Source organism: Nipponia nippon, unplaced genomic scaffold, assembly GCF_047370975.1.
Source record: "Nipponia nippon isolate SJK-2023a ecotype South Korea unplaced genomic scaffold, ASM4737097v1 scaffold_1, whole genome shotgun sequence".
NCBI lineage: Eukaryota > Metazoa > Chordata > Aves > Pelecaniformes > Threskiornithidae > Nipponia > Nipponia nippon.
In genome coordinates, this window is record NW_028262290.1 from 25934260 (window position 1) to 26077049 (window position 142790).

The window sequence follows — 142790 nt, forward strand, 5'->3', positions numbered from 1 at the left end:
GTTAATGAACTCATTGTGTTAAAGAGCACATTTCGTCACCTTTCTGCAATATTGCTCTTAGAAGCTGAAGATGATTGCCTGTTTCTCTGATGCATACTTCTTACTGAAGTATTTTGTCCTGCTGATTCCTCAGATAAAACTCTGAAATCCTTGGGCAGCAATGCTAGTGACAGCAATGGCTGGTTTAGGTAGAGATAATTCAGTTATTGCTCTAACCTGGAATTTCTGGAAAAAAACAAGTTTTGTGTCAGGAAATACCAATCCGTTATAGCCAATCCTTGTTAAAAGAACATCCAGATATTATTTGTCAACATATAAATGAGAAAAAGAGACCCTCAGCTGTCCCATGATAGCCAAACAGAGGATTCAGTTTAGGAGGTCTACGTATATTCAAGTGCTTCTACCAAAAAAGTCTTCATACAGAGGAGAATGGCGGAAGAGAGGGAGACCTGCCTCAGAATATCCAATGGCCGGAGGCTGAGGTGTTCACTGGGATGTGGGAGACTGGCACCAGGGTCCCTTGTCTGTAGCGATGAGAGCAGAAATATGAACAGTGATCTGACACGTCTGTTCTCTATGCTCACATGGGCAAGGATATATTCTCCCTCTCTCTCATTTTCCTCTTCTGAATAATCCTGGATTTATTCCAGTACCAGAGTTAAGGAAAAATCTGTGCGTAGCAACAATAGTGTTTCCTGTCCGGTTCCATGCCACAGCGAACAGGCGTATGCAGTTATTTTTACCTGAACTACTAAAAATATTCAACCAAAAATCTTTGTTTAAAGGAGTACCCTAAGAAAACATGTCTGACTGCAGTCGTTCCACTCCTGGCCACAGAATAATACGTTAATGCACGTGGTAACAAGCACTGGGCCACTTTAAAACACAGTTTACCCTTTTTCTGTGGTTTAAACATCTAAGTCTTTAATTACAAAGTAGATGGAAAGTTCCAAAAGGATGTTGCAGTGAAGGGGTTTCATCTTTGTTGCTGCTGTATTTCTTTATTTTTTTGTAGTTTTGTCTGTAGATAAATGTACTGGTAAACATTCATTTACTTCTTGTTACCACTGTGCTCTTTCACTCCCCAGTTTCAAGCACAAATAAAGGTTGTAAAAGGTGCTATGCTAACAGCAGTGGGAAACCAAGATCTCCGTGGTTTACGGAGGATGAGGACCACTGCCTGCTTCCTTGGCTGTGTGCTGCAGGACTGAGCTGGAGTGACTGTCCTTCAGAGTGAAGGGAAACAGCTCTTTTTCCTTATCCACCGACACCTTTGCCAGCTGTGGGTGTACTCCTCTGCACTCAATAGGAATTGCTGCTCATCTGATATTCTCAAGCCTCCTGCGGTTTTACCTGAGATTCGGTTCTGCTCCGTGAAATGGATGGATCTGTCAACGCACTTTACATACACTATCAAGTCAAGGCCAGATATTGCCTCCTTTCAATTACTCCTGATTCAGACTGCAGACTTGTGAGTGAAACAGTGGGTATTCAGGTCATGCAACTTCTGTTGCATGGTGTCTTTTGATACCTGTCTTTTGTTAGGATAGTCTCTTATCTCTTTTTAGCCAATGGAGTAAAACAGGACTTCTACAGAGAGGAGTTCAGAATAAGGGCATAGCTTCAGCATTCAGATCATGCTAATTACCCTTAGTCTCTCTACTAAGGTTACTAGGTTGTAGGTTACTGACCTGCTCTGACCAGGAACCTCTCCACAGCTGTGCCACATTCTCTGAACACACAAACAGGCAGAAGCAGAACTTGGGGCGAAATTTTCAAGGGCTTAGTGCATCCTAACTGCCCAGCTTCCACTTTGACATCAAAATAAGACCTTCAGAATTAAAAAGCCTTCCCTATTAATCTAACAAGTTCCTTTGAAAATCCTGCTCTCTGTGGGGACAACGCACTCTCTTCAGAATTTTCGCTCTAGTTTTTCAAGAGCCACCCTAAAACCTCCACGCTGTCACGAGAAGAGATGACTTATTTGGCTGCCCTTTGCACAGAAGCGCAGGCCCACGCAAACACAGTTAGGTTCCATGTTGTTGCCTGGGGTGACATGCATACAATATCAGATGTAAATACAGTGAGTATTTGAATGGAATTCACAAAGTGCATGCTTTTAAGATAAAGTAGAGCCAAGTCCTTCTGCTGCTGCTTTGGATGCAAATGTATTTGTAATGAACTCTTGGGTTTGTACCTATCCCTTATCTTGCACCTGTTTTCATCTTTGTTGTAAAAAGCTTAGGGGTAAGCTTGCCAAATGATACGCACCATCTGTGCTACCTGGGTAAACAGCGTTAGCAAGAAACATGCAAACTGAAAGCCACAACTTCTTGACGGGCAGGTCAAGGTCTCTCATCAAGGGAGATGAGAGAGAGAGGAAACTGGGGGTGTGCAAACTCATTTTTGGCACACAGGTGAAGTCAACTGCAAATATAACAAGGATTTCAATGGACTCCACCAAGTGAATGTTTTTCTACCAGAGCCAAAATAGAACTAAATGTTGTGTCTGCTGTGTTGGAGGCAGGTGTATTTGTTGTGAACGCTGCTCTTGTTTGTATCTTTTTGCTTGGACCCCTGCAAACCAGACTAGCACTCAGAAGGAGGGAAGGTGAATAATGGGAAACTGCATCACTAGGACTTGTCCCCGACAAGCCTGGAAAGAAATGGCAGCAGATACAGCAAGGTGAGAGAGCCCTCAGGCATTTCAGCAAAGAGGCAACAGTAAGGGAGAACGACTTGTTCCAGAACCTTATCATGTTCTGCTGAGATCTCTACATTTTCCTGTGTTTTCTTTTTTTAGGCACTTGCAAGAGGGAGCACTGTTGAGTAATTGAAGCACAAGGCTGGCAGCTTGGCTTCTGAAGTCCTGCCACTGAGTTCCTGTGGCAACACATGTCCTGTCTGCCATGGTCACATCTGAGAGTGGCTGACACTTCATAGTCCCTGGGCCAAGTCATTTTAACTGGCTTGCATTTTAACTTGTTCGCATCTCAAGGCCTTTTGGGTGCACAGGACACATCATTACTGCATACAAGCAGGGACACAGGGTGGTTTGAGACCTGTCCCAGCGTGGAAACATCCGCAGGCCTGTTTCCACCTTCGCTACCCAAGACGGAGGGGATGAGACCAGCAGCACTCGGTGTGGCTGGGTATGGACCACTCCCTGTTCTGCCATTCATCCCTTGCCTTGCGCTCCCTGCGCAGGCATGCTGGTGCTTGCTGCTTTTGTGTGTTAGAGCGAGGTAAAGGGTAGAACTTGGCACCGTGAGCGCCCTGTCCTAGACCTTGAGCTGTAAGGGAGTTTGCCCAATGCCATTTCACCAAAACAGGAGACAGAAGCAGGACACACATTCCTTTTGCTGCCTGACACATGGGGTCTTAATCTGCAAGAACTAGGAAGGGTACTGCACCCTGATCTGCCCGAGCCTTGTCAGTCAACGAGGACCATTCAAAAACTGGTTACCCTGGCAGAGTCCATGATGACGGTGTCTTTTGGCAGTTGGATACCTTCCACCAGGCCCAAGCCAGGAACTTCTGCTGTCTTCTGCTGTCCGCTTCTGAAATTCAGCCCGGTTCCTCAGAGGTCACACAGAGTGCTTCCACCCTGTCACATTGGTCTGCTCCATCTCACATTGGGATCCCGCTCTTTCAACTGTCCACATGGGCATTCGTGTTTGCATGTTTTCCCCTTACGTGACAAAAGGAAGCCCAAGCATGGGGTGGAGAATAGCTCTAGTTGGCTCTGCTTTGAGCAGGGCGGGTGGACTAGATGATCTCCAGAGGCACCTTCCAGCCTCTGAACAGAATCCACTGATTCTGTCATTCTGTGACTGAAAAATGTAAACGATAGTACCAGTCCTCACTGGATCAACAGAAAGCACTTGAGTATCCTGGGGCAGAGTACATACAATCTAGTAGGAATTGGAAGTACTGCAGAGGAAACAAGGAAGCTGACGTTTTCAGTTATGGACACCAAAGTAACTGAAGTAACTTATGAAGTGCTTCAGGGAAGCGGACTGATAGTAAAATGCCCATATTATAATAATGCCAAATTTATTTTCAAGGGGTTTGGTGTTTTTTTTTCTTTCCATCCCCTGGCCCTGAGCAAGTGAAGAAGCTGCAAAGCAGAGCCATCACAGGTAGGGAAACTTCACATGGTTCAGCAGTTAGCATCCTTGCTGGTTTACGGATGGCGTTGCTACTCCTCAAAGAGAGTCCCTCCCAGCTCTGCTTGGCCAAAGCGATTTGCCAGATCCAGGGGGCCTAGGAGAGGGGACGCGCTTGGGCAAGAACTGGGAGGATCTTCTGCAGAGGGCTTCAGGGCACAAACATACCTGGGATTTGTAATACTGAAATCTGCAGGGGTAGGTGGAAACATTCTCCCTCCACAGTGTCCCTTATCAGCCGACCATAATAACTTGCTAAGTACAGCAGTTGCTGGAAAAATGAGATGCCTAGCTACTGCCCTGCTTTGCACTTCCCCACATTTTTCTGGTGATGTGGGATCTCAAAGCATTTCTAAACCACCTTTTAAAAAACAACTGTTCTCAAATCCACAAACAGTCCAGAGTTCAGTTCTGAGCATTATAAACGGTCATGCTAATTAAATGCAGCTAAAATAGTGAAAAGAGTTGCAGGGCAGACGAGATCAATGACAAAACGCCCTTAGAGAGCACAGAAGGGGGAAAGGTGCTGATGTAGAAAGGTGATTTATGGCGATTCTCTGGTTGCTGAAACAGAAGAATTATTGAGAACCTTAAGGAGAAAAGAGCTTTAGGTTGGAAGATTGACGACTAAAAACCATGGGGAAGTAATCCTTTCTGCATCAGTGTGGCAAAGCTTCAGTTCTGGGAGGCAGGTCAACGTAGGTCAGCGCTTGCACTGGAAATGCTAAGCCGCAGAACTTCTCTGTTCGCCTTCTTCCCCCACGTTGCCTCTTCCCCACCCCCTCTTTGACAAAGGGAAGCCAGTGCATTTCGGTGTTGCAATTTCGCCTACCGAGCATTCAGCCCCACGGTCTAATTCCTATCCAAAGACTCCAGCACCATCCATCCTGATGCAAAGATAAAATAAGTTACTCCAAGTATGGTGATTCCTATTTTAGCCTAGAGTTAGCAAGTTATTAAATGTGGCTGGCATTGGGATTTGGCATCTGTGAGTGTAGGGAGTACTTTTCTCACCTTTTATTCTATCTAGGCCATTATCATCTTTTAACATAAAAACATTTCAAGATCAACCTCATACACATACACAACTGTGAGTTACTTTGTGGTCCCCCCAGTAGCTGTACTAAAAATAAAGCGAGGAGAAACTTTTATTCAAAGTGCTGTTTTTACACTTCCCTGTAATCTGAAAACATTGTGTGAAAAGACCGTCACTCCATATTCTACACAGTAAGTAATATTCCAGCCTGATCTGTAATTCCATTGCAACACAGGATGAGAATCTGGGAAGAGTTAGCATGTTGATTTTTGAAACTTTTAAATTTCTTTTGGATGAATGGAGTTACATATTTGAACAATCATACTGTTATGTTTGGACAGTTATATTATTACATGACCATCATAGGCTGTAATTAGACATAGTTGTCTCACTTTAAAGATGCCGTTTTCTTTGTTTCGGGAGGTTCTAGCCAGCAATTATTGCAATTGGATGGCATTTCCATAGCCGGTCTCTAGCAAACTCCTATGATGAGTCACAGCATCGGCAAAACACGGCAAGTGTGGTGGTGTAATGTCATGTAACAGCAAGTCAGTGTCTTCTGCTAACATTTTAATGACAAGCGTCTCAAGTAGACCAAGTTTTCAGAAAGTGTTTGTTATTCGCACACAATGATCTGGGTTGCAAAAACACCCTTGGAGGAAAGAGCTAATAAAATAAGCAGCTAGTTAGTACAAACTTCTTCATTTAATTTTATTGTGTGGAAAGTGGAATAGTTTTCTTGCGTGAGAAAGGCACTGCTGTTGCCTGGAAAGTTTCCACATGGCCCTGCAGCTTTCAGATTGCTCCAGTCAAAGGTGTCAATCAGACATTTGCTGCACTGTCTCTGTTGTTGACTTGTACGTCTATATGTATTTCACACATTGGCTTTATTTGAAAAGCAATGTATAGCTGTAAAGTGTTAGTCATTAATCTGGCACCATTTAGCTGTGAAGTATTAATCATTAATCTGGCATCATTACGTGCTGGGCTTGCATTCTAATTTCCTTTGCTTGATCATAAAATAATGTATTGCAAACAAAATGCAAGCTCACTTCTTGTTTCCTCTGTTCCAGAGATGCATTTCAGAAGCTGCCTGTTGTGCTCCTTTCCATCAGAGAAGCAAGCAAACCTGCCCAGCTCAGCGAGCCACTGCACTGCTTCCTGCTCGCCATGACTAACACAATTACACCAGAAGGAAGTTTAAAATAATTTTGTTAGCATTTGGAGCATGAGGTTCATCTTCAGCCAGACCTCAAGCCGTGCTTTCCACAGCTTTCAGGATCACTGAAATACTCTTATATAAGCCTAATAGACACAATTAGAAGAATGACTCCTTACAGATGTGTGTTGCTGTAGCAACCTGGGGGGAGGGCAGCCAAAGTGCCCTCCATGTTTAGCAAAATAATGTTAATCATAATAGGTAGAAGCACTTTATCTTTTTTATAAGGCTCAGGAGCCAAGTGCCTTAGCATGTTGCAACAAGGATCACCGTAAGGGAGGTGAAATAATTTGAAGGTGAGCTAAAATTCTCTCAGTAATAACCAGATTACGTGGAGACAGAAACATAGTCAAACGTTGCCCAAATCTCCCAGGATATAAGCAGAAGCATTAGCTGTTCTAGGCTTTGATTCTGCCGCCGTAGGAACACTGGGGGAAGAAAAACACCAAAGGCATCCATGGAAGCAAGAGGAGGCCTAAATTGCTGAGCTCATCTCAGGTTTATTCCACCGAAGGGCCCAGTCGTCCAGTGAGAGCACTGTTGGCAGGCTTTAAATCCACCTGCCGCCTCCTTTGTGTTAGAGGGACTCCAAGTCGCTCTGTGTTGTTGGCAGCGGATATGGATATGGATGCAAAGTGTCGATGGGCTCTGGCAGCGTGGTGAAATGGTAACAAGTCTCCTGCTTCCCCTGTGGCACGCCAGAGCGGGAACAGCTGCTTTGCAGAGTGGATTCAAATGGGTTCATTCCTGACTCCGTCTTGCCTGTCCCAGTAAACTTGCATATTTCATCCAAACAGCATGGTCTCTTTGAAGTGTCAAAGGGACCACGTCAATTACCTGAGACTCACGACTTAGAACTTGTTTTCATGAAATCTTTTCATTTGAAGCCAACGATAAGTATTTTGACTAGTATGATTGTCGCTTCAAAGTTATTAGTTTAACTAACACCATTTTAAACTTTGTCTTGATGTATTTGCAACTTGAACAGTCACATTGTGTTGCTACAGAGTACAAGAAAAACCTGAAGTCAGTGCTGACTGGGACTGAATAATGGGATTTCCATTTCCAAGATGAAGAAGCAAGTGAATAGCATGAATAAACAAGCAAGTCTGAAAAAAACCAAACACTCGTCTTTTGGATGATCATGGAAAATACAGATGAAAAGGAATCTCAAGAAGTCATCTATACCATCCCACTCTCTGCAGGTGGATGAATTTTATCTGTCATTCCTGACTAAGTTTTATCTGATCTCTTTATAAAAAGATTTACAATCCCCAGGCAATCTAGCTTAATGCATCACTAGCCTTATTTTTAGAAAGTTTTTCCTAATGTCTAACCAAAGTCTATTTCTGCTGCAATGGAATGTCTTATTAATCTGCAATATCTTTATTTTTGAAGACTGCTCTCGTATTTTTGTCAGGTTTCTCTTCACTAGAGCCAGCACCCTGTATTTCTCCAGCCTTCTGATGTAAGTTGTGTTTTTTGAGAGCTCTGTTCATACATATTGCTCTCCTCTGTAGCCTGATGAGTGTTTTATCTCTCCCAAGCATGGTGCCCCAAGCCAGGCTCACTGAGATCCAGCTGAGCTTTGCCAATACTGAGAAAAGTGGAAGAATGACTTCACGTGTTTTATAGCCTCTATTTATATTTGTACCTCTCAATATGTAGTTTGCTTTTTTTGAAAGAGTATGCAACCTCCAGAATATTTCTGCAGGGCTGCTCCCTACTCATTTGCTCCTCAGTCTGTGTTTTTGCAGTGGATTATTGTTGACCAGACATAAAATCTTAGATTTCCTATTCTGAAATAGCATCTTACTTTTTTTTTACTATCAATCCCAGGTATGTAGTTAATTAACGTGACATTGCTCTGTTGAATAGTAAACTTCTATTTCTTCCAACTTACTTTCAATTTTTTTTAAGCTTTATTGTGCTGTTTTGTCCCTGGGATCTATAAACCTTCAGCTTTGCTCTAATTATAGTTCCAGAGCCCAGGTACAGTATGTTCATGTTCAGCCTGCACGTGGCCCCTTCACTTATCCTGTTCCAGGTAGGGTGGCATGATTATAGCTGTTTGACCTGTTGCACCATTGGAAGCTCAGCTTGTCCTGATAATAGCGCAGTTATGTTTACTGTCCTTCCAGCTCTGGCAATTACATCTCATTACACCACCTTAATTATTCAAGCACTGACATTCGAGTGATAATATGTCTAAAATTCAGGCCCAGAGAAAAAGAGTTCTTTCAACTTCAGTGCCTTTTATTTAGCTCTTCTCTTGAACTGCCTGTTTTCTCACAACACATTCCTCAGTCTGTCACAACCAGTCACAATGTTTTTCCAAAAACCCTGGAAGACGCTCTAAGGCCCTGCTTCTGCCAGGAACATTGTTATAAAAAAAATTTCTAATACTTGAGCACTTTCACCACAGCACGGTGAAAGATGTATCTTTAAAATACCTCAGGTAGCATGTTTTGAAGCACTGGCACAGGTGAGGCAAATGGCTCTTAGCACATCAACTGTTGGGGTTGAGCCCAGGGGGATACCAGGTGCTTGGAGACAGAGGGCATGACTGTCAAGTTGTCACATTCTGTCACACTGTCACTCATAGCCAAGAAGTGCTGTTTTGGTGTAGATCTCTAAGAATTGAAGCATACTAACTTACTTTCTCTAGGTTTTGGACCTGACACCAGCTGAACCATCAGCTGGAAGAATACCCCAGGGGCAGCTCTCCTTCATCTTATCCAAGAACCTTTCCAACAACTTACAGCTATCTGAAAAGTTCTTAGACAGCCCATAGTAAAAAGGGTTAACTGCAAACAACTCTCTTGCATCATCCCGGTGGAGTGCCTGACTAGCCGACCACATCCTACTTATGAGGAACTTAGGCAGAGTTACGTAGTCTGCCCAAAGCCACGCAACAGGTTAACAACTAAATCTGGAACTACGGGTCTCTTGCTCTGATGGCTGGACAAGATCATCTTGCTGGCACGTTTTACTGAAATCGTTGCTGTCGTCTGCGGAGTTACATTGTTATGCCGGGAAGCTATACGTGGCTGTGAACACTAACTTTTCCAGACTGGAAGGGTATCTGGCAGGATCTGTCTCTTGCCTGGAGGCTTCATTAGCACAAATCTTGCAGAGGCTGGGACCTCATTAATTTGTTATTGTGCAGAGCCAGTTTTAAAATGCTATCTGAAAAGAGCTCTTCAGATGACTGTAATACCAGATTCTGAGTTGCAGCGATTCAGTATGCAACGATGGCTCTTGCACCTGGCTTCTATGAAATGCTTAGCCCGACAGACAAGACCTCCCACGCTATTTATTCATTCAGCAGAACTCAGCTGGCACAGAGTTGCTGGCGCTCATCACGTCTGACCTAAGCAAGAAAGGGAACCTGTCAGTAAGTGCTTGGGATCCCAAGTCAATTCCTCCGTGTGTAAACTACATATACGTACATATATACTGTAATACACTGTATAAATAATTTATGAGATACACAAAGACACGCGTATATATTTGTATATATGCCATGCTACAATTAGGTTTGAGCATGCGAGCTAAGGATGTTGTGAAGTATTGATTGGCTTTAATACCAATTCAATGCCTGAGACCTGGGAGCAGGAAAGGTCACATCTTCTTTGTCCACCGTGGTCATCTCAGGCTCCAGTGCAATAGACATTATTTGACCTTCTCTCAGAAGTACTTGGCCTTCTGTTATTTATCTGTTGGGGCCAGTCTGAGCTATGTTGAGAAATGTTGGGCTCAGGATTTGCAAGAAACATCCGTGGCTGAAAAGAATAACAACGCAGAATCATGGTGTGTGGCTTTGTGCCCTGCAAAGGCCAAGAGATCTTTCAAAAATAATGCTAATTTGCAATTGGACGGAGTCTTACAGTTGAAATGCAAGCACATCCAAGTATATGATGTGATTCATATTACTTGGTGCTAAACTGATGTTGCTAATTCTTTTGTAACTCGTCACAACAGAACAAAGATAGTGCTCACTATTTTAGGAAGCATATGAATCAGTGGGAGAGCTGAAAGGAAACAAATGGATCACTGGTGAGACTAAAATTGCCTCAGAGATGTGAACAGCGTGTGTCTGCTGACTCTGCGGTTGTGCAGAAAAATTCAAGGAAGGGTTTTAAGCATGGCTAGCCACACAACAAAACACGCTTCGAGCTGGCAATTTAAGGAGGAAGCTCTCTTGCACACTGTCTGTCATTCCCATATGATTTAAAGCACAGATATGCTACAGACAGAGAAGCCCTACTTATCCTCTCACTGAACATTAAGTTACAATCATTACGAAGATAAATCCAGCACAGGAAAATAAATTATGACACCAGGGTAAATTCCTCCTAAACTCAACCTGTAGTAGATGCTTAAGAACAAATTTTTACTGACATGAAACTGCAGCAGCTTTCCCCAGTGCAGATCAGGCACACTTGCCTATATGCTGACTGTGGGATGCCCATCATCCTAAGACCACCACTGAAATAAAGAACAAAAAAAAAAGAAGTGTTAATAACCATGGTAATAACCCGTCAAACATCTGAAGCGTGTAGGAATTTCATAAATGTAACAAATGCATGTTCAATGTCAAAGTCAAAAATTCACCGGTCATTGCTCCGTTGGATGATAAGAGCGCTTTACTCGACTGTCTTAGGCGGGAGACGTGCTTCTGGAAAGCCTCTCTAATCACAGGGCCAAGAGGAAGACAGTGAGGCAGCACGATTCCTGGTTGTACCCAGAAGTACAGTAGGGTCTTTTATTACCGAGTGCGTGAAGGAGAGGACAGGTTCAGGCAAGAGCAGTGAAGCCATGCTGGACTTTTTCTAGTACAAGAGACAAACATGAAAGGGGACAGACAATCCCCATGGAAAATGTCTGATGAATGTCTCTGGGCTCAGGAGAAAAATCGTTCACGTAATGACACAAGAAGAGGCATCTGCCTCTGGCTCTCTGCTGGCTGGCACAGCTGTGCAGCACGAGCTGCCGAGGCGCCCAACGCACTCCAGCCCGAGCTAATGATCCAAATGCCAACACTGAAGGTGCTCTAGAAAAAAACAGAGTTATGCAGACCATGGAAATCTATACTGACTTCTGAGAGGATTTTATTCTGACAGAGCAGAGGAAAAAAGCTCAAAATATGGCTAAAGCTTACCGTTATTTTTTTAATCTGGCTATGATTTACGATGGCTTCCTTTCAATGACAATTTGAAGACAGAGTTGTACCTGGTTTTGCTCTCGAACTGTATGAAAAGCAGGAATTGCATTTTGACAGTTTCTAAGGAAAAAAGAGGTTTTTTTCTAAGAAGGACTCTTTGCTGAAAAGGACAACAGGTTTAATGTTTTAAGATAATAGTTCTTCCACGGAAAACTGAATCCCTCAACTTTTTCAGTCTGGTTTGGAGGATCATGTCCTTGGATCTCGCTCAGCCAAATCATGAGGCTCCTAGTCATGTCAAAATTGGATTCCTGAATTTGCTGAGTTCATGCTCTAGAAATACAGAAACAGGTCTCTAGCACCTGTTTTGCATAAAAGTCTGGAAAGGCCTGCTCTTACTCAAAATTTTAACTTGATGTTTGGGAAAACAGCATTAGAAACTTGTGACTTACAGCAGGAACAGTCAATCTGGTAACTTTAAGCCAATGTTGCAGAAACCTTTGCACTAGCTAAAGTCAGAGGAAGAAGAGCAGAAAAGGAAGTGCCCATTTTCATTGAGATTGATGTTTAAATCTAGAAGCCCACTTCAAAAAAGGGACTGACATTTGTGCAAGGACACAAATGTCAGACTGTGCTTTTTTAAGCTTGGATCTGTTCAGACTGCTCGTGCTTTAAACAACAGGTTTGAAGTGTTTGTACCTAAACTTGGACAGGAAAGCTTGGACTCTTTTGAACAGCAGCTAGTATCTTTTCCACAGGAAAAAAAAGTATTTCATTGTGGTTAACCATCAGCTTGAGATATTTTTTGAATTATAAACCCCCACTATTTCTGCATATTGTATTCAGCAGGACAGACCAAGACCTATCTGACAGCGGTGATCTTGCAGAATCACACAGAATCTCTTCCCATACAGCACAGGACCTTCTGCCACGGCCAGATGGAAGCTATATTCCATGGGGCAAAAGGCATTAGACTTGGTCTTAATCACCACTAGGTTCAGAGCATCAGTTTTTAACTGAACATTAAACTGAAACTTTGGTCTTGGTAGCTGTGCTGCACTGACCTTAAACCAATGACACACATTTCAACAAAGGTGAATGGTGTGGAGGTTCCTGTAGAGATAGGCCAGGTTCATGCTGCATGGGAACAATGGATTTGTTCGTACAAATCACTCGGAGTGATATCAAGTGGTTTGTTACACATTTTTTGGAAAGGATTTTTTATTTATCTTTGTCTAGAGAATATACCTTCTCCAAAGTTCAGAGGGAGTTTTTTTTTTTAGTCTGCGGAAGCTCTATTTGGCGTCTTTCTCCCTCCTGCTGCTCCGTGTTTCTCATACGGAGGTAGATCTGCGTTCTCACCTACCATTGAAACAGGCACGTCTGCGGAGTAGGGCCTCTCCAAGCGGCATGACGCATGGCAGTGCTTTGTTATAAGCTCAATGTGCTCATTGTAACTCACAGGTCGTGTCGTAGGAAGGTCAGTGTTTCTGTACTCTGTGGCTAGACGTATATTGTGCCTGCTAAATGCTGCTGTAGTATTTCATCATAGTGGGAACCCGGACAATAGGTCATGCCTTGCCTTAATGCGTAGGACCTTGAAAAATCAATACAAGTTCAAATAACAGGGGACCGCTGCCCAATTCTTTGCTATTGCTATGACACACAGAGCACTCTGGACGCATGGGGAAATTTTTGCAGGCACAGCAATGGCTGTGCCATTAAGCTGCCACCGAGCACACAGAAAGTACAACGGACTCTCTGCTACCTCCTACCAATAATTCAGAGTCACGCAAGGGCGCGTATTGGAAACAAGAACGGTTCCCTTGCTCCAGAGATCCCTCCAGACTTTTTTTTTTTCTGTAATACAAATACAAAAATCAAATTCCTCAAGGGAAGGCCAGTCCCTGAGTCAGCTTTTGTGTCCAGCAAGCCCCAGACCAAAGTGACTGTATTTCTTTTGCTGTCTGAGGGCCTGATCTAACAACCATTAGAATCAATAGAAAGGCTAATTGATTTGAAAGACTTTGGATAAAGCATATGAGGCCACAACCTGCACCATTGCAATCACCAGAAAATTTGTCGTTGACCTCCGTGAGCGCAGGATGAAATACCCAAGCTCTTGGTCAGCAGGTATTCAAGTACACACACGTAATTTATTTCATTTGTAGCCATTCATATGCCTAAGTACTTGTCAGATCTGGAACAAAAGCACGCTGGTTGCCAGGTTGAGAAGAGGGGTAGCTTTCAGATCTGCCCCTCTCCTACCAACAGCCATGCAATTTGGAGGAAAGAATACGCCAGTCATTGTTTCCACCATTTTGTGACGACAGGGAATTAAGAAATAAGGTAAGTGAAATGAAGAGGAAAGAAATTGAGAGCAACGCTACAGAAAGGGAAGAGCTTATATCCCTTTAATTATTTCTCAGGGGACTTTAAGAAATATAAACACTGGCCTTTCAACTTCATTATGAGTCTGTATCTCAAATACAAGCCTTCCTAGGGCTTGCCTACACTGGAAAAATACATTATGTTAATTGATTAACACGTCCTGCTTAATATAACAGTCCATATCAACAAAGACTACATGTTTAACATTTGTTGTTGTTGTTGACCCAAGGTAACCCAGCTGCCAAACGTGACAGTTCTTGTCTACACTAAGTGCTTTGTAGCACCTTAATTAACGTGTTCTAACACAATGTAATTTTGCAATTCAGATAAATTCTTTGGGGCATTTATTCCGTAAATTTAATTTTCCGTCTCGCCTATCTCGAATTCGCAGACAGGCGCTGCTTCTGCCATCTCCTCTCCCCCCTCCAACCTCGGAGCCCCTGTCACTGGAAATGGAAGAGGCTTGCTGGGCTTGTTCCCGGCTCGCTTCAACTTACAAACCGAAAGTTCAACCAAACGTACAATCAGTTTACGCCCCTTGACAGTGCCGACGTTACAAAAATCAAGTTGATCTCATAATTCAGGAAGGGTTAGTTCAGCCTAGAAAAATATCAAGTACCAGATATTTGAAGGTTTTGCAAAAATATCGCAAACCGCACAGCTAGGCAGTTTGTCAGTCAAATTGCACAGCCTGTTCCCAGCTGCAGGAAGACACTTTTCGGTGTTTTTCCAAAATGTACTTTCTCTATTTTGTTTTACATAGAAAAGCTTTGTCCTTACAAGAAAAAAAAAAAAAGCGTACAAAAAAGATATTATTAAGCACTGAGGTTAAAAGATCGTGAAGTTTATCTGGACTCCAGCAACTGCGGCACACTCGCGTTGCACACCTTGTACTTTAATACAAAATGTTATTGTCGCTTGGTACCAACCAAGTTACCGGGCACTACTGAAACCGCGACAAATCCTGAATTGTCCAGGTGCGCTGCACCTACAACAGTTCGGCTCCGCACCGCCCGCTGATTTCGGCACCTTCCGAAGGACGCAGGTACCTGCCCGGCCGGCGCCGGCTGCGGACTGGGGCGGCTCCCACCCCCGGCCGGTCCGGGGCCGCGTCAGGCGGCTGGAGGGGGTCAGTCAGTCAGTCAGTCAGTCAGGCGGCCGGAGGGGGTCAGTCGGTCGGTCAGTCAGTCAGTCAGTCAGTCGGCCGGCCGGAGGTGCCCGGCCCGCCTACAGCCGCCCGCCGTCCCTGCCCGCCCGTCACGTGCGTTAGCGACAGCCGGCGGCGGTGCCCATTGGCGGAGGGGCGGGGAGGGGCGGGGCCGGGCGGCCGGGCCGTCAGCTGCGCGCGGCGGCCGTAACAACAAAGGGGCTCCGCGGGGCGCGGAGCTGGGGTGGCCGCGGGGCCGGGAGCGGCGCGGTCCGGTCCGGGTGAGTTCGGTTCGGTCCGCGGGGCCGGGGCCGAGCAGGCTGCCCGCGTCCCGGCTGGGGCACGGCGGGGGATGCAGCGGTGGTCCGAGTGCCCGGGCGAGGCGGTGGAGGGCAGCAGCGGAGCTCCCGTCTCCCCGTGCGTCCGTCCCGGCTTCTCTCTCTCCCGCTCCCCGAGAACAGGGAGGCCGGCGGGGCTTCGCCGCGTTCCCGGCTGCGGAGCAGCCGGTAGTCGTGTCCTCCCCCCGCCCAGCGGCGGGGCCGGGCTCGGGAGCGCGGCCGGGAGGGTGCGCAGCTGCCGCGGGCCGTGCCGGTCCGTTCCGCCGCCGGCTCCGCCGAGCGCGGCGGTCGGGAGCCTCCTGGCGGCGCCGGCGGGGCGGAGGCACGGCGGGAGCCGCAGGGTCGGGGGTGCCTTTTCTTTCCGTTTGTTTTTGTTTTGGTTTGGGTTTTTTTTGCTTAGCATGTACCCCATCTCCTCTGCTAGGAGAGAAAGAAAAAAAAACCATTTTTTTTATGCAACAATACAATATTGTTGGCATGCATCGGGTGTGTTATCCGTGACAGCCTTTTGCCACTGCTGTAGCTGAGCCAGTTGTTCCTAGTGTTGTCTTTTCTTGCAGCTGACAGTTCCTGTCTAAGAACCAGACTACCTCTCTTTCAGCCCTGTCTCATTCGCCTCCTCTAACGATGGCCCTTGATAACAACCTTGCTTCTTGGTCCCCATCCGACTTGCACAATAGCATGCAAGTGTGGCGTTTTTAAAGGCATTTGTCCTACGGGATGTCAAAACATCAACCAGTTTCTAAATGGTTCAGGTGTTTTTTTGGATCCTCCTTGGGGTGGAGGAAGGGGAAAATGGGACAACCTGCTTTGGATCTACAGAAAGGCATTTGTGGGTCAAAAGCTCTAGTGTGTTTAGCTTATGTTCTCAGGAACAGCGATCTCCCTTTTCCTCGTTAGAGGTTATTTATTTGATGTGGCTGTGATGCCTGTGGAGCCTTAACAGGGGAGTGTGAGCTCTCCCCTTGCTCCACGCAGAACGACAAGGCAGCCCTGGCCTGGCGGTACTTCCAGCCTTGATCTCGGAAAGAGGCACCCCACGCCTGTGGCAATGGGAGCATGGGGAAAGCCAGCGCTGATCAGCGGTTGTCCTATGGCGTGCCAGTTAGCCTCGAGAAAACCCGAACTCTCTTGTCCCTAGGCCTTACGCAGGAGAGGGTTAGGGATGGATGTGGAACATAACTGGAAAGCTACGGACTTCAAGCTTTCACTTGAAGTCCATTTCCTTATCTGTAGCAAGCTCTGTCTATAATTGAAGCACTTAAACCTTCTCAAGAAGATGCTTAGGAACACTGTGGGCATTTGGTGTTTCCTTAGGTTACCCATCCAGGGCTTAGCGACCTTAATGGTTAAAAGCGTTTCCTGCTAGTAACCACTGAAAATTGAACTTGACTGCAGTTAAAAGCCACTTCTGCTTGCTGTGAATGTAGAAGAAGGGAATAAATGCTTACCTCTTTCTTCACATATTTGACTACTGTTGTCGTTTTTTCCTTCCCTCTGTTAAGCCTTTCAATTTCTTAAATTTTATCATTTTTCTTTAGACTTCTGATCTCTTAAAGAGCGCCCAGATGTTTGATTTTTCAAGTGTGGTCCTAAAAACCAGCCTTTCATCGCTACTGCAGCTGAGCCATTTGTTCCTAGTCTTGTCTTTTCCTGCAGCTGATAGTTCCTGTCGAAGAACTAGAGTGCATAGCTTCTTGAGTTAGGCTGTACCTTTTCATATTGCTTCTGAAGGCTACTCTAAATTCTAATCCTATCTTTTTGTGCTGTTTGAATAAAGAGGTAGCTGCATAAATGTCTATAGGAGCAGCACTGTATGGAGCAGGTGCTTGTCCTTGCATTGAACAAGTAGGTGATGGGGTCTGGTGTCCTGGGGTGGGATGACATAGGAGGCCAAAATGACCCTTTAGTGTTGTTTGGAGTTACAGGATGAAGCCAGGTATACTGGCCTTAAATAATATTCTTTATGGGTTGTATCTTCTTTTAATGGCTGGGTTTGTCTAGTGTAGTGTGTCTTACTCCCTTTCTCTTTCTGAACACAGACACTCATACCCTCTTACATGCATATCTTCTTTCCTATTTAATTATTAAACAGGTATTTAATCTGTAATAATTCTGACATGCTGTGGTAATTCAAATATTACTATGGTGAAATTAACTTGTTAAAACAGTGAATATTTTTCACATATAGTCTTTACTTAAATGGCTACTTTAATGGCTTCTATTTATTGGCTCATACATCAGTATTCAAAGGCAGTAAGCATGCTGTCATCGGAGGTGGTTGAACATTCAGCTTCTCTGTAGTAACGGAATTTTTCATCTTAACTGCCAAATGTAGCATTCAAGCTTATGGTGACTCATTACGTGTAGATTTAGGGAAGCGTATTGAGAAATAAACGTTGTTTTTAATTAACTATATGAGTTACTTTTCCTTGTTACTTTGACTTACCATATATGACTAGTTGGGCACTCGCTGTGAAAAGGAGCCCACCGGTAACGATGTAGTGCACTTTGAACCTGAAGAGGGGATGTGCCTTCCTAGTGCGTTAACTTTTTGGCAGTGGCCCTGAACTGTGTGTGATGGGAGAGAGAAGATACGCTGCCTTGGGCACCCCTGGGAGCCCTTGCAGGAGCCTGGGTGAGGTGTGAGGCTGGGTCAACAGAGGAGATGTGATGTCTGGAGCAGAAAATGTGTGCTGGCTCTTTGCATCGCCCTCTGACCAGGAGGAAAACGGGCACGGAGCTGGGGGAGCACCTCGGTGAGCGTGGGCACAAGGCTTCTGTGCAAAAGTCCTTAGGGACAAATGTTCACTGGTGCCTCAGACTGCACTAACAAGAGGGTTTTTAATTTGTTCCCTAGGCATGTTACCTGTTGCTTTGTCATTAAGACCCCTGTCATCATTTTTTGCAGGTTTCACATAAACTGTTTACCAGTCATGCCTCTGCATGTCCCGTACCTAAGCTGATAAAGCATCTATGCACTTTAATCTGAAGTCTGTGCCACTCTTCTAGTACAGTGTGATCTGTGCCTTGAACCTTGGATATAAAGACCTACCAGCCAAAGTCTTGTTCCTTCCTTAGTAATGTTCCAGAGGTTAAATAACATGCTCATGGGAGAGATTAATAGCTTGTCCAGCGAAGAGCCAGAGTTCAGTGAGAAAGAAGACGACGAGTGGATTCTGGTTGACTTTATAGGTAAGACATCTGTCAAACATAAGCTCTGCTTAGAAACCAGTAGCTTGGGAGAAACTTTACCTAAGCAAAACCGGGGTGGATTAGAGTGTAGGGTGTCTTACAAACAAATGTACCAGAACATGTTATGTAAACTGATGAGCAAAGTGATGTCAGGTTTATAAGCCTGACACAGGCTTCAGCAGAACCACTTGTACAGATAAAATATGTTTGACTTATTACACAATTGTATTGCTTTACTGATAACAGTTGTTTTGTATGTCTAGCGTGGCTTGTCAGGGAACTCCCTTTTTCCCTCCCCTTGCTTTTTAAAAAAAATAAAAATTTGTATACGTGCTGATAGGGGTTTATTTCTGTTTCTTTTTTTTATATATCCTGTTTCTGGCTACATGCAACCTTGTTGTTTTTGACCTTCTGCAATCACCAACGTCCATGGGTTCTTCTCCACTGACTAATGGCCTGCAGCAGACACTTGCACTAATTGCTCCGTGGAGGAAGCAGATATCACTGAATCATCGTCCGCAGATGGCTCGCCCGTCTTCTCTTGTTTACCGTCTCCCTTGGAACACTTGCCGGAGGCCAGCGAATCTTGCTTCATCCAGTTTGAGTCGTGTCCCATGGAGGAGAGCTGGTTTATCACCCCTCCCCCATGTTTTACTGCAGGTGGATTAACCACTATCAAAGTGGAAACCAGTCCGATGGAGAACCTCCTAATAGAGCATCCCAGCATGTCTGTGTATGCTGTCCACAATACCTGTCACAGCCTTAACGAGACTGGATGTGGAGATGAGGAGTTTCACAGCCCGGGTAGTCCCAGGTACGTCTGACTTCTCTCGTCAAGGAGCTCTGTTGCTGAAAATATCTGGTTTCTGCTTGGTCACCTTAGACACTTAATACTGAATTTTCCATCTTATTTCAGAGCAAGTGAATAAAGCACGAATACTACACAAGGTGGGTAGGGTGGTCAGAGCTGCCTGCCTGCTTAGAAAAATGTTATACAAGATGACTGTGTCAGGAAAGAGTTTGGTATGCTATTTTGATGCTGCAATGAATATTTATGGAGCCTAATTGTTCCCTTGCAGAATATGCTCCACTCCTGTTGAAACTGGTGGCAGTTAACCATACAGCTGATAACATAGATTTGAAAGCACTTTACCCCCTCCATAGCTATGTGTATTTTTCATAACTGTTAGTCAGTACCCTTTTAGTCACCTCGCGAGATGAAAAAATATTACTTTTAACTATCCTGACAAGGAAGTCTGTCTTGGTATTTTTTTGTTCCTCAACCTAGTGATAGATTAGGACAGGGTTAAATTTTTCCACAGGTGGCTTGTGGAACAAAATCAAACTGAATTATTCCACAAAACTTACTCCCCTCAAGGCAAAAAATTGCACTGCAAACTTCTACTTTTAGCAAGGTAAGAAGCAGTGCTGCTTGATTTTTGGGATCCTAAAGATCTGGCCATGTGGAATTTATTGCAGATGCATGTTTGCTGTGCACTGCTTTTTTAATAGTAACTGTCCAGTGTATAGAGCTATACAAGTACAGCGTACATAAATGTATACAAATAGAGTATTTTTGCCATCATGGCTCTGCAGTTGCCCACGTGTTCATTCATTTGGAAATGATTTGGAAATAATTGGGTATTTTGTGAATCCTGGTTAATAACAAAGACTGACTTTTTTCCTTCCATCTGGTGCCTACAGTTAGAAACAACTGGGAAAAAAAATCATAGTATAGTAAGCTTTGTTACATAGGGGGGAAAAAAATGAGTGTAGTGGTAGAGTTGCTGTAGGTAGATGCCCGTTGACTTTTCTGACCACCTCCTTGCCATATTTAAAGTTCTTAGTTCAAAGAAATGGGTGACTTTGAGATGACATGCTGCTGTACAATATTGAAGTATAGTGCTGATACCATGAATCTTGGAGAACAGGGCATTTGTATAAATATTTGGGGAGGGCAGTTTGTGATGTTAAGCATCAAGGGTCTAATTTAACTTAAATGGGGGGAAGCTATGAGCACACAGCACCTTGAAAATGAGGGTCTGAAGGAATCTGCAAGAGAACCGTAGGCTGTGAAGCATACCCTAGTGAGAGACGGTAGATCAGTTTGTCTAAAATATCAGTTATATTGGGTAGTAACATGCAAGGTAAGATTCTGACTTTTCTCAGTGACTTGTGAACTAGGGATACTGCTATAAATTCTTCTAGAGAAGAATCTTGTGTTATATTATGCTGTACAGTTAAGCTGCTTTAATGTGTTGGGAAGCTAAAGGTGTGGTGATCCTCAGCTGGTGTGCGAGTAAGTTTCTTCATACTGAGTTCTGTGCTGTTGCTTTGTCAGAGGATCTAGGCTTTTGCATAATGGTTATTTTGGGTGGCAGAACTGGTAGTAGACTTCAGTCTGAAGCTGAGGTAGATTACAGAAACCGGGAAAATCAATTACACTGATAATGCAGTAAGTTTCAAAAGCTGTTTTGAAATCTCTAGTGGTTTAATGGTTGGCCATTTAATATTGTAGGGCCAAGAAAAGCTGCTTAAGGCACACTGGCACAGTAAGTACTACTGTTTTGGGACAGTGCTTTTTGTTTGATCAGGCTGCTAGCAACACTGCTTCCTGTAGAGCCTTGTCTGCCAAAAGAATACTGGTTTTTAGGACTAACCTTTGTGCCAAACAATGTTACTTGATCAAGCCTAACTACATCTGCTTTAACAAGCCAAAATGCTAAGTGCAGAAAAATTACTTAAATATTAATTGGGGTGGGTTCTGAAGCCTTCAATGTTTCTTGTGAAGTCTCGCTTTATAGCGCAACTAGCAGGACACGTATGCTTTCTGGGAAAATAGATGCTGAGGGCGCAGCAGCAATGTGTAGCAGCGGTCTGGCTTTAGACACAGCCCCTCTAAAATTACATTTTGACAATATTGATGGAGGCTCATCGGCCCCGTTCTCTCAGCGCCTGGGGCTCACTACTGCCAGGCTACCAAAGGCAACCACTAAGATACCAAAATGCTACATTTTGGAAGACTGTGGCCTTTCAGCTAATTCAAACCACCTCTGCTGTCCCAGTTTCACTTTAAAATGGCAAGTAGAAGAGTGTTGGTTTGCAAACCAGTGCTGGAAGGGTGTTTTATAAGAGGGGAAAAAGCTTAAATATCTTCAACCAGCAATTTTAAACCATTCTTTTTTCTCCTTTTGTGGAAGAAATCTATTTGCTCCTTTTTAAATTCAAAGCAAAAGGATGGTGTATAAACTCCTCCGTTTGTCAGGTTAATTGTATTTTTTTGTAACAAACCACAACACTTTGTATGAGCAGTTGATGCCCTTTGCTAGCTAATGACGTGCAGAAAGGGCATGCTTAGGAAATACAGGTTCTAATAACACAAGGTGGTGTGGCCTCCTAGCTCCTTACAGCTCTCCCCAGAAAGGCTTCCTTTGGAGTTCCACCTCCAGCACTGTTGAACATGTTAAGGGATTGCCCCACATAGAAAACAGTAGCCCCATATTTGCAGGCACCCTCATGTAAATTAAACTGGTGTAATCTGCATAGAAAGTGTTTACAAGTCACTGTGAATTGATGTGTGCAGTGTTATTCGCTGATTTCTTGCTTCGTATTTCAAGTGCTAAGTTTAGGACAATGTCCAGTGAATGAACAGAGGAAAACCAGCATGTTGCACGTGGTTATTCTGGAGTCTGTAGGCTTCAGCCAGTCATATCCAGCTACCCAAGAAGCCAAAAGCAAGCGGATTTGGGTATTTAAAAGAAAAAACGTAGAAGGGAGGGAGTATTCCCTTGCTGACAGGGAGTATTTTGCTCCCGTGTGGAGTGAGGGGAGGCAGAAGAGCTCACTTCTGTGCCAGGCACCTGCAGCCCCCCCCCCAGAGCAAGGCTGCAAGGGTGTACCACGGGCACGGCAGATGAGACTTGTGTCTACAGAGACATTGTACAGTAAATGCAAGTTAAGCTCTTCCAGACGAGATGTTATTACAGAGTCATGCTGGTGCTGAAAAACAGACTTCCCAAGAGACCTCATGCTTATGCCTGGGCAAGCTCCTGGTCTTGCAGACATCTTCCCTGGGCACCACAGAGTTGACAGCTAGTCATTGGGTCCTGGGCGGGGAGAGAGAAGGCTAGCAGCTCTGGTGCCACTGGTCTCACACCAGCTGTCACACTCAGACTTGGGATTTGCTTTGCTTTTAAAACTGCCAGGCTATTTTTAGTTTTACTTTGGATGCTTCAGGAAACACCAGTGATTGTTCTGTCAAGTAGGGAAGTCCTTTTTCAATATGTCAGTCCCTGCTTGCATAGGCTGCTGGTTTGTTTTTCACTAGTGCATGATGGAGTAAGGGTTTGCCAAAACTGCTGACTCTCTGCTCATGAAATCTAGAGGGCTGGTTGAGGAACAGTCCTTCTAAGGTGCTTCCCGTGTGTGTCACAACTCGTCTATCTTTCCCATTCCTCTGCATGAACATGGTTTGGGTTTACTTGTGTGGCTGGCAATCCAAACACACTTATTAGCCTGCTTCTGTTTTCAGGCTGAACCACTTATGTTCAAGATGATTTTAAACCAAACTGCCTAGCAGATAACTGCAAGTCTTCTAAAGCTGGAGCAGTGTGACACACATCGCCTTATGTTTCTGATCTATATTGCATCTTGGGCTTAGGGAGGTGGGGTGGGGAAGGAAGGGCGCGATAGCATAATACACCAAAAGTCCAAAGGCTGTTGTGGTGCCTTCACACTAAAAGTGAGTCAGCAGCTCTATGCATTACTCACCAGTGTGCTTTTCCTAAGCTGGCTTGACCTCGCCTCAGCCCAGATGTCTGTCCAGTAGATTAAGGGTGCCCTTTTGAAATGCTGGGTGTTGATGTCCATATTCTCCTGCCCTCTATAGTTTGCATGTCTTTCCAATGCACCTCAGTAATGACTGATATCTGTTTGTTACATTTCTAGACCGGAGGCCCGAAATGAAACGGGACAGCGTGTTCACTGCTACGTCACAGCTCTTGCTACTCGTTCAACTTTTCTGGAAAAAAACAAGAGCTTTCGTCCTACCCACTGGATAAAAGAACATAATGGAAGACACTATCTCAACAGAAACGGTCTCCGTCGCCAAAACCTCACCAGGGATTGCCACTCTCGGCAAATCAAGCACAACGGACTGTTTGTTCACCAGCCTTGCCAGCGTCAGTTCAATTACTGATCGCTCTCGTGGTTTTAATCTATGGTCTAATTGTTTTTAGGTTGCTCTTGTTTTCATGCATAGGTAAGTGTGGTCAATCTGAAGCTGATCATCAGTCCCTCAAACACAATCGTAACGAGTGTTGCAATGACACATAAATCTCTGAACACCTTGCAGCAAGTCCTAAATGTTGATGTTAAATTTCAATGTCTTGGAAGCCTATCAGTACGATAGTTTGTATGCTGTTCTATAAACTATGATATATAGATGGGTTCTTAGTTGGTATTTTAAAGAAACTTAACTGAGATGGAAATCGGTTAACATTTTGCATTAATCAAAGTGGAGTTAGAAAACTTGAGGTTAGCCATACGCTTTAAAGACCAGTACTTGACAGCTTGTGTATCTGTCTGTATTCAGCATATATGATTACTTTCTAACAAGGAAATACTATAGCTGCCGGTGGATATTACATAGCTATGCTGAACTGTTACAAGAAGGACATCTAATCTAAATTGCCTAGTACCTACTTGTGTTAGTGGAGTCTGTGTAGGTGTGTTGGGTACTTAATATGGGTATCAGTAAAGGGTTAAATGTCCCCTGAATATTGTTGCAGTATGATATGGCACTGGTGTTACAGATGTAGTACCTCACAGCGGAGTGGAAGGAAAAATGTACCTATAGGTTAAGTGTAGATGCACAACCCAGAGAGCTGAACTGGGTTTTACTTGGTACAGTTCGAGTTCTTACTCCCTTTCTCTAACTCTTTCCCTTTCTGTCTTTGTAAGATGTATTTCCCCTGCCCTATTTCATTTAGTCTCTAGTCTAGTTAAAGGAAAAAAATGGTGTATTGACCGTTCTTTTAATCCCATCAGAACCTGACTGACTGCTCTTTAAAGAAGTCAGGCTGATGGATAGCTATTTCTGAGCTGCTAATTACTGGTAGATTGTCTCATATTTACGGTTTGAGAGTAGCTCAAAAGTAGCTAGAAGGAAGGTTTTATCAGAAGTTCTCCTAATTTTATCTCTTTCTCTCTCTATGAAAATGAAGTCTGAGTTAATTGTGACTGGAAATGAAGGGCAGTGTGTGGCAGGGAGAAGAGCATGCTGAAAAACAGTCTTACAGAACTAAACACAGTGATAACAGGGTGTATAAAAATTGAGATAGATCAGCAGTGGTTGTTCTCCTAGCCCATTGTGGGCAGAGACTGGATAGCAATTCTGTGGGCCAACAGGAAAGAAAAGCCATTCAAAACTAACAAGTAAATTTCTTAAGAACACTGTGCGAGATGTTTTGGAAGTTGGCAGGCACTTAAAAAAAAAAAAAAAAGCAAAGTTCACCTGTTAACAAAGAATGTGTATACACAGCAGCCGCATGGCATGCCAAACCCTGATAGATCAGTCTGGGAAGTAGATTAAATGGCTATGGGGGTGAGAAAGCAGAAATCTGTACTGAAAGAAGGGGGGAAGTATAAGTAAGTTTACCCCCCTTTCTGTCAGTGCTTAATGTGACATACTGTTTTTTCCTTGTGTTTAGTGCCTAGGGCATTAAAGTGTTAACATTACATTCACCCACGTCTTCCAGTAGTCCTTATATAGAAGTTAGTATAAGGAGTCATGTGAGGAGTCTTTGGAATTAGGCAAGATCAATAATGTGAATTATTGCAGACTTATGAAGTATTTTAAATTCAGCCAAATGCTTCAATTTCACTGAAGCAAAAACCCCAGCAATTTGGATTAACCTTGATGCAGTGGTACTGTTGCACATTCTGCAGCTGGAATTGTTGTGGCACGTACTTAGTGTACAGGAAACAACATTTATAACCTCTGTTTCACTGCAGATGTCCTGCTTCACTGGGATTAGTTAGGATTGTTGCAAAGGGGTGTTGACTAATAGTTAAATGTATAAAAGCAAGAGGTGCTTTCCTGGATACACTAGGCTCCCCCCCCTTTTTTTAAAACAAAAAAACCAAAAACACATTGAATTTTACATGGACAGCGAAAGAAAACAAAATTGGTCACATCATGAGTTTCCAAAACAGAGATTTTTGTTACTACTCTTTGCAGTAGTATGTGCCCATGTCCATACAACAGTTCTTTTGTGGTCCAAATACTCTGGTTTATCTGCAAACAGCTGTAGTTTCACCAGTCTCTCATCTGTTCATGAATACTCTTACTTGCCTCAGATTATCTACTTTTGTCACTCCAACTTTTTGCTTAAACTTCCTTCTCCTCACTGCCAACTTTCTAGCTCAGGAAAATTATCTGCTTTCCTTTATTATTTTTCTTTTATATAAGAGTAACTACTTTCCTTCAGCTTTAATTTTCTTAAAGTGAAATGAAGGAAGATGGAGTCCCCACCTCCCCGTGTTGGAAGGAGTAAGTAATCCTTTAACTCTTAGTGGGGAGATGGAGTTGAGAGTATAAGGCTCCCAGGCATTACAATGAGAGCCTTGGTCCGTTCTTCTCAGTAGGCAAGTAAATGCAACTTTAGACTGCTCCTAGAATTGGGAGATACTGATCTTTTTATACTACATTACTAGATGACTTTCTGGTGATGAAAACCTATATCTTTCAGGATATAAACTGTTTTGTTGCACAAAGCTGTGCTTCTCAATTTGTAATATTGGAAACCATATTATTATGTGAGATAGTACTGCATCAATGGCTTTTTGTTAATTTGTTTTACGTATTTATGTTGGTCTAGCCCTGTTTTGTGCCTGGAGCTATTGGGCAATTAGATTTGTTTTGGTTTTCTGTTTTAATAGTGAGCTGTGTGGCTTTTTATATGGTTTTTGAATTGTATTAAAGTGTGTGTTTTTTCTTGTAAAAGTGGAGGCCTTGCACTGTCTCATACTGATTGATATTCATGAATCTTGCTGAAACTGTATTTTCATATGTATTGGTCAATAGACAGATTTGCATTTTAAACTGTGCCTTCTACACAGCAAACTTGAAGATTCAAAAGGGACATTTCAGTTAGGATTAATACTGTACATCAGTCTATGCATATATGGCAGCTTCTCTCCAGAGCCACTTCTCTATTTGTAGCAGTCCTTTTGATATGGAAGAATGTCTGGCTCTTATTTTTAATAGTTTAACACAAGCTGAAAACCGACAAAATACAGCACTTTGCCAAAAAGTAGCATTGCTTAACCAGTGTGTATTTACTAAAGCGATCTTCTGTATTTTGTTTTCATAGTGCGTTCTGCGCACCATGGGGAAACATGATCTTAACTCTCAATAAAAAATGGCCTATTAAAAACTGTCAGTCTGTTCTTTTATGTTACAGGTCATTCAAAATCCAAATGCCTGAGCAACCCATTCAGGTGTGGTAGGTACAAGTACGGAGTATCTCAGAATGCTTGCTCTAGTACAGAAGTTCTTCTGGGAATCAGTTTGCATTGCTGATCAAGTGACAACGCGTGGTCTGGGGAGTGTTACACATCTCTGCCAACTGCTGCGTTTCCTGATCAGCACGCAGAAGTGCCGTGGGGGAACAAGACAGAGAGAAAAACACATTACCACTTAAAGCATGCCTGGGTTGGGGGGCAAGTTTTTCCTTATCTAGGCTGAACGTCTCTTGTTTCAACTCATATCCATTGCCTTTCATCCTCCTGCCATGCACCACCATGAAGAATATGTATAGAAGGCTGCTGTTAGCATTTAGGAGGTGGAAGCAGGGACAGGTAACCTGTGAGGGACATAGAGACCCTGTGCAAATGTTCAGGGATGGAGTTAGGGAAGCCAAAGCCAAGGCATCTGTAGCTGCACCTGGCAAGGGATGTGAAGGACAACAGGCCTTCCACAGGTATATTGGCTGCGAAAGGAAGATTAGAGAAAATGTGGGCCTGCTGCTAAACTGGGCAGGAGTCCTCATGACAAAGGACACTGAGAAGGCTGAGGTAGTCTGTGTCATCTTTAACTTGGTCTCTACTGGTAAGACCAGCCTTTGGGAATTGCAGGCCCCTGAGGCAGGGGAAAGGCTAGAACAAGGAAGATCAACCCTTGGTTGCGAAGGATTGAATTAAGAAATGCTTAAAGAGATAGACCATACACAGATCTATGGGACACATCCATGACTGGTGAAGGAGCTGGCTGATGTCATTGTGAAGCTGTTCTTAATTATCTTGAAGGATATAGCAATGAGTTCCTGAGGGCTGGAAGAAAGCAAATATCCTTCCTATCTTCCTCAAGAAGGACAAGAAGAATAGGGGGAACTACAAGACAGTCAGTCTCACCTTGATCTCAGGGGAGCAAATAATCCCAGAAGCCATTTCCAAACATGAACAAGAGGGTGACTAGGAGTAGCCAGAAGGGATTTATGCAGGGGAAAGGATGCCTAATTCTGCAATTAGATGACTGGCTAAGTGGATGAGGGGAGAGCGGTGGATGTTGTTTATCCTGACTTTAGCAGGCTTTTGACACTGTCCGCCATAACATCCTCCCAAACTGATGAATTATGGACCATGTAGGTAGATGGTGAGCAGGTGCGTCAAGAACTAGCTGAACTGCTGTGCTCAAGGGGTTGTGATCAGTGACATGAAGCCTAGCTGGAGGCCAGTTGCTGCTGGTGTACCCTGTCAATACTGGATCTTACACTGTTAAAAACCTTCAGTAATGACGTGGGTCATGGGGCAGAGTGCACAATCAGCAGGCTTGCAGAAGGTAGGAGTTGTTTGTACACCAGAGGGCTGTGCTGCCATTCAGAAGGACCTTGACAGACTGGAGAAATGGGCTTGCAGGAACCTCATGGAGTTCAACAAGGGCAGATGTGATCTTGTACCTGGGGGAAAAATAACCCCAGGCACCAGTTCAGGCTGGAGGCCAGCTGGCTGGAAAGCACTTTGGCAGAACAGGCCCTGGGTGTCCTGGTGGACACCAAGTTGACCATGAGCCAGCAGTGCACCCTTGTGGCCTCAAAAACTAAAAGCTTCCTGGGCTGCATTAGTAAGAGCATTGCCAGCAGGTGGAGGGAGGTGATCCATCCCTTCCACTCTGTGCTGGTGAGACACATCTGGGCCTTGTGTCTAGCTCTGGGCTCCCCAGAACGAGAGAGACATGGACATACTGCAATGTACCCAGCAAGAGGCCAGGGAGATAATAGGATTGGAGACTGAAATAATGGGGAGAGGCTGAGAGCTGGGATTGTTTAGGCTAGAGAAGAAAAGGCTTGGTGGGATCTTGTCAAGGCATATAAACACCTGATGGGAGCCAGACTCTTCTGTGGCGGTGCCCAGTGAAAGGACAAAAGGCAATGGGTGCAAGCTGAAATACGGGGAATTCCATTTAAATGTAAGAAATAAGCTCAATGGTCTTTGCCGGGTTGTTCTTTTGGCTTTTTATGAAAATGTGTGTGAACGTTTTGGGGTTTTTTTCCCCCCCTCTGGTCATCGGGTCCTTGATCTCCGTGGCTTTTCAAAGATCATAGAGAGTGGCCTTGCAAGGACATCAGCCAGCTCTCAGCACATTGGATGCAGGCTGCTGGGCTCCATGGATTTCTATGAGTTGAGTTGTTGCAAGTAGTCCCTGACTTGATTATCGCCCGCTGAACAAACTGGGTGACAAAATGATCTGTCTAACTGATGGCGATGAAATGGAATTTGTGCAACAAAGCATCCATCTTCCCAGAGGAAGCACTGAGTAAATCCTCTCCTTTTCAAATGTAGACTTTGTGACTTGTACATTTATCAAAGCAGTGAGTCTATGCTGAGGAGCTGTACAGTATTCTGCAGGAGAAAGTTTAATAGTCATATCCATACAGATAACCTAACATAGCTATACTGATAGTGTTCCTCTTGGGAGTGCTTAGTTCAGACTTAATGCAGCTTTTTAAATTTAGGTTGGACACTTTCCAAAACATCATGAACTAGTGTTTTTCAAAACTTCTCTGTGCCAAAGCAAAAATGTTCGTATAAAGGATCATATCAATGTAACCATAGTGACTTATGTTCTCATTTTACATTCTAGTTTTCCTGTTTATATAAATGTCTCTGATGAAGCTAGCAGACTAATTACTGTTCTCTGACACTGAATGCTGATGGAGGCACTCTGTTTCCTCATTGAGTTGTTCAGTATCTCCTTTCTTTGCCTCGTTGACTTCTTTTGGTGCATGTTTACAACCACAAAATGCTGTTACCTCCATTGTTCAGTGATACTTGCAAGCAGGGTTCAGGGGTTTTGACACACGTAGAAATGACTCATCAAAAGCACAGCCCAGTGCTGCTGTGGCGCTGTTGTTCCCGTGATGTGGTCACGATAGATCGGTCTCAGAACAAATGGGACTGAACTGAGACTTAACAGGATGTGTATAAAGTTTTGTTTCTCAGCCAGCCTTTTTTCTGCATGAAAATACTGTCCTGGAGCTACTGCTGTATAACTAATACTTCAGAAGTTAAAGTCTCTTGACTTGTTCCAAAGTTTTGTGGGCAGATTGATAGTTGAACACTCAAATACCTTAATGAGACAGATAACTATATTGTAATTTCATGGGCAAGCTAAGGAAAAAGAATAATAGCCAAAAAAGAAAACCCAGATAAGAGTAACAAAGCTAGGCTAGTGGCCAGGAGCAGACTTCAGATCTCAACTTGCAGACATGGGCTGTGCCATAAGTCTATACTTTCTTCTGAAGTGCAGCCTTCACACTGTTGTCTCCAAGCAAGATGACCTAGTCAGGCAATATAATAAAAATCAGCCTATCCGAGTGCTAAAAGAATCCCAGATTCCCTGAAACGGGGCTCTGCAGAGAAGTAGTGGAGGCAGAGAGAGGTGGGAAAGAGGATGGAGGCCTCAGGCTTTTGGAGTATGTGGGTAATGGCCAACAGCTGTCAATTTTTGCAAGGTGAATAAAGAGGGTGAGATCACGGTTAAGAAATGGGGGGACTGACATGGGCAGAGGTATCCCCTTGTCTACTCCCAGCAGTGAATTTTGGCTCTAGCTTTTCTGTCTGTGGTGTGAAACTGAGGAATAGGAGGTGGATATGTCTTGTATTAAATGGGGAGGAAAGAGAGGAGTTTGGCTTCTGTGGCTCGTGACAAACCACCTAACAGCTGAATTAGTAAATTCATCTTTACCAAATATCCACTAACGGATGACTGTTTGGGATGGGGTATTATTTCCTGCACATCACCTTTGCCTCTGGAGAGATCCATGATGTGCCCTAAACATAGCCAAGATTGCAGCTATGGAGAATCATAAGCCTTAGTCCCCCAAGTATTGCAAAGGTGTTTGCTCTAGTGCTTGGAAACTGGAGCATCAGCAGTAAGCACTTTTCACCTTGCATGCTTGGGAGGGAAAGTCCTGAGCTCGGGGCCCAGCAGCTGTAGGTTTGATGAGGTGATGTGAGTCATCTGAATGAGGAACCACGCGCTCCTAGGTCAGAGGCTGAGCCAGGGAGAAGAGGGCCTTCCCCTGAAGCCAGCTGCCTGCTTCTCCTGGCAGCAGGGGGAAGGGATGTCTCCTAACGTGCTGCCCATCCTAGAAGGCCGTGGTGAGGATAAGTTAATCTATTTCGTTTTTTGAAAAGTGCTCTATTATTGTCCTACTTGTGTTCTACGTGGCTCTTTTCTGTGACCTGAGATTCCTTCTTTTCCCCTACCTACGCTTATCTCCTGGTCCAAAAGGTGTCACGTTTACAGCCCAGTGGTGAAGTGATGCTGGAAAACTTGAGGAAGGAGGGTCTTGTGATTTCTTTGAGCTGTAGACAGGAGATCCAACACAGGGGTAGGTGAACATAGACTCAGTGCTTGGCTATTAGTTACATCTGCTGCTTCTCACTACAGAGATGCTGTCCTTACTGGGGTTTGACTGTGGGCTTTCACTGTGGACTTTGTTCAGGATACCAAACTGTAAGGATTATACTTTAAAGGTGTTTCACCCTTGGTGTGTTGAAAGTGGGAGTTTAAATGTTCATGTACAGAAAAGGATATGGGTTTCTGACAGGACATGGATAAAGCGTCTCCTGTGTAAAAGGACTTTCAGGACAATAAAATGTTTATTCCAAGCTTCTTACTGCTGAGAAAGGTACATCATCTCAAGAAGAAAGAAAGAGGCTACTAACAAGAGCTAGAAGGACGCAGTCCGTTGGTTTGCTTTATGGCTGCTGGGAAGTGATGACATCTACTTCTGAATGCGGGTTTAAAAGGCTGGTAACTCTCTCTGCTCACCCCCTCCTTTAAAAGCGTGCCTTGAAAAAATCAAGTCAAAGAGAAAATCCTTGTGTCGTGCTATACTGTTGTGGCTCTGACCCTGCAAACCGTAAGGGAACTGTTAGCTTATTCTTGATCTCTACTTGAATTTTCTTCCTTTATTATAAAAATAATTCTTAGTGCTGGTTGTCTTAAGCTGATCTGATTGTCATACAGGCTGCTTATCAATAGCTGGTCATTGCCTATACTCTCTGTTGCTGGTATTGACCTTAGAAAGACATTTTCACATGCTTATGACTAAAAGGTTTACTCTGTGTTATATTTTAGCTAACAGGTTCTTAATAACTGTAATATGGGCTCTCTCCCTTCCAAATCAGAAAAAAAACCCACCACTGAAAAACAAGTCAACCTTGTAAGGTCTTAAGAATTTTCCTTAATGCCTTGTTTGAAAAAGTCTCTGAAATGAAACAAGCAGGAAAGTAGTAGAATATTATAGGTTCTAATAGAAAGCAAGGGTTTTGAAACCTCAGGGTTTCAAATTGTCCCATGCTGTTCAGCAGAAGAAAAACACTTCAGTTAGGGAAGGGTGCAACTTCCTACTAAAGGATTCCTCTTTAGGAGAGGTGTAAAGCTTTAATGGTGCTGTGCTTAGGCTATGTGCCTGGAGCCATTCTGCAATAAATAAGCTTAAAACTCCTCTTAAAAACAATGAAGTTCATCCACACAAGAGTCCTGGAGCAGGCCTTTCCCTTAACTAAGTTATAGAATGGCTTTGACAACATGGCTGTGGCTCCAAAGGACAAAGCCCAGCAGTACAAGTGAATGACCATAGTAAAATATTCACTGCAACAAGGCAGGAACACGGGAGGCAACATTCCATGTTATTTTGTGCCTGGATCACAGTGGAGCTGTGTGCAAATGTTTGTAATGAAGTACCGCTCCCTTCCTTGGGAACAACCAGGTGGATTCAGAAGCTCTGGGAGAAAAGCACAATCGGTAAAGGGACTGATCCTCATGGCTTTCAATTTGTGCTTTATAGATCCCTAGTAGACTCTGAGCTCCTTCAGAGAGATCCATGAAAGGATAACCAAGAAAAGCAACATCAGCTGTGTAAGTTTGTAAGGAAGGCCCTGTAATCCCTGCCTTTCCAATGGGGTTCACACCTTCTCTGGAACATATCCAGAAGTGGTAATTAGGAAAAAAAAAAAAAAAAAAGAAAACCACTAGGCTAATCTAAAAGGACTTACCAGATCCCAGCACAAATACTGCTTAGCAGTTACAGTGTATTTCTAGAAGATTAAAAATTCTTCTCTCTTTTACGCTCACCTCCCCTAAGGAAGCATCCACGTAATGAATGAGGATGTACTGTATGTTATCTCACTTGGAAAAGTCCCAGTGTGGACTAAGTCACTTTAGTTTTATTGCCACATCAAAAGGTCAGCACGTTAGCTTGCATTAAAATCATAATTTAATTGTCTGCAGCAGGATTTATTACACACTAGCTTCTGGTTGGGTTGTTTTTTTTTTTTTTCTGTAGTGCTGAAAATTTATGGGAGAAGTTGCTGGCAGGGTGGAGAATGCTTACAGGACCTGGTGCATTTTCCACTACTGAGGCAAAACCACAAATACGATGGCACGCGACCTGCAGCAGCTCACATCAAAAGGTATGGAAAAATGAGCAGCGTAGTCATTACAATCATTGTGCTGAGACCTATTCATGGCGGACCTGATCCATTCAGTTTTTAGCTACTATTCGCTTCACAATATTCTCCTCTCACGGTGTGCCATGGAATTTGTTCCTGATGCACCAAAACTGCTTTGCTGCCTGGAGGCTGGGTGCCACCAAGCCCTAATTTGACATCTGTGAGGGGTGGAGGCTTTTTAGGAAAAAAAGATACTTTGTCTCTCCTCTCCCCTAGCCCCTTCATGAAGTTCCAGTTCTTTTTAACAAGTTGGGTTATGGTAGCATTTCAGCTTCAGCAAGTCAGTTAAAGGCCTGAGGTTAGAGTTAGGTCAAGTTTGCCCAAATTCAGGAGACCACCTTCTCTCTGCAGTCGGCAGAGCGGGAGATGCGCTTCCAGGCAGCAGGATGTATCTTGCTGGTGGACTTCAGTGGCGATCAACTAACAGAGCTACCCGCTGAAGGCTATGCCGACTTGGGCACTTCAGGAACTATGATATGAGACAGATTTCTTGAAACGAGCTGATGCAATATAGGTACTTGACAAAGATTGTTTCTAAGTGCCAATGGGCTTGAACAGATGACAGTGGTTTGTGAGTTTTTTACGTCCCTTTTGAGCCACAACTAGCAGATTTTCTTCATTATAAGGACTGGAATGGGCATTTTGCAGAGCTGAGGGGGCTGGGTGGCTGCAACATCCATCTCACAGGTCTGTCGTGCACGCTGCTTTACTTGAAGTTTGCAGGAATTGCTGTCCCCACTCCATCAGTTACTGTAAGCACCCGCAGCTGAGAGATGGCCCTTGCTGCCCCAAACCTGTGACCTGTTAAACTGCTGTTAGCAACCCTACTGTAACATCTCTGCCTGGGGTGGGGTGGGCTCTGCTGCCTTTTCTCTTGCCTTTTCTCTTTGTCATTGAAAGCTATGAGAAGGTAAGCACCAAAATCTGGTTATTGTGCTTGATTACTATCATGTGTATTTAGAGATGAAAACTATGTTTACTCCTTAATAGCGTTACACTTGGGAAAAGAAAAAGCAGAAGTGAAAAAAACTGATGATGAGGTGGATTTACTTGAAGGCAGCTGCGGCTTCTCTTGGCACTGTTTTGCTGCACGTGTGCTCTGCGCTGCCGGAGAGGAGAGGGAAAGCACCGGTTGCTTCCCATCAGCAAAATGGCCACAGGTGCCCTGTGTTGAGGTGAGGGCCTGCCACCGTGCCCAGCCCCTGCCACGGGGGCTTTAAAGAAAAGTGTGCGCTCAAAGCATTGCTGAGTACGTGGTGTTGCGAGGTTTGGTTGCCTTTGGGCAGCGTGGATTTTTTTTTTTTTTTTAGGGTATTTGTTAAGAAAACTCCACGCAACCCTTGAGCGATGCTACCAGTGACTGAGAGGTGTGCCTGGCACTGCGGGTAAGCGTCAGTCACCCTTCGGCGTCGTCTCCCGATGGAGAAGGGGATCGCGGGCCGGGCGCTCCCGCGGCGGGCGCTGGTACCCTGGGACTCGGCGGGACCCCGAGGGGCGATGGCGGCCCCAGCCTGGCTGGCAGGTGGGGAAGGCCTCCGGGCAGGGGACGGGGCCGTCCGCGGGAGACCGCGGAGGCTGCGCTTGGGGAAGGCCTGCTTTCTGCCGGGACGAATTTCTCTGTGGTTAAACACGCTGCCCAAACGGAGGGAGGGAGAGGGGGGACCTCAGGGAAGGTGTTGGCCACGAAGGCCCAGGGCCCTGGCAGCAGAGCCAGGAGCCTTCATGGGGCACAGCTGGGTGAAGGCCATCCCTCCCTGCGTGGTGAGAGGCGCGACAGGCAGCGGGCTGACCCCCCGCGACGCGGGGTGCCAGAGGGCCGCTCCCACAGGAGCGGGGTGCCGGCGGGTCAGGAGGCCGCTGCCACAGGGAGAAACGGGGCGTCTTTGAGCGGCGGCGGGCTGTCCCCCGCGGCCGGCAGGGCTGCAGCGGAACGGGGTGCCGGTGGGGCCGGGGGAGCGCGTCCCCGCTGACGGGGGCGGCGGGCGGCGGCGGGCGGGAGGGGCCGCCCCGCCCTCAGGCCGCGGCGGGAGCGGGGCGGGGCACGGCGGCGCAGGGCGCTCGCGGCGGGGTGGTGTTTACATTCCGCCGCCTGCTGCACGTTGCCGCGGAGCGGCGCGCTCCCATTGGCCGGAACGGGCGGCGGCCCCGCCCCGGGGCGGGCGGGCTGAGCCCTGCCGGGCGCGCGGCGTGCGCGGCGCCCCGGGCCGCTGGCGGAGCTGCCCCGCTGGGGCACGGACACGGGCCCGGACCCGGGGCTCGATGCGGCGGACCGGGATGACGGTGCCGGGGGTGCCCCGCCGGCGGGGCCAGGGCGGGGGAGAGCGGACGGGGCAGCGGGCGGCTCTCCCTGGTGCGGCGGCGGCGGCAGCAGCAGCCCTCCTGCCGGCGCTGCCCGCCGCTCTGCTGGGACGCCTCCGCCGAGGGACCCGGGGCGGGCGAGCGGGACACGGGGGGGGTCCCGGCAGCGGCGGCGGGCGGGGGAGCCGCGGGGCCCGGGGCGGCCCCGCGGCGAATGGGCGGTGCTGGGGCGAGCGGTGCGCGGGCGGAGGGCGGGCGGGGGAGCTGTCTGCCGCCCTCGCACATGCGCAGCGCGGGCCCGGGCCGCGCTATATAGCGACTTGGCGCCGGCGCCAGCTGAGCAGCGCGGCCCGGGCGGCGGCGGCGGAGGTGCGCGGGGCGTGGCGGGAGGGGGTCCCGCCGGTGGGGACGGGGGGCGGCCGCCGTGGCGGCGGCGATGGTGGCGGTGGGTGTGATGGTGGCAGCGGTTATGATGGTGATGACGGCAGCGGCGGTACCGGTAGACCCGGTGCCGGTGTGAGGGGCGCAATCGCGGCGGGGTGGCTGCCCGCCCGGGCACCGGTTTGGAGGGTAGAGCGGCTGAGGGGAGCCGGGGGGTGGGCGTCCGCCCGCGGCCCCATCCGCCCCCGCTGTGCCCTCCCGCCCGGGGCAGGGAGCGCTGCGGAGCGCCGCTGCGAGGGGCGATGGCCCGGGCGGGCACCGCCGGCGGGAGGCAGCCCGGCGGGCCGGGGTGTCGGCGGGAGCCCGCCATCGCCTCCCCGCCGCTACCCCGGGGCCGCCCGGCGGCGGAGAGCCCCGTGGGGGTGGCGGGGGGCGGGCTGCCGGGTTTTGGAGGGAGACGGGCGCGGTGGGGGCGGGGAAGCCGGCCGAGCCGCTTGGCGGGCTGACCCCGATCGCCGGCCCGCGCCGCCCGCCCTCACCCCATCCCGGCCCCGGCGGGTCCCGGCTCCCCCCGCCCCGGCCCTCGGGACAGGGGCTTGGCCAGGGGGGCGCCTGGTGGGGACCCCCCTCCCCGCAGCCCCCGATCCCTGCAGCGCCCCGGCCCCAGCCCGCGCTGCAGGGCGCTGGGGGGTGTCCCCCCCCCCTCCCCGTGCGGGGTCCCCCCCCGGGGGAAGGTCCCGGCGGGGGGGTGGGTGTCCCCGTGTGTGGGGCTGCCGCCCCGGCACCCCCCCCCCCCCCCCGCTTCCCCCTCAGGTTTTGGAGGGAGCCTCGCTCGCGGCAAGGCGGGAGCGCGGGGGCCGCGGTCTTGCCCTGCTCCCTGCCCCCTCACGCGTCCCCTCAGCACCCCTGGCCTGGGCGGGGAGGGGGGCAGGCGGCGGCTCGGCCCCTTTTGGAGGGAGAGCGAGCGCGGGCAGCGGCGGTGCCCCCCGGCCTGACCCCCGCCGCGCCCCGGGGCTGGCCGAGGCGCCCCCCCGGCCCGGCGCGGCACGGCGCAGCGCAGGCCGCCGCCTCCTCACTCTTTGCAAATTGGCGCGGAACCGGCGCGGCGGGAGCGCGGGCGGCGGCGGGCGGCCCGGCTCGGCTCAGCAGGGCCCATCCCGGCAGGTGGGGGGGGGGGCGGCGGCCAAATCGCCCCGGAGGGAGCCGCTGCGGCGGCAAAACGTGTGTCTGTGTGGGTGCCCGGTGGCTGCGGTGTGCAGGGTGTAGAGGCAGCGGGGGGGTGGGGGGGTGTGTGTGTGTCACAGCCCCGGGGACCCCCCACATCCTCTTGCGTGGGAAATGTCCCCTTACAGCTCCCCCACCCCCCCCGGGCTAGAGGAGCCCAGCTAGCCTGAGCCAACCTGGCTGCTGGCATAGGTGGGCACCCCTGCATAACCCGCTTCAGCAGCCTAACTCCCCGCAGGACGCGGAGCTGCCTGTGCTCCTACACCACAGACATCTGCCTAGGCGCTCCTCACACCAGTAAAATACTCGTGCCCTTCGAGTTCAGTTGTGTAAACCATGCTGCTCTTTGTGATGCATCTCATGACGCAAAGTCGGGAACTCGGTCGTAACTTCTTGAGGCTACACTAACCGAGCTTGTGTTATTCCTTTGGTCCAGGTAGAGGTCTCGCAACCCAAAGAAGATGTCAAGACGCAGGTAAACCGTTAGCATCATAATACACCACACTTACCTATATTCATCTAAAAACTGTTGTTCTCCTAATGTCCAATGTCTTTTTGCTCTTCGCAGTAGCCGGTTGCAAGCCAAGCAGCAGCAGCCGCTGTCATGTCAAGAAGAGTCTCCGCAAGAACTGCAGGCACCAGAACATCTCCAGACCAGAAAAAGGAGAACAGCAGAGGTGAACACTTTGGGCAACTTGAAAAGTTTAATAATATTGAAAGTTCTCCAGTGCATTTGGATGGGAGAATCTTTACTCTGCTGAGTTAGAAAGTGGGGCAGGAGTAGCAACAGTTTAGCTTTCGAGGTGGCTGTGCTGGTCATTGTCAGTGTATTGATGTGTCTCTCTCTTCTCAGCAGGAGATTAAGAAAAGAGAAGATGGGAAAATTGCTAAAAAGCATCAATATGAGATTAAGGTAATTCAATCCTGATTACTGGTTCAAACTAGGTGAGGGAGTCCATCCGGTTTACGTTGGTGGGTGTGAGGTCATGCATTCCACACTAGGAAGTATTGAATAGGGGAAGTTTCTACCTTCAGGTATTAAAAACTATGGGAGCCCTGCACCTTGGCATCTTTTTATATGTTTTGGCTTTTTTACACATGGCTTTGTTGCAGATGAAGGGTCCTTCAATGTGGAAACCACTGCAGAGTAAGGTTAGGTGTGAACATGAGAATAAAACCAGATATTTCAGAATAATTCCACATGCAGAGCAGGTAAGGCCTAGAGGCAAGTCTAAATGCAATTATTGCACTTGTTTTAGCTTAAGGCGTGGTTTCATGGCCCTTTAGTTAAGATGACTCGTAACCATGCAGGCCCTCTTTACGTTCATGTAACAGTTCTGATTATTTAAATCAACTTAGGAATCTGTTTTAACTAACATAGGCTACTCCTAAACCAAATGAGAGGCTTTACAGTTGTTTATTTTAAAGTGGGTTAGTAAAATAATGTAGCTTTCTCTTGCAAACAATCTTGTTTGCAGTTACTCTATTTGTAAAGTAAATGAGACTAGCGGCTATGGTGAAGCAAAACTCTTCTGATTGTGAAGCTGTCTTTGCAAACTTTGTGTAGGGAAAAATGCTGTGCAAGTATGTCAGCTGTACTTGGGGTGAAACTGCGTGTCACAACTTACCTTTGCCGAAAGGGGGAAATCCTGCTCCCCTTTCTTTCCTTCCTTGGTAGCTGGCCAAGCGCTCCATCCCCTGCCTTGCTCCGTTTTTGGTTCTCTTTAAATGAAGCAGTATGCAGGTTCAGCTTGCTAATTTGGCACTACAAAATGAGTTGATGTTCTGCCAGTTTAGTGAGTTGAATCAACCCAGCAGAGGGTCTGACAAGCATCAAAGCTGACAAAAGAAGGAAGGGGTGGGACTTGGGCAGTGAGGATCACAGGAGAGAAGAACAAGCAGGATCTGCCTTTTCTAGTGGCTGTGTGCTGTAAAGATCAATTCTGCTGGAATATGTAACTTCACTCCTAGGGTACTTTAGTCTGGCTATGAGTAGGCTTAGCTATACTAAGGAAATCGTACGTAGTTTGCCTTGCAAAGCAGCTATCTAGGACAAGTTTCTGTGTTCAGGGGCAGGTGTTGCCATTCTTTAGGAATTGGATCCCCCCTAACTCCACAGAACATAACTAAAGTTCTGTGTCACCATTTTGAAGGCTGTCAGCCATTACAGCATTGCGTATGCTCCATGCATTTGATACCTTCTTACTTGTATTGGTTACTTACAACCAAATAAGTACTAGTGAAACAGGTGACAGAGTTAACTAAAGTAACCCAGAATTCCTTCTTCGAAGCTTTCCACATGAATAACTTCAGGCTCTCCTCCTTTTGAGTCATTGCATCCCATATTTGGCATTGGCAGGCTGAGAGATAGTTCACAGCTGCTGCTCGCTCAGTGGGTATCTAGCTCTGGAGCTGAGATGGGTGGCTCCTCTCTGGAGCGCTTAATTGGAAGATAACAAGTTGCTGAATGTCCACTGAGAGACAGTAGAACCTCCACCCTCTCCTTTCTTTTCCCTCTGAGTAGATAAGTAGGTAGGACCAGCAACCTAATGCCCTCTGTTTTAGTAGCAACGAGTACCTGTGCCTTATGTACTGTAACTGAGCAGCTCAAGAAATGGATGGGTTATTTGTGGGTTCATAAACTACAGACAGTTGTCTTCCTCAAAGCTGAGTTACCCAAATTTATCAGATTTGTTTATACATGTTCCATCTTGACTATGAAAGGCTTTGTTGGCATTTTATCTCTCTGTCTTTCTTGGTTTCAGTACTTGAATTGATGCTGAGGTCCAAAAAGACGTTACATACATTGTTGCTGTTACTGTAATCTACTTCTCGCCTTTCTTGCTCTCATAGTAAAATCAGCATTTAAAAGATACCTTGTTTATGTTGCAGAGTTGTTGGCCGCCCACGATAACAGGAGGCATCTCGCCTTGCATAATTATTGAAACGCCTCACAAAGAATCAGTAACCACTGACTTCTCAAGATTCAAAAAATACAGGTTCAGAAACCTCTTCATAAATCCATCACCTTTGCCAGAACTCAAGTAAGTTTACCAGATGCAGCAGTTGTTGATGTTTTATCAAATATGCTGAACTAGTGTAGTAAAATCTGTTGTTGTATTGTGTTTGCATAATAGTGGGCAGTACTCAACCCATACTTCTACTTGTCTCCTCATCCCACAAACAATTTGATGTCCAAAAAAAAAGACAGAAATTCTGTCCTGTCCCGACCCAATCTTATAAATGCACTGGACAGATAATTTTTGCCTTTCAGAGCTGTCCTTTTATAACTTAACACTGGAGACTCTAAGTGGTTAAGAGGCGCATAATGGTTAAACTAAACTTCTTTCAGTGCTATTGGAACTGAGTGACCAAAAAATACTAAACAAAATTTTCTTTAAGAACTTAAAACTGTGCAAATATTCAAATAAACTTGTGGCAATATTGCTGTGCAAGTAGTTTGCGAATGCAACGCAGTATGCTTGGTGCAGTCACAGCTCTAGGAAGTTTCCTTTCTGCAGAGGGATAGATTAGCTGACTAAATTGTGTTTTTCAACTTCTGAATTTCCTAGCCATTCAGGTGTGTTAGATGAGTACCCCAGTTGCTCTTTGTATCAGCCTGGTGTTTAATGAAGGAGTTGTTAAATTTGCTTTTAGGGAAAACTTCTGAGGTGAATGACAAGAGAAGCAGAACGTGAAGCATTACTTCAAGAGAACCTTTCTAGATATGCCATGTTTTTATTTGTTCTGGCCAAAACTTGATCAGAAGCGGGAGATGCTGCATGGTGATGTTTTGCCTCAGTGCAAAGCAATAGGTCTCTTACAGTCTCTTTCGCTGAGTTTCAAACTCAGCTGCTCTTCTCTCCCAGTATTACTCCCAAGCCTGCTGAACTGTGCTTAAAGAACAGCATGCTCTTCCCTATACCCAGCAAATCCCATTTTTGTATGTGTTGAAAAGCTTAGTGCAAAGTAGTTTTTTTAAAAGTAATAATAATAAAAAAAGATGGTGAATGAGTGACTCATACACTCCTTTAGCAAGTTGTTGGAAACTGCTGGATCCCAAAGATCTGCTCAGATACAGAATTCCATGCAAGGAGTTTAATCCTTGGTGTTCACCTCTTGTTGATAGGCATCTGGTAAAGCTGAGCTCCGTCCTTTCTGATTAGCTGAACCAGAGGATCATTTACTCTTTGCTGCCTTCATGTTTTCCTAACTGCTGCAGGAAGACCATAATAGGAGATTTTTTGATGCCTGCCCACTTAAATGGGGAGACTTCTGCATTAAACAAGCAAGTATCTCTCCACGTTTTAACTTATGATGGCAGCAGATCGGAACTGATCTGAGTTAGAAATTGTAGGCGATACCAGTGATCCAGGTCTGTTTAATCTCTCTCTGCTTCTGCTTGGGGAAAGGTAAATATTTAACTCCAAAAATTTCAGTAGGAAATCAGCATTGCATCGATTAATGTGCCGTCCCTCTTAGTAACTGTAGGAGGAGAAGTACATCCAGGAAAAAAATGACATCAATTCATAGTAACAATAATTACAAATTAAAACCAAGCCATATTAAAGGTATGGGCATCTTCTTCCCAAGTAGACTTGAGTGCTAATACGTTGTCAGTTAGCAATAAACAAGAATTCTGTTTTTCTCACAATAACCTGTTTCTGAGCCTTGAGGTAGGCTAGAAGAGGAAGGGATGGATGAGTGACTTTTAAACACCATCTGTAAATGTTTTTCTCAAGCGAAACTGGACAACTTCGTGCATGTTTTGTGTTTCTTGGGGAGTGGGGTGATTTTTTTCTTTTTTTATGGGGAGGGTTTGGTTTTTATCTTGCTCTCTGGATGGCCACCGAACTAGGCAAAATAGGAAACTCTGGTTGTACGTGCAACGTTGGGGTGTACACGTTCAGTTTTATAGGCTGTTCCATAAAACCGGACACGCTGATGATCTTGGCAAGCTGCTGTTGTGGTGAAGTAAAATGTTCAAAGTATACCTGCAAAGTTTTTTATATATATGTATATTGCAAAGTTAGTTCAAAGTATACCTATTTTCTTTTGTTCCTGAATATCTGTAAACAATAAATAATGTTTTTATGCTCCTTTTGTGAAGGTGTATATATACTTAACAATGCTTTGTGTAACTTTATTCCGTAGCTGGGGAAATTCCAAAGATGTCTGGCTCAACATCCTGAAGAAGGAGAACAGATACGCTCATTGCAAACATTTCACATCACTACATTCTAGTTTGCAACCTCACATGAGATCCATACTGCTAGACTGGCTCTTAGAGGTGTGTTCTTTTAGTTACTTTGCCATGTGTTATGCCTGTGAAGTAGGCAGATACAAGCACAGCTTTTACATAAACAACCTAATAGCAAGATGTACTGTATGCTAAATGCTAAAACTAGTTTGCAACAGAAGGGTTACAAGTTACTGCTTTTGATCCTCTTGGTGAGCTACATTCAGTCTTCCCTGGCAGGAGACACTGAACCTTCCACACAGTGCAGCAAGCAACAGTACTAAATTTTTGCTCTTGCCACACTTATTTCCTGGGAAGGGGAGAAATCTAGTTTTGAGACACTTACACTAAAATTCCTATAGACAGATTAGTTACGGAGCTCTACCTTTGCATCTTAGACTGTATCTAAGCCATGAGACAGCTGCATCTGTATCGAGGACTTCAGTTATCACCTTGGCCCCATCTACTTCAAGAGCTCTTAGATGTCAGCCCCGACACTGTCTTCTGACTTAGGATAGAATTAAAAATTTATTACTATGAAGAGAGCAGAAGAAAGAAGTATGGTACTGGCTGACCTCTGAAGGCTCTTGATATAGACAGGTTCTTGTTGGAAAACGATTATAAATAAATCATCCATATTCCAGTCTAATTACTGTACTTCAGAGTATTCCAGTTGTCAAACAAAATGGAAGTTCTTGGCAGCCTATGCGAAGGAGCGTTAGTGTTGCAAATAAGAGAGCTATGTTCTGGAGGCGTTTGCGAGAACTCTGTATTGAGCATATTCTGTCACCACTGCCAAAAGCAACCTTTGACTCATGCAATCCTTGCCCATCAGCAGAAGGGATTTGCAGGTTTACCAATTCCGTATTGAGCACTCCAAGGAAGCAGATGTTAGTGGCACTCTTGATGTCCTGGTGGAACAGTGCTAATAGCAGGGGATTTTGAGGGAAAGGAACGGAGTGTGGGGGTTTTCTTTTTCAAATATGGTCTGAATATAAAAACTATTCCAGTTGTGCACTTCCCTACTTCCTCTAATGTGTAATTTACATACCACCATTAAATTGTGTTTTGTTGCTTTTTTTTTTTTTTTTAAAATCTTGAACTCTTAGGAAATAATCCAATTTCCAAACAAAAATGTCAACAAGGGCCTTGTTGTTGTTGTCTGGCTCAGGGGTTCTCTCTGCCACAGTGGATTAAAATCGCAGCAACTTTGAGAGTCCTCCAGTAGCTCCTAACATTGTCTTCTGTAACATCATAACTGAGATACTATTTAACATGACCAAGCATTATTGCCTATGTTTGGGCAATACACTTCTATAGAAATTGTACCATGTATTCGTGGGTGGGCCTGGTCTGTACTTTTTTAGTTCTGAATCTTGTTTGGAGCAGTAGTTAAAAATATCAGAGTAGCACAGCAATTGGCAAATATTAGATCAGGTCTAAAAGAATGAGCTGTGGTGTTACTGCCAACCAGTTGCATTTTTGATGGTCAGGAAGGGTTTTGATTTGCAAATGGACTTTCAGCCTTACCTTGGGAAATAGCTAGTAGTAGTGAGGTTTTATTCTGACTTTGTATCCAAGTGAAATAATGAAGCAGGGCAGGAAGCTTGGACTTGGAATCTATTTCTTGGATATTTCCTGTTGACTGTGTGTAGATTGTAAGTAATTTGTAGATGTATCTAACTAGTTTCTAGCTGTGGAAGGGATACAGAGTTGCAGGTAAGCTGAAGTTGTGGCAGACCCACCCGAATTTAGTTAGAGATCAGAGGAAAAAGTAGGTAAGAAAGATCTCCAGGCCTGGGCAGTCTCCTTTCCTTTTTTGTTGAACTGGTGTTTGAACCATTTTGATACAATGCAAGTATTAAAAAGTTCTTCCTGCCAGGGAAACCCGCGACTGCGTGGAGCAGATGGCCGTCCTTGCGGTTTTGTTCCCGCTTAGCGAGGCTGTCGGCGTGCCTGAGGGGCTGCGGGCAGGCTCCTGGCTGGCCAGCAGAGCCCCCTCGGGCAGGAGCTTCCAGGCTTATTTGCTGTACAGCCAAAGACTTCAGGTTTTTTAGTGGTTCTGCCCTGGGGCAGACAGGGAGGATCTGCTCCGTGACTTCAGCTTGAGGCTGGAGCCCAGAGTATTCTTAATCAAGCAAACTAGTGGAGGTTTTTGCTGTCCCCCCCGCCTCCATGAGGCTTTCTTCTTTCAGTGGAAAATTGTTCATGCTCATTTTTAGGAAAACTGGATGCTATTTACATTGGAAAAAGTATACTTTGGAAGGATGTTAGTGCATGACAGACAATCCATGTTTAGGTGGGAGCATAGGAAATACTTTTTCCAGTCCCATACTAACCACTGCATCTTAACACACCTTGGCATGTGATTGTGTGTGCAAAAGATAAAATTGTGCACGCTGTGTTTTACTGTTAAAGCTTGAATACTCCCATGTGTGTACACAGAGTTTTTTAACAGAAAACGGAATTATTTTGTGTTTTTTTTTTTTTTTTTCCTGTTGTAGGTATGTGAGGTGTATGCACTCCACAGGGAAACCTTCTACCTAGCTCAAGACTTTTTTGATAGATTCATGTTGACACAAAAGAACATTAACAAGAGCATGCTTCAGCTCATAGGAATTACCTCATTATTCATTGCCTCCAAACTTGAGGTAAGAAGTTCTGTTACAGGGAGGAGGATATTAAGTTTGAAATAACTAAAAAGACAGTGGTAACGTTTATTTATTCTGCCTGAATCTTTTGAACTTGGTGGTGTACATACAACACTGAAGGTCAGAAGGGGAAAGTTTTTTCTCTTCCTTCAGTTGTGCATATGTCAATCTCTTGGAGTGTAGTCTTTGTCCTCCCTTTCCTCAGCAGCAGGGAAGGAGACCACATAAACTTAAAAGCTATGCAAATGTGCTAGGACTAGTTTCGTTTTGTTTTGTCTTTTTCCAAATATACAGCAATTGGCAGACAATCTCAGGAATGGGTGTGGGACTTGAACAAAACCAAGCCTAAGTCTCAAACTGCCTGTACATCAGGCTGATATCTCTTTAAACCCATTTAGCAGAGTTTTTTTTTCTTTCAAAGATAACGTAATCAGTGCAGCGATGGTGATACGTTACATCGCATACTACATCTGTGAGCCCGGAGTGTATTTTTGTACGTCTCCTTTTGTAGGTCATGGTAGGCTGGACTGAGACGAAAATTCGGGATATTAAGTTTTTATACTTGGAACCCCCCCCGGGTCTAGGTGTTGTTCTTACAGCCAAGGTAGTGCCCTACAAGCAGTTGTCTGTCCCAAGGAAGCGTGTGGGGCATCAGGCCGTGGAGCCAGCTGGTAGGGAAGCGGTTCTGCTGGCGACTTCTCTTTCACTAACACACCTACCTATATGTGGCCCCAACTGGCATGACTGGGTTGGCAAATTTGTTAACCGTCTCTGCACCATGGATTTTGCCAGCTACAGTGGCTGTGGGATTTTGTCTCATCTTTTCCCAGCTTTTTCTCAATCGATGAGACTACATCAGCCCTCACTGACATTGTGCATAACCTGTATTGGCAAGCCTTTTCTAGTACCGGGGTGTGCTGTATGAGAATTAGGACGGTGTATGTTTTTACATCAAATGGAATAGCTGAGTAGAAAGTGGTATAAATGAAAGGCTCTTCTGATTGCTTGGTCAGCATTTATTTCTCCAAAAGCTAAAGAAGTTGCGATAAATCTATCGTGTTTTACAGCAGGTAACATATAACCTACTTGTTTTTAATATCTCCTCAAAGTTTCAAGTCACTTCATAGAATGAGAAAAACACTGTTGTAGCATAAGAAATGTTAATATTCCAGTATGGACGGAAAAGTATTTGCCAGTATCCTCTCAAATTGTCTTAGATTTGTAAAGCGCTCTAATCTTCACTTTTCCCCTTCCCTTCCTTTAAAGGAAATCTACGCTCCTAAAATACAGGAATTTGCTTACGTCACTGATGGTGCTTGCAGTGAAGATGATATTGTAAGAATGGAACTTATTATGTTAAAGGTAATAACTTTGCGGCGTTTGTAAGTGCCGGTTGAAAGACCGTCCAGCGGAGCCTTGTGTTTTAATGTCATTTGTCTGCTTAGAAAAGGGACACGTTTAGTATTCCCTCCAATGAAACTTTCATTGTACGTGCAGGGGACCTCTGAAGCCCCTGGCTGGGGTGAAATCCCCGTCTGTTAGAAAAGGACAGGTTTCTCGTGCGTGCACGAAAGGAAAGGCCTGCCACGGGCCGGGCCAGGCGGCTGTCGCTGTAGCGTAGTGCGCTTGCCAGGGTCCTTTGCTGTCCGGGAACAGGGGCCTCTAGGAGAGACAGGCAAAGCATCGACACTACTCGGTGCTCCTTCTCTTGGAAAGGATCCATCTTTACCATCACAGGACTCCTTATACGTTTATTCTTCGTTAGCAGATACTAGTTGCAGGTCCAGGCAGCTAGCCTGAAGGCTCGGGGGAAACAAATACTCTGAATTTCCCAGCCTCTGAATGGGGAAGATGCACAAGATCCAAGTGCACGGGCATAGGAAAGGGGGTTGAGACAGCCGGATACGTTTTTGTGCTGATCGTAACGCAGCCTGTTCAAAAAGTAGCGAGAATGCAATCTAAAATGAATATTGGTACTTGAAATTGTACATCATCTTTAGTGTCTTTTGAGGCTCTGTGCAATAAGCTGAGCAAACTCAAAGGGGAGGTACGGGAAAAGAGAGCAGGGCACAAAACTATCCTTGCGGGGTTTAGGGTGCTTACCCGTTTGTTTCATATTCGCAGGCTTTAAAATGGGAACTCTGCCCGGTGACAATCGTCTCTTGGCTGAACCTCTATCTTCAAGTGGATGCTCTGAAGGATGTTCCGAAAGTGCTGCTACCTCAGTATTCTCAGGAAAAATTCATTCAGATAGCACAGGTAGGTAGTAAACTCTGTTGGAAACTGCTTTTTGGAGCGATTACAAGCACAACTGACCATTACACCCCAAAAGCTGTTAAAGAACGCTTTTCCTTGTTTCACCTCGCCTGTTACCATGTTAAGGAATGTGCAAGTTTGCCTGCCAGAGAATGTCATACTAAGCTTTGAGGATAAGCACCCATGTGTTTCTTGTCTCCCTGCTCTCACATATTTTAAGACTTCTGTACACTGGAAAAATAAAAATCCATCTTGTTTTTTTTAATTGCTATGCACTACAGCGGCAACAGCTCAGAGAGGAGGGTGGATAATTTAAGATGCTATGGTCAGTTCACTGTTTTTTACCTGTATTATCTCTAACGGTGTTTCTGCATTTGCCGAGAAGGCAGTCTGAGGAGTGTTTTGACTGTTTTGAAATTGCTGTGCTTCAATTTTTATGGGCACGTAAGCCTCAGAGAGGCTTACTGAAGGGTAGACTAAGTCACAGAGCTGCTAGGTAATATTTTAATTTAAGAAAATACCTTCCTGGAGCTCTGCTAAGAGTTTCAAGGTGTACTTAAATCTGTGCAAGCAAAGTGTCTTGCATGTTACTGGTCAAAGTGCAAATTGGTTTGCATCATAGCTCTGTGAGACCCACTTTAGCTGCAGTGGGTGCCAAAAATAAATTAGATGCATGCAATTGATGGTAAAAAGCTCAGCCATGTTACAGAGCATAGAGTGTAGGGGGGCTGCTGCATGCACAGCGGTTTCTGAGACAGGATTGTATCGAAGTACCATCTTGTTAAAATTCGTACCTCTTCTTTCCTCAGCTGTTAGACCTGTGTATTCTGGATGTGAATTCTTTGGACTTCCAGTATAGAACACTAGCTGCTGCAGCGCTCTGCCACTATACCTCAATTGAAGTAGTCAAGAAAGCTTCAGGTAAGAAGCCTTTGTAAAGCTTAGCCTTGTTAGGCAGGGGACTCTGAAAGCTGTTAGATGCCTGAGGCTGCGAGGAGCGTATTGGCTTACCAGGCTGCCAAAGACCAAAGCTACACGGACACTGCTAGTTTGTTCTTCTGTTCTGTGGGGTTTTTTCCCCCCTAACTTCACTTCCTTCCTGCCACTATCTCAGATGTTACAAAGACTCAGAAAAGAAGGAAATGCTTTCAGAAGCATAGTCTTAGCTGAGGAAATGAAGCAGATTTATCCCTCTTGCTCTTGGGCTGCTACTACTGCTCCATGACTTCCAGTTGTTTTGGGGATCGTTGGCTACCTAAAATGTAGCCAGCCACCAGTCATCCTCAGCTGTCGGTGGCATTCAGTTACCCGGTGCGCTCATTCCCACAAGCCTGTCCCTTATAAGTGGGGGAAAAAAAAAAATCCCGTACCTAAGCTCAGCAGGTGTGCATTGCCCGAGGTACCACAAAGGACTGTGACAACAGTGCGTGGTTTTAGGGCGTGAACCAAAATCTTGCGCTCAAGCTGAAGTCACCTCGGCCTCCCCGGTGAGCAACAGGAACCCTCAGGGCCACAGAGCCACTTTGCTCAGGAGGCCTGTGCTCACCGTCCTCTGCCACCACGCTTTTCAGTAATGAAATCTCAATGCTGGGCATTTCTTGGAGGATGTTTCTGAGTTTTTTATCTGCAGTTTGAGTTGTTTTTAAATTTATGACTGTGTTGGGACACTGTGCAACTCCTCCATGACTTCTAAATCTATTCTTGCGTTCTGCCCTCTAGGCTTAGACTGGGACAGCATTTCAGAGTGCGTAGAATGGATGGTTCCCTTTGCAAGCGTGGCAAAAAAAGCCCCCGTGAAGCTGAAGAACTTTAAGAAGGTTGCAGTAGAAGACCGACACAATATCCAAACACACACAAATTATTTGGACATGCTGGTAGGTGGTTTGTGGATTGGCAGTTCAGGCAGCTGAGCACGGGTTACACACTCCTCTCCCGAGGCAGCTACGCTGGCCAAACACCTTCCTGGGCGCACCTGGCCTGGCTCGCCATGGCCAGCGCTGCCCAGCCTTTTGTTTCTTGCTCCTGCTTGGTGATGCTGTAAACGAAAGGGGTTTTACCCTAACGCTCACAGGCTGTAAGGAAAGAACTGGTGAGGTGTTTACAAGATAATCATCTTTGTTGTGTAACACCACCTTGGTTTTTTATTCAGTATCCTAACTCTGGAGTCTTGACTTGTACTGGGCAGAGTGAGGAATACTAGTGAAACAAAAAAGGAGAACTTATCACAGGTATTAACTGTCCTCTTCCTCTCCCGATACCCAGGAAGAAGTTAACAGTGGAGTAGCATCTACTGCCCCAGGCCAGTTATCCCCCGTGTCAACAGGAGGAATCATAACCCCTCCCAAAAGTACAGAGAAGAAATGAAATACAGACCGCAACCTTCATGAACAGTTTCAGAAACAGGACTTGGTGCTTCAGAACAAGACCACACTAAAGGTGACTCGCGCTCTTTACGGCTGCTCAAGGCTTGGGCAGTAGAAGCTGCACCAAACAGAGCAGCAGAAAGAAACTGAGACTGTGTCCTCCTACAGACTTGATAAAAGATTTTGACCACGCATCCCTCCACGCATCCACAGGAGCCAGGACTATTTTGGTCCGTTCTCAGACATGACTTAGTTCAACTCAGACCATTCCTAACTTATGAACTTCAAGAACTTTTTAAAAACGGCTGAGTGGCAAAGTTTGTCCACTCAACTTACTTACATGTCAAACTCGCTTTAACTTGGGCTAGCCATACAGGAGAACGTAATGACAGCTTGTACATATTACCTCTTCTTGACTTGGGTTTGTTGTGTTTGGTTTTTTTTTTGTTTTTTTGCTTTTCTTGGTAAGGTCAGAGCTTAAGGCCTGTCAGTTAGTCACCCACGAGCTCAGGTGCAGTATTACAGAGGTCAGCGGGTACGCAGTTTGCATTTCTGAAACCACTCCGCCCTTGCATTACAGCGTAGCCAGCCCTGTATCCAATTCTGGCTCCCCAGGAGGCTGATGAATTTAAGGTGGCCCTTCAGGGCTGCCATAAACTTCAGTTCTAGTGTAGCGCTGACCTCAGGTAGGAGTACGAGCAGAGAAGGTGCTGCTGAAGTAACCTTAACTGGAACGAGTACAGTCCTGGGAGGAAGGAGGTCTATCCTAGGAGATCCAGCCACCAACTCTCAACAAGAACAAACATAACCAGACCTGGAGAGGGTATGGAAAAAAGTGAGCCGCTGGTACTCTACAACCACTCACGTCATAGGAACAATATTTTAAACTAACTGTGGAGCTGTATTTTATCAGTGTTTATAAACAGCATTAACTACTGTGTTTTCCTTGGAATATTCACTACCTCTGCCTCCGAGGTGCTTCACTTCTGTGCTGAAGGGACGGTGCTGGGAAAGATGGGTATCGCCCGCCTCCCTCTTTTGAGGTGCTCCTCCCTGTGCCCCGCATCCAGGGCCACGTTTTACGTGACAGGGAGCAGCCCGCGAAGCTGCGCTAGCACATCGCGTGCCACCCACGTCCACATTAAACTCGTGCTACACTTAGCAAACTTGAATTCATGTCTTCTTCAAACAAGCCATTGTGGAACTAGCTGAGGTTGCTTCCAGCCTTCTGTACAGTTTGTAAAAATAAGGGGTTTATTATAAGATTTCATCTATTTCTAAAAAGAAAGATACTAGACTGTAAATGTTGTATAAAAATTTAAATGAATTTAAAAAATAATAAAGTCTTGAAAGATTTTTTTTCCACTTCCACACATTTTAGAACAGTCTTCCAGCGTTAGCCTAGAAGTAAAGTTTTGCCATTGCTTGAAGAAACTTCTTTTTCCTTCTCTGCGCAGCAAGCTGTAGGACTTCCTCGGGATTACTGGCGTTCAGCTCTGTCTGGCCAATGGCTTTTATCTTGAAACAAAAGATGAGACAGCGCTAGCACCACTCATTCCAGTAGGGCTGTTCCATCACAAGGCATTTTCAGCACCGGCTCAACGGGGGATTTATTTCTGTAACATGCGGTGCCACCCCACCCCTCAACCAACAACTTCACATCAGCATCCAGACTCAATATTAAGAATTAGGCAACAAAATTAAAACGGCAAGTGGCGATTCTTTTCAAAGACGGTTTCAGGGAGGGACAGACGCAGCGAGGAAATCCCACACCCCCAAGCACCCTGTGTTCGCTTACTGCTATCTGCCGCTTGTCCGTCTCGCCTCTTTTGTGGTGGAGATCTGAGGGTGGGTCAAGAAAAGACACACGGGTAGGAAGCGGGCTTTTTCCAGCCACGGACATCCACTGTGAGCTTTCTGTAGTGGCATTCTACTGAAAGGATACATGTCAAATACTCCAAAATTGTGACATCCCAGATGTATTCGTAGTAAGAATCCATGGCATCGTGACTGAAAGAGAATACAAGGTTAGATTACCCAACGCGCACATTGTGCATGCGTATTTATAAGTTTTGTTGTACCATTTACCTGTTTTGTTCCTGCAGTGCCTTAAACGCAGTTTTATAGTCTACTTCTCTGAGGAACTGGCATAAAATGGCTACCTGTAAGGAAAGGCGCACAGGTGATTTTCACAGCCTTCATTCCCCGCAAACTGAAATCTTCCACAGAAGCCCTCAGTAATCCCACCCCGTTCCTAGCCCAACCAACTCCTGGTTCCTGTAGCAAGTTCTGAGCACCTGAACTTCCAGAGCGTACGCAACTCACTCTGCAATAATCAACAGCAGTAGCTAAAGGGAAGCAAAAGGGTTTTTACCCTTTTACCCAGGGACTGACTTGGCTTCCAAGTTTCTAAATGCATTTAATAGCTCTTAACTCAGAGGTCAATAAAAGCCTTGTTACTTCTCGGAGAAGGAGCAATCCCACTGAACAGTGGCCACACAGGGCTACCACGAAGAACATGGCCAGCTTCCCAGCACCCCCCCACAGATACTGGACTCTCCCTCAACTCTACAAAAAAAACCCCAAAAACCAAACCACCAAAAAAACCCCCCAAACACACCTCTATTCTAAGAGAAAAATGGAACAACCTCCCCCAGACTACTACTTTCTACAGCATTTCCAAGTATATGTTTATTTACTCCTTAATTTGGGTCCTTTTAGTGTCCTAGAAGCAACAGTAACAACACAATCTATTTTATTGCAATTACATTTAAAAGGAACAATGCAACTGGATTCAGTTTTACTTTTCAGAAAGTTCACCACCCCCCCTTAAACATCAAAATATTTATAAACTAATGTTTTCCTAAATGTCCATGTTTCAACTCTTACCTGGGTGTGACAGTTGAGTAAAGAACAACACTTGATCATTCTTTTTATCACCTAGAGAACAGTTAAAACACAAGTTTTGAAATGCTAGTATTGGAACACAAACAGCAATTTATGCTTTTTTTTCTTTTTTTTAAATACAAGAGACCAGCTACATAACCATGTACGTTCTTCTAACGCGCCCCCAACAACTCCTGGGTTTTAGCACATCCACTGATCAACGGCGCTTTCATCCCTTCGCAGACTTCACAAGAGCACAACGTGTGCTACAGAACAAAGCGCTGGGTTTCTGGTTGGAGAGCCGGGCTGCGGTCCTTAAAAAGCTTCGCCTTCGTCTCCTGCCGCCCACAGAAAAGGCCTGACCCGGGTGGGACCGGCAGAGGGAGTGGGCCCAGGGACAACAGCTCGCACCCCCGGGCAAAGACGTGGCGACGAGCAGCAGTGCCGCCACCCAACAGCACCGTGCTCCCAGCCGGGGCTCCCGCGCCGCTGCGGCCAGGCAGCGGGCACGGCCTGGACAGGGCTGCGAACGTTCAGGGTCCCAGACGCTGCCTGAGGCTCGCCCTTGCCGTACGTACGGGAACGCGAAACGAGCAGCAATCGGACAGCGTATGAAAATAACCTCCTTCCCTGGGCCTGGGCGGGCACGACCAGCCTATCGCCTACTGAGACGCAGCCTACAAGAAACACAGTGGTTGCCTAATGAACAAGGCAAATGCCTGGATAAAGGCCTAAGCGGCTGCAAGACTGGAGCGGAACATGCTGCGGCGGGGATTGAAGATTCCCCCCAGCACACCCAGTGATTAAGGGGTTCTCACTCATGGGCCACTTGCCAGCGCCTAGCCGCTCGTCACACCAACTTGCCAAGCACCCAGGTCCCTGCCACGCACAGCGCCATACCTCCAGCACGCTCTGACAACGGTAAGTTACAATCCCACCCATCTCCGGGCAACCTTGCACAGCGCTGCGACACAGCCCTGCTCACTGTCAGAGTATGGAAACCAATACCGGGGGTGTGTGAGAAGGAGCCAACGTTGTCTGGATCTCCCTGCTGATGTGGTCCACGCTCCCGCTCCTCAGCTGCGTTAGTTAGAGCAGACAATATTTCAGAAGTGTTCAGACAATACGCTTACGTTTGTCTGCACCATGGGTGGAAGCAAGCAGGCTCCATCTGTGTGATACCAGCACCAGAAGCACGGCGGGAGCGGGCTGGAGGCTCGGGCCAGCGCTGCAGCACAGCCAGCGAGGAAGAGCGAGCACTGCTGCGCTGCCCTGAGCTCGTCTGCCCGCCCAGCATCGCCCAACACGGTGTGGCCCCGCGCAACGAGCTGGGGGACGGCCACACCGCACGGCCATGTGTGTGCCCTTGGCTTTTTCATTTGCTCACTACTGCACCGGAGTCCGGCACCAGTGCCTTCCCAGCTGGCAGCTCTGCACATTCAGTCTACGAACTAACAGAAAAGCCTTCTGTGCTTCAGCAAAAGGGGAAGCTTCAGATTTTCTATGGCCTTCAAGCAACAAGCAAAGAAAAATGGATCTATGAGGATTCATATCCCTAAATGCATCAGCTATAAAATCTTACAAGCTACACCAACGTGTGCGTGTTTAGCAGTTTTGTTTCTACAGAGAATTAGGATGCTGACTGGATCCAAAGAGATATTTTTGTACATCTAAATCCCATTGTAGCTCACCTGGTCTGTGTACACATCTGGTGGCACCATCTTATTAAAGAAGTCTGAGCACACAGCTCCTGCCTGTAGATAATAGTGAAGGGCTGCTGAATACTGATTCGTCGCTGCAGTGGAAAAAGGCAAAATAAGGTCTTAAAAGTAAACACAGCAGTTATTTCTAAGACTCAGATCAATTGTTTATAGAATTACTCAGATACATACATCTCATAGGTGAATTCTACTGGGAAGGTGACTTGCATATCATTGTTTGAAAAGCACAGACACACAGGAGGCAGTAAACCAGTGACAGACAGAAAACTACACAATCAGGAAAACTAGCAACACAGGCAAAGTTCTGCCTTTTGAGAATTACTTTTTACTTTTCAGGTATTTGATCTTAAATCCATCAACCTTAGAGCAGAAAAGCAGCTTGTCTTCCCTGAACTCCGCACGCGGGTGGCAGTGAAGGAATTTAGTTGGTGCAAGTTAGAGAGGGCCAGCTGATGCCACCACACCCATCTCATGGTTCAGCACCAGTTTTACTCCCAGTAAGTCCTTACTGAACCAACACGAAGACAGTTTTCAGGGGCTCTGTGGTGAGAGCAGTCTGATTGTCCACACAGCTTCTGAAATACAGACCCGACACATGCCGGGAGTGCTCTTTCAGGTACCAGCTTCTGAGGCTTCCTACGTAAGCATCCTCCTCCTGGGATGTTGTTCCACTTTGTACGAGCAGTAAATACTGCCAGTTTAACACCTCAAATCACTCCCTCATATCCAAGGTGACAGCCCTAACCACAAGACTAAGACCCCTCCCCTCACCCCAAGGGTTATGAAGCATCTTCTAGACAAATTTGTCTCCTTTGGAAGCAACAGGCTAGGATTTCTGCACTACATCTTACAGCACACCACAGACATCCTCCCAGTGCAAAAAAAAAAAAAAAGAGATTTGGAAACATGCACCTTGCCTCCTGCAATAGCCCAAAGCACCAGCAAGTAGATGGCAGAGGCACAGCACACATCCTGTTTTACTGCCAGAAAAGAACAATTTGGCTTAAATTGCTAAATTTCACTAGACTGGTCTCAACAGATAATTTAAGTGGAAGAAATGCCGAGCTACCTTTGAGGATGGCTATGGCCACGTCCTTCTCTGGGACATACACCAGGTAGTACCGTACTTGTCTGGCTATCTTCTGAAAGTTCATTCTTCAGCACCTACCTCTCTACTCTACTGACACTCTAAAGCAAGCCCCAAGAACTGACTCTAGGTTGGGGAATAATTTAACAAAGCATAGTATCACAGAGCTGGCCAAGGCTTCCCCAGGCAACCGCTGCCCTGGTACAGTCTGGGTGCACGTCATGGTGCCCAGAAGCTGCAAGAATTTATATCCCAGTTCTGCTGGCTGCTCTCAGCTGAGGAGCAAGGATAAGTACTGGGAAAGTGGCAGGCGAGGACAGAACAACAGGAAAGAGCTTCCCATCACAACCAATACCAGATCAGAAGTTCATGCTTCCTCATTTACAAATCCTAGATACTTCCCTATATAAAACAGACCCTCTCTACTGTGCTCGTCTTCTGCTCCAGTGAAGCTGATCTCCACATTTAAAAGCAAGCACTATTCACACAACTTTCCATCCACTTAATACGACTCGAATGCCAGGGGTTTGCACAATATACCACTCAAGGACCAACTGCACCCACTAAAAAAAAAAAGTGATGTTAATGATGACACTTAGAGTAAAGTTTCCCTTACCCCAAAAGCAAGTCCGCATGACCCATCAAAAGCTCAGTCTCTCTGTGGGCTTAGACAACCTCCCAAATTCACCTATACAACTGCATGTAAAGATTTTAAACTCATATATCACTTAAGCTTCTTTTCACAAGAGGGAACACAAGGAAGGTTATGTCAAGCAAATCTCAGAGAAGCAAGGTACCCCTACACACATGCTAAAAATAGACATTGGTTTCACTTACCAAAATAAATATCTGCTTGAATAATTAACCAGAAGTGGTTGTTTGCGTTGATAGTCAATGCATAGCTGACTAGCTCTTTTACTGTAACAGCCACAGCTTCAAAGTCCACTGACTGAAGACTAAAGGAAAAAAGGAAGAAAAATAATTCCTAAATTATTGTTTTGGTTTTTTAAGCAGTAATTTGATTTCACATCTAGCTTAAGTCCAAAGCACCTTGCATTAAATGTCAAGCAAAAATAACTCCAGGAAAGATTTAGTGTTAACTAAGACTACTGTTGAGTTGTTTCAATAGAGTAAATCTGATAGAACAAATACCCCCTTCACAGGCTCGGACAAAAAGTCAGAACTTTATCTGCAGTTGACACCACAAAAGGGTTTCGTGCGAGAATATATGTTTTCCGTTTAAAGAAGTTTGAAGACAACACCTGAAACCACTACAAGTTTATCACAGCATCTGCATAAATGGCCACAGACAGCAATCTCTGGAAACTTGTGGAACTAGCTTGGAAAGGAAGGCTGGGAATGGTTTGGCACATTGCTTGGGCAGTCTTTCCCAAAGCTCATGCGGAATCTCCATTTTTAAAAACATGCTTTTTCTCACCCTACTGCTAAATTCTGGTAACCTTGAAAATTACTTTCTTCTGATTAACTTTATAATATACACTGACGTCTAAGTCGGTAACAATGAGACTATTCAACCAGACCAATTAAAGACAGATGAACCACACTAAGCATTACACGCTCTCTCTCTCTCTCTCATGAGAGTCATCTCTCTTGATGCATACATGGAATCTAAACCAGAGGCTCTGTAGGGTAGAACCTCACTAAACTTCATTGGAGAAATACAGTTCAATCCAGCCAGAACATATCAATGCCTACCATATACCACTTAGTATTTTGGCAATTATTCAAACACACATCAAAAAAATATTTGTTATTTTGCATTAAAATATTATATAGTTCACATAGTTACATCAGGCATTGGAACAGGCTGCCCAGGGAAGTGGTTGAGTCTCCATCCCTGGAGGTATTTAAAAGATGGGTAGACGTGGTGCTTAGGGACTTGGTTTAGTGGTGGACTTGGCAGTGATAGGTTAACAGTTGGACTCGATCTTAAGGGTCTTTTCTAACCTTAATGATTCTATGATTCTATGATATAGTTCAGTAAAGCAGGCAGCTAAAACACCCCTCTGTTTCTACCAGCAGCTGCATCAGGACCATCAAATTAGGAGCAAAAACCTCCACGCAATCAGACCAATCCACCCGCAAACAGAATGGGGGTCAGTGATGCCCCTACATGGCAGAATTCACACTAACATACAATAACTAACACACAGTAACAGGAACCAAACCAACTACGTGAACGCATATTTTGAAAATTGTATATTTAATTATGATCTTACTTGGGGATGGATGAGGGCCAGATGGAAATGTGCTCTGCTGCAATATCATTCACAATATCTTCCTAAGAGGAGAAAGATGGTAAGAGGCATTACAGAAAGAAACACTTCAAGAAAACCAAGTAAGATGTTCATGATATATACTAACCCGAACATTATGAAGCTTGACAAACAGGGACAATATTGTGGTTAAAACCAATGGTTCCTGTAAGGAAGAAAAAAAAAAAAGTATTCCTATGAGCTAACAAAACTCCACTTCTTTCCCTAAGCTTTAGAGCTGTGTAAGAAGTTCTGACATCATTATACTTTCTTATTGAAACAGGGCAATATTTTGTTAAGAATACTGCAACGCAGGAACACTGTGAGCAAATTTCTGTAGGAAGTCTTTAATTACTTCAGGTTTTCCTGAATAACTATTTGGATATAAACTTTACTTAGGTTTTACACATCTTTATGTTGTTTCTGCAACTACTGCCTAGCCTTAAACTTAAGCTAGGTATACTACAACTTTCTATACATTTACAAACCCACAAGGTATAAAACAATTTCCCTTCCTCTTACTTCTGCTGCTTAGTTACGACGCAAGTAGCAGCTTCCTTCTCCCTCCAAAAGGAATGCTTTGCTTCGTGATAGCTGGAATAAAATGAACTTCATGATAGCTGGCACAAAATATACTCCTAATGTTAATAGATCTCCACTGTCAGAACTCAGGATTTTTAAAATTTTTTTTCCACACTGCTGTATGGCAGGTATAGCAAATTCCGAAGTTCTTCAGACATATAAAACAGCTGTATAGCTATCAGATTTTCTGACTTTAACAGGAAAAGTCCAGAAAAATATTATACCAAAAGAAAGTTCTGGTTGCGAACACATTCTCAAGGCCACTGTAACTTACCCGAAGCTTTTTGATGAAGGACAGCAATTCACTCCTAAATGAGGGACACAAATATCCTTGTAAGTAATCGTCCACAGCAAAGAATATATGCAAACTTAATACACTGGAAACGAAAGTCAGTAAAGCAAATTCTTCACCCACCAAAATACTCCTGAACCTCTAAGTTTACAAATGCAAGGTATAAAAGTGAAAACGCTCAAGCAGGTCATTCACTTTTAATACGCTCACTGGCAAGTTTTACTTCTACATTTAAAACAGGTTAAATAATTGATTCCTTGTCATGCCAGATCAGAAATTGTCACCATAATACCAATCTAGGCAAGCACAGCCTGTTTGGAAAAGGTTTCATTGCTTCTTTTCTATAATAACAACAGGGTCACTGCCCTTTACTGTATGAATCAGAGGGGGTCAGAAAACGTTCAGTATCCTAGAGCACACCTGTACTGCTTCCTTTTCCTTGCCAGAGTACGCAGCCGAAATATACACCGAGCACATACCCTCTTCCACCCATCCCACAGCAGCGTAAGCAAAAGCAGCTGGCCTTTAGGCACACATTAACCTGATTAGCTCAAGAAAGGCAAAGAAACAGTCAATAGTTTGACAGAGGCACTTTTTCCAAGTTTTTAACATGGAAAGCTGTTCAGTATAATCATACATTCCAGAATTTACCATAAAAGGCAACTTATAATCAGGCTTGAACTTAAGAATAGGCTGAAAACACTTACAAAATCAGTCCTGAACCAATCAATCAATCAGTTAAGGCTAAGGCTGGCATAGGTTAGGTAACTGACAGTGAAATTACTCCAGTCAACAATATTTTCTTTCTTTCCCTCTCCCCAGGGGCTCAGCTGAACTAGAATTTCACTTCAAGATTGAATAACATCTAGCTTTAGATTCAGAAACCTATAGCTAAGTGTAGACACCTATGCTGTGAGCTAGGTGTTTAATAAAAGTAGTTAACTGATGCAGTCACTGGAGTCTGCAGAGCAATTCTATTTGATGTAAAGCAGACACCTCCCGTCAGTCAGCTAAACTGCCCTCTAGATGCCATTGACTTCACTGGAAGAACTACACCGATTATAATGGGAGCACAGGCATATATGCTTTGGCATCTGTATGTTGACCTGAATCCCACGCGCTCCTTCTCTCTCTCTGAAAGGGAAAGTCAACACATCACCGCTAATAACCAACACCACCAGTGAGCATTCACTCAGTAGAGATCTTTAGCTGCTGCCACCACTCTGCTAGTGGAATCCAGACAATTTTTGAAGGGAACACAGGGTCAAGTATAAAATTCAAACAATCTTTAAAAATAATTTAAGAAAACACACCTGTACATAATGCCTAGTGTAGACTCCCTGTGTTTTATCAAACTCACTCTGCCATCATTCCCCCGTTTGTGCTGGTTGGATACACTGCAGATTTGTACAACGACTTCCCAAAGGTCTTTAGCTGTCCGTCTACTTTCTTTGGGACCTGGAAGTTCTTTGCACGTAGCAGCCAGCAACTGTCCCAGCTATGCAATGCAAGAGAAAAAAAATACAGTAACTACCGCTCCTCTGAATCCTGACTACAGCAAAGGAATTATTGGCATTTAAAGTGGCTAAGGAAGTGATTTTAAGTTACAAACTACAAAGCAACGTGACTAAACTTTGCAGCAGAGGACTTTGATGAGGAACCTGGAAGACAGGAATTAAACAACAGAGGATTTTTCCCTTTATTAGTTTCCTTAGGGCATATTTCATTACTACAGGCTCCAGAACACAAGCTTTACACTCTACTTAAATATACTGCATAAAACCTAAAAACTAAAAAATACAGTTTTAAAGACTGGCTCCCTAGAACTTTCTTCACTTCCATATAATAATTAATCTGAACCAAAACTGGCACCCTCTGCTATTCAGAAAAAGCTGAACTTCAAAATGGAAATCAGGAAATACCCCAGGTAAGCAGAGCAGGCCAAAAATTAATCTATCCTGTAATATGATCTGCATTCAGCTTCATTGCCTGACTTTAAAGTAGAAACATTGCTGTAAAACCATTTTGAAAGTAAAGTTTCAAAAAAGGTGGTGCTTGAATATCTCCAGAAATTCAACACTGGTGTTAGGTTCAGAAATGGAACCATTACAGTGCACCTGGAAAACAAGTGTCTTAGGAACAGAAAAACAACCAGACATGAAGCCTGAGATCTGTGCACTTCTCATACCTCCTGTGTGAATCTAGGCTGAGTTCCAGCTGAGAGAAGAGCCCTTTATGGAAGTGCTACAGGTTCCAATCAGCTTATGGATCACAACCACACGTGCCTGATGCTTATGGAACCAACCTCAGCCGGCAGCCGACAAGGCCTAAGACGCAGTTTCATCTGTTTTTGCAGCACAGCCTCCATGTCCTTTGTCAACCGTCAAATACACTTATTGCTTAGCCCTGCTGTCTTCTATACCAGACTTAATTCATTATAGTCACAAAACCCGACACTCTTGAGACAGAAAAAGTCAATTATAGCCTGACAAGGCTTTGAGACTGAACACTCGTTACCTTCACATAAGGATTAGTTTGAACCAGAGGTAATGGAACTTGCATGGTCAAATACTCATTCTCACGCCAGTTTAACAGGAAGGCAACGCATTCTTCAGCTATAACTTGTCGAAGAGGAATATCTGGAAGAAAAGGCATTCTTCGCTTAACTTTTTTTTTTTTTTTGAGAAAACACAGCATTATTCGAAAACAAGCAAAACACATTCCCTCTAATTACCCATGTTCCATATCTATCACAGAAAAACACGATGCTTAGCCCTACAAGAGACTTCACCTCTGAAAATCAGGAGCAACAACAGCTTCCTCCAACCACAACAGTACTACATTCCTTCCTCAGTGTGAAGCTGTGTGGACTGCTTTAACAACTAGCAAAACTTTTCAGGTGAAAATGCAGACGTGTTTACCCTGTTCAAGTCCTTTAAGTGGCACTAAACAGAAACCGTCAGTGTTTAGCAACACGTAGGCATTACGAAGTTGCTGTTTCCAGCTTCTAAATACTAACCAAACTTCTAAAGACTCACTGAAACCAGTGTCAAACTTCACTATTGTTTTTCCAATTATACACCTAAATAGTAGATCTACAATACAAAGTTTGTTTTTTTTTCCTTCTGCTAAAGCTTTGTGCTTTACAGTGTCCCAGGGAAGACAGCAATGTACTTGCCAGGTACTCTCATTTCCAAATATCCCCGGACTCTGCTTATAAGATCAGAAGGAGGACGTTCTCCAGAAACACCAGCTCCAGCTTCATGAGTGTAAATGTCCAAAAGTAGCATTTCATTCAGCATGACTTGACGGAGTTTTGGAGAAAACTCTGTCACGAGCTCCAAGCAAGCAGCAAAAAGCTGTTTCGCATGGACAAAATCCTGCAATAAAGAGGTTCCTGTAATTAATGGTTCATAATGGATTCATAAGGGAAAAGACTAAAAATTAATGTGCTGTTCAGCTCTATCCCAGCTGAACCAGCCTCGGCATCCATTGTCATTAGCATTGCCCAAGCATCTCACAATTACTGTTTACATTTTTGAGTCCTTTGGACTTGCTGTTAAGCTTAACAGTTCCAACAGTTCCAGATTTTTCAGACAAAACAAGAAGTTTAAGCAAAAACATACCAGAAGTAACTACTGGCATATTAGGTACGGTTTGGTTTTACCTTCTGGTTTAGCAAACTACAGTATTGTCAATTACAAGGCAAAACAGCATTCCAATAAATTCCTTATGTAAAACAGCCAAAAGAACAGCACTTCATATCAGTAAGTCAAATCACCACTGGCTTTAGATGCAACATGATTTAGTACATCATAATCAAAACTTCGTATGAATGAAATTACCTCCAGGCCCAACTCCCTGGAAAGCCATTATCTTTGCTCTACCGATGGAACTTTGTGAGACAGAAATATTTAACCATTATATGACACACAGAGCTTGTTACTACATCTCCCTCACCTCCCAATTTTTTTTCAATTCTTCTCAAAAAGGGCTTTCCATATTTTCAGTTTTGTTAAAACTCAGTTGCCCAGACTAACTCACACGTAACTTCAGATGGCTTGCTCACCTTAATTGCACAGCAGTGTAATCCCTTCGCCATAAGGATGTAGACCAAATCCCTAGTCAGATTGTCTTTGATTCCTAAAATAACATTGCCGTAAACATTTGGTACTTCCCACTGGGAGAGAAATACATAGGACATTTGCACAGAAACAGGTTTTAGAATTCACATCACTGCTTAAAACATTAAAAACAAAACTCAAATATTGAAAGTGATTGACATCTAAGTGCCAACTCTTTCATTTTTACAGAAGTAACGTATTGCTCATACAGAAGTACAATAAAAATGCCTAGCTACACTACTTTGTTCATACTCTGAATATGCAATAATTGGGAGGGAAAAAAACCCCAAAACCAAAAAAGACAAGAAATCCTTATTTAACAACAACAAAAAAAATCTGTTGTTCTCTCCTGCTCCCCGCTTCTAATGATAGGAATTTAAATTTAAATAATATCGCTGACTAGTCAGAACACTGAAAGCAAAAGCTACAGAAATTTGTCTTCTCACAAGGAAAGCTTGTGATACAGTCAGTAATTCCTTAAAACAAAGCTTATACATTTTGTTGTAATACTTTTCATAGACAATGTGAGTTTAGATAGGTGTCATTCTTATAGAAACAGCATTATGCAGAGAGAGGGGGAAAAAAAAAAAAAATCACATTGAGGGTCTAAGACAAAATGTTTAATGTTCACTGCAGTATGATACCTAACCAGTCCCTGAATCACTCACTCATGACCACATGAAATAAATTACCTTATTTGAAACTGTCCAGAATTGGCGTTCTGAAGTCATACCATGCAACTCAATTAAGATCTGTCGAATCCTCCAAGGATCTACTGACAATATGAGCTGGTGTTCAAGCTGGCCAATATTGACACTTGCTGAAGCTAGAAGAAAAGCAATCAGGTCTCCAGCACATTCCTTCTTAATGTAGATGCTTACATTTCTTTAGTATATAACATTTTAAACATAACACAGTAAGAACAGCAGAAACATCAATGCTTTTGTAGGTCCCATACATCCTTTTGTGCCCTTCCACAAACACCTTGTGCTAGCCTCCCAGCTCCCCTGACCTAAAGGGCTGCTTGCAAATGACCCTTTTCTCACACCAGCAGCTCTGAGTATTCCCTTACCCTTGCTACAATGAAGCAATAGGTTCAAGATCTGCACCAAAAAAAAAAAAGTTCCTATACTGCCTTAGTGAAAATACGCATTTTCACAACTGGCTTAAGTCAATGCAAGGCTGTGTTAGAGCTGAAAAGGTAAGTTCTTTCCAGCTCCAATCACCATCTGGCACCTCTTATGTTAGCTTTGACTTGTGCAGCTGCACAGCCAGCCAACTATATCTGGGAAATGGACTGGCTGAAAAGATCTGGGTTTTACTTTGGTAGGTTTAAAACTTCATCCAGATGGTACTCCTGGTCCAGCTCCCCACACTGTCACAGACGCATTAGTGCTGGTGTAAGTCCAGAGGCAGGGTGCCCCTTCTGCGAACAGCTGCCACAGCCAGATTTGGTTCAAACCAACAGCCACACCTCTCTTCCACTTGGTCAGCTAGGACACATTCATTTGAACGTACCTATTACACTCAGTTGAGATGCAAGCAAAATACCAGCAAATAACAGCCGCCTTCGAAGAAGTAGGACATTGACCCAACTAAAAATGGGAAGTATTCTCTCCCAAAAGGGCCACAAAAATGATCAGAGGGATGGAACACCTCTCATATGAGGAAAGGCTGAAAGACCTGGGGTTGTTCAGCCTGGAGAAGAGAAGGCTGCAGGGAGACATTATTGTGGCCTTTCAATACTTAAAGGGGGCTTATAAGAAAGATGGGGACAGACTTTTTAGCAGGGCCTGTAGCGACAGGACAAGGGGTAATGGTTTTAAACTAAAAGAAGATAGATTCAGACTAGATATAAGGAAGAAATTTTTCACAATGAGGGTGGTGAAACACTGGAACGGGTTTCCCAGACAGGTGGTAGATGCCCCATCCTTGGAAACATTCAAGGCCAGGCTGGACGGGGCTGTGAGCAACCTGATCTAGTTGTAGATGTCCCTGCCAACTGCAGGGGGGGTGGACTAGATGACCTTTAAAGGTCCCTTCCATGCCAAAGCGTTCTATGATAAAAACATTCTCTCAAATTTTTCTGAGAACAGACCTGCACATAGTAACCTCAAGCATGGAAACAGGTAACTGCCTGCATATAAGTTAATGTAAATACTGTGAAAATTACCTGGGATATCATAAAAAGAAGTCACAGGTTTTGTGCACAGGTTGATTCGAGGAGATCTCTTCCGCATTTGATCAATGAGTAGCTTCCGCTCATCATCTTTCAGAAGTTTTATGAACAGCTCATGAGACGAAATCATGAAGACAAGCTGAAGATCTTCCAAACCCAAACACAAGTTTCTAAACAAATAAAGGAGTTAATACATGAGCAGGAAGAAGCTGCTTTTTCCAGTTATAAGTTCTCAAAACATTTATTGTGCTGTATTACATTGCTTTCAAAGTGTAAATTCATGTTATCTCAATATGGGTACATACTTGAGAAATGCTGCCATTTTTCTCTTCAGTGCTTCGGAAGCATTTTCCAAGTTTATTGATCTTGAACAAACCTGGGAAAGAAAGCAGTAAATAATTAAGCAGCACCTTAGAACTCAAAATATTTATAGTTACAGACAGTGTTACTGCCCCCTTTTTCTGACTCACAATTAGTATCGGGCAGTAACCGTCGCTCTCAAGGGAGGCCACAAAGTTATCTGATAAACACTGTAGCCATCACAGATGGATCAGAGTTTCTTTCAACCTGTACACCAGAGAGGCTGTTTCAGACAACTGTTACCTTCCCTCAGACACAATTCACATTCCTTTTTCCTATTCCTCTGATATTCAGGTGTGCTGACGTTGAGTGCTACAGTATCAGTCAGCCTCACAAGATCATTAAGTACATAAACAAAGCCCTTTTACATGAGTTTAAAAATGAACCAACATTTCTAAGTGCAAAAGCATAAGACTCACTAGGACTAACAGGTTTAAAAAAAAAACCCAGTAGCTGAAAGATAACTAGATAATTGAATTTAATTGCCAGCTTGCAAGAAACAATATTTTTTGAGAAATATGTTTAAGTCCTAATACGAGCAGTTGATGGAACAGCTTTTACTTGCTCTGAAGTACATAGTACTGTCAAGTCAATTTTTGCCACATGCTTGAAGAGACAAGCAAAAGACAAGGCTCAAATTAAGCAAAGAAGGTATGAAAATAACAGCAAAGCAACAGAAGGAGCAAGTTTAGTTTGAGCAATAATAGTTTCCTAAAAAGCTTCACTGAGGGCAACAGTTTAAACCTCACACATACAGTAACTCAGGATCATTTCATGACATGCAAACTTTCACAACAAAGCTGGTAAGGGAAAGTGGTCCTCTTCAACAGATACTTCTTCTAATATCTCTCTCTGTCTTGGAGAATTTGTTTCTTTGTTCCTTTGAAAACAAACGTTCAACAATATCTCTATATAATTTAATGACATCGGGAATCACAGCAATTTCAAATCCAAGCTGAAGCAACAGGTCAACATTGGGTCCTCCCCAACAGACGGAAACAGAGCTATGAATAGATGCGAGAGTGACCCCATAGAGTGTAATTGTACTAACTGCAAAGAAGTTGAATAATGTTTGAGAAGTTACCTTACAAAGTATTTTTCTCTGCTTCAGAAATTTGAGCATCACTTGCAACAATAATACAGTTCTATGGGGAAGGAGATATCTCATTTCCCCTTCTAATTTCAGATAATTTCTTACCTCAAGGAGGAAGTCTATTTTCTCTTTGCTGGGTTTCAGGAACAGTTGACAAAACTGAATATCAATTGTTCGGCCCTGCAATACATCGCAGACTGTGTTGCACACACAGACTTTGAAACAAACTTCATCCAGAGCATCATTCCTGCAAGAACACAAAACCAAAGATCACAGAATTTCTCTGACAAACACAGAGTTGGTATCACGGCAAAGCGCCAGCTGCCAGATCCCAAGACAAGTTTGGAGCACATGCCTCAGTCCAAGACCGCGTTCTGAAAAACTTTACTCAGGATCTACTTAAGCTTACCCAGGATCTCACTTTTTTTAAAAAGAAAATTCCCTCCCTGCCCACAGCTCTGTTTCACACGCAGACTTCATTATTGCTTCAGCCTGAGCACCACTGGAACTCCAACTAGAGTTGCGTCAGCACAACTGACACAACGGTGCATTGCTTCTTGGCAAGCATACCCTGAGCATGGCTGACAGCCCAAAAGACTTCAGGAGTATTTATTCACCTCAGAATACACAATTATTGGACAAAAATCAAAACAAATAATCACAGCCTATGGCTTCCTTCTCTTTATCCTTCTCTGTGTGACTCAACTAGATCGCAGAGTCATGCTCCTCCATCCTTCTCTGTCTAGTGCTCATCACTGAAGGCGCTCTGTATCAGCCATATCAGAGATGAAAACACCCCTACACAGTGCTAAGCCACAGCCTCTAAGATCCTCTTCTAAGAGATGTTTATTTGACTCCTCTCTCACTGAAGTGAAAGCTGAATTCAGTAACTACTAAGTTCTTACACAAGAGGCTGTCACCATCGATTCTTCCTTTTCCTCACACACGTGTTTGTAAAACTGAGCCTCTCTCACTTCTTCAACTGAAATACTTGTAGGCACCTTCCCTTCAGAGAAAAATCATCATCATGATTATATGGAGATACTTTCCATAGAGCCCTGATTCAAGTGTTTATGTTCCACAGAAGGTTGAATTTTGGATGTGACCATGTGCTCAGCATTTCTCAGTTGGGACCCATCCACAAGCTGCTCTTGTAACGTGCCTAATTCTCTCCACTTATTATAAATTTTTTCTTTTTATAAATGTAGCATACTAATCCTTCAGCCCTGAGCTAGTTCAGCAGTACACAAGGCTCATAATCACAGATAACTACACTGCCAGTGTTCCCAATGCTTCTCCTGCAATATTACTGCTTAGTATGGTTAGCCTGACCAGCTTTGACTTCAAGGTTTAGGAGACCTCTAAAGAGGCATTACCTTAGTCAGAAATTCTGTATATACAGACACACACATATATATGATCAATTACGAGTTTTACCACTTTACTGATTTTTTTTTTTAATTCATGTAAGTATTAATACTCATTAATTTTTTTCCCATATATGGCCAAAGCGAGATACATCACAACATAGTTCCTTAGGTGGAAGATGTAGTTTAGACTATTGCTAACAGAAATAAAGGCTGAAGTTTCCTGGATGCAAGTAATTTGTTGTTAGAAGATTTTGCATACTTTCCATGAAAAACACAAAACTCATGAAAACTGCTTTTCATCATCACTGAACAGATCTTTATTTAACATCTCACCCTTGTTGAGCTTTTTGGAAGAGTTCTCTCAGCACCGATTGTCTGAACTGAACAGGTAAACTGAGGGTTAGATTATCTTCAAGGAATATCTTCACTAAGTCCTATAACACAAACACAGAATAGTCAATGGATAATGCAAAAGATACAGATTAGAGTAGGTTTTTTATCTTAACAGAAGCAGCTTACACCCATACGTAATACTAAAATTCATTAAACAACAGGAAAGGGACCAAACAATAAAAAAGTTCTCTAGCATCAGAGCATCAAAGAAAAAAAACTTCCACATCTCAGCAGCAATATTCCCTGAAACCCAAAGAACTAGATTCTGCCTGAAAATTCCACACATCAGCTAGTAGGAATTATTTACATTGTATGGAATCCAAGATATTTTAATCTAACATGTATCATTCCTATATATGTGTTCTAAAACAGAATGTTAATGGCTAGCTGGAACACTTTAATTTATTGAAATCCCTATCAGTTCAGGTGGAATCATCCACATAGAATGACAAAAAAACCCTCAAATATACATGGGTTAAGTACCCTACCTGATAGTTGCCAGATTTCATACAGCTATGGATTTGACTATAGGGAGTTGCCTGTTGAGAAGCATCATCAGAAGATGAGGTAAGAACTCCACAAGCCTGACAGTACCCAGCTAACCGTTCTTCATCGATAGTGAAATGAAGTGACGATGAACCATTCTGAAAAGTAAGAGTTAATCAAATCTTAGTGGCCAAAATATTATGAAACATAAGGTTAATTCAGAAACACAGAGACTCACAATTTCCCCAAGTAACAGCAAAACAACAAAAGAATGTGCGCATACACACTTTCTTTTTTAAATAGCATACTTTTATATGTGCTCTTTACAGTGCAGACCATGTGTTGTTTATTTAAATAGAGTTTTGCAGTTTTAGGAATATAAATATGAAGCAAAATAAAAAGGAAGCATACCTTAGCTGTAAATTAAAGCATTGCATTTTTTAAAAAGGTCAGAACATAATCTGATTTCCAATGGAAAGTTAAATAAAAAAAGAATAGGAAGTTCTGTATGGTTACCTTCCTCAAAAACACATCACCACAATCAAAATACCATAACGGACAGAATGTACTGTTCAGTTGAGTTATATTAGCACTGGAGATGTTATTTTTGCATTTCTTGCATCAATACAATGGGTTTTTTTAGAAGAGTTTTTAGAAGAGTTGAACATATATGCTAATAAAACACTTATTACCTTTGCAATCAACTCCTTTGTTCTGAAAAACTTTTCTTTAGCATTTTCATGAACAGCTGCATTTGTAGATCCTTGTTGAAAATAGATTGCACCCAAATCATAGCAAACCTGCAAACAGCATTGATATAAAACACGTTATCTTGGAAATTTATATAACATTTTAAGTCAAGATTAAGTATTTCAGCTCAAACCTCACACATACTTTAAACTATTCCTAGTTTTATCTAACGTACTGACACACCTTTCCCCACATACTTCAGTTGTTTCCTCTTTAACTGCGATCTCGGTATGAGTAATTCTGCACAAGCATTACAAAATTACAGAATGATTTCCATGTAATCGTTAAGAACAATGCAATAAGCTGTCCTTGTCATATACTGGTTTACTCCAGAGGAGGGGGAAGCAACTATATTTACAGTGTTGAAAAAAGTTCTAATAATGTAAAAATGAAGTCAGTATCTCATTGCATTAAAAAAAGAACACAGGAAATATTAACAGAAAAATACTGCAATTTATCTCAAAAATATTACTTAACACTTTGTCTAAAGAAATAGATATAAATTGAAAGCTTTAGTATAGAATGTAAGGTACCTGGCACTGTATCTCCTCTGCACTGATTTTCAGTCCAGCTGTGGAACTCTCTGTTTCTCCATTCACCATACCAGGCTCCACGGCTAATAAATCCAGAGTTCTTATAGTGTGGACATAAAGATCTTTGTTCAATTTAAGTGCTCCTTCTAGGACCAGGATGGAGTCAGCAGCCTGCTCTTTCAACTGCAATAGTTCAAATGCATTGAAAAAATTAACCTCTTGGTTTTCAGTTTAGCTCTGGGTTTAAATTAACACTAGAAATGTAACAGTACAGTAAAAGGATAGTAAAAAAAAAAATTGTCCTTATACACCTGTCTTATTGCTATGTAGAATCTGCTCCTGTATTTCTTGTACAATAAGAAATTTGTGACTTCTACTTCAGTTTCAAGTACTCAAGAGAAACAGGATTAAACCCTTACTTCCACTTAAAACAAATAATTTTTCTCTGTTTCACCTACACCTTTTTGTCCCTTTCTGGAGCATTAAGTCATGCAAATTTTAAGTTATTATTTCACAGCTGAAACAAAACCAGCTTCTATGTGAACATCAAGATTTTTTCAAAAAATCTGATCAATTGGTAAAACAGTTAAACATCATTTATGCTCACCTATTTGAAAAAATATGAAAAAGTAAAAAATTGTAGAAAATGTATAATACAAATTATTTAACTGATTCCAAGTAGTACAAGGGTAGGAAAATGAACTAGGCTACTTATGGAAGTAGAGGGTTTGCTCTTCCTCTTTTCTTGCCTCTCTCAAAGGGAAACAATTCAGGCACAACTAGCATTCTGTTGAAAGCTACATACAGGAAACACTCAGGTACTAAATCCTTTTTAAAAAACCATTTTAAGTAAGTGTTGAATTTTGCTGCCATATGATTTTGCAGCTCAAGCATGGTGTTGTCTTAATTACTAATCACACACTGATTTTGTAGAGGCTTGCTCGATGTGTATTGCTCCAAGGCTGGGCTGATGAAAGAATACTTCAATCACAGAAAACAAATCCCACACCACATGCAGTGCAGAGACAACGCCATCCAAAATGCACACAGTGGAACTGTGTAGCAAATACTAAAAGTGGCAAATGTAAATGTACTGAATCCAATAAAACTGCAATGCAATTGCTTATTTCTTGTCCGTTCGTATTTACATGTAAATTCAAGCAAATATAAGAGGGGAAAAAAGTCTCACCACTTTCAAAATATTTTCAGTTAGTTCCTTTTCTTGCTGCATCTGGTTCATCCTGGAAAACACAGAGAAGACGACAAAATTTCAATTATAAAGCAAACCTGCATGTTATTTTACTTCATGTTCCAGACAACAACAATTAATTCATAGTAAGTTTTGCTTAATTACATTGTAAACATCATTATGCAAGACCGCTGACTGTTCTCATCTATCTATATCTGAAATACAGAATTATATAATGAAAAGATAGTTTTGGATGAGAATGTAGTTCAATAAAATGGAAGTTACAAAGTTTCCGTTGCTTTTTTCTTTAAAAATCAGGTTGTTAATATTAGCAAAGCTATCATGAAATCAGCTTCCACAGCCTCAAGTGTCTTGAAGCTTCACTATTTAATTCTTCTCAAGCATGTGCCAGGGGCAGAAGTGTGTTCATGTGCTTATGTAAAAATTACAAGTATTTTTAAATTATTTCCCCACACAGAATTTTTTGATTCAGGATCAGACTCTGACACATATAGGGACAATACAAGATTTACAGTAAAATGAGAAGCAGTAGTGGTATTTTTAATCAACATACTTAACAGACTCTCTCAAACAAGTATGGCCCAATGCTGGAGTACAAAATTAACATAAAACACATGAAAAGTACCACTGAGATACTCCCAACTTTATTGGAATTCTATAACATAAAAGTCAATGCCAAGGACACGTTGTAACTAAATCCACACAACTTCTAGAATTCAAAATGAATACTGACTTTAAATTACAATTTATTGCCTAATGAAGCAAGTGGAAAGACTTCATTTTGCAGGTTATCATACATAATGTGGCAAATTGCTATAATACAACTGTATTAAGCAAGATACTCTAAGTTAAAACAGGATGCAAGAAATGTACTGTGTTTAAACTACAGAATATGCATTCTGCCCAGGCAAATTGCCATCTCCCTTTTTCGCATGATTTTTTCATGCCTCTATGAAGTCACAGAGATTATAATATATTAAAAGAATGGAACGACAGACAAGTACATATACATATCAAGCATGTCTGACACGAAAATAAGAATATACTTGAAAGAAATGCAAGTTTTCCATGCTATAACTAGCCATTTTAGGCAACTGTATGTTATTAACGTGATTTAATCCAATTAGAAATTAAATTTCTGATTACAAAATACACACAAAGTCCAAATGAATTATACCTGTAACTTACACATTTAACTGGGGTGGACCAGGTTTCACTTGCTTTACAGGAAAACTACTTTGAACGATGGTCCTTATGGCCCTACATAGGGGAGAAAATTAAGCAAAGAATGGTATTAGCCTCAGAAGTGTAATAGGTAGATTACATGCCTCTTGAAAATATCAGTTTACCCTTTCAGATACATTATACCATTAGAATACATCCTCCACTCAACAGCACATCTAGTATTTAAGAAATGTTCTTATGTCCGTAAAAAGCTAAAAGACAGCAAGATTTTTTTTCTTTATAAGGTGACAGTTCAAACCACTGCCTTGATTATATTTTAGGGAACAAAGCCAGCTGTAGAACTGCTTTTCAGACTCAGCTCCTCACTATAACCTACCTACAGACCACAAAATTATTATTACTTTTAGATTCTTTCTCCTTCTATGTACAAGTATATAGACAGAAAAACAACATTGTTTTGTTCTATCATGAGTTTAAGACTATTGCCTTAAAGTAGTTTACCATCTGTTGTAGAGTAGTATTGCCATTGCAGTGGTTGGAGGTAAGCTGGACAGGTCAACATCCACATGTTTAGTTCCTGGGGGAACTTTGCTGATACACAGAAGTTCATTCAGTAGCATGTTCAGTACAGGAACAGACAAGCTATTAAAAAAAACAAGAATCAGATACTCCATACAGTAATCCTACTCCTGTAACGTTTAAGTAATATAGACTACTATTCAGTACTATAGTATTACTTAACATCCCATGGAAGTAAGAGTAGTATGTTTATTTAGCATAATGAAATGCTCTGTATCAGATGGCATTCTAGATCGGGTATGTAAAGCAGGTACCAGTATTAGCAGCGTCAGTTAAGCCAATGTGGAAGGTTGCCCTGACAGCTGAACTACTACTATGCACCGCCGCATCAGTCCACACAGACATCCCCAGAATAATCCAGTCACCTATAGCAGCAGGTCCAACTAATAAGAAATTATTTTCAGAGAACTTCCAGATCATACTTCCAGAAGGTAAACCACCATGTTTCCATTGCAAATGGAATTTCACTCATGTAAAGGGACCATTTCTCTGTTCTATTAGGGCTTATCTCCCTTTCTGCAGCATCCACTAGCAAACAGTGAAGTTAAGACTAGGTACTGGAATAGAACACTGTAGAGCGTTGCAAGCTGCATTATGTAAAATATACATTAGCTGGGACAGAACCTTCCTTGATAAAACGAGAAGACATGCAGGCTGGACTGCATCACTCCAAGCTTTTGAGGTATAATTTATCACAACTGAAACACTATTACCGATTTAGACATTATTTGAAGTCAGAAGTGATCAGCTACTGCCGAAGTACCTTTGATTCTGTGAAAAATTTGCATTCTTTGCAACCAGCATTGAAAACAACCAGGGCAACTACACTTTTAGCAATTAAAGGCAGAATTCCTGTTTAACAAATTTTAGGTCTTGTGTAATATCAGACGCCAAGTCTGTTATCAAGCTATCACTTTAAACTAACAAATGCTGGTTTTACTATGTGAGGTCCAGGAATCTTGTTTTCATTGGCAAGAGCAGAACATCACTCAACTGTTTATAAAGGCAGAAGTTTTAGAAAAAAGCTGGCCTCAAGCTGTTATTTTATTCCTTTTTAACTACCATGACTTAACCTTTGGGTATAATCAGTTAAAAACCAAAAGCATGTTTCTTAATCAAGAACAATCTTAGGCTTCATGAGCTAACAGAACAAGAACTGTAACTACTATATAGAAATGATAAATTAGTAGTTGAAATGACTTCAGATTGGTTCTCAAAAGCTCACCACAGATGGACAAAACAATCCTATCAAAACCCAGAATCAACCCAGAACTGTCATACAGTATGGCTCATTTTTGAGTCAGGATTATACCTGCATTTTTAGAAGTAAAGGTAGTGACTGACAAAAAATACACCATGAATAAATGTCAGCATAAATTCCTCCTGCAAGAAGGGAAACAGCCATAAAAAAGCCTTGTACACATTTACATATGTGAGCTTTCAAAGCTGAAGTATATATTAAAAAACTCCTATTGTATACCAGATACTTTTGACCATATAATATTTTCACAACTAACCACAATAAAGGTTTCCATTCATTCTCTGCAGTTGTGCAGTATCTTGCAAAGGTACTTTGGCAAGCAGTAATTCCACCGCACAATGCTTCACTAAGGCAGATAAATATGACATAGCTTAACAGATGACAAAAATATTATTTGGAGAGAACAAAACAGAACAACAAAAAAAGAGAACTTCACAGGTAAAAATCAAGAACATCTCATTCCAAGCCCTTTTACTGCTCACATTATAAAAAAAAATTATAATACAAATAAGAAATACAAATAAAAGTATATAGGAAGAAACAAGCCCTACCAGTAATCTGAAGGAATATAGTTTTCTCAAAATAATTCTGAAATTCAAAAATTTCTATATAACATCATAAAGACCATAAGATTTTCAGATCAACTCAAGAGAAATAAAACAATATGACATATTTTTTTTAAAGAAACTTTAACATACTCAGAGTCAATGTAACTTTTATCTAATTAAGACCTTTCTTCTTCCAAGGCGTCTGCAAGCCAAATGTTTTTGTCTTTATCAACAATCTGGACAAGGGGATTGAGCGCACCCTCAGTAAGTCTGCAGACAACACCAAGCTGGTAGGAGCATTGATCTGCTGGAGGGTAGGAAGGCCCTACAGAGGGACCTGGACAGGCTGGATCGATGGGCCAGGGCCAACTGCATGAGATTCAACAAGGCTCAGTGCCGGCTCCTGCACTTGGGTCACAACAACCCCATGCAACGCTACAGGCTGGGGGAGGAGTGGCTGGAGAGCTGCCTGGCAGAAAAGGACCTGGGGGTGTTGGTTGGTTGACAGCCGCCTGAACATGAGCCAGCAGTGTGCTCAGGTGGCCAAGAGGGCCAATGGCATCCTGGCTTTTATCAGGAATACTGTGGCCAGTAGGACTAAGGAAGTGATTGTGTCCCTGGACTCAGCACTGGTGAGGCTGCACCTCGAGTACTGTGTTCAGTTTTGGGCCCCTCACTACAAGAAGGACATCGAGGTGCTGGAGCGTGTCCAGAGGAGGGCAACGAAGCTGGGGAAGGGTCTATAGAACAAGTCATACAAGGGGTGGCTGAGGGAGCTGGGGTTGTTTAGTTTGGAGAAGAGGAGGCTGAGGAGAGACCTTATTGCTCTCTACAACTACCTGAAAGGAGGCTGTAGCGAGGTGGGGGTCGGTCTCTTGTCCCAGATAACAAGAGATAGGAGAAGAGGAAACAGCCTCAAGTTGTGCCAGGGCAGGTTTAGGTTGGATATTTGGCAAAAACTTTTTAACCGAAAGGGTAGTCAGGCACTGGAACAGGCTGCCCAGGGAAGTGGTGAAGTCTCCATCCCTGGAGGTATTTAAAAGACGTGCCGATGTGGTGCTTAGGAACATGATTTAGTGGTAGACTTGGCAGTGTAGGTTAATGGCTCGACTCAATCTTTAGGGTCTTTTCCAATGTAAATTATTCTATGATTCTATGTAAGTTACAACTGGGACATGTATTGCCTCACTAAGATTTTACATTTCTGAAGTGCAGCTCCCTAATGTGCTAAGCATTGCCAGAGTAAAGATGTTCTCAACTGTTCTGTCTCATCAGACCATTCAGCAGCTGAAATAATTTGGGCTAAAAAAATTCAAAGAAAAACGCAAAGGCAGATTTTGTCCATTTCAACCACAGTCAGTTTAGTGATCTAGTCTGCAGATATATGGAGTGCTTTACATCAACAAAACTGGAGCAAGACCTCCAACTTCAAGCATGTCAGACTGGGGAACTTAAGCTAGTTTTGTCACTGAAGAAAACGTAACCTAAAATTCATCTTTATGCAGTTTACATGTGCATATCTTAATGCCTAAGACCCACTATTCTTCCTCTCTAAATTATAAACAGTATTGAGCTGCTCACAGACACCGTCTTTATCAAAACCCTTTTCTAACTCACAGACAAAACAGAACTTCATTTCAGCTGTCACACTCAAGACTCTTCTTAATGTAAGGAAGATACTGTCAGAAAAGGGAGCAAGACAGATTTCCATTTGTTAAAATAAAGATCTCAAGCCGCTTCAGTTTAGTAATTTCAGCATGAAGATGTACAGACTATACCTTTTCTCTAATACATCCAAATCCCACTTCAGATGAGCAGCAACTTTAAGAGCAAGAAGTTTTAAAATGCGGTTTCTTTTGTTATCAGGTGGTGGCTGGACTTGGTTCTGTTCATTCACGGATGGTTTCGAAGCTTGTTCCAAGAACTGGACAATCAGCTGTACAGGTGGCGGATCTGCAAAAAACACAGCCACTCTTCAAATTCTTTGTAAGCCCAGAAATTAATTTCTTGTGCAGCTATGAAGAGGGATCTTATCTCCTTGTCATTTATACAGCTGACATTGTCACCTGGCAGATTCTAATCCCAAAGGGTATGTTGCTTATGCTGGCTCAAATCAGACTATTAACATATCTTTGTTTAACCTTCAAGTTTACTTGACCATGGTAACCACACTCTCATAGTTTTATTTATTTTCACTATTTTGTATTATTTATGTTTCAGTACTTGCATCTCCAGAAAATAAACGTTGCCTATTGAAATCACAAGCGAGCTGTTGCAAAAATATATACCTCCTTGTAATTCTCCTCTGTTTTTTTAAAATGTACTTACAAGCAACTGCTGGTACTTCTGAATACATTTAGAAGATACCTTCAGACTGATTTAAAAAAAAAAAAAAAAGCCCCCCAAATCTCTCCCTTACAATAAGATAGTCTCACCAGTACCTCTGAGCTGTTTTGAAAAACTGAAGACAAATCAGAATTATTATACTCTCATTGAACTTTGCAAAACATAGAACTAGTAATAATAGTTATTTTTAATTGCAAAATAGCAGTGTAAGATCTAAGCATAAATATGTAGCCTGACTATGCTTAAATTTACTTTTTGTAGAGGCAATACTGTCCCAGGTTTTCTTGTTTCATCCACCTGCTTGTAGTATTCAGGTACTGAAAAAGATGATTCCCACTTACGATTGTCAAAAGATCAGCTACTTTTAAATATGGTCACTTTCTTATAATCCATCAGACCAGGTTTGTATTCATGCCAGGTCTAAACAGACAGAGCAATTTCAGCACTGAACCTTTAGGAGGGCTCTAGTTCCTGACGGCAGCAAGACTTAGTGGGAGAAAACCAACTGCACATTGTAGTGATTTTTACAAACAGCGCTTCACGTTGTAAAAATAAAGAACCCGCAACATTTCCACAAACAAAACTCACATACGCGAAAGGAAAAGTCACCTACCACACCGGAAAGACGGAGAAATGAAGTTATTAAATAGGAAGGTTAACGCAAAACGAGTGAAAGGCGTTCGCGGTCGCCACGGCCGCACGCCCGCTGGGCCCGACGCCCCCGCCCCCCCCCGCACCGGGGCTGCCCCGCAGCGCAGCGCAGCAGCCCCCCGGCAGCGGCCCGCCCGCGCCGCCACCCCGCCGCCTCACGACCCCTCCGCGCCCGAGCCCTCCCTTCGACCGGGGGCTTCTTGCCACCGCGTTACCAGCGCCGGGGCGGCAAAGCCCCGCGGCGCCTCCCCGGGGGGAAGCCAGAGGCGAGGGAGGGAGCGAGGAACAGACGAAGGAGGGCGGGAGGGAGGCGGCGCCGGTGCGCGGCCGGCAGCGCCAGCAGCAGGCCCCGGGAAGGCGGAGGCAGCGGCCGAGCCGCAGGCCGCAGCGGCGAGGGAAGGGGCCCGCAGGGCAAGGAGCGAGCGTTTCTTCCGCGGGGCCCGTGAGGAGCCGGGGAGCGGCGCCCGGCCGCGCCCAAAGCCGGGGGGAAGCGGCCGCCAGCAGGGCCGCGCCACACGCACCGGGAGAGGGCTTCTGCAGGTGCTGCTCCAGCAGCGCCTCCTCCAGCAGGAACTCGAACCAGGAGGTCTGCGGCGGCGTGCAAGGCCGGCTGGAGGTGGCGGCCTCCCGGTCCGCCGCCTCCGCGCTCATGGCTGCTGCTGCTGCTGCTGCTGCTGCTGCTGCTGCTGCTGCTGCTGCTGCCGCCGCCGCCGGCCCCAGGCGGCCCCGCACACGCCCGCGGCCGCGCAAGTCGCGCCCTCCCCCGCAGGAGGCGGCAGCCCCAACAAGATGGCCGCCGGCCACCGCCCCCCTCGCGCAGGCAGGGGGCGGGGCTACGCGCGGTCCCGCCCCTCGGCGCGCTGGAGCAGCGCGGGGGCGGCGCTATGGGTGAGGCCCCGCCCACACGGCGGGGCGGGAGCACGGCCGCCCCCTGCCGCCCGCCCTCACAGCCGCGGCCCGCCCACCGCCGGCCCCCCGGTGCTCCCTCGCCTTGCCTCTCCTTCCCGCCCTTCCGCTGCTGCTGCTCCGCTAAGTAACGGGAAACACGTTTTTGAGTATGTGGTGACTAGCAGCTCTCTAGAGGAGAGGGCAAGAAGGGAGTGCTCAGAGCTGGGCCCTTGCAGCGGTCAGAGCAGGCTCCCGCAGCTCAGCCGAGGGTAAAACGACGAATCCTCCGTCCTCCCCCTGCCCACGCACGCCTCAACGCCTTATGAAAAGGCAAAGACATTAAGACCTTGATCCACGAACAGGGGCAGATTCAAGTCAAGTGGCAGAGGCAGCTACTTCTTTTCAGCAGTAGCTTCCACCGTTATGAAGATGTCCGCACCTACGCAGTCCGGGTCCCTCTCTGCCAGTCCCCAAGCTGCAACGAGCCAGGAGCCGGTTCCCAAGCTTTTCAGATACGCCTCTCCCTAGGATGTCAAAGTCTGGGGGAGAAGCAGGATGACTAGCAGAAGCTCTTAAATATTTCAGTCATTTGGCTGAATTTCTCAAGTATTTTACCAAGAAAAGAGTTCACAAATTCTGCACAGCAAGTTTTCAATGTAGATACACAATGCAAATCTATGTTGCCCCAGTCATTGCCGTAAATGACCGGGCTGTTTTTGCTTTCCTACAGGACTGCTACTCATCTGCTCCACAGCTGCAGCACCCGCAGCAAGCGGAACAGGGGATACTGCATCAAACGAGTGCCCTTTCTCCATCTCAGCCCATTTAACTACCCAGCTAGACAGCGACCTGCCAGCCATAAACATTCTGCATTTGGCTATAAGTGACCCACGGAGACAGAACTTTCCTCTTTCTCATCTGCCATGAGGACAGAAGTCCATTACATGTCCTGACTACAATGCAATTTGTTATCTTGTCGTGCATGTTACTTTGTGTCTTCAGTTATTTGAGGCAAAAAAAATAACTACTGCTTCAACTTTCCTGAGTTATTGTTTAATGCATCCATATGTAAAATGTTCGGTTTCAGAATATGAATTACAAAATAATCCTCTGGGAGATCGTAGTTAGCCTGTCAGCATTATTTGTAGCCCATTGTTCAAATTAGTCTCTTTTGGAAGAGACAGTTTACCAATAATTATGCTGAGCTTTACTTGATACCAAGTTCAGAAGAGGCAACTTAATAAAGCAATAAAAATGTATATGCACTTCATGAAATTGTCATAAGAGCATAACACTTGGAAGAGTTGCCGTACTGAAGTTCTGGGGCTCAGCAGTTTCCATTTGCAGCAACAACATATGTAATATCCCTGGATGTAAGAGATTTTGTAATTTGTTACAAGACCATACATCTTTAGGAGAGGAAAAATTTACGTTAAGCAAGATGTGGCTGTATGTTAATATAGCTACAATATTTATTTTTTATGACTCTGTAGGAACAATGAATGCCCAGCCATATGAGACTTTGGCATGAAGGAGTGGCTCTTTGCTCCAAATCTCTACTAAATATTGTTATTTTGGTATAATTGATACAAATAATTTTAGGGAATGAATGCAGATGGTTTTATTCAGATCACATGGTGGTTTTGTTCAATCAATTTTCAGTGTAACTTATACTTCTTCTAACAGTATCAAAATCTTCCTTCTAGGTACAAAACTAATTTACATTTGCATTTTTTATGCCAAGTAAAATGATGAATAGTGACAAAAGGTCTAATTGTAAAACTATCTATAAATCAAAGGAAGTTTCAAGACTTCAATAAAAAACAAATGTTGAGTATCATGTTGTACTGATAATTAAAAAAACACTGAGTAGAAAACAATTAAACAAACCTTAGCACTTCAGAGCTTTCAAGCACACTGTAAGCACCTACCAACATTCACACATCACCCCAGGCATTGGTAGCTGCCCCTATGTCAGAGAGGTAAGAAAGAGAGAAAGGGAAAGGAGAAGGTGATTCACCCATGGTCACAGAGGTGAGTGTTCAAGTCAATGTTAGATTTCAGAAGCTCCTGACTCCCTTTCCATGCTCAAACCACAGTCCTTTTTTGAGGGGTGGGAGCAGGAGGAGGCAAAGGGGAACAGGGTGGGTTTCCCATGCTTTCTGTTTTGAGGAACTCAGTTTTTACAATGACTCTCCTGACTGAAAGAGTCTGGTTCTAACTTTTGCCTGGATTCCCTTCTAGCTTCTCCTTACACCTGCTATCAGCTCTTCCGTTTTCCAGCTGCAGACTATGAAGAAGGGTTCCATGTGGAAAGCAAAGTTGGAAAGAAAAGCTTACTGAACATAAACTTTTCCCAGGTCTGACAACAGCTTTTAAGAGTGTAAATTGTCATGTCAGCAAAGTGCTATTCACAGCTAGGATCTTTCCGCTATTTCCTCCTCTTTACAGGTAATTGGAAAAAGGGTCAGACAGAAAAGTTTCACACAGTTGGGCAGCCTGTAACTGTGAGTGAGATGGTGTGTGTGATGCTGGGGGAGATTACAGTTTAGGAGGATAAGACAAAAGCTGACAAACAGAAATTTAAAATGTTTTATATTTAACATCTGTAATAATTATTTCACAGTCTAAAATGAATGCGATTAAAAAAATGCCCTACACATTGCTACCCACCTGACAGGAATCATATTAATACTAGGGAGAAAATAATTTGCGTTCTTGCATCCAGGAGAATTCTAGTACTGGAACAGGTTGCTCAGAGAGGTGGTAGATGCCCCATCCCTGGAAACATTCAAGGCCAGGTCAGACAGGGCTCTGAGCAACCTGATCTAGTTGAAGATGTACCTGCTCATTGCAAGGGGGTTGGACTATATGACCTTTAAAGGTCCCTTCCAACCCAAACCATACTATGATTCTATAGTAAGTCACTGTGGTCTACACAAATAAAAAGGGATATTATAATGCCATTCTATACAAATCCTACATTCCAAAGTTTTCAAGAAAATTAATGCTTTAAAAGTTTTTGCACTTCTACCATTAAATAACTGTACAGTGCATATAAAAAGACTGTTCGGATTATCACTTCCGGGAAAAGTGAGTATATCATACTACTGTAACTAAAATTTTGCATCAAGTAAGTTACTTGATGTACCTCATATATAAAAAAGGGCATTTTTAAAAGTAGTGTCCATATGGCATGGCAATGTTTCAAGTTCCTTTAACTCTGGTTACAAATGTTTGTTTGAGACCTTATAGAGTTCTTTAAGCTTGTCAAACTTTGACCCCCACTCTTGGAGGCAATCGTAATTTAGATCTTCATCACCACTAATAGAGTCTAAGGAACTAAGGCTCCCTGCTAGAGAGCATTGCCCTTCTAAGCAGTAAAAATGAATAGTGTCAGCTGGAAGACTCTGTAGATCGTTGTCTGCATTCCAGATGATTTGAGAAACATATTCCTTGAAGTCTGGGACACCAGTAACAGCTGATGTTGATTGTTTCTGATGTGCATGTTTTGGGAATGAGTCTCTTTTTGGGCCAGTGGGTGTCCTGGAGTCTGGAGCAGCTGACCTCAAGGAGAAGCGGGAAACGGTATGGAGAGGCTTCTTCAGTTCATCTATATCATAAGCATTCTGGAAAAAAAAGAATGCAGATATCAGAGAGAAACAACACAAAAGGAAACACATTCCAAAAAATGTTTTAAAAATCACTGCAACACAAAACTGGATTCTGTGAGTTCTCTACGAACGGAAGCAGAGAGAGGGCCTAGTTCAGAGGACTTAGTTCAGGTAATACCAAATTCCTTTGCATAATGATAGTCTTCAGCTAAAGCAAGAATGCTGTGTCCAGAGCAGCCCCCTCAAAGGTGGCCACAGATGACCAGCATCTTGAAAGGTACAGATTGGGTTGAAATAGAAGCCTCCCACTCAAGAGTAATTCAAGTTGAAAAAAAAAAAAGCCAATTGGATAAGGACAATAAGTTAAATGAAAGGTCTGGGAAAAGAAGGTGAGGAGAGGCTGGATTTGCAAAAACTGGATTGAAGCTGCATCATACCTGGTCACGTTCTCCACCTCCTTCTTCATTATAATTGAAAACATTTTCTCTAACATCCTCCCAACTTTCACGCTCTTCAGGAATGTGGTAAATTCCTCCTTTCCGAAACCCTGAACTTCCCCACTGACTCCACACCGTGTAGGAAACCAAGAGTGCTGGAAGAAATAAAGACACATATATGTTATATGACATATGACAAAGTATGATGCATGATAAACAAGTAGTTATATAACTCCTGAGATATTAAATCAAAGCTTAATTTGACAACCAAATTCCCAGGTAAGAGATGCGTAATTGTTAATATATAAACAACTTATATTCAGGAATGTAAAGAATCATCTATGTATATTACATCATAAACTTCATTAAAAGAGTATTTTACTTACCTAAAGGAATCCATTTAAATAGAAGGCATTTTGGCCAATCTCTGGCCTTTCACCAATCCTGAGTAAATAAGATACCCAAAGTAAGTAAAACACTGTTTTAATGAAGGTTACAAGTGTAATATAGTCATGGAGTCCTTACTATTCTGAGATCTGTATGCAGCTTTTCTTTATCAACATGAGAAACAGTTTTATGGTGTTATTAACTTTTCAGCCAAAGTGCGCCTGAAACTGGACACAGTGTGAACATTTCTTTCTGCCCCACACTCTTAATGAGGCTTGCCTGTTAAGATCATAAACTTTCTAGAGAAAGATCTCTGCCTTCGTAATCTGTGAATAGCACGTACTAGCTGTAGGTCCTAACTGATACAAATGTAAGGGCTCAGGGCAGGTGGGAGTTTCAGATGGATGTGGCTGCACACAGATTTGCACACATAGATGGAAGGCTCTTATTTAAGAAGGATTGAAAATAACTGATTGTGAAAGAGAGCAGTCCTAAATTTGCTTGAAGTGGCTTGAAAGCAAGTAAACTGTACCTATGTGCTGATGCCTGTCTCTTAGCATCCTCAAATGAACTCCCAACTGGTGATCTCCAGAAAAAGTGAAACACTGATCACAACATCCAAGGGTAAAACAGACTTGATTCAAGACTAAAAAGATACAAGACTAAAAAGAAAGAAAAGAAGTACTTGCTTTCCTACCTAGGAAGACAAGGAGGCACATGCTGATTGCCAGAATAGAGCCAGAGCTGAGTCCAACGGGTCTTCCAGCCTTCACCTGGCTAATTTCACACCATCTTCCCTTGTAACCTTCGGGGCACTGGCAGATAGTCTTGTCCTGGGATTGAGCCACACAGGTACCCCCATTCCTACAGGTCCAGTGTCCACAAGGTGATGAGGTACAGTGTCTGAGCCCTGTAAGGTTGTCAGTCACTTCTACTTTCCCAGCTGGACACCTGAACAACAGAAGCAGAAGATATCTTTCAGGCAAGCAAAGCACCTGTTTTGTGCAAAGTTTGTTTCTATTTCTTTAAAGCCAATAATTAAAGTCTTCTCAAGCAAACCACAAATCCACATTGAGAGTATGAAACAGATGTAAACTCTAACATGGTGAGCTAGTAGGCTTATGAAAACATGAACATATGTTCTGCTTTCCTTATCCAGAAGATACGCAGAAGAGCTTCACTCCTTCCTTAAAAAAGGGATCTGTCAGCTTCTGAACAGACTAACCCTTTTCTACAGACATGTTCAAAACCCCTAGAAGGAAATGGATGCCTGAGATCAATGGGCTTAGCAAGCATGTAGCATAAGCTTTGCAATGTTCATCTTGGCCTTTGGGAAAGAGATGTCATTGACCTACTCAGAATGACCCATCTTGTCTTTTAGGACTTTAATGAGAAGAGAAAGTGATTTCTTCTGACAGGTAATTGGAGAGGCTGTGCAGGAATGCTGTGAGGAGCACAGACCTGCTTTCTGCAATCCGAAGAAGAAATACTAGTGAATAAATGGAAGAGCCTACTTATTGTTCTTTCACAAGCAGACTGAAGAAAGGAGTGTCCCAAGGCACACTTAAGACCATCTCACAGCCTCTTTCAGCAATGAAACACCAGGCCTCAGAAGTCCCAAATTTTGGCTGAATTGAAGCAATGCAAGTGGCACCTTCTCCCAGTCCCGTGTGTATGTATGCTTGGCTTTTTTGAACAGAAATGCCTGTATTTTGGTTTGTATATTTTAATATATGTTTTGAAAATTTTCCTTAAAGAGTGGATCTTCTCCAAGGAAATAACTGTGTAGGATACCAGCTGGTGGGCTTTGGTTCTGACCCTGGGCAGCCAATTTTAGAATCCAGTTTTGTAGCAGTCTAATTCTGAAAGTCTCATTGTTTCATACAAAGTATGATTAATTTCAACTTCTTTACAGAAAATGTATGTAAATATATATTGTATATGCAATATATATTTTATACATATATACACACACAGTGTGTGTATATATATATATATGCTATATCAGAGTATATATATTTTCACTCAGAGAAGGAGAGACCAAATCTTTTGCAATCCACCTTTTATCAAAGGGTATTTCACTTCCTCACTGGCCTGTGATCTTCTCACCATGGAAAAAAATGGTGGAGTAAATAGGTTCCATATCAAACTTGCAGGAAAAGGCAAATTTGGCCCAGGCTGGGAGATGAGATGGAGAGCAGGATTTGTCTTTGGGATGCCCCTCTCTGGCCAGGAGCAGCAGGGAGTTTCACTGTTAGAAGCAAGTTGCCTTAACTAAGGTAGAAAGAGGGAGCTTCCCAACCACCCCTGCATGAAAACAAAAGCTTAATGTACCGGCATTCATATTTTCTCCACAGGTCTACACAAAGGAAAGGGCTGTAACAGGGCTGGCTGCTGCAGGCACTGGAATGGCACCCCATCGTGACACCTTGCCGCCTCAGAATTAAGCCGAACTCCGTGCTTTTGCCCTCCACAAGAAGTGGCTGACCATTCAGCTGGACATCACGCATACAACCTGCATCAAAGCAGGGGAGTACACAGAGAAATACATTGAGTTAGCAACTTCTCCACCTTGCCCCCAACACATATGCAGGAGATCTTAGAGCACTGTAAAAAACTTAAAATATTTTTTTAAAAGATCCTTATACTGCTTATCAGTTTTATTTTAGAAGAAGAACTACAGGACACGTGCCTATGTGCTCTGGCCAATCTACAGATTGACAATACTTCTCCAGGACAGCTTGGTTGCACCAATGCAATAATTTAGCAGAACTGTGCTATGAACCAGAACAGCTCCACTAAATTAATCTAGATTCAAAATACAATCTTAAAAGTGGGGCTGAATGAGAAGCAACAGAATGGAAAAAGCTGTCTTCCGTTGAGCCGCAATCTCTAAGTCCCAGCACCCCATCCCAGGAAATGGAAAGCGTGCCATGAATTGCCTTGCATATCCTTCTTCTCCTACCAGGATGTGTTGTGTCTGTTCCTTAAACCCTTCCAAGGCAAAAAGGGAGTGAAGATAGCAGCATGAGGTCCCTACTTGGGGCTGCTGGCATGGGAAATAAAAATCTGAAGTGCTGTCTTTCAATATCTACAGGAAATCTCACATCTTCACTAGGACCAGATACAACGGCAAATAGAGAATTGAACATTAGCTCTGAATTCCCTAGTAGGGGCGACGGAGCTTCATGGGCGTAGTAGTTGCCATAGGAATTGTTACCTGGGTTTTAGCCTCTCCAATACACTCAAAGATGCCCCTTTTAGGCTTTAATTCCCTCCTTTTGGGAACTCATCACATCACGTACCTTGGAAATCACTCTCTGAATGATTGGGAAGGCGGTTTCCTAGCACAATGCTTGCCCAATCCATTTCAAACCATCTATTCGTACCCAAGACAGAGGTCACTTCTTGATCACCTCCACCACTGTTCACGCGCAGGGTAAATTCGTTGTTGTAGCGCTCCATGGTCAGAAGGACCCACTGGCCGTTGTTTATACGTAACGTTCTCATTCTCAGAGAGTGATTTTTGTCCCCCAAGCTGAAGTTAACACTAAAGAAACCCTCAACTACCTAGAAGACAACAATAAAGACATTTAATAACAGAAATGCACTTCTAAATGTTATTACACTGTCCTGCCTCAAGAAATGGACCTGAGTTTTTAAAAACCAAGAGTATAATTTTCATTTAAGTGCTTTATTCCCAGATAGAAATTACCACGAGAAAACTGCAAGTCCAGGGATTATCAGCTTTTTTCTTCACAGGCTGCTCTCTCTTTGCAGATGAACCTTTTTATCAATCTTCTCCCTATTGTTGTCTACCTCTAAGTCTTCCCAGCTGACCCTCCTGTTACAACTGGAATAATTAGCTTCTCTCTGGCTAATATAATCCTGACAGCTTTTTCAACAGCAATGAAAACATAGAGACAAGTTCCATAGCCGGAGACAGACAGAAGCAACAGGAAAAGGCAAACAGGACAAAACAATCTTCCTCATTCATCTGTATCGTATGCACTCACTCACCCGTACTTTTTGCAGTGAAACAGCTAGAATCTATGCTATGAAAGGGTAATACTGAGAAGGACAACACAAATGAAAGTAGTTACCGTCATGGAGAAAATTCTTGCTCTTTATTAAAGAACAGGTGTCCTTAATCAGAAACTGCACCTTTTTCTCTTATTGGGGTACTCCATGACAAATTAAGAGCACTGAAACAGAATGGCTTTTGGACTGCTCACCTCCAGTTGGATGTATCCATTCCCATCTGCAGAGGCCAAGCTGAGAAGGGTGCTGTGGGAGATACGGGTGCGCACCATCAGCTGGATCCGAGTGCTCTGAGTGCTGAGGATGCTTCTCGGCTCATAATGGATCCAGCTGTCCCTTCCAAAAGCCCATTCTGGAAGAACTAAGCACAACACACACAAAACCAAAGCAAAAATCTCAGAAATTACTGCTCCCTCAGATCTCTACTGCTTGAGAATTAAGCAATTCTGAATGTCAGAATTTTAGTTCTTAAGAAGCTTTGACAACGTCAGGAAGCATCATGGAAAGCACCCCTCCACCCCCAAGGGAATTAAGAGAAAAAGAACAAACAAAGGGCACAGAATTTAGGTAGGAAAGGGGCAATTAGATAATGTCTCTAACATTCTGCCTGTTACAAGCTACACATTCTACTCAGTCACTCCTACACTGAGTCAAGCAACTCCTACCTATTTTTTTTTTAAGATCTCAAACGTATCTTCCAGTAAAGTAGTTGGTATTGATCTGAAGACAAAAAAAATGAGAATCTAATGTTTCTTTGAGCAGTATAGTCCTGCGTTTAATAACCCTCACTGTTAGAAAATACGCACTTTACTTCCCATTTCAATTGGCACAAGAGAAAGCCTGGGGTCTGGCACAGAGTCAAAAGTTATAATATGTAATTTTTTTTAATTACAAAGAGAGATTAAGTCAGTGTTTATTATGTTAACTGGGGAAAACGCACTGAAATTCATTCTTTCCCCATCATCCTGGGGAATCCATCTGAGAGTCGTCCAGCAGAGAGCGTGGTGAAGTTGCACTGCACACTTTTGTGGAAATCAAAAACCACTAAACCACCCAGACCCTGGTGCTCTTATGCAGCAGACGCCCATTTCAGTCTTGCTACCCGACAGCAATCCTAGATCTGCTTGTTCTGGGCACAGCTTAGTTGAAAAAAGAAATTTCTTTTTACCAAATAAAGATATAGTCCAAGTTAGTGACTAGACAGGAAGAACGCTGGGTCACCAACAGCTAATCTGAGGTCAGTGTCACGCAAGTAGAAATCCAAGAACTGCCCAGCTGACACTGGGGCACTTAGACTGGTTCACAGGCCATGAAATATCAAATGATCAAGAGACCATTTCTGCACTCTCTTTTCCTATCACTGTTTCTCCTCTCTCTTTTCTTTCTTAAAGCATATTTTCTCCTTTAGCTTGTTCCCTTCATATTATTCTTCCTAGCCCACTGTTCTCTCTTATTTACCATCTTTGCAGCTACAGGCTGTAACTGATAAGCAGGGATAAATTTTCTTGGGACACGACAGTGGTTCCTGCCCCCAGCTGTCTGCTCCTTGCTGCAAGCACGGCTCAGGCATTCATAAAGCACCAGCTGAACACCAGCATTTTGCAGCCCAATATATCAGAAGAAGCGGGAACCAATCGAAGTTTTCCTGTTACATCAGGATATAACTTATGGATTTCGAGTAATTACTTTCTGAGCACTTGGTTTGTCCCTCAGTGGTGAGGGGTAGGAGCCAATACAACAGTTGGGTTTGTGAACCAGCATCCCAAGATAATGCAAAACAGAATAAGATTTAAATCTAGGCAGTTGTTTATAAACCAGCATCATCTGTCTGCAAAACATTAATACAAATAACTGAACTATGTTAGCCCTTTCTGTGGTGATAACAAACACTCTAAACAGTGAAGGCTCCAGGCCTAGAGCGTGCCAATTACGATTCCAGTCCTTGCCGTGTTGGACAGACAGAGCTTCCGCTGAGTAATTTACCGTCACACCTTTTAAGTCCTGTGTGGCAGATGGAGAAAGGAAGAGAGGGTCTGGCTGCCTGCATAGGGTATTATTGTTCCATATACAAGAAGGAAAAGCAAGTGCATTGAGCTGAAAGGATATGTGTAATACACTACCAGTCCTGTCTGTTAATCACAGCGCACTGATTCAAAGCTAGCTTGCATGTGCTCCTTTCCAGCTGCTCACTGCTGCTCATCCTCACCTGTAGCTCATTCAAACTACAGGACTGAGGGTCTAATTCTCTTCCAAAACTACACAAAGCCCCCGAAGTTATGGGGCACTGGTGCTCATTATAGACTGTCATGATCAACCCCATCGTTTGTGCCTTGTACTGAGAGGGAGAAGGCAAACACAGGACAGGTGAAGTCCCAATAAACACCTGTAACTCTTCTGATTTCTGCTTTAGAGCAATGGCTGCTGAAGGTATTAAGATAGGGAGGAGAGAGCCAACTTCAAGTGTGTCTCCCCTGTACCCTGAACATGGCTGTGGGCTATGAGGAGTTAAATAATTTATTTCCTAAATTCTTTAATTGTGCTAAAATTTTGCACTTTCTTACAACATCTCTGAAGTTTTCATTATCCACCCTTGCATGCTTTTGTTCTCTGATACATATTTCATGCTGATTTTGTACAGGATAACATGTTTGCTGGAGCCAGCCTGATATTATGCCCCCACATGCACCCACTGCTGTGGTCTAGGGGCATTGCACAACCTTCAATTCATTCCAGTGACAGACACAAATGCAATTATCCCCATTTTATAGATGGAAAATTGGGCCTGAGGATAACTTCAGGGTTATGCCCCGAGGTTTCACAGAGACAACATATAAAGCTGGCAATCTCATCACTCCTATAACCACTGCAAGGTGACAAATAGCAGTGCGATCAGAGGAAGAAGGCACAATGCAGAATGTTTCATCTTTCACCACTGAGAAATAAGATGCTGTGATGAAAAGGACAAAACAACCCATCTGACCACTTGCCTCCCCTGAAAAGTAAAGCAGGTCTCAACAAGACCCTCATCTGTGACATTATCTTTATTCAACAAGAGTTAGAAGGATCTTTATGTTGCTGCAGATCTAAATCATGCCCAGAGTACAGCATCGTCTTATTATGCCACTCAGTTCAAAGTCGGGGCAAATTTAGAGCAGTATGTTTGATGCTGTTCCCACAGATCCTCACCATTAATTTCTCCCTAGAACTGGCAGTACCTTTTTCACATGCTGGTCCAGCATATCCTGGGGAACAGTCACAGCGAAAGAAATCCCAACCACCAACACACTTGCCGTGGGCACCACAGGAGGCCATCCCACCACTCTGGCACATTTTATCCGTAAGGGCACAGCCGGGAGCACTGTTCAAGGACTCTGCAGGGTGCTCTAAATCATAGACCTGAAAAAGGACGAAGAGAAGCATCACATCAGGTGTCTACAGTTAACAGCAGTAAACCCAAGACTGGCCTTAGTAGCCCTACCTTACTATCAACAATGACGTTGCGTATGCAGCCAACAAACCCTCTGAAGTGCCTTTGTGAATCGTGGTAAGGCAAAGTCTTCTTAACTCCACCCAGCTGCAGGGGCTGATGGCCACTGAAGAGCCTACCCATGCTGAAGGGAAGGGAGGGAAAGAAAGAATTAGTGCCATGCAAAATACAGCAACTTGGCTGATCCCTGCTCCCTGCCCCCCCCCCCCCCCCCTTATTTTCCTTAGCTCTTTTGGGTAATTACATTTCCAGTTCTTGTTGTTGGTTTTATTTTACCTTTGAGATCCCACAGTCGCTCCAGAGGCTTCACAGGCAGACAGATCCATTTGGGAGATCTTCTTAATGACACTGTCATCGTCTCTAACTGAGATATTTACGCAGTGGTCAAGAATCAGCTTCACTTTCTAGAGAAAAGCATTATTTAAAACAATTGCATCCAGAGGCGTGCATACATTTTAATTACACATTTTCTTTCACTTAGCAGAAGGAGGAATAGTAATCAGCAATTACAGTGCAGGAAACTTTATTAAAATAATAAAACACTTCCATGTACTAATCTGGAAGGTTATTGCACATGGTGTGTAACTAAGGTGCCACACGAAAGAAAGATCTGACTCTACCTTGACCATGCCAAGTCACTGACACGGTAGATGGAAGATGGGATTTTCTTGGCGTTTTCTGCCAAATCAGAACCCAGAGAGACAATCTAGCTGAGTAGACAGGCTCCCCATCCCAGATCCTGACATGCCCCCCAGCTTGTCTTATGTAGGAGAGGAAGGGGAAGCCTAGCAGATGCCTTCCCCAGTGTTGTATCAGCAAGATGTGTCCCTTATGCAAAAGCATATCTATCTCCTTTGTGCTGCACGTCTGAAGTCACTTGGTGGGGCAGGGTTTCCTGCTCAGAGAAATTAAGGATACTTCACTCCATCAGCCCAGGAAGCATTTAGCCCCTGGATTATCACAGCTCTGTAGTCTAAGCGATAGATAGGATCATTAAACAAAGAAAATAGCAGGGCCAGTTTCAAAATCGGATCAGACTTCTCCAGGCCTTGTTCTGCTTCGCTGCTTCAAGACTAAGGGGATACCTGAGCTGTTGCAGAGATGATGAAAGACTGATTGATAGAAGAGCTCTACAGAAGGGAGGAAGGATTTGGAAGGAATAACCATGTACGTGAATTAGTTCTTCCACAGGATTGTCCATATTTACACTTGCCTTTCCATCATTTATAATTTTAATATTGTGCCAGCGGCGATCTGCAACATTAACATTTCGTGACAGCTGCAGGAAAAGCTCACCAGAGCTGTGGCTCACGGTCAGCGACGGGATGCCACCGGAGAGCTCTGCAAAGGAAAGACTCTTATTGGACACACAGTAATCACGTTCCCAGTTAAACTCAGCTGAAATGGCTGTTGCAGTTAGACTTTAGTTGGAGGAGTTCTTTGGACAGCTTAAAAAAATCCAACTTCTGACGCAGTGACACAGGATACAAACTGGGCATACTGGCAAATTGTGCTGCATTTTCCTTTCAAAAGTAACTTTCTGAACCTTTTTTTAAAAAAAAAAAAACTATCAACTGTAAGGAGAATCTCACCTTCACATGAACACAAAGAACAAATACCCCTTAAGTTGCTAACCTAATGCAATGAAATCTTCCCGTTCTCCCGGCTGCCCTCGCGCCACTGGTCCGTGGTACAACAGAAGGCCATCGGCGACTTCAGTGATAAACTCTAAGGAGATGCGGCTCTCAAAGCAAGGCTTAAGAGGAGGGAACCAGGCATAACCGTGGCCTCTGAAGCTGTGTTTTGTCTGCTGGCAGTCTGGTCCATGGAAATTTGCAGAACATTTGCATCTATTAAAAAAATAAAGAAAAGCAAAAATCCACCATCCAAGCAGAAGTCGCAAAGGGCTCTTCCCACAGCAGGACTCTCCACTGGAAACACAGGAGCCCATGTTGCCTAGGCCATAGTGCGGGTTAAGCACTAACAAAACTCCCATCAGAAAATGCTCCCTATTGACTTGTTTGTACAAACACAATTTAACTTTAGTTCTAAATGATAATATGTCTATGCAAGAATAGTTCTGTGAACAAATGACAGAGACGTAATACACAAAACACCTGAAAACCTCTAATCTCTTCAGCAAAGATAAGAAACCCACTTTTCACCAGGCTTAGTTATCAGCTTGTTTAAAGACTTTATAATGTTGACAGGGAAAGCAAAGGAAGGGTGTGGGAAGGTAATATCACCCAGAAAAAGCGAGAAAAGGGATGATAGTCATAGATCTTGATAACTTCACTCTTATTGCAAGCTACTTACTGATTTATTCCCGTTACACTATCAAAAATAGATGCTTGGGGTTCTTTCCTTAATACTCTGGGGATTCTGTAGAAAAGAGTAATCACAGCACAACCATAACAAAAACTGTAAGGGCGAAACTAAAGGAGCAACATAAATAGGCAGGAGGAACGGAGAACAGCTGGGCCCCTATTTCTTAGTTTCTACTGCCCATAGGTTGCTAGTAGCTAATAAAAGCAGAGCAACAGGGGTAGGATGCAGAAAAAGATCTCAGAAAAAACCACTGAAAATGGAGCAGAAGTAAAGAAGCCTCAATGTTGAGCAAATGATAGCTGGCGGAGCCTACCAAGAGATTCTTGGCAGAAAAATTTCCCTGGTTGATTACATCCGAGCAGCAATGTCAGACACAGATCTTTACTATGACCAGGGCTTCTGCAGCTTCGTTCTGAGTCCTATCACCCCTATCAAGGGTTCTTAGAAGAGGCTGGCTAGTTGTTTCTGCTTTCCTATGTTGGGATGACCATTTTTAAGCAAATATGCTTAAGCCTTGCCTTCTGGAAAGGGACCTACTATAGTCCCATCATTTTTTTCACCTTCATACTATTTTGTCTACGGCATGTCATTTTTGGAGAAAACATGAGGCAAGGAATGTGGGAAAGAGGTTATTAAGTGACATAAGTGACATGATTTAAATGTGTAACAACATTAAGGTAGGTTGCACAAAACAAGAGCATTTTGCAGGATGACATTAAAGGAATCGGTGCAGCCTGCAAACTTCCCAAGGTTTTCCTGGAGACTATGATGAACCTAAGTATCTACCTGAAAATAGAGGCTTGCTTGCAAGACCTGTCCATGAAGTATAACAAAACTGAGATCTGCCACAGCGAGAAGACACGCAGTGACATCTCCCCAAGCTTCCAGTCTTCCTCCTTGCAGACTGAGCTAGAAGCATTTTGCTTGCACACCAGACAAAGCTTTACCAACCTGTAGCCCAAATCAGTATCCACACATGTGCCACCATTGAGACAAGGGTTTGTCTGGTATGAGGAGCAGGAGAGATGAGGGCTCTCCCGAGCTGCACAGCCACACAGGGCATGACTCAGGACTGTCACAGACACCAGTGAAATGCTTCCAGCTGTGGTTATTGTTGGCACATGACTCTCTTCATGCTTGCTGATGCATCCGCTGCTCTGAGTGCAGTTTGCAGTCGTGCATTCATCAATGCCAATCTGGGTGATATTTATATCCAAGATGTTTTCCAGCTGTGGAGAACAATTAGTTGCATTCATCTGACTTTTCCACAAAAAGGAAGCTCACAACAACAGCCACGAAAAGCCCAAGTCTTATTTATTCTCAAAACTGGTTGCTGTGCCACTGCCTTCCAACATCTACCTCACTCTAATCAGCCAAAGGTAGCTCAGCCTGGCATCTGTTAAGGCCAAAGCCTTGGTATAGGTCAATTATAGTGTAAGCAAGCACTTAGAAGACAAAAATATTGTCATATTCACCATAAGCTGAGTAGATAAATTTTAATCTCTGATGGTTGTGATGGATTATTTACATAGCATCTGATCCGTATTTTTAATTTGGACTTCTGTCTTAAAAACACTGGGAAGGGTGGACAGGCACTGGGCAGTGAAGAAATACCTTTTCTGGCAAGACTGAGTTGGTACTGCAGCACTGATTCTAAACGTAACTCTTATTTCAGCCTCTGTGTACCAACAGACACGTTTCCAACAGAGCGAGTCATTTAACTTTGATCAAAACTTTTTTTTTGCAAGAGGGGCAGGAACTTTACTAAATTGTCAATGCACATTTCCAACCTGGTTTTCCACTGGAGAATGGTTATTTTACTGCTTCGCCCTCTTAACTCAGAAAGTTGGAACTTTTGACTGGTTTTGAGTTTCAGCTACAGAACATTTCTGTGTAGAAGACTATAAATGGAAACATTAAGACACCGTGTGGAAAGGCAACAGCCAAACACATCCTTTACACAGAGTTTAACAGTCATTTCAGTAGGAAAAACATGTTCACTTTCCTAAAAGCTCATTGTGTTTGGGTGACTTAATATGTATTTATAGGCTGGTTTTTAAAACATTCATATTTGAAACTTTTAATATAAGTGCTAAAGGACTGTTTGACTTTACACATTAAAATTATCCATTTTTCTCACACATTACTCCTTCAGTCATTCTAAATACAGGCATTCACTAGGCAATGGATATTATCTGAATAGACACAATGAGAAGATACTGTGGTTTCATAGGTAGCATGGATACTTACCCACACTCTGGAGGCTGCTACATTGCCATTAAGTTTTTCTGCTTTATAATAGGGTGGACCATAAACTGCAAACCAAACATCAACACCTTGGGTTTGACTTGTACTATTTAATACACTGAAAATGTGAACGTTTTCGAGTTGGACTGATACAATTTCTGAAAGCAGCTTCTTCATCTGGTAGTATTTACTCTGTTTTTCAGGGGACTGGGATATGAACTCCTCAGGAGTGATACCTGTAATAAAAGTTAAAAACCTGACAAACACATATCTTGCACCTGTTGTACCAATAAGAGAGGAGCACCACAGAATAATATTAAGGTCACAGAAAATGCACTCAACTGCAAATTCAGGAGTATTTTCATTTTTAGGCTCTGAAATTGTCCGTGCTGGCTTCCACTCAGGGTTTGTGTTCTCAAGCTTTTTGACTCTTATTAATTTCTTTTTTTCACTCTTTTAAATCAGAAACGTGTAAGAAGATTTTAGTTTTCCACAAAGATTGAAAAAATTTGGGCAATTTCAGGCAGACACTTGTTCAAATTAAGTTTTTTCTGAAATATAAATTGCTGTTTTGCTAAAAAGTTGGTGTAGAAATCTCGCTTCTTTGTCTTCCACATCAGATGAACATTTCTTGCTGTCTTTTTTCTCCATAGATGCACCTTCATATGCAGTGTCAGAGGACCATGCAAACAAAGATGCATTTTCAAACCCTTACCTAGAAAACTATTAACTCTCATCTCATGTTTAAGAGCATTAGAATTCTAAGTAACATAGCAGTAACAGTAAAGAGGTAGATTTCAGTATTACAATTCTAATGTACTTCTTCACGTTGCTTACCTTTTATTCGTATAGAACCAGCATTATGGAGGGCATCATCCTTGATTTCCTTCACTATAACCTTTACAGTTGAGACAACATCTGGCCAGACTCCATCAATGACTCTGACTCTTATGTTGTACGTTCCTGGTGGGGTACCTTCTTTAATAGCCAGCAACCCTGAGTTATCATTAAGGATAAAGTACCTGTAATAAGCGTTAAGCCAAGAAACAAGCTATGAGAAGTTTAAAAGCTAAGTAGCAATTATCATCACTACTGCTTTTTCTGATCCACTTTATTTTGGGAAAGCTATCAAAGAAAGCAGATGTGTTCCCTCATGAAGGGACAGGGCAGAACAGAACTTTTTTACGTTGCCTTCTGTTGGCTCCTACAGAGCTCCTCTTCACCAGTATATCAAGAAGGTTTCTTCCTGCTTCTATGCCATAGGAACTGTGTAGGAAGACTCAGGCTACTATAACCATAACTTTGGAAACAGTGGAAACTCCTAGTTTAGCTACATTCATTGAAAGCGAGACCTCGTCAAAACCTTCGAATGGCACATGTACATCTCAACCCTAGTCACAATCCAGACACTTCGGTGTGAACACGTCCAATACAAGTAAGGTCCTAAAACCAGTGGTGACAGGGAAACACCGACTCTCCAGGAGCATAGAGGACAGAGGGTGGAAGTTCGTGGGTATTTCTTCTGTAGTGGCTCACTGATCCTGATTATGTGTATGACTGTGAACAGGAATTTGGAACGGTGTTCCAGCCCATCAGGCAACGGGAAGTGGAGTGGTTTGGCATACAGCATTATTTACTGTGGCCTCACACTCAGAAGGGCTTTTGGAGAGCTACACACAAGCGTCTAACCAAAACAATACTTTTGCACACTTGTTTTCAAAAAAAGGCAGTTTAAATACTTTATATGTTTTTGTGTGTGGGCAAGATTTCCATACATTACACCCAACTTCCATTTTTATCTCCAAATACCTTGACGTTTTTCCTTCAAATTGGTAGATTTTGCGATCCCAGTCGTCATCATCAGGGGCATGGACCTGGCCCAGTACAGTCATTGGGAGGATACCTAAAACAACATAGCATATAAGCAGTATGGTCAGACCTCTCACACATACACAAACAGGTTGGCCATTCAAGTTTTACTTGTTTAAGTCTAAAATCTCTACAAAAATAGTTATGATGGTTCCTGAGAGATGTTCACCAGTTTAGAAACACCACACGGTGTCCTGCTTATCGGGTGTTTGCTATATGGCTACATAGATTTAATTCAACAAGTGGCTGGAATGAAAAGCAGACGCGAAGAAAAAAAGAGAAGCCACCTCTGAGGAAAGATGTGAGAGATACTCAGAAACAACATCAGAATTACGCATTTTCACTATTTTGGCTGCAGTATCCAACCAACTTACAGAGTGTTTTAGATAGGGATTGGGGTTCGGCAGGATAAACAACCAAAATGCTGACTGGGCTATAAAGGGCAAAAAACAATAGCAATTTGGAAGAAATTACAGCAAGATAGAGAGGATGTCCAAAATACAGTAGCCAGGATTATTTTGAGTAGATGGTGAGACTTTGCGATGAGATGGAAAGCAGCATGTATTCTGCTGGTTTTGCATCCTCTCAGCAAAGCTCGTAAATCAGTATCTTGTTGTTTTACAAAAACTATTTCTGAAGGAAAGATCCACAGGTATCTGAATTCATATATCTACTGAGTAAAGAATCAAGGATACACAAAGAAGAGGAAAAAGTGTGGGACTTCACCTTGTGAAAGGGAACAGCACAAACCCTGACAACTGAGGGACTGCATGCAAAAAAGAGAGAAAACTGTGCCTCTCCTGCAACTGTGGCAACATTCATCAGGTGTTTTGCAGGAGACAGTATACAGAATGCCCTGGTGTTTGATTCCCATGTTATAGGAATGTAGCATACAACATGTGAGTAGCCTTCTGATTCCGTCTCTCCTTAATATTTTAAATAACCTAAGATCTGAAGACTTGAATAGTCCCTCCCAGAAATTAACAGTACAGATGAGTTTATCTTTTAAAGAGGCAACTAAAAGGGAATTCAGGTGTAATGAAAAGATCTGGTACCTAGGCTACAAGCAGAGTTTCTCAGCAAATAGCAACCAGACTTGGTTTCAACTTTACAAGAAGCTGAACTTGACAGTGAGCACACAACAGGCAGAACAACGTTTCAGTATGCATAAATGGTCAAGAGCATCTACACAGAAGTAGTTTCTAGTGTGCCCACAATAGACAATCTATTTAATGTGCTATCAAACCATAGGATACACAGCAGAGTAGAAGAGGAAGGAATGACCTAAGCTTACATGGATGCAAGCATCCCAAAATCTTTTTACCTGTGTGGTTTATTTTGCTGTTGGGCTTATTATGTGGGGACCCTGGATCACAAGAGAACTGCTAGCTAATTGCCAAAGCAAGAAGGGAAAGGTGGCTTCTCTTGCACTGCCTGCAGCCAACATTCACAGAAAATTCCCCCAGAAGAGCATTTGTCAGCTGAAGGCTTGTATGAATGTCTCAGGCAGTTTACACATGAGTTCAGCTTAAAAGTGTTCACTAAAACTGAATTCAGTCTGGAGGAGGAAAAAGGTTTAAGGAGGAGGAAGAAGGTTCTCAGCATTCAGACTCATCACTTCTCAGCAACATTATGAATTTTGTTAATTTTTTTCTCCCTGAAATGTTAATGCTGCTGGAAAACTGCATCTGAAAATAAGAGACCATTACTCAAGTTCAATAGAAACATGCATAGAATAGCAGCCAGCTATACTCTTCCTTCAAGGCTGGCTCAGTTTCTTCCACAAACCAAGTGGCCCAGAGTCCTGTACCCCACACACCTACTGCTCTCAGGTGGGGCTTAAGCAAACTTCAGTAGCACCTCTACTAAGATCTTAGCTTATGTGGAACAGGACAGAGTCCTCCTGTGAATCTCAGAGCTGCTCCTTTGACCTTACTGTGACACTTGGAAGCAAGCATCAGGGAGTGATTTACCATCATAGCTGTAAATGAGCCATTCCATGTAGCCAGCAGAATGCGGGTGGTCATTTTGGTCTCCGATATTCACGGTTAGCGTGTTGGTGGAGCTCATTGGTGGGATCCCGCTGTCTGTGATCAGGATGGGCAGGTAGAACACCTTGCGTACTTCCCTGTCAAAGGTACGCAGCGCGGTGAGCAAGGCACTTCCATTGTGGAAGTCCTGCAAGTTGAAGTTAGTCAGACTATCGAAATTGCTGAGAAGGTGAAAGGAGAAAGGTGCTCCGTTAGCAGCAGTGTCACGGTCCTTAGCATACAGCAATGTAGAGGTCTCGTTCATTTGGACGACCTGTGGAGAAGCTGTGTTTTCCCAGACCACTGGGTTATAATGAGCCTCAAACTCTGGCCCGTTGTCATTTACGTCCTGCAGAGTCACTAAAACAGTGGCACTGCCAGTCAGAGGAGGCTGCCCCGTATCAGTGGCAATGACAATGAGCTGGTAATGTGTCACTGTCTCATGATCCAGCAGTCCTGCAACCATCACCCACCCATCACTAGCCACAGAGAACTGGCCACCTGGGTCAGACTTGTTTAGGAGGTGGAACGAAAACCTTCCATTCAGGCCAGAATCCAAGTCAACAGCAGAAACCTGAACAACTTTGGTGCCAACTGGCGTGTCCTCCCCCAGTGCAGCCACTTCATAGAATTGGGGGTAGAAGACAGGAGCATGGTCATTGGAGTCTTCCACATAGATGACGCAGTGAGCGATGCTGAAGAAATCCATGTCCTCTGCTTTCACAGTCAAATTGAACACCCTCTCATGAGGCTTCTCAAAGTCAATCCGCTTTCGTAGCCGGATAAACCCACAGTTGTTGACTTCATCTGTCTCTATGGAGAACTTGCGGTCGTTGTCCCCATCAAGGATGCTGAACGTCACCATGGCATTTTCCCCCTCATCTCTGTCTACAGCAGACACCACTGCCACCTCAGTGTTAATACTCGCATTCTCAGAGACAAATGCCGTATAGATCCTTTGCACGAAGATTGGTGCGTGATCATTTACATCGGTCACGAAAATAGTGGCAGTGCTTGTCCCAGTGAGTCCTCCTCCATCTGTGGCCTCAACCACTACTAGGTACTTGTCTTCCTTCTCCCGATCCAGGGACCCGAGCACTGTATAGATGGTGCCGCTAACTGAGTCAATTGAGAACAAGTTCAGATTAATTTCATTTTGGACATTCTGAATGATGCTGTATGTTAGCACAGCATTCATACCAGCCTTTGGGTCATCGAGGTCCACTGCTGTCATTTCCATGACCGGAGTGTCTGCCGGAGAATCCTCAGGCACGTGGCCCATGAAACAGCCATCCAAAACACAGAGGAACAGGGGTGCATTGTCATTCACATCCCTCACTTCTATGATCACATCTGCAAAGCCAGTCAGTCCTTCTCCGCTCTCATCTGTTGCAAGAACAAGAAAGCGCCACGTTGATAGCTTCTCACGGTCTAACCTTTTATTTGCGCTGATCTCACCTGTGTTCTCATTGATGCTGAATTCGCTACTGGCCCCCTGTCCGTGCAGGGAATAGCTAATGGCATTTTGATCAGCTGCTTGGTCAGGGTCTGTTGCAGAAACCTGGAACAAGCCACAGCAGGTAAGTGTTTATGTAAAAGAAAAGGGGAAATCACTGTTCTGTTATTGATGGCAGTTGGTATTCTGCAGGCTAAATAAATAGCATGCATTTTAACAGCAAACATCTATTGGTTTGAGTCATTCAGGTCAAGTGCTCTTTCAATAAACATCATGCACAGCCTAGAGAAACAACAGGATCACATTTAGACAGACTAATATATTCTACTTCCTGGTATCTTTTGGAAAGAGGAAATAACTGCAGGAAGAACCAAGTGGAAGTAATAACAGGTCTGCCGAGCAAATGTTTCTTGTGAAACTCTTTGGAGCTGGAATACAAAGGCAAACAGGGGCTGTTCCTCTCCGAGTGAACAGAAGGCTGCAAAAACAGGGTGGCCATACATCCAAGCTGATTGTCAGCACAGGCCAGAGAGAACGTCCAGCTCCTGATTTGCATCCAGGGACTGTTTGGGAGATCGCTAATTGGACCAACCAAGCAGTCCTCATGCCAGGGACTGCTCTAACAACAAAACAATGAAGACGTTCGAGGTCCAGAGTCAAAGAACAATCCCCGGTGATGTTTATTTGGTAGTATAAATGTAGCCAAAGGGTCTGTGACTTAAATGCATGAGGTACATGTGCCAACCATGCTATGCTTATACAGTTACTCAAAATATGCTAACTCTGCTTTGTAAAGGAAAGCCATCACATTTTTCAACATTTACAATCATAGAATCACTTAGGTTGGCAAAGACCCTTAAGATCACTGAGTCCAACTGTTATTTATGCTGGTCAAGGGAGAAAGTCCACCACATAAATTCAACCAGGCTTTCTTTATTCTCCTCTTTACAGAAAGTTGCTAGCTAAATTCTAATACGAGGGCTCAGCCACCCTAAAGAAACTATCTTTTTGGATTTCTGTGAATGGATGGGATTGAGCTGAACAAAAAGCCGGGTTTTGCCCTGCTTTGTGCGAACTGCTTTACCTTTAGGACAAGTACAGGCAGGTCTGTGAGCTCCTCCAAGACACTGCCCTGATATTCGTTCTGAGTGAAGACTGGTGCTTCGTCATTCTTATTGACAACATTGATGATGATAAGAGTGTGGTTTTCCCATTTGCCATCAGAAGCTACAAGCCGTAGCTCGTAACGTTGTTCTTGTTCATAATCCAGAGGCTGGGCAATGAAGACGGTTCCAACCTCAGGTTCCACATCAAATACTCCTTTCGCATTTCCTGATGTGATCTGGTACCTTAGTTTGGCATTTGCACCTACAAGAGAAAGTAAACAACCACTGCCTGTCCACTCTCTGAATGCTCAATCCAGCTATACACAGTGGACATGTATTCAAGAGAAACCTTATTTGCCCAGACTGTTACAGCACGTGTGTGGGAGATAAAACATAGATGCAGCCACAAACAGAATGATCCATGTATGTAATTTGAAGGGTTTGTGTATGGTAGATACGGGTTAGGTCTGCATTTATAAACATAATTTGCAGTCACAGACATGTACCTGTTTATTGATAATGAAGGAATTGTGTGCCTCTAATTTATTGTGCATTCATTTGCCAATAATAAAAAGTAACATATTATTAAAATACTAGAAACTATTTCTGCTCAATGTTTTCTAAGCCTCCCATTTCAAATGCCAATATTCCTTAACTTTTTTTTAAACCACTGGATGGTGCTAAAATATAATAGAAGTCCTCTATTTTGAGCAAGAATTCATCTCAGAAGAACATTGCACCTGTACAACAGCAGTTGTTTGATTGCTGCAAAACATTTAGGAACAAAAAAATAAAATTATTTGGTGCTTCATATTTACTTATTTGAAAAGGAAAACAATACATGACATTGCATTCCAGGATAGAAAGTCATTTCCCGAATTAAATAGGTAAGCTGCTAGGAGTAGGAAGAACATTCAGCATTTTAAGTTGTGAGTCAACTGTGGATGAGAAGACTAGAGCAACATGGATGGCAAGAAAGTGAAAAGGCTGTTCTCAACATTAGTGATTGGAAGAGCCTGGCTGCCTTTGCAGCATGAGTTTGAGCATCACTTGCTAGTCGCTTTTGCCAAATTCTCTCAAGTGCAGCAGCTGGTTTTAAATGGCTTCTTCACTTCTCCATCATGGGCACTAAGAGGCACGGGTATTACAGCACTGCCACCAAAAGGATTGGTCAACTCCCACCTGCTCCCAGCAACAGGTTCCTCTGGTGCTCATTTGGGCTCTGTCACCAACACACCAGCTTGCCTTCTTTTTCTCAACGGGTTTGTTTTTCTCCAGCAAGTTGAGCTGGACCAACTCATAAAAGGAGCAAAAAAGCTGAAGCAGAAGCAAAGACAGGAACCGACTGGTGATGCATGCTGTTGGACTGGGTCAGCCCATCTGGTCTCACCACACTGTAGGGGCAGTTTCATACCATCAGAGATGATGTGAGCCCAAAAAGAAGGTCTGGTTTTCCCTTTTTTCCTGCCTTGTTCCTGACTTCTCCCTGCCTTCATTTCTGGCCATGTCATCCCACATTTTCCACGGTTTGTCAAATGCTTCCACAAGCATATTCAACCCACTAACTCACCAAAAAGCACACAGGTTTGGTTTTCTTGCAATAGTAAAAGTAAATAAGTAAATAAGTAAAACTGACTCCCAGGGAGATCTGGAAAGCAGAGGAGTCAGCACAAAGCAAGCACATGCTCAGGAGTCAGTGAGTTTTTATGTTACCTCTTGTGAAGTTACAGCAGGGTTGTGACTCCAGGTGACTTCATTCTGCCCCAAAGAGATTGACAGCTAGCTTAACCTTTGCACTGCGAACCTGAGCACCTAATAAAAGAAAATGCTCCCGTGTGCCCAGAACTTCTTGCCTCACTTTTACAAATGCTTGAAATGCTTAATCATCTCCTGAATGCAGAGATTTGTTTGCCCATGAAGGAAGTAGCCCTACACACAACACACAGTAATACTAAGAGGACTTAGAAAGACATGCAGGGTCCACTCACCCTCATCTTCATCAACTGCTGTTGCTGTCACAACAGCACTTCCAACATCCCTGTCCTCATCTATGCTGACCTCATACACGGACCGAGGAAATGCCGGAGCGTTGTCATTCACATCACTGACAAAAATCCTTACGTAGGCTGTGTCTAAGAAAGAGATGCAAGAGGAACATGCAGACTAGAAATGGCAGAGGTGGAATACCTTGTCATATTCCAAACAGCTCACATACCCCCCAAGACTAGAAAAGTTAAGGAACCCAATCTCTAATATCTTTTACCCAATACATAATTCCTTAGTATTTTTACCTGTGTTGGGCTGCCCATGAACACCAGGTCTAGCAGATTCTGAAGAGTCCTGAGACTGAACTTCAATCAAGTAAGAGGCTCTTTTCTCTCTGTCAAAAGATGCATGGGTGGAAATAATTCCTGTCTTAGGCTCAATGGTGAAGAATTGGTAATCCTCACTAGCATCTTTCAGTATTAAGTAGTGAACCTAAAAAGGGAATAGTTAAGAGAGGTTGCATTTTCCACTTTCATTTGTATCTCCAGGTGCTGGGACTTGCCCCTTCCCCAGTAACCTACTGGGTCTGTCTGCAAAGTAGCAACACTGAGGAAAGACAGTTCATCTGGACATAATTTTTCTAAAAGTCTTTTGCCCATTTTGATATAAAAAACCAGAATTCTCATACAGAAGAACATCTGTACCAGCGATATCAAGGCCCATCAAGCCCAGTATCTAACCGCCAACAGTGGGCAGTAGGAGCAGTTAAGAAAGATCACGAATAACAGAAGGACAGAGAATGCATGGAATGTCATCTTCCCTGGTGTCTCCCCAGCTTCTGGCCAACCCACTGTGCTTCTGATCTCAAAAAGAATGGGACTGAGAGTTTGGGTCCCGTTCAAGGGGACTGAACAAATGAAAACCTCCACTGATGAAAGTTATCCACATTTTTCCCTTTAACAAAGGTTTGGCTTCCTCCTCTGAAACAAAACATTTCCACCCGCACCCCCAAGTCATGCTCAGAGCACCGCCAAGCAGTTCTACCGCACAGGTTGCTCTTCAGAAGTTGCAAAATGACAGTTACAGAACAGCAGATCTCTACTAGTCAGAGTTCCCTCCCAGAAGAGCTAGTAGGATTTTTGGAAAAGGCTCAGGAAAATGCACAGAAAATGAGCAGTTTCCTTCATAACACTGCTTATTCCTAGGGTTGGGTCATTATGACAATGATGGTCAAATAATGGTTTGACCAACCATTTGACCAATGATGGTGAAATGGAATGTTATTTAATTGACCATATTTAAATGGCCATGTTTAACTGACCATAATCACTGATGATCAATTAAATAATAAGCTGGAGAGGGAACAGTTTGGAAACATGTTCTGCAGCCACCTCCCCTTGTCTTGTCATGGGAGCAACCCTGAGAATCACACAGCAGTGCTTTGTCACAAGTTGCTGGATCAGGATGAGCTGTTATGATGCAGGATCCCAAGATCATGAACAGCATCTTCTCTGCCTGCATCCCATATTATGCACATCAGGCATATGCCAAACAAATGCTTGACAAGTGCTGTAAGAAGTGTTTGCGGCTCATTACACTGTCATCTGTTGTCTGCACACTCTCACTAGTTACAATACTAAAACTTGCCTATTAGGAGGAAAAGAATGGGATGTAAGGTCAAACCTCTCCATGTAGGCCAGAATCCAAGTCCGTAGCTAACACCTGAACCACAGATTTGCCAATATCAGCTCCTTCTGGCACAGACACCTCGTAGTTAGAAGACACAAAGAATGGAACATTATCATTGACATCTGCAAAAGGAGGTGATGGGGACGACAGTGAGAAAATGTTTGAAGACTTTTTTTTTACTCTGTTTTTTTCCACAGTCATAATTCTGTCTGGAGAAAGAACTCACACTGTTCATAGTAAGAAGCAATCGTGCTTTGGGTCTTCCCATTTTCATGGCAGCTGTCAGGAGGCATTTTATAGACATTGAGCAGTTTCTGGGAGACAGTGGCCTAATCTCAGCTAAGATACTAGCTAATGATTTGACCAGCACTCTTCTTATAGTAAGTCTGTGAATGTCAGGACCAGGGGGCCTTTCATCCACAGTCTGTAAAGAGCTAGTTATCTACAGCAGTAGTTAATTTCAGCATTTTATTAAGGGCTGATTAACATACAATGGAAATTAAAATTGCGGAGTCTATAGAGTTGACAAAGAATGTGTGTAAAACAGTTTTTCCTGGCCTTTGCAGGGCAGTATAGCCAGAGTTATGTTAGGCTGTAGGACTTAATGATTATTTAGGATGCAGTTGCACATTAGCCTCCCCTCATCTAACTACTGGCCAATGTCCAAAGGAAGCATGCTGATCTTCCCACTCTTGTCATCCTGCTCTAAGCCATGGGATCCCCCTTTCCACAAGCCGGATCACGTGGCCCCATGTCGACAGTGCTCATTTTGTTGCTCTGAGAGAGACTGACTTTCTGGAGAGAGAAGGGCTAGCTGTGATCTGACATGATCTGCAGCTGTGTAACCACCAGATCCAACGCAAGGGATGTGGTGGGATTGTGCAGGTGAAGGAAAGGAAGGGCTGCCCTGGTGGCGGCCGTCTGCAGTTGGGTCAGATTAGGCACAAGGCAAAGCCACATTGAGCTTATATCAGTGCTGGTCTTGCTTGTCTTCCTTGCCTGACCGCTGCAGAGACCCAAACTGGAAAAAGTATGTCCAGTGTTTTGAAGGGCCAGTTTCCAACACATGTTCTCCCTAAAACTGCTGTGTAGGACAGGCTGGAGAACTATGGCAGCACTGACTCGGATCCATTTAAACTGCTCTGGAATTACATCCTCCTGCTCAACACATGACAAATCAGTCCAGCGCTCCTCTTCATCCGTAAGACGGCTGAACTCAGAAATGCTGCATAGTCCCCTACATCTTTTTGCACTTATCACAGTTTAACAGCCACATTTTAAGAAAGTCATTTTCCTGTGTTGCGGCACACTGCCGAAACAGAGGAGCTGTAATGACAGTTCCTTGGATCCATCCGTCTTTATGGAGAGCAGACAAAATTCTTAATATCTCATTCTGCAAACCCTTAAGCACACATTTAGTTTTACTACTGCCACATGACTCCATTGATTCCGACACACAACTATTTGGACAACTATTTAAGACATTAGGACCAATGCCTTAAATTACTTTTTTTTTTAAGTTGTCAGTGTGGGCTCCTGTAAATCCCAATTTTATTTCTGTCTTATATGCATAATTGTCTGTGAAAACTTGTTTTCTAACAGGTTTTTTTTTTAATATCTTATAGAAAAGAATATGTCTTGTTAGAGGTAAGTTTCAGCAAATTCACTGAGTAAGGAAAGGAAAATAAGATGCTATGAAAGACTTCTTTTTCTGTATGCTTGTGCATAAATAAGGACAATTCTGCATATGAAACTTCCTGGTGGTTATTTCTGTCTTAAAGGTGTTTAATTTACTTTTTTCTCCCACTAATGCATACATGTGTGTGTAAACCTTTTTTTTCATACGAAATACTAAGTTATTGAAAAAGGATTTTTGTTTGTGAGCAAATCGAAGTTTCTGCCAAATTCTGATACCAATAACTGCACTATAGGGAAAATCTTTTGGGACAGGGTCCATAACCTACAATGAGGCTCAGACCCTGACTTGAAGCAGTCTCCACAAACTCTGAGGTTTTTTGCATTGGTGGACTGTGGAAGACAGGATAATGCTGTGATAAAGTGAAGCAGGGAAGCTGAATTCCCATTCAAATTACCACTTACGTGTCTCATTTCCATGGTGGTGAGCGAGACAAATGTTTTGGCTGGAGACTTCACTTATTCATATTTTCATCTAAATGACCACATATCAAAAGTAACTCCACTAATGCTTCCAAAAGCAGGGATTAAAATCAGATTTATGGTTTCATGTGGATCTATAGTAGGGCCTTACAAAAAGATCCCACTATAAAGAGGGTTGGATCAAATCTTTGAAAGCTGTACCTATTGTCAGGACCCTTGCATTTTCATTTCTACAGTTTTAACCTCAATGTTAAACAGAAAACTCTGAATGTAACAACAATCCCTAAACTGTTTGGGTATCTGATATCTGAGCTGTTTCTCTTTCTATAGCACAGAACATTTCTAGTAATACTCGTCTCCTTTCAATGGCTTGGGGACATTTACGAGATTTTTCCTCCTATCAAAAGAAAATCTTTGCAATTACACTTATAAAAGCAGGCACTATTGTTGCATAAACATTCACATGGCCCATTTTTGCATTATCACATTTTCACATTTTATAGTTCCACTTAGAAATTGTCTCAAACAGACCTTTATAATGACTGCACAACTTCCTTCTACAGTATAGAAACGTACAAAGCACTCTTAGGTGGCTTGGCATTTCGCAGATGTTACCTTAATTCATGGAGTTACACTAAAAATAACAAGAATATTGAGCTGTTCTAACAGCAGCAAAGCTTACCTGTTACGTTCACACAAACAGTGGTAAAGGAAGCTAAAGGGGTCATTGCTACATTTTGCGCCCGGATTGTCAGGGTGAAAAACTTAGTTGTCTCAAAGTCAAGTGGTTCAGCGACTAGAAGAGAAGCAGATCCATCAGCTCTGTTTGGCTTCAGATAGAAACGAACTGGCATGTTAGTCTCTGGAACTTGACCCTCCTCCAGATTATACGTAACCCTGGGATCACCAAGAGGGGATGTGGCTTTGATGGTCTGAAGAAGAAAAGAGCCACCACATATATTCATGAAGCATGGGGTTGCAAGTGTTAAATGTTCAGCTTGATGGCAAGAACATACATGCACATATGTTCTCCAAGAACATACGTCCCTGTATGACTTGGATAACAGACAAAAGAGAAACAGTTTACAGAGCTGAGTCTCATTTTACAACATTTAGGTTTGATGCAGGCCTTCAATCATTTACCTGCCTGTAAATGTGCCAAGCAAGAACTGCATCATCGGCTAAAGCAAATCCCTCCTCTCTCCTCCTCCCAAAACAAAAGCAATCCAGAAAGAGACCGTTTCTCCACTGAGTGGTACATCTTACCAGGCAAGATACAGACAAAACCTAAATTTTTTGCAAGTGCTTGGATATTACATGCAGGAGGAGGAAGGCAGGAATTATCTGGCAATTTACAGAAGAGACTATCCTTAAAGAATAAGTCTGTACAGGTTAAAAAGGAATTGGTTTGGGTTAGAAGAGCCCAAAGCAAACTACAGCCGTGCCATGATGTAGTGCTAAACTGAGAAAAGCTATAGGACAGATGCAGGCAGGCAGCACAGCCTGCTGAGGATGGAGGAGTGAGGAGCTGGCCCTTGGTGGGAGCACTCCAGGATTTCCCACACAGGCAGGGCACAGGTCTTGCTTCTGCAGGAGCACACCCTGATGGCCGCTGGTGTAAGAAGTCACTGGGAAAACTGCTGCCAGCTGAAATGACAGCCTATGCTGCAACAGGTACTCCTGACAAACACGAGCAGGGTACACAGCTGCGAAGGCTGATAAGGAAACAGCACAATGCAGTAAGGTTGCAGAGTGGGCATCCACGTACTTTGACATGGAGACAGAGCACAACAGAGGAAGAAGTTGAAATGAAAAAAAGAGAGAGGGAAGTAATTGCACTTTTAACATACCACTATCTTGGTGTCACGAGTGGTGTTTTCGGGGATGGTTACCCAGTATCTGCTCTGCTCCCACTGGGGCGGCTGGCTGAGTGCATTAGTGACAGTTACCGTCAGCTCCACAGTGCTGCTTCTGTTCCCTCCATCTGTCGCTACGATATAGCAACTAATGCGCCTTGTCTATGAAATGAAGAAGATTGAGGATATTTGCAAACAATTTTGTACAAATCAAGAGATTGCAATTAACCCTCTACAGTGGATTGGAGGGGTCGTAGGCTGCTTTACCTGGGATAGCAGGCGGTTCACATATACCCAGCCCGTGCTGGGGTTGATCTGGAAGTATTCCAGTTGATGCTCTAACATTGAGTATGTGACAGCAGCATTCACACCTTGGTCGCTGTCATGAGCTGCAACACGGAGGAAACTCATCCCCACTGGCGTGTCTTCACTGAGGAAGTCTTTGAAAAGACAAAGGTATCGTCAGCAGGTCTTGCTCTGGTTTACCAGGCTGCGCGTAATTGAAATACTCCTGTAAAACCTCATAGTCCCCTTCATGGGAGATTACATGTTGCTGTAATGAGGCAGTTTATAAAGTATCGTCACTAACAGAGTGTCTGTAGTCCTCTTTTACCTTCCCTTTCCCTTTCCCCTGACATGCTGGGTTGTTAAGCGAGCTGCTGGTGAAGCAGGTTTACTGACTACGCCGCTGCCAGTGCTTGTGCCTCTCCACGGTGGTGCTGGCAAACCCCACAGCCACCCGCACGCCCGCTGCTTCAGATCACAGCCCAGGCTGCTGGGCTCAGCTGCTGATAAAAGCAGGCTGGCATCAAAAGGAATTCTGTGTGAACTGAATTAACCCTGAATGTGAGTGGCGGCAGCAGCATCGCCAGTGGGAGGCAGTAGGTAATCGCAAAGCATGAAGAACTCGGGTCATAATGAAGATGCCCCCAACACCCCAGTGTTTTGGAGAAGCTGCCCAGGGCAAGGGCAATGATCATTTTATACATGCCGCTTTCCTTAGGTCTCACTCCCTGTTCCCAGCAATTCACCTGAGACAGAGGTTGTGTCTTCATGCCCGTAGTCCTAGACAGACCAATCCTTGTTTGAGCCCGCTTTTATAATGATCATCTAAAAATCTGGTGGCAAAGAGTCACACAGTTGAAGTACCAGTTGCACAGAAGAGTAATTCACTTTGTCTTCCTAAAGCCTGATTCCTGGCTGGGACACCAACAAAATGATGGGAAATTGCGAGCAGTCATTTCCTACTCCCCTTCTCTCTGCGAGGCACAATTTTATATGAAGCTATTGCATCCCTGCCAGCTGACTCTCTTCCACACCCCAGTCTTTAGATTGCTCTGATCTGGCTTTGGTCCTGCTCTTCCCTCCATCTTTAGCCATCCAGTCCCAATTCCTCCTCCAAGTAGCCACGGGTGCTTGCCCGATTATGTTTTTGAGCCATTTCCATGCACTGAGGCTCCATCAGCTCAGTGTATTGAAATGGCCCTGGCAGTGGGAAGGCTGTCACAGTTAGGTTTAGACAACCCAGTCAGTCTATTTAATCACTTCTTGTTCAGAAACCGTTTCATATTGTTGATTTCCCTTGTATGTCTCCTTTAGCATTTTCAAGGTGGGACAATCAGAATTGCATACTATTTATAAAGTAGAGTGGTTGTGTTTTCTGTTTTGGTTCTCTCCCTCAATATCTACACTCTGTGGCAGCAAAACCTCAAACCACCACAACCACTTGCTCCATGAACAACAATTTGAGCTTTAATTAGCTTCCATCATCCCCCAGGACATGTAATTGGCCTAGGATTCATGTCCCTGGTATGTCAGTAACAGCCAAAGGTACTCTCAAAAGAGATTTACTGGCACTAAAATAGATTAATGAGAATGGAATTTATTGCTAAGAAACACTGTAAAATATCCTTTTTTTGTGTTTAAATTTATGCTTTTATAGTCAAATCCTGTTAAATCACATTGTAAGAAAAAATACAAAATAACCTGGAAGGGCCGTACTCTCTCATTTCATGTACTTCTGCTTGCTGCTGGCATAAGTCTAACGCTTACTATACCATCCCTACTGCATGGAGTTAAGCATTTCTTTGATGTCTGTTTTGCAGGCAGATGATAAGATGCATGGCTTAAATCAGGGATTTGACCAACATTCTAGTGCAGAGGAATAAAGAACCAGCAGTTTCCAGGAAGAATAGAAACCTATGACTAATGGCATTTGATCTTGTTAGAGAAGAAGCTATTTTTAATTCTGTGACGTACGAGCATTGATTACTTATGTATAGATGCTGGGAAAGTGCTATGCATAAAATGACCTCATTATCTGCAGTTTCCCTATCCCAAAGGGCTGCCTTTGCTTCAGGACCTTTGTTGGAACCCTGTGTTCATGAAAAAAGAAAAAAATCTGCCAGTTCCTCAGAAGTGCCGAAGTCACTTCTTTACCAAATGCAACCGCTCAGCTTCACTACTTTTGAAAAAAATAATCCCGGGCAGTTTCACCTGAAGGACATGTTTGAAGGTAGAGTAGAAAGGTTCATCTTTGCGCAAACATGACCTTTACCTCAAGGACTTCTCTGCTCTGTCTGAAAATATTTCTCTCCGGTGAGATCACTCCCACCTGATTTCTCAGCACTGCTTTGGCCACGTTTGCAGAAACCACTGGTAGGAATGTAGAAACAGCTATTCCCAATCTGCACATCTTAACCAATTTGGCACTTGGAGTTAGTCACTATAAGATAACTCTGAAGTGTGGATGTATATTTAGACTATTTCCTAGCAGGTCTCTTCTCCTCCTTGTTAAAATCCTGCTGTGCAAGCATCCAATCTCTTTTTGACTCCTGCTAAAATGCTGGCCTCTGTGATGCTAAAGACGACTTACTTATGAGCCATTTTCATTTTAATAAGGCACTGGTCACTGCTTTGCCCTACATGACATTTCCATAGAACTGGCAAAACATGTCCAAAATGGACTTGTTATCACATGCATCATCAACCATCTTTTGCCATTTTGAGGCAATTATGCAAGGAAGGGCCTGTTCTAGTCCAGCAACTAGGGAGTATGCTCGTCATTTGTGGGTGACATCAAATGTAGAGGGTCCAAGTGTACTGAAGTGCAGGATTCTACTGGAGAAGCATCAAGTTAAATTAAATGAAAGACTGGTGAAAAGCACGTCATGTGGGGATGAAAAAGGGAATCGCACCAGGGCAAACGGGAAAAGCTACCTCAGTAGCACAGTTACAGGAAGCATCGGGGCTCCCAGCCAAATGCAGGCTAGAAGCCAAGGATTTCGGGCTGTTTGACAAGAGATAAATACCACTCCAGCCTATTAGAACAGAGGTGCTGTGTTAAAGAGACACAGATGACGATTGCTCTTCTAGTCAGGGTTGATGAATTCCCAGCTAGGATGTCATGTTTCGTTTTGGGACATAGAACAAAAATTCAGTGCACAGAAAAACTGGGCAGGGGAAAGCCGTAAAGGGAAGGGATCTGCCTGATCTGTAGGAGTGAAGACCGTCAATGTTTTCAAGAGTATCACAATGAATAAAGAGGACTGATCAATTCTGCATATTTCCAGTGACGATGGGTTAAGCAGTAACTGGCTTAGTGGGCAGCAAAGGAAGACTGGTCACCTAAAAAACTGACCACTGCTATAAGGAACTACTAACCAGGTTCATGTTGCAGTACTGGGACAGGTAGTGAAGAAACACTCACACTGATAGCGGCTGTTCTCAAACTTGGGATCATTGTCATTGACGTCAGCAATAAGGACGGTGATCTGACACACGCCGATCAGCGGTTCCTGTGCCTGGTCGGTAGCAGTAACAGACAGCGTATACTCCCTCTGCTTCTCCCGGTCAAAACTCTGCGTGGTTGTGATGACTCCTGGGAACAGAGACACCTCCTGTTCTGCGTGTCACAGCCTCGGGACTGAATTTGCAGAAAGGGACCTGCACATCTCCTGCACAAGAGGAAGCTCTGACCGCATGCAGTGCAACCGTCAAACTTAATCTGCACCAACCCTGCAACACGTGCCTTGGACAAGACCAACTCCAATTGCCCGGTCTCTCCCTTCCCCACATGTCACATGCTGCCAGCAGTCAACAGCTTTCTCTCCTGCTGCCCTGATAAGGAGCTTCAGTCCAAGTCCCTTGTTATCTCACTCCTCGTGGAGCACAGAAGGACTTTCTTCTCCTCGTCGAGAGGCCTCTCTTAGGTTTACTCCAGTGATAGTCCAAGTAACTGAATATTTCAAAGGCAGCTCATTATTACTTCGAGGAAGAGTCATGCCACAGAAGGCAGAAGTGATGTGGCCAAAGTCATGTCTACTACAGGAGCTGGAGGCTGCCTCATTGAACAGATTAAAATTGGGTAGAATCACGTAGCTCAGTTAATAAATCAAACAAATTTCTCCAAATCTTCAGTTTTTCCCCTCTACTAATCAAGTCTCTCCCTGTCTCAGCTCTTTTCTCCTGGTTGTGAGACTTTAAACTGGCTTTCTTGAGGCCACTTCCAGACCTATGTCTCTACTATGCTAGGGACCAGGATTCTGCTGCTCTGTTGTAGGCCCTTCCAGTCTTCTGCACAGTCCTGGACATGCAAATACCCCATTTTACTGTTTTGACTATAGAAACATCAACAAGTTTTATAACTTCTTCATCTGAAATGCATCAAGACTGTCTGTCACTGCCCTGTTCTGGTACGAGGGTTTTGACTCTATATGCACTGCACTGGACCTCCTATTTGTGCATGAGATGAGAAATAAACCGTGGCCACATTGAAGGGAAGAACAAACTCAAGCTGTTAGAGTCACACGCTATTTTTATAGCTACACTTGATCTAACAGGAAGATAACTCATACAGAATAGCTTTTTACCTTCTTATTGAAATGGGGTTTGTTTCCCTACTTAATTTGTCATTTAAATCACTATAACCTTAATTTAACTTATGTGCACGGCTATCCATACACTCTGAACTTTTTTCAGTGTTTATTCTATAAGCTGTTACAGCTAACCCTCCAGTTACACTGTTAAAGCATGCGCCCACATGGACACACTCATACAGTGGCATTGTCATTACAATACATTTTCATTTTATCTCAGTAACCTGAAAGCTACTGACCTGTGTCTGGGTCAATGCTGAAGCCTAGAGAAGCTCCATCTCGGTGCATGAGCCCATACTTCACCTCTCCGTTGACACCGAGGTCTGCATCGTAGGCTTCTACCTGTAGCACATACGTGCCTGGAGGCTGATTCTCCAGAACCCAGGTGCTGCCGCTGTAGTAAGTGCACTAAAAACACACCCAAACATCCAACCCTGTATATTACACAGAGCCACATGAATTTGCTGCACAGTGTCGATATTTTTTCCAGCACATCTGAGAAGAACTAAGAAGAAAATCACTTCTATTATTTATACTGACAAAGAAATCAAGCTCTAAGGGAGAGGAAGCAAAAAAGGAGAAGGAAGACTTTACACTTTAAGTATGAAGAAAACTGGCTGCATGTTCACTTACAGATTCATTCTGCTCTGAAAACATAGCCCCTTCAGCCCGCCGGCAACCACCAGTAGCCAAGAGGAGTCTATAACCCCAATTATGGATGGGAAAAGAATATCTGCAGAAAGACATCTTACCTCTCTGAAGACAGGCTTGTTGTTATTAATGTCGTTAACTCCTACAATAACCTCAGCAAAACTGCTGAGAGGGGTGGGTCCCCCGGAGGCATTGTCATCTACCGCAGTGATGTTCAGTGTGTATTGTGGCCCTTTCAGGTTGGGCGGTGGGTTTCTGCGGAGTTTAATGATACCTAAATTTGGAAGCATAAAAAGTGCCATTTTATTTTACCGTGTAAACGAACAAACACAATCAAGTGAGCATCACATTTCTCTGCCACTGTATTGTTGGTTCAGTTTGTATTTTGGTTGTAAAGCATAGGAATCGGTCATCTTAGACTGCACAGTCCTTGCACCAGGATCCCAAGTTTTGGTTGATATTTGGAGAAAGGCCATCATATCAAAGAGCTAATTCTCATTGATACAAACATCCCCATTTGCAGATTATATAAATTATATAAATAATTGCAGATTATATAAATTATAAATAATAATAATTGCAGATTATATAAATTATTATATATTATATTATATAAATATGGGGCTTTCTCATGATTTTTGACACATACGTAAAGCAGAGTCAATACAGATTAGACAGTAAATAACCGTGTTCTAAAACCTCTTTCCTTACCTTTCTGACTATCCAGTTCAAAGTTGCCCTCCTCATTGCCTCCTGTAATTAGATATAGCAGCCCATCTCCATCAGGGTCCTTTGCCCGAACAGTAGCCACTAGGGTGCTGGGACCAGCATCTTCCGAAAGGAAAGTTCTGTAACTGATGCACATAAGGGAGCAATGGCAGCACATTCAGTATCAGAATTACCATCACCATGTGAACCATCAGCCAAGGATTTTAAATTCATTATGAATGTAATTTTTTTTAAGCTTTGGGCATGCAATCATGGAATCCTTAATCAGTTTAAGATGAGACTTTGATCATCTTTCTTTGGCATAGGGTATGTATTTTAGGATTGTAACCCTGCATTTTTGGTATATGTAATTTCCAAGGATCTTTTGGAAGATATCAATATGCACCACACTACACTGCACTGCAAACTAGGATCACTTGTCTCCTGAAGATGAGAAAAAGGACTAGTATGGACTGCCATACAGTGTTTCTTATGTCCCTATATACTAATGTAAAGCATCAGATACTACAGAGATGAATACAAAACAGTATTTCATTTTGTAAATAAATGTATGTACGTTTTGTATTTAAAACATGTCCATACTTTAAACTTGCGCAAAAAATAGAAATTATATTCATTCAGGGCTTCATGAAATTAGCTTATAATACAATCTGCTGATGACAAAATTAAGTTTTAATGTTTGCTAACTACCCTTTTTATCTGTCATATATACATGAACAATCACTTTGAGACCTAGAAGTCAACACAGTCAAAATCATTCCATATAAAGTTCGGTCTTTTACTCATTCTGTTCTCTCTCTATAAATATAAAGTCAATATGCTGGTATCACAACTGGTGTATCTTTTTGATACAATCTAGAAATGAAAGGCCAATTTGTAAAGCCTTTCTTCATACAAATTACCCCTCGATTTCACTGGTACTATAGTTGCACAAAACAAGAAGTTACCATATAGCCGAGTGTTATTAAGATTACACATATGAATAGCATCTGTGAAAACCAAAGCAGGTGTTCAAGCTGGCTTACACGGGCTGGGAGAAGACAGGAGCCTCATCATTCACGTTGGCCATTCGAATCCGCACAGACGCCGTCCCTGTCCGAGGGGGATGTCCTTTATCGACAGCTATCACCACAAACTCATACATATGGTTTGCTCGCTCAAAGTTCAGCCTCTGGTTAGAATTGATGACCCCGTGACGCGTGATGGAAAAATCAGTGCTCTGGATGAAGTAAGTGATCTCAGAGTTGGAGCCAGAGTCGCAGTCTGTTGCAAGCACTATTAGAGAACACATTTAACAGAATGGTCACACTGCAGAAGAGGTTTGGTTATGCTTTTTCCTACCAAGTCAACTTCAGATACTTTTTTTTAGAGAACAGATGTCACCTAAATCTGTTTTATCCATAAAAGCCTTATTTTTGTGGTAAGAGTCTGGGAACTCAGCAGGAGGCTGGGAGTAAAAAAGCAAAACAACTCTTCCCCTCCTCCAGCCCAGCCTGAGTGATCACAGCAAGGCAGGTTTGCAAGACAGCCGTGATCCCAATACATGCTTTGTACAAATAGCAGTCAACACTGGTAATTACCACACAATCAATATGCATGTTGGTAGAACATTAACAGTCATAAACTGTGTCCTCACTCTCTCCAGGGATGCTGTTCAAATTTAATTAGCTCCCAGCTATGTTATAGCTAAAGTACTTTTTAATTACCTAGTGCTTCAAGGTACAAAAAGTGATTAAACATTCCTCCCCAGCAAGTGTTTATTCAGTACGTTGGGTGTCCCATCTGCTCAGAAGCAGCAAATCAGCAGAACAAAGAGCTAGAGCTCACAATGTAGTATCAAAAGTGATTTTTAAGAGCAGGAGCCCACCTCTTTAATTACCCTGCCACTTTTCTACCCAAACAATAAGGCTTGCACTCATACCCACACTGGTGTTAAACAAACTCCTTATTTTACCAGGAGGGTGCAGATGCAGCCATAGCGGTATCACACAGCCTTTTGGAAGCAGAAGAGTGATTGCAGTGCGTGGACACCCTGGCAGGCAGCTACAGCGTCATCCAAAAATAAGATGAAGGAGCAAGGACCCATCACTACCAGAATATTAACTCAAAGGGGTTAATTCCCCTCAAAGGGGAAGAGAAAGATTTCAAAAAGCACACTGAAATGCTGTGCTACTTAGTTGCAAAAAACTCAACTACCTCTGCTATGGAAAGTTACTCATCTTGGTTTAAAAGGTCATTTAGGGTGGTTGTAACATTTTGTTTAACATCTCTCCAAATCCTACTGTGAATAAACGTTTGGGTGTGTGACACACTACAAAAGCATGGGCTTTAGAGTTTATCACTCTCTTGCTGTACTGAAAACCTCCATATAGCAAAAACTCTAGAAAGACTGAAATGAAAGTGACTTAAAACTGTTAAATTTAGTGGTCAAGTATTGGTTTTGGAAAGATATGCAGAAAGTGAAAACATATTTGATTTGAAAAGTTCTGATTCAATCTGAAGAGTCATTACCAAGATATTGTAACCGTTCACAAAAACACATTTTATGTGCTTAATGATCATACTTTTTTTCCCCCAGATATTTCTGGCAAGTAGGCATGGCGCTTGCCTGTATATGACAAAGACGTGACTTACTTCCCAATAGCAACTGGGAATTCCATTCCCTTTCCATTTCATTCCATCCTGCAAACTGCATTGCAAAGGTATTTCGAGGATCATATAGCAACTACAAACAGGTCTGTGCTAGCTCTACCCATGGGCTAAGCTTGGTGCAAGCTAACTCCAGCTCAAAGCCTAGTATGTTAGCACAAAGTTGCCAGCTACAACTCTAAGCCTTGCTCTGCTGGCACAGTGGTGCAGCCGAAGGAGTACACTAACCCCTGCTGAAAGCATCCCTCCGTGCTTTTCAGATCATAGCTTGTTTGCATCCAGACATCTTAGAGCACATGCAGTGAGCATAAATCTGCCCATAATGACTAAGTAGACTGACTCAGCTAGGGGTAGCATCAGCACTACAAACATGATACAAGCCAGACTTTGAGTGTGTTAAAATATAAATGGTTGACAACTAAAACCTACATTTACATCATCCACAGTTTTAACAAATGGCATATATCACACTGTCTTTTTCACTGTCATCGACAGCAACCCAGTCAGCCGCAGAATGGCAAAGGCTGTCTTGAATTTGCGTTTATTTTTGTTTGTGGGACATTCTGAGGTTGCAACATCCCACCCCTCAAGGAACTATAGCCCAGGTTAAGAGCTGCCTTTTTTTTTTCTTCCCCTGAGATGATACTTGCTTTGGCAGTCAGAGTTAGTGGCACAGCACTCACCCAGCACAGGGCACAGGTGACTGCACATACGGCTTCCCTGCAGCCACTACCAACGCTGCTCAGCCCTTCAACACCAAGTGATTGTTCACCCACCCATTTTCACTGACCGGCACTATATTTCCACCTCGCATTTTCTGCTCTGAAAAGGCTCTTTCTCTTGAAATGTGCCCTACATGGCAAGAAAACCAAATGGGATGCAATTGCATAGCTTTGCCATTCTGCCATTCTGCTTGCTTTAGACATGGGGCACACATTTTTTCCTCACAACTGGATGACTTTTGATCAGCTTTACAACTCTCCCGGAGAGAACAGCATACATCTCTTTAAGGAAAATCATGTGCTTAGGAATTTCAGGAGTTTATCATTCCGATCAATTTATTTCTTCCCAAGAGCCATTAAACCAAAAAATGAGCTACGGCAAGCTCTGAACTCTCTTGGTAACTGTGTAGAGAAAGCAGTACCTGCAGCTCTCTTATCAGCATGTGGCTACGCAAGGGAAGCTAAGCTTCTTATCACCACTACAACCTGCACATGTTCAGCTTCAAATTCAGGAAATTTACATCGTTGTCTTCAAAAGACACAGTTTAGACATGTGAATTTTTGCTGAGTTTTGCCTTGGCACTTACGCATTTCTCACACGGTTCATAACCCACAACCCACCTGAGGTCTCAGCCCGTGTTCCCGTTACTACCCCAGTACCTGCCCCTACTTTCAGTTTGAATACTGACTGCGAGCCTGTAAGTGTTCTCTCAGTTTTAGGCAGAACACACCTGTGGCATGTATCACATCATGACAGACTACGTCAGATCTCGAGACATCTTTGAAGGCATTTAATTGACACGAGTAAAACAGGTTGGAGAGTGGACTTTTGTTCCTTGTCTGTTGGGCTCCGAAGACTGAGACAAGACATGCAGCATCATCCAAGTTCACTCCTTATTTGTGCAACCACAGTATTTCAAGAGTGACCTTGAAGTTTTGGGTGGAACTTGAGGCTTAAAATTATTTCCAACAGCTCTAATCTTTCAACAGAATACTATTCTAGCCTCTAAAAATGTCGTCTGTGCACTCAGGGTTTATGTGCGAGTGATATGTGGCCACATTAAACACAACAAACTTGGAATGATAACTGGTAAGCCACAACCATAAATATAAAAGTTCACAGGCTTTCCAAAGGTTTCTCCTTTAACATTTTGTAAGTCAATTATACAGCATTAATACCTATTTGATAAAACTACCTGCCCATTTAAAAAACTCTTTCTTTTTATTAACACATTAAGAAAAGAGAAACTAGTTGCAGCTGCTTCCAGGACACAAAAAGATGAGCAAGCTGAGTTAAAAGACAACCACAAGATTTGATGGAAACAAGTTATGGCAATCCACTAAGTGACTGCCTGTCCGCTGCCTTCACTGCTCCTTGGGCACAGCTGTGTGACACAGCACAGCGGTCCTCATCTGAAGACACTCACAGCTCTACTTTCAGGACACCTAAAAGCCATCTACAGGTCTCCAGGAAGGCTACCATCCACACCATACAAAGGCAGTGCTCGCTGTGGAAGAGACAGCACTTCCTCACGGTGAGAACACGAACACGTAACGCAAACTAGCAGGTCCGCGGCAAGACTGAAACGAAAGGTACCAGGATGGTCCTCACCTTGCAGTAGAGACGTGCCAACAGGAATGGTTTCGGGAATGTTGTCTCTGCTGTAAATGGAGTGCTGGAATTCGGGAGAACAGTCATTTTCATCGGTGATATGGACCATGACCTGAGACAAAAAGACATGCTGAGAGGAGATTTTCGTTTCTACACTTAGGAAAACGGGCACCTCGTTCTGGACACTGCCTGGGCAATCATTGCTTTTGCTGCTGCTCTGTCCTTATGCCTCTGATGCTAAACTTTTTCTCACATTGCTCCTGTAACACAGAGAAGTATTATCTCCTCCACTTCCAAGCAGATAGGAGGCAAAGCCAAAGAGAAATAACAAGAGGCATTTTGCAGAGCCTAGATCTAAGCCCAGATCAGAGCCCAGCCTTCTGCCTGCACCATAAGGCCTCCTCCCTCCTGAGCATCTTCATGAGTTTTCTAGGCTTTTCCTGTGTGTAACTGCTCCCGCTAATGAGGTAACGAAGATTGCAGTGACAGTGGGTAGGAAGCGAAGTGATCCACGTACCTCAGTGACGCTGCTAAGGGTGCTCTCAACTTCCGTGGCTTTCAGTAAGAGGTGATAGAGGTGGTGCTCGCTCTCGTAGTCCACGGGGTGGGTCAGGCTGAGCTCTCCGCTCTCCTGCCTCACCCTGAAAAGCCCACTGGGGTTTGTCAGCAGAGTGTACGAAAGAGGCTGGCTCTGGAAAGAAACAGCCTCAACAACTGCTACTCTGTAAAGAATGAGAGAATAACCCTTTGCTTCAAAACAACAACAACAAAAGCTGTCTCCTGAACACCTAGAAGAGGAAGATGAGAGTGACGAAAGGTGAATTGCTCACTCTGTCAACTTTGTATTCAGACTGGAAATCGCCGTGCTACAGGGAGCCCACCTACCCTCTCTTGTCTTACCAAACTGATCCTCTGACATAGCAGGGCTGGGATAACAACCTATTTCAACCCCCTACTAACATGAAAACATCTTTTTCTTCCCTTCTGTACCCTTCCAAATACTTGACAGCAGTTACTGGTATAGCTTCAGTTACAGAGATAGCTGAGCTACTATAGACTTTCTTTGAAGCTTTATATTCAGAAAAGGGACTGGTTCAGAGATGGATGGGAAACCCACAAAGCATAGGGCCTTTCCAGACCCTGCTGTCTGCCTTGGCAGGACATGAAATGAATGTTTGCCTTCCTACCGTGACTTATGCTTTGAAGCTCCATCTCTCACAGCAGTCTCTGGCCAGCGTGACAATATACTTTAAGCCCATCTCAGTGAAAGCTCCTGGGAAGGAGACAAATTTCCCTCCTCCTCATTCAGTCTCTTTTAAGGAGTAAGTGGCACACCGCCAGTAGGTCTTCCTACTTCATCAGCTCATTCTGAGGTTTCCTACTCCTTAAAGGCCCTGTGGCACTGCTCCACCTGCTACTTGGTGCCTTAAAAGCCCGTGCTGCTCTCAAGCAGCTGAACAGTGACAATAAAACCAGAGCCAGCTCGGCAGCACCTCCCCACTGTGGCGTGGCTTAGCTACTCTTCATGCAACGGCAGAGCCCCTTGGAGACTTAGCTGTATCTATTTGCGCTTCACACGGGTGTTGTTATCTCAAGAGTCTGGCAATGACTTGCCTTTCTAAAAATTTAAATACAACTCGAATGGGATACAAACAACTCCAAATCTGGTTAATTAAAAGACAGTATTTTTCAAGCACTCATTTATATCTGAAGTGCTCCAGAAGATACATAGCCAGGAGTCTGGCAGTTTTAATTCATGATGCAATGCAATAAGACCCCAAGAGCATTAAAATAATAATTTCAGCAGAATTCCAGCATCCCAGACTACACCATGTGCCACACTGGAGACTCTCAAACACCAGAAAAGGCATAATTTCTTTTAGAAAACACAACACTATTTTTAAAGAGTAATAAGCAAACACATACGCATAGCCCTGAGAAGCAACAACACAAAAATTTCACTTTATTGTGCTCTGTGAAGTGCCTCTCAGACTGCAGGAAGGGAGCTCAGCTAACAAAGTACAACTTACTTTTCTCCTGCTGGAGTATTTTCAGGGACAAACACACTGTAGGACATGTTAGTGAACTGCGGAGGTCGGGAGCCCACCAGGATGGAAATGGAGGCGTAGGGGCTTTTATTGCCGTACTCATTGGTGGCTTCCACAGTAACCATGTACTCCTTGTTCCACGTCAAAGGCAAGCCAGTCGTCATGATAACACCAGTATCCTTATCTACTCGGAATCGCTCTTCACCACCTATCAATATATGCACAAAGCTGGTCTGAAAAATGCCCCACAGCAAGAACGTTTGCATCCTCACTATTTTAAGGTAAGCTATCCTCAAATCATCTACTTATGTCCTTGCATGCACTTTTTTCCTCTCCAGTTGTGCACCTTATCTTTCTACTCACACCATGCTCTGTTGACCAGTGCAGTGTCAAAGGGACGAGAATGGGCGAGAAATGGAGCCTTAAGCTAATGGTAAGGCTGCAATTGATTTCAAAATAGAAGTAAAGCAAAGAAAGTGGCAGCAATAAAGATTTCCATCCACATAACTGTTTTACTTAAAGCACCTGCAGCTTCTATTTGCTGTATTTGCTGTATCTTTAAGGATTCCCTAAGGGAAAAATCTATCAACGAAATGATAAAATGTGAAATTGTGAAGAAAAATCTGCAACTTAACAGAATTTTACCATTTTTTTCAGAATAGACCTACCTGCAATGAGTGTGTAAGTTATCCCGGCACTGGTGTTTTCATTGCTACTGTAATAAGCGACAAGCTGGTAGACAAGAGTGCCTTTTCGGGCGTCTGGATCTACACGTGCCAGGTAGGGGTATGGGTACATGCCCCAGGACAGAAGTTCCTCTTCTGGGGCAAGGAGTGTCACGTGGCAGAGGTACCAGTCATTATCTGCAAGAGATGCATGGATTTCTAGGCAGCTTGTTCACAAACTTTAGTAGGGAATGTTTAAGATCTTATCCATTAGTATCTGTAAACAAACTGAATTGCCCATCACATTCAGCCTATTGCCTGTGCAAAAAATTCAGTACAGATACAGACTTTGGCAGCTCAATGTGCATTAAGTGCAGTTAACAACTAATTAAAAATACTTTCAAGAACAGCTTTTAATTAATTAGATATGCATATTAAATACTATGTCAGTTACACCACTTGCCATGATACCGTTTCAAGAGCGTACTTATTCAGACTCAGATGAAATTTGGCCTTTTTATTTTCAACAAATTCAGCATAAATGTTGCCAGTTCTACCAAATCAGGTTTAGAGCTTATTAACATATTTCTCTTAAAAATCAGTGCAAGTGGTAAGCAATCAAAACTCCCTAAAATTCTTCCTGCTCCAACACTCATTTGTTTAGTTTTCTCAAACCACTGGATATGCAAGGAAAGGCAGACGTGCCTTCCCCTTCTGCGCCCAGCATCCCATCTGGTTGCATCTTAGGTGAGTGAAACACTGGCTTTGAAATGGAAACCCGCCCCCCAAGGCAAAGCCTCCGGCTTTGCTTCTGCAGGGAGAGGCAAGGGAAGGGGTTAGCTCAGCCAGCAGCTGCAGGGAGAGAGCAAGCCCTACGTACTGGCAGGGGAAGCACAACACAAACTGCTCTCTGCTGGGCATGGAGGATCTGGGGTTGGGAGCAAGCACCTCCACCTGAATCCCTGGAGAAAAATGGCACATACGTTGACTGTGCCTGTATTGCTTTGTGGCTAAGAAGTGAACTCCGATACCTAAAACAACGGGTGCAGACAATTGCATCTGCCCAACCTTGGACTGTCAGACTTGGGAGCAGCCTGGAAGGACCCGCAACCACTGGTAGCATGGTCCGAGGGCGTTCAGGTAGCAGGGTTGACCGTCAGTGGGACAACTCCTGGGATCACCCCAGATCTGCTGCTGGGGTGGCTGTGCCACCGCTAGTGCCAGCCCAAGAAAAGGGGTGAACTCCTGACGTGCAGAAGGGCTGTCACCAGAGAAGAAAGAGAAGGAACCTTCTACTGCAAAGAACCCATAGAGATTTAATCACAGTATTTTTACCTCTTGGGAGACCTAAATTCAAACCTTTTGAACTCACAGAAACTTGCTAACAGATGCTAAAGGTACATATGAGCTTCTTGAAGGAATTTGCCTAAGCACATTTGTGTTCCATAGGTGGCTTTGAGATTTGACTTCAAATCAAAATTAATATATTATTGAATATATAAAATAAGTGCAAACAAAAAAAAAAAACCCTAAATGTAGGAAGGGGGGGAAGTAGAAAAGTACACATGAGAAATGCACGTTGTCTGCCTGATAAAATATGATTGCATACTTGAACAAACTGCACTGAGGTTGCAGGTCTGTTAAGGGCTACACCACTCTCAAAAGAAACACCCACCCAGGTGTCCATATGTCTCATACAGGAAACCCTTGATCTCTGCCTTCAGAAAGGCCACATTTCACATAGGATGGAAGAGGACAGCAGCACGTGGACAAAAGCAGCACCAAAGGCAAGAAGTAAGCTAGAAATTCCAAACAAATTTTAACTGCAGACATCAGGGATCTGATACTAAGTAAAGACTACCCACAGATGGAGCATCCACTGACATGCAAGACCTGTATTTACAAGCAGCCTTACCCCACAGTAAAAATATGTACTGGACAAATTTACCAGACGTAATCATTCCCAGGAGGGAAAAGACTTCATTGAAGTTTTGTGGATTTTTTAGAAGTATTTAAAATATTTTAAGACGTGGTTTCTTTAGCTAGAGGAAATTCTTAGATTACATGGTTTCTGGTTTTCTAATGTACTGACATTGCATGCATGGGAACATCTGTTAAACACGCTCCTCTAAGAATTTTTTTCTCTGTATTGCTTGGTGTAACACAAGGCACAACCCTCAGCACAAGCAAGTGGCTCACAAGAGCAGCTGTAGCGGTCAGTATTTTATCCGTAGCCAAGAGGGAGCGCTGAGAAACACACATCTTAATTAACCCAGACACAGACAGTGTCATTTTACTAGGGCCAAGTAACAGAATGAAAACCTGTAGGCACACGGCATTAAAAATTATTTCTGTTCATTCATTGGTCTAATTCAAGCAGTCCTAATTTCTGCGGAGACAAATACCTAGTCAAGCATTTTTCCCATTTAGTGAAACCTAGAGAATGATTTCAAAGAATTATAATTATATGGCTTTTTCCTTAATATTGTCTCATGTAAGCGATCCAAGTGTTAAATATCAATCAATAACAGAGTCCTAATCCTGCTGTAAGAACTGTAAAAACCACCACCATGTCAAAGTGTCAGCCCTAAACCAGAGCTTTATGCTTCAAAAAAGACAGACAAGGGAATAAATTTCACTGAGTTCAGGACACCATGTCAGGGTAAATATTTGTGTTGTTCAAATTAACGATAATTTTCTGGACTTTTGCAAAAACTTCACCTCTCCCCCTCTGAAATGTGTATTTAAATAGACTCGTAGAATCATAGAATCATTTACGTTGGAAAAGACCCTTAAGATCGTCAAGTCCAACTATTAACCTAGCACTGCCAAGTCTACCACTAAATCATGTCCCTAAGCACCATGTCTACCCTTCTTTTAAATACCTCCAGGGATGGAGACTCAACCACTTCCCTGGGCAGCCTGTGCCAGTACCTGGCTACCCTTTCGGTGAAGAAATTTTTGCCTAATATCCAACCTAAACCTCCCCTGGCGCAGCTTGAGGCCAGTTCCTCTCGTCCTATTGCTTGTTACTAGGGAGAAGAGACCGACCCCCAACTCACTACAACCTCCTTTCAGGTAGTTGTAGAGAGCAATCAGGTCTCCCCTCAGCCTCCTCTTCTCCAGACTAAACAACCCCAGTTCCCTCAGCCGCTCCTCATAAGACTTGTGCTCTAGACCCTTCCCCAGCTTCGTTGCCCTTCTCTGGACACGCTCCAGCATCTCGATGTCCTTCTTGTAGTGAGGGGCCCAAAACTGAACACAGTACTCGAGGTGCGGCCTCACCAGTGCTGAGTACAGGGGGATGATCACTTCCCTCGTCCTGCTGGCCACACTGTCTAATACAAGCCAGGATGCTATTGGCCTTCTTGGCCACCTGGGCACACTGCTGGCTCATATTCAGCCCTCACTGAACCTTGGTAAAATTGTGACGTTAGCAAAGCCTGAGATCACAGACTCATGGGATGGTTGAGGTTGGCAGGGATCTCTGGAGGCCATCTGGTCCAACCGCCCTGCTCAAGCAGGCCTACCTAGAGCTGGTTGCTCAGGACCATGTCCACATGGCTTTTGAATACCTCCAAGGAGGGAGACTCCACAACCTCCCTGGGTAACCTGTTCCAGTGAACTAAAGTTCTGGGGATTGGATTTCAAGAAAGATGTGGACCAGCTGGTAAGTGTCCAGAGAAGAGCAAAGAACACAACCAGAAAACATGGCCTGTCAAGAAAGGTGGAAAGACCTGGAGATTTTCAGGAGACTGCAAGGGACATGCTAACAGTGCTATAAGATGCCAAAGGACTGATGTATGAAGTCAGTCAGCTGTTCCCTACCCCACAAACCAAAAATAACAAACTCTCATTCTCAAGGAAAAGATTTGCATTAGATGTTGGAGCAGGGGGAATCCCCCAGCAATTTTTGAATTATAAGGATAATGGAACACTTGATAGCAGCTGGAGAGGCGAGAGATCATCCATCAATGAGATCTTTAAGACCTGACTAGACAAATATCTGCCGGCAATCACTTTGTCACAGCACAGCCTGCCTCTAGGCAGGGGCACGGTACCAGCAAGACTGTTAAATCCTTTCCATCATACTTTAATCCCCCTGCCCTTCAGCTTTTGCACCTCATTGATTTCTGAAGCTTACATGTTCACGTGTCACTTGTTCCCCAGCAGCCTGAGGGAATTTCTATCACAAACATTCTTTAGACCTTGTGTTTTAATTTTTGCTGTTCACTTAAAGGTAAGAAGTGAGGGAAGGAACGAATGTCACTCTAGAAACAGACAGCACCACATATGAAAGGAAAAACACAGGACGAGGCCAAACCTGGAGGGCCCTGGTACAGCAGCAGGTGGTAATAAACCTCAAATATCAGGCAGAACATCTTTCTGCAGCTGAGACCTGCCTCACTCCTTCAGCCCCTCAGCATTTATTTCTGCTTTTAAGGCTTGAAGGAGCAGAGCTGTTCTCTCTGTGCAAGTAAACAAAACTTAAACTGAAGCAACCTGCAAGCATGCTGACAAAACAGCCCAGGTTATCTGCATACAGACATCAGAGCTCTAATTCTGGCCAGGAGTGAATGGAAGCAGTGAGGTGGGTGTTGGTCTCTTTTCCAGAGTAACGAGTGATAGGATGAGAGGAAATGGCCTGAAGTTGCACCAGGGGAGGTTCAGACTAGATATTAGGAAAAACTTCTTCACTGAAAGGGTTGTCAAGCATTGGAACAGGCTGCCCAGGGAAGTGGTTGAGTCTCCATCCCTGGAGGTATTTAAAAGACAGGTAGACGTGGTGCTTAGGGACATGGTTTAGTGGTGGACTTGGCAGTGCTAGGTTAACAGTTGGACTTGATGATCTTAAGGGTCTTTTCCAACCCAAATGATTCTATGATTCTATGATGAAAAGATTGTTATAAGGGTCAGGTCTAAGTTGGAGCAAGTCCCAAACTCTAAAAAAAGCAGTGTTGAACATGCACCAGAGATTAACTGGAGGGCAGTCAAACAGCCCTATTCTGCCCTGTCATTCAGAAAAAGCTGTTCAGAAGCAGCACTTTGAGCCTTCGCTACTCAGGATTATGAACATTTCTGTTCTGGTAGCTGTCTCCTCTTTGCACAGATACTAGGCACAAGAATCTCAAGGATTTTAAGATGTTACAGACGTGTCATTCAAATACTATGTAAAATTATTGCATTGACTTGAAACAAGTCAGTGAAACAAAAACAGTCTTGATAAAGCAGGGTTTTTTTTCCAGCAATGCATTCGTTTTTCAACTGTCATAACTGCAAAGGCATTAACAGATCAGTTCTCTGAAATCAATAATGTTTTATTTTGTTCCACTGACACAACCGCAGCATCCTATTAAATCAAAATGCAACATCATCCAGTGATGTTACAGCTCACCCATTTTGTCAATATGAATCATCCACTGAAAGGAAGGAAATAATCAGGAAACCAGGCTCTATAACCTGTGCAACAAGACTATCAACAGGATAAAACACCTGGCCTCTGCCCCATGCATTTGAAAAAGAGTCTTGGTATGATCAACCTAGAAGAGAACATTAAGGGGCTGGTTTTGTTTGCGATACCAGTATATCCCCGAGGCTTCAGCTCTACCCCTTGTTTACATATAAGAAAAGCATATCAGGGATGGCATGCAAGGGATGTCAACCAACCACCAGCCAAGAGAAACCTAATTAAAAGTTTTAGGACATAGCAAGTGCAAGGATGGGGGAGCTCACCACATGGCCATCCATGCAATGAAGAGCTGCTAACTTTCTGTCTTTGAGAGCTAAAGAGATCAGAGCAGATCTGGCTTCAGCAGATCAGAGCAGATATACCTGTGCCACCCTTGGACCAGAGCATGAAGGCAAAGAAAGAACTGGAAAAGGATTTTAAACTGCAAGTGGCTATTCTTGCAAGCTTGTATCAATTCTGTGTTCCTTTAATCACTTATTTTCCTCCCCTAACGTAAGGAGGAAATGTGATAGAAGTAATTTTCTTTTCCCAAGATGAGGATTAGAGCTGTGCTGACTGATGTGGGTTTGATGGGACTAATGTTAGGAAGCTGAGAAGTAAAAAGTGCATAAAAAATGGTAGTTTATATTTTGCTTATATCCCCTTTGGCAAAATGAATCATTTTAATATAAAAGAGACAGCATGGTATGCGAAGATGTTTCTGAAGTACCCAGCTTGAAACAGGACATCAAGGCGGGATGCCTACACAGCCTCTCATTGTGCTGTCAGGCCACACTGTTACCCCTCAGTGGCAGGGCAAGACACAGGAGCCTTGCCTCGCTATTGAACCCTCACTAGGAAATCCACACCTGAGAAATGGTTACTATCATGGCTAAGAAACCCTTGTCATCTTCAGGACTGAAACACAAAATTAGTTTCAAATGATCTGTATTTCCTCAAATTAATAAGAATGTAATTGCCAGAAAACACCTGACGCACTGAATAAGTTAACAAACTTCTATCTCAAATACCATACAAAATTATATTTGAGATAGAAAATATCTTGTGTATATACATACATATAAATATAACTTGTCCTAGAAGTCCTGTAAATGCTTGTCCTATAAATTTGCAATTTCCCTTATAAATTACAATTTTCAAGAGTAACTTTTTAAAAATGTAATTGGATATACTGAAGACTATGAAAAGATCAGTGTGTTTCGGTAGAAGCAAAAAGAAAAAAAAAAAGACTCATCTATTTAGGCTGAAGTTGCCGTCAGGCTCCAGGGCCCCCTGCAAACAGGGCAGGTATGGAGGCAGTAGGGTAAAATGCCTCACAGGCAGCAGCTTGCATAAAACGTGACAGCAGGCAGCAGCCATCCCAATGAACACCTCCAACATGATGTGTTCCCATGTTAACACGGCACTTCAGCGTGAAGACGGAGGAACCATCCCGTTTCCGAGATCTATAGCAGAGACCAGACTCTCTGCTTGCCACAAGAAATGCTTTTCTTTTTTTTTTTTTTTAATGTTTAACGTTACAGTCATCAGGGGTTACAACGTGCAGCTTACGCTCCAGTCTCCCAAACATGACAGATCTGAGGAGCCTCAGGAAAGATCAAGGGAAGGAAAACAAAGGGGATTTGTGCAGGAGGATGAGAGAAAACATGAGACTAATCGGAAGCTGTAATCCTTAGAGTTTCAGGATACCACACTTCCCATCCCTCCCCAACAGAGAAGGATGTAAAGATGAGCCACTGACAATGATGAACGCTTCCCTTCCCTTAGCTAGCAGCCCCTTCCCCTTGAAGAGGCTCCAGCGAAGAGGATACGGAGACAAGGCCTCCTGCTCTCCTGGGGGAGCAGAGAGAAAGCCCCGGCTGTCATCGCTGACTTCTGTGCAAGTCAACAGGGCCAGAATGGGGGTGAAACCCCCCAGCGGACTTACTTAAACCACAGGCATTACGGATGAAGCACAGCTTTTATGCCCCTCAAAAGTTACAGACAACCAATTCCCTCTACTGTCATCTAATGCTGGCATAATATTAGATGAAAATGTCTCCTTGTTTTGTTGTTTCTTCTTGGGTTTTTGGTTTTGTTTTGCTGTTTTCTTTCAAGCACTGTTCGTTTCTCTCACTCAGATTTTGTAAGATAGCTTTGCATAAACCACCTTGCAAATCATAAATGCCAGTTCATTGGCCTTTTTCATAACAAGATGCTCTATGGTTGCGAGACACACTGGTGCCTCAGTTTCTAACCGTTATCCATGACTAACAACAGATATTTTTAAAATTCAAGCTGCTTTTGAACATTCCAGTCTATATTTTGTAGCTATGGTCAGTCATGTACTCCAGTACTGCCTGAGGATCAGACAAGATTGGATCACTGCATTAAGTATCTCATAAACTAACTCTAAAACATCCCTGTCCTCCAAGCACCTGCAATCCAGTTCTCATCCACTATGCAGTATCCTACAAACACTGAAGTACTGAATCTGAAAAAAAATTACAGTACATATGGACATGCCTCATGAAAACTCTTCCATGTGTATTTTTGTGCCTTTCAGAAATTTCCCCAAAACTAAAGTATACATAGGAATAATCTACTTAAGAGTATTTAAACTTCCAACAAAATGTCTTATAGCAGTAATTAATCTTTAACCAGAGTTCATCTTCACTTTTAGAAATGCCTTTTAGCCTAAAGAAGTGATATTTACAGTCATGCTGCCCGCTGTGACCCCTCTCTCCTGCCCAAGCGGCTTTTGAATCTGGTGGCCAGTTTGTTCCTATAAGCTTTATGAAAATCAGCAGCTGGCCAGAAGATGGGGATCCCAAATAAGGGTGCCCAGTGAGGGAAAGGAAAAGGGAAAGCAGCTTTTGCTTGGTCTGGATGAGCAGACCGGTCAGCAACGCCTACAACGCTCATGCGTCTGTCCCAGCTACTGCATGTGCATCCCTCCTGGGAGAAGCCCTGGGGCGAGGAGGAGGTCTCACAGCGGGGAGAGCCTTCATGGCACAGGTCACCCCTCCAGAACTAAAGCCTTAATTTTCTGAATTTCTTCAACTCCCTCAAGAAAAGTTGTACAAGGCAGTTTTAGCACAGCTCGTCTGCTGTCATGAAAATGACGGGTCAGCTCCACCCCAAACACCAATGGGAGATTCCTGAGGGTGATGTTTCTGTTAATTAACAGATTTGGTTTCTCAAAAATACTGCTAAGGCTTGGATAAAATGCTCAGGGGCATCACATCCCCTTGTAACCCACTAGCATACCAGCTGGACTCTGTTGGACTAAGTAGAGAGGGCCATGTTTTGAAGGCAGACTAATATCCTCACTATCCCAGTTACAGAAATAGGTCTCTCTACTCCCTTGAAAGCCCACAAACCACTACATTAGCTTGTGGGTAAACAGCCCACAGCCACAGAACAGCTGGGCAATGCGACTATAGCAACTGCCTCATCTAAAGCTACGTCAGTGGGTTTCAGTTTTCCCTCCCTGGTTAACCACAGCCATCAAGCTCGACAGACCAGCCTGCAGAGATCACTTTGCATTATTTTCATGACATATTTCTTAATACACACCAGCACTTTGACATGTTTTCCACTCATACACCACCTCTCTAATTTTAGGAGGCAGGGTCTTGCTTACCTCAATACCACCTATAGACTTATCCCATGGGACCATCAGAGCTAAAAGGCAATTGCAAGTGCTACTGTACACACGGGCAGCATAGAGAAATCTTCAGCTAATTTTTCACTTTTTGTGGTAAGGCAAAGCTACAGCGAATACCTCCATCACACTGGGTATCTGAGACACCTGCGGCATTTGTTGGGCAGCAAAGACATCTGTCTCCACAGGCAGATGTCCGTACATCACAGGAAAAGCTTCAGGCAGATGCAGGAACAGAACTGCAAAATCCATTGTATCTTTTCTGCTACCACATCGTCCTGCCCTAGCCTTTAAAGCTTGACTGTGGCGTCATCCTCTAGTTTTTAAAACATTTCCTTTTTTTTTGTTTGTTTCCAGAGGAAGGCTCTGAAGCACTGTCAGACCTGTGATTACAGAAGTAGCATCTTTGCTTCCACCCTTAATCTATTTTATCTGCCAACAGCTGTCCATTGCTACCCAACCACGAGGATTAGGGACCCTTCACAGCACCGCAGAGAAGGTGGGAAGTACAATTATATACAGGATCTCAAAAGCTGCGAGATGACAGAATTCTTCATAAAACAAGCTTTTTACTACAGCTTGCCATGTTAACAGCCTACTATTCACCATTAAAAGATGCTATTAAACACTATACAATCCCTAATTATTTGCAGGCACGTCAGTTGCTGAAGAAGTCAGACCATGCTGACATAGTAAAAATAGCTGAGGAGTCAGCAGCACAGAGGACATTTGGGGAATTTTTTACTCTTTTTTTTAAAGAAGGAAAGTGCTGCAAGACACAGCTGCAATCTTGGCATTTAAAAGTTGCTTCTCTTTGCAAATCATTCAGCTTTTACTGTTGATACGAAGGAGAGGCATCTTCTTTAGGTTTGTTTCCACCCCTCACAACTTCATCTTCCACGCTCTGGTCAATATTTCACAAAGCAGGTGAAACGATACAGAAAAAATTTCTGTGGTACAACACACTCCAAGACTACTTATGTCACTGAACTGAAATTACCTGCAAGGTCTCTTGTCTGCCAACAAAAAGGGGGCTCAAAACGTATACTCACAAATTCTAGGAAGATTCCCAAACATTTTTTATAAGGGCAGCATCATTAAAGAAACCCAACATCCTTTGAGGAGCCTACGACTGGACAAGCTCCCCATCGCTGCCTCTGTCTTCCCGTTGTCCCACACAACACAGCACCCACTTTTCCTTATTAAAGTGACACTTATTAAGTTTAAAGTAGTTTGTGTGGGGCATAAAAGATCCTCTTCCTGAGAGGCAGAGTCTGATTGCTGCAGTGGTTAGGAATCACCTTGCTTCCAGTCCCAGTCTTTCTGCAGAAAAGCTACAGGCATTTGTTCCTATGTCAGCATTGTCCTTTAACATAAGTAAGTCTCTCCTTGAGGTTTGTTCAAATGGTTTCAAAATAAAAAGTTGCTGCTGAGGCTTTGTGCAATAGAGCTGTTCCTGTGACCATACTTTGAGTGTATTAACTTCTTTCCAAACACTTAAAAAGTTATCGTCCCCAGCAAAATACCAGTACTTTTTTTCAGCAGCAATAGCATGTTCTATATGTACAAAGAGGTGCCAAAAAGAGTTGTAGCAATATTTCTTGTCAACACCATTGGATGCAGCTGTAAGAGATGCACCTCAAACCCAGCAGCACATGCACCTTTGGTAAAGGCATTCAGAGGTGTGTTTGGATTAACCAGAGCAGCAGCCTCCAAAGGAGCAGCGTGCTGGTTCCTGTGCTGTCCCCTAAGAAATGAAAAGGTAGAGTCGACAGCCTACCTCCCAGTTCTCCTTACATGCTGAATTTCTAAACAGATCCTCTTCGACTTCCACGGCCATATCCCTCGCCGCTTTGCTACTTCTCTCCCCCAAAGCAGATGTCTATTCCATATGTATAGCATTTGTTTACACACTCAAAAGCTCAGCCAACCCACCTGATGTAAAGCAAGCGCATCCGGAGCCAAATGCACGAGCCGCTCCTTACTTTGCTGTCACCAAGCGCTGCTTTTAGGTCCTTCCACCAACAACACTGAGAGCATGCAGGGATATTTCTGGCTTGGTGCAGCTTTGATCTGGGTCTAAAACAGATTTTTAAATGCCTTCCTGCTGTTGTAATGTAACGACAACTCAGAAATATGAAATCATAGGCTGTATGAAAGGATTTAAGATGTTAACATTAAGAATAAAGGGCTGAATATTCTATTTTGAAGGCCTGCTATTGCTTTTCTCTTTAACTTGTTATGATAAAGGCTTTCTCATCATTTAAATAGCTTCTTATGTACCTTACTAGGAATACTTGTAACATAAACTTTACCTCTTCAGTTTTTAAGCTTTTAGTTGGTTTCTCAGCTATAGACTTTACCAGACATTCTTATTTATTTATTGCCTCTGGGTCATTATATATTTTGACATAATTTTTTTTTGCAGTAAGATTCTTCCGAAGATACATACAGACAGGGTAACACAAGAACCTTCATCTTGGAGCTTGGGGTTTTGTCTAATGATCCTTGGCCATTAAAACAGTTTCACGGTTTAAGTGAAGCAAGCTTTTTCTCTGTTGGCACCTGAATTTGAAGGCATGGCAATGGTATCCACAGATGGTTTTAATCAGTCTGACACCAGGAGGGGAAAAAAAAAAAAAAAAAAAGAAAAGCAGCATATAGTATGACCTCCAAACCTGATTGCCAGGTCAGATTTCTGTTCCTGGAGTCAGATTTATTTTGTTCTAAAAATGTCAGGGGTGCCAGGAAGCAATGGGCCATTTCTGGCTCCATAAAAAAAAAAAACAAAACCCAAACCCTAAGCTATATCTTGATTTGAAATCATAGCCAGCAACATATACGGATTACTTGTTAGTTTTTACAAAAGCTGTACGATGTGGATTGAAAGGCTTTCCTTTCCCAGCAGGCATCCTGGTGGAAGTTTTTTAAGAAAGTGCAAGGGACTCAAACCATGTAATGTTTCTGTGTGCAGTCTAGGCTGTATTTTCAGGAATTTCAAGATTTGACAGATGCCTTTTTAAAATGTAGTTTGCTTCCAGTGAGCCATACAGGTTCAGTACTGATCATATTCTACCATAGGAACAGCACTATGCTACAGCCCCCTCAGTCAGGTTTAAGACCTATCTCCTTGGAATTCAGTTATAGCAGTAAATAGTTGTTATCCCACCTGAACAAGAACAGGGGATGAGAGATCCATCTCAATTCCAAAACATGAAAATACTGAACAGCCTTACAACCGTTTTATTCATTTCAGTCGTAAACTAACTGCTGGCATTTACCTCACTTCGATGTCTTGAGGCATCCCCAATTGAAAGGGTTGCTAGCCTCAAGCTTACTTTTCAGAGCGCTGCAGAAATGCTGGAGGGGGAAGAGATTTGTCTTGCTGGGCTTTTCAGTCTCTCTTGCTGTTAAAGAAAAATAACCTTTGTAGATTATGGAGTGACTTCTTACCACGGCTGTTTTCAGTTTGATAGCACGTGGGCTGTATCTGCGGTGTCGGTGTGTGCAGGAGCATGGAAATCACCCAGGGGGTCTCCTTATTCCAAGCCAATGCAGCATGTGCTCTATAAGCCCTTCGTGGTAGGCGTTTAAGATTAAAAAAAAAAACCAAAACGGAGCTGAAAGTCTGCTAGAATCAAAACACAGGGTAAGAAATTGTGTTCCTTCACTTTCTGAAACATGACAGACAAAGTCCCAAACATAAAGCTTCTACACAGGGTGCACCAGTACGTACCCCAGCTCCAGAAAGGATGGTCATCGGTGGAGGAAGAGGGAACAGTTGTGCAACTGCACACGTCCCACCCTGTGCAAGTCGGTAACAAGTCTGAGAATCTGCGTGGGTGCTTGCAGGTGTGGGCAGGTGTGCGTGAACAGAGGCAGACTTGGAAGGGAAGGGGAGCTACAGCCCTTTCAACCTTTCCCCACCATCCCCAGCCCTTCCACGCTCAGGCTATGCGCTGTTCCTCTGCCTTCTGATGGCGCAGTCAGTGTTTCCACAATGTTAAATGTCCCAGAAGAAAATGTGGAGGAGGAAAGGGCTCCTGTCTTTGTGTCAGAGTCTTGTCTGAACTCCAGGTCCCAATCCCACAACTACGCTCATGCAGAACCCAGAACAGCAAGGCTTTGAGAGACAGAGGCAACCTGTCAGATTCCTAAAGAAGATGCTAACTGCTTGGTGTAGGTAAATAAGACAATTCACAGAAGCCGTGCAAACCTTTTTGCGACGCATAGTTCATGTACCAAGTATATACCCAAGGGGAGAAGAACTGTATTTTCACAGTGCCAGCTACGGTGTCCCCACAGAACAGACGGCAGCCCCATACACATCACTGCTACGAGTACAACTGAGCAACAGGCAGGATTCAGAAAGTTACTGTACTCTATGCTCAGTTCATTTCAGTATTTCAACTGTGTACATGAATACCTTGTCTTCCTAGGACTACAGTTGCAAGAAACGATGCTCTAAGTTACGATCTGACCTTCTCTTTATTTTTTTTTAAGTGCCAAAAAAAGCTTTGCTTTTCTTGAAAAAAACAAAACCCCAAGACAGATGCTTCACTGGAGAAGCAGCACATGTGAAACGCCCAAGTTCATTCACAATTTTTACATAAGAGATGGCAATTAATAAGGGTCCAATAGTTTTGGTTTTCAACTAATGAGGGGATTAAAAGTTTGGCACATGTTCCATAATATTGATTACTATGAGACCCACTGTTAATTATATTTAGTAAGAGGCACGAGGAGAAATGAGGAGCAAACCAAGGTTAATTCTGTTTGGCTTTAGACAGTTCACCAGGTTTCTTCAGGTAAAAAAATGGATGCTCAAAGCCTCTCACTGTTTCATCATCTTCCTGTAAAATAAGCAGCCAGAGAAAGATCCCAAGTTTGTTACTATACAAAGTGATGAGATCGTTTTGATTTTAAAAGCAGCTTAAAGGAGCGTCTAAATGACCTTGTCCCACTTGATCATTGAATTCCTTTCTCCCTGAGGCTCATCTCTTGTCAATAAGTTATCAGTGCATAGACAGTGGCAAAAACATGTTGTACAGCACCAGACTGGAGAGGACAACATGATTACTCGTTTGTACAACACCGCTCACAAGGTTGTTTGCTTTCATTATAAATAAGCAGGACAGTCAAGCAACACATCACCTTTCCAACTCCATCTTCAGCTTGAATGAGAAGTTCTGCTTTCGCTGTCGGGTGATTTGTTTAAAGTTAGTACCTAGAAATACTGTGCAGCAGCGTTTTTATTATGTTAAATGTTTCTCACTTGCATAATGCAGCCCACTCCTGCAAGAATAAGTCTCTCGGAGAGGCGGCTCTGGGATTCGCAGACTGCACACAGTGCGGGATGGTGAAGATCACAGCCCCCCGCACGCTTCAACACATTTGCTTTCCCCCCAGCTCTAGTTTGGCATTTCCTGAGCATTAGGCTGTAAAAACCATTTATGGAAAACTCTAAATATTCCCCCTACAAAGAAGCTGTAAACGTCTAAGAAAAAAAACCGAACAAAAACCAAGCAAATGATAACCAGTAACATTATCAGAGCCCTGAGCTACCATTACAAACACACTATCAAACTTACTCAGAATAAGATGAAAGTAACACATGGAAAGGATGGCTTTAGTAGCCATAATGTACCTCAAGCTTAACACGGTTTAAGAAGTTTAAAGAGTCTAGCCGTTCTCTTTGCTGTTATTAGGAGAAGCACATACAGTATGCAAGCCATTGATGCATTGAGGATTTACACAGTGGTACAACATCTCCACTTTGTTCTCTACACCGACTCCTATGATTCCAGATTCAGGGGTTTTTTTTTTATTTTTTGCTCATCCTAAGCCCAACAGCTTCATTCCCTTCCCGTGCCCTGCCACCGCTGTGGCTGACTTCCAGCATCACTTCAGCGGGGTTCAGCGAACGGTCGCAGAAGGATCCCCAAGCGCAGTGGGCTTTAGCTGCAGGTCCATAAGCGCACACCCCCAGGTCCGCAAGCACACACCCCCAGGTCCCTAAGCGCGCACCCCCGGGTCCCTAAGCACACACCCCCGGGTCCCTAAGCGCGCACCCCCGGGTCCGTAAGCGCGCACCCCCCAGGTCCCTAAGCGCGCACCCCCGGGTCCCTAAGCGCGCACCCCCAGGTCCGTAACCGCGCACCCCCGGGGCAGCAGCACGTCTCCCTCCCCAGGTCACGGAGGACGACAGCGAACTGAAGAGGTTCTCTAGTAACTCTGTGATTTTATGAACTCCCCTCGCTACAAAACAAGCTGTCTGCTGTGGTGCGTCCCCTTTTTTTAACAAGCTTTAACTGCTCCTTAACCCATGAGGAGACTCCTCTGCTCCTACAGAAGTGAACCTGCTGTGACAGGAATTCCTGACAAGACAACACAACCAAAACACCATTGCCCACGTTTTCATCCGTTCCTCCACAGACGGGAGGCGAAAGCTGCGCAGCCGGTAGCAGAGAAGAGCCGGCAGATCCCCAGCTCACCAAACCCGGCCTGGGGGCAGCTCCCGCACCCCACGGAGGGCGGCATCGGCGCGGACGCATCCCCTGGAGTGAGGAGCGCCCGGCGCGGCCGCGCCCGCTCCCTCCCACCCCACCCGGGGCAGCGCCGCGGGGGGACGCGCCCCGGCCCGGCCGCCCGCCCCGGCCCCGCACCCCTACCTCGTCCGCCGCCGCGGTGCACCTTGACCAGCACCTCGGCCCGGCCGCCCGCTCGCAGCTCCCGCCGGAGGTAGAGCCGCCCCGAGGCCCTGTCGACCCCCACGGGGGGGGCGCCGGGAGAGGCCAGCTCGAACCAGCCGCCCGCCGCCCGGTCGCGGCTCCGCGGGACGGTGAAGACGGTGTCGCCCACCCGCGCCCCGGGGGGCAAGCGGGCCGTGTAGCGCCGGGAGCCGGGCCCCGACGGCCGCTCGGGCGGCGGCAGCGAGGGCGCCCACCGCCGCCGCCTCCCGCCGCCCGCCGCCCGCCGGCCGCGCACGGCCAGGCCCAGGCACCGCGGCGGGCTGCGCAGCGGCCGCGGGCGGCCGTGGTCGTGGGCCGCGACGCAGAGGCGGAGGCGGCGCAGCCCCAGCAGCGAGCCCACGGTCAGCACCTGCCCGCTGCGCGGCACCACGAAGAGCAGGCGGCTGCCGGCGCCGGGCGGCCAGGGGCGGTAGGTGAGACGCGCGTTGGCCCCCTCGTCGCCGTCCGAGGCGCGGAGCCGGGCCACCTCCGTGCCCAGCGGGGCCAGCTCGTCCACCTCCAGCGGCCGCGCCGGCGGCAGGCGGGGCCGGTGGTCGTTGCGGTCCAGGACGCGGACCCGCAGCAGCGCCTCCCGCGGGGAGCGGCCCGCCCGCCGCCGCCGCAGCCGGAGCCCGTACGCGGGCTGCGCCTCCCGGTCCAGGCGCTCGGCGGTGCGGAGCAGCAGCAGCCCCCGCCCGCCGCCCAGCCGCCGCTGGAGCGAGAAGCGGGAGGCGCCGTCGCCCTCCAGCGCCCACTCCCCGGCCGGCTCCCCGGGGCCCAGCAGCCTCCGCAGCGGCACCCGCAAGCCCCGCACCCGCGTCCCCGCCGGGCTGTTCTCGGGCACCTGCCCGGAGAAGCGGAGCAGGCGGGGAGCGCCGCCGCGCCCCAGCCCCGCCGCCCCGCAGAGCAGCACCAGCAGCAGGGCCGGGAGCCGCCGCATCCCGCCCAGCCGAGCCGAGCGCGGAGCCGAGCGCGGAGCCGAGCGCGGAGCCGAGCCGAGCGCAGCCGGTCCCCCCGGCGCGGCACTGCGCCCCGCGGCCGCCCCGCACACCCACGCCACGTGGGGAGCCGGCCCGCCCCCACCACGCAGAGCCGCGGGCGGGGCGAGCCCACTCCCCCGGGGCCGGAGGCCCAGCCCCGTCCGTGGCGAAGCGTAGAGCAATTCCGGGCAAATTCCTCATTTTCCCCGATTCCAGAGCTTGCTTTCCGCGCTCCTCTGCCGCCGGCGCGTAGCGTGTCCAGCGGCTCCCTCCCGCGCCTCCGCGGGCGAGGCGGACACGGGAGGGGGAGCGGTGCTGCCCGGGGGGGGCTGCGGGGAAAACGGGCAACCTGCTTTCCTGAGAGTACACGAAAAACTCCAGCCAAGCTAAAAGAGCAACCAGTAAAGGAAACGGAGGAGAAAACACTGTTGCATAAAGGAGAGGGGGCCTTGGGATACTTAAACCGTTGAAAAACCGTTGTCACCAAGCAGACATACTGGGCTGGTCTTGCAAGCGCGGTCTCTCAGGAGCGCGTATACAGGTTGCTGCTCCTTCAGGGAAGATGCTTTTTTGGCAGAAGTGGGAAAAGCAAAACATGTCTCCGCATAACACATGAACAATAGCACCAATTACCGCATTGAAAATACTTCTGTGAAAAGGATTGTGTCTGCTGCTCTTGAGAGCGATACTGAAATGGTCCTTCTGAATTAGGCAAGTAAAGGCATCGGTCCTGCTAAAGATGCGTAAAACAACCTGGGCGTGGGAATCATCGCGCTGGTTATAACGTGGAAGCACGAATGCAAGCCAGACCACTCCAATCACTCCCCACTACTCCTCAAACCAAACATCACTCGTTTTCTCATCGCTCCAAGCGCAAGTCCCAGCATCTTCCATTCCTGCTAATAAACAAGCACAGCAACATCCCCCTTCGCATAGTGACGGTAACAGCTTAGGAACAGCCTTTTGCCGAGCCTCCGCATCCAGCTGGTCAAACTGTGTTAATGTTTTTCCATTAGAAAGGCTCCCTCTCGCTGTTTTGACCACAGTTTTGCTAGTTTTACTAGAAGGCTGTTAGCCAGGCGGGGGTGTTCGTTGCCAGCTGCGTTGTAACTTCAGTGGTAATGTCTCTAGGCTGGAAGTGAAGCTTTGCTCAAGAAAGCCAGAAACCATTTCAGTCAGCTTTAGACAAATATTACGGGCAGCAGTCAAAGGTGACACCCAACTGCTAGATCTGCACCTCTGCCACCTGGGCAATGACCGGTTTTAAGGAGAGGCGAACACTGGGTGATCGCATCACCTTATTACAAGCTGTCAGCTTTTATTTTTACCCTAGGAAGGTGAAGGGGTGATCGTTTCTAAAAACGGGCACGATGTGAGATCTCAGACTGGGAAGGCAAAAAGTAAACCCAAATATTCTTAAGGAATGGTTTACCAGTAACAGCAGGAAAGTAACCAGCAAGATCCATCCATGGTTAACGTGCTGTAGCAAGCTTTGAGCGCATTATTTTTACTCTTTGTGCCCTACTTAAAAATAAAACGTGAATAATTCCCTGCCTTGCAAAGGCACTAGAAAGCTCATTAATGTACCACACTTAATGAGCCAGCCAGACCACCTGAACGAGCGTTCAGTTTAGGACAAGTACTGAGATACGATGCAACATACCCTCTTCTGAAATGCGTTGCGTCCTACTGGCCTTACGCAAACTCTCAACAAGCAAATGAAATCCTCTCGATACCAAGTGCTCAGTTTCCACCTCCATTCCGACATGCGCTACCCTTTCTGTTCTCTTATGTTCACACACGCGTATTTAGAAACATAGGGTTTTGTCTACAGCCTGCTGAGACATGAGCTGGGTTTTACTCACAGTACTCCCTCACACATATGAACCCCCGTATTGTTAACATGCTCGTTAGCGCATCATTTTGGTGATGTAAGTTTAGGCTTCTGCTGCACATCGCTTCCATTGACGGAACTGAAGGCCCACCTTACAGAGCAGAACCAGCGACAGCCTTGCCCCCGGGGGTACTTACTAGCACAACTAGTTATTTTCAACACCCAGCTGCACAAAACCTGTGCAATGATAAAACAAATATATATATGTTTGTGGACACGCATCCTACCCGACAATTTAAAGAGATGCGTGCGTCTGACTGTGATTACCAGCTTTAAAATTATGTGACTGCATTCCCAGCCAGGCACGGCTGAAATATTGCTCTTACTGGTGTCGGGCACTTGTATATGCGTTAAACAGCTGTTTTGAAATGGTAAAAGTTATTTATAATGGGCTATTAAGATGTTTTTTTCAAGCTATAGGACCAAACTGCATTATTTTGTTGGAAATGTGAAAGCATTGATGAAAATACTAAACATCTCAATCACACTTTTCAATGAAAACCATTTTTCTTCTGGAATTGAGGGGCGGGGAGGGAGCCCCGTTCAGCCGAGGGGGACTGGGGAAGT

At 44.0% G+C, this 142790-nt stretch overlaps 4 protein-coding genes across 19 annotated transcripts; 2 read left to right on the forward strand and 2 right to left on the reverse strand.

Moving 5' to 3' along the window:
• The first annotated feature begins 15280 nt into the window (after positions 1-15280).
• On the forward strand, positions 15281-27095 carry TP53INP1 (tumor protein p53 inducible nuclear protein 1). Of its 3 annotated transcripts, none has more exons than XM_087749515.1 (4): positions 15281-15410; positions 18379-18662; positions 19125-19476; positions 23610-27095. In XM_087749515.1, exons 2-4 carry the CDS (start codon positions 18551-18553, stop codon positions 23857-23859), a joined length of 714 nt encoding a protein of 237 aa, XP_087605641.1. In that variant the 5' UTR covers positions 15281-15410; positions 18379-18550; the 3' UTR covers positions 23860-27095. The 3 variants fall into 3 exon arrangements, with proteins under 3 accessions (XP_087605641.1, XP_087605651.1, XP_087605650.1); XM_087749525.1 differs by having other exon boundaries at positions 19128-19476; XM_087749524.1 differs by lacking the exon at positions 15281-15410 and adding an exon at positions 15429-18226.
• A 6486-nt stretch (positions 27096-33581) lies between these two features.
• On the forward strand, positions 33582-51261 carry CCNE2 (cyclin E2). 9 transcript variants are annotated; one of them, XM_087749615.1, is made up of 12 exons: positions 33582-33647; positions 38026-38064; positions 38158-38266; positions 38443-38502; positions 40482-40633; positions 42744-42879; positions 45333-45479; positions 46746-46841; positions 47604-47738; positions 48545-48656; positions 49455-49609; positions 49998-51261. In XM_087749615.1, the coding sequence occupies exons 2-12, from the start codon at positions 38051-38053 to the stop codon at positions 50097-50099; spliced, it is 1218 nt and encodes a 405-aa protein (XP_087605741.1). In that variant the 5' UTR covers positions 33582-33647; positions 38026-38050; the 3' UTR covers positions 50100-51261. The 9 variants fall into 9 exon arrangements, with proteins under 9 accessions (XP_087605741.1, XP_087605717.1, XP_087605723.1 ...); XM_087749591.1 differs by lacking the exon at positions 33582-33647 and adding an exon at positions 34955-35071; XM_087749597.1 differs by lacking the exon at positions 33582-33647 and adding an exon at positions 35120-35208.
• Positions 51262-51402: 141 nt separating this feature from the next.
• On the reverse strand, positions 51403-78829 carry INTS8 (integrator complex subunit 8). 6 transcript variants are annotated; one of them, XM_087749541.1, is made up of 27 exons: positions 78532-78829; positions 76792-76966; positions 73127-73267; positions 72629-72700; positions 71420-71471; positions 70231-70413; positions 69640-69747; positions 68950-69105; positions 68402-68502; positions 66804-66945; positions 65551-65621; positions 65240-65415; positions 63759-63892; positions 63012-63122; positions 62121-62322; positions 61460-61581; positions 60256-60440; positions 58925-58958; positions 58178-58234; positions 58033-58094; positions 56630-56748; positions 54676-54779; positions 52988-53038; positions 52187-52260; positions 52044-52108; positions 51897-51940; positions 51403-51616 (listed from the first exon to the last, which is right to left on the reverse strand). In XM_087749541.1, exons 1-27 carry the CDS (start codon positions 78659-78661, stop codon positions 51500-51502), a joined length of 2988 nt encoding a protein of 995 aa, XP_087605667.1. In that variant the 5' UTR covers positions 78662-78829; the 3' UTR covers positions 51403-51499. The 6 variants fall into 6 exon arrangements, 3 of the variants coding, with proteins under 3 accessions (XP_087605667.1, XP_087605698.1, XP_087605691.1); XR_015702922.1 differs by lacking the exons at positions 51403-51616; positions 51897-51940; positions 52044-52108 and adding exons at positions 53145-53661; positions 53885-54064; XM_087749572.1 differs by lacking the exons at positions 76792-76966; positions 78532-78829 and having other exon boundaries at positions 72618-72700; positions 73127-73156.
• Positions 78830-80680: 1851 nt separating this feature from the next.
• LOC104016504 (neural-cadherin) lies at positions 80681-140289 on the reverse strand. The gene is made up of 33 exons (XM_087734492.1): positions 139290-140289; positions 123506-123700; positions 122820-123045; positions 121307-121511; positions 120790-120901; positions 116832-117081; positions 115789-115931; positions 115179-115351; positions 114666-114834; positions 113259-113429; positions 109817-109989; positions 109544-109711; positions 108376-108625; positions 105570-105697; positions 104192-104378; positions 103889-104032; positions 101879-102162; positions 99282-100899; positions 97249-97342; positions 96277-96461; positions 95443-95675; positions 94144-94421; positions 92500-92714; positions 92078-92205; positions 91141-91268; positions 90856-90988; positions 90593-90773; positions 87572-87738; positions 86642-86906; positions 85671-85851; positions 84034-84287; positions 82950-83104; positions 80681-82527 (listed from the first exon to the last, which is right to left on the reverse strand). Exons 1-33 carry the CDS (start codon positions 140287-140289, stop codon positions 82126-82128), a joined length of 8595 nt encoding a protein of 2864 aa, XP_087590618.1. The 3' UTR covers positions 80681-82125.
• Between the last annotated feature and the right edge of the window lie 2501 nt (positions 140290-142790).

Excerpts from the sequence above, each read along its gene's own strand:
- TP53INP1 (XM_087749515.1), top strand. The coding sequence starts at position 18,551 with ATGTTCCAGAGGTTAAATAACATGCTCATGGGAGAGATTAATAGCTTG. Across the intron at positions 18,663-19,124 it reads GATTCTGGTTGACTTTATAG|CAGACACTTGCACTAATTGC; the intron begins GTAAGACATCTG and ends AATGGCCTGCAG. Across the intron at positions 19,477-23,609 it reads CACAGCCCGGGTAGTCCCAG|ACCGGAGGCCCGAAATGAAA; the intron begins GTACGTCTGACT and ends TTACATTTCTAG.
- CCNE2 (XM_087749615.1), top strand. Across the intron at positions 46,842-47,603 it reads TGGAACTTATTATGTTAAAG|GCTTTAAAATGGGAACTCTG; the intron begins GTAATAACTTTG and ends TCATATTCGCAG. Across the intron at positions 47,739-48,544 it reads AATTCATTCAGATAGCACAG|CTGTTAGACCTGTGTATTCT; the intron begins GTAGGTAGTAAA and ends TTCTTTCCTCAG.
- INTS8 (XM_087749541.1), bottom strand. The coding sequence starts at position 78,661 with ATGAGCGCGGAGGCGGCGGACCGGGAGGCCGCCACCTCCAGCCGGCCT. Across the intron at positions 66,946-68,401 it reads TTCCAAAAAGCTCAACAAGG|GAATGATGCTCTGGATGAAG; the intron begins GTGAGATGTTAA and ends GTGTTCTTGCAG. Across the intron at positions 62,323-63,011 it reads TACACTGCTGTGCAATTAAG|GATTTTGTCCATGCGAAACA; the intron begins GTGAGCAAGCCA and ends TCTTTATTGCAG.
- LOC104016504 (XM_087734492.1), bottom strand. The coding sequence starts at position 140,289 with ATGCGGCGGCTCCCGGCCCTGCTGCTGGTGCTGCTCTGCGGGGCGGCG. Across the intron at positions 115,932-116,831 it reads CCTGTCTTCTCCCAGCCCGT|TTACAGAACTTTCCTTTCGG; the intron begins GTAAGCCAGCTT and ends TATGTGCATCAG. Across the intron at positions 108,626-109,543 it reads CTCGTGACACCAAGATAGTG|ACCATCAAAGCCACATCCCC; the intron begins GTATGTTAAAAG and ends TTTCTTCTTCAG.